The 121,896-nt window shown below is 50.6% G+C and overlaps 4 protein-coding genes across 8 annotated transcripts; 2 read left to right on the forward strand and 2 right to left on the reverse strand.

Annotated features, from left to right (window-relative positions):
- The first annotated feature begins 59,437 nt into the window (after positions 1-59,437).
- On the forward strand, positions 59,438-66,445 carry TOR1B (torsin family 1 member B). The gene is made up of 5 exons (XM_084799982.1): positions 59,438-59,725; positions 60,208-60,473; positions 63,284-63,459; positions 63,872-63,999; positions 64,231-66,445. The coding sequence occupies exons 1-5, from the start codon at positions 59,527-59,529 to the stop codon at positions 64,470-64,472; spliced, it is 1,011 nt and encodes a 336-aa protein (XP_084656108.1). The 5' UTR covers positions 59,438-59,526; the 3' UTR covers positions 64,473-66,445.
- A 935-nt stretch (positions 66,446-67,380) lies between these two features.
- Positions 67,381-75,230, reverse strand: TOR1A (torsin family 1 member A). The gene is made up of 5 exons (XM_084799983.1): positions 74,967-75,230; positions 74,370-74,635; positions 71,481-71,656; positions 71,249-71,376; positions 67,381-67,976 (listed from the first exon to the last, which is right to left on the reverse strand). Exons 1-5 carry the CDS (start codon positions 75,145-75,147, stop codon positions 67,726-67,728), a joined length of 1,002 nt encoding a protein of 333 aa, XP_084656109.1. The 5' UTR covers positions 75,148-75,230; the 3' UTR covers positions 67,381-67,725.
- Positions 75,231-80,197: 4,967 nt separating this feature from the next.
- Positions 80,198-88,051, reverse strand: LOC311607452 (splicing factor C9orf78 homolog). 2 transcript variants are annotated; one of them, XM_084799148.1, is made up of 9 exons: positions 87,896-88,051; positions 87,520-87,579; positions 85,900-85,951; positions 84,918-84,988; positions 84,054-84,131; positions 82,692-82,889; positions 81,237-81,373; positions 81,043-81,141; positions 80,198-80,674 (listed from the first exon to the last, which is right to left on the reverse strand). In XM_084799148.1, the coding sequence occupies exons 1-9, from the start codon at positions 87,976-87,978 to the stop codon at positions 80,583-80,585; spliced, it is 870 nt and encodes a 289-aa protein (XP_084655274.1). In that variant the 5' UTR covers positions 87,979-88,051; the 3' UTR covers positions 80,198-80,582. The 2 variants fall into 2 exon arrangements, with proteins under 2 accessions (XP_084655274.1, XP_084655275.1); XM_084799149.1 differs by having other exon boundaries at positions 87,525-87,579; positions 87,896-87,937.
- A 362-nt stretch (positions 88,052-88,413) lies between these two features.
- USP20 (ubiquitin specific peptidase 20) lies at positions 88,414-121,550 on the forward strand. 4 transcript variants are annotated; one of them, XM_084799944.1, is made up of 25 exons: positions 88,414-88,508; positions 95,635-95,732; positions 98,539-98,634; positions 100,451-100,504; positions 103,337-103,399; positions 103,694-103,825; positions 105,320-105,404; positions 105,943-106,012; positions 107,294-107,407; positions 108,831-108,909; positions 111,572-112,019; positions 112,364-112,504; positions 112,792-112,907; positions 113,060-113,232; positions 113,681-113,775; positions 115,094-115,127; positions 115,267-115,312; positions 115,922-116,102; positions 116,185-116,311; positions 116,535-116,704; positions 116,794-116,875; positions 117,503-117,611; positions 118,583-118,685; positions 119,519-119,590; positions 120,185-121,550. In XM_084799944.1, the coding sequence occupies exons 3-25, from the start codon at positions 98,554-98,556 to the stop codon at positions 120,343-120,345; spliced, it is 2,736 nt and encodes a 911-aa protein (XP_084656070.1). In that variant the 5' UTR covers positions 88,414-88,508; positions 95,635-95,732; positions 98,539-98,553; the 3' UTR covers positions 120,346-121,550. The 4 variants fall into 4 exon arrangements, with proteins under 4 accessions (XP_084656070.1, XP_084656073.1, XP_084656072.1 ...); XM_084799946.1 differs by lacking the exon at positions 88,414-88,508 and adding an exon at positions 91,938-92,034; XM_084799945.1 differs by lacking the exon at positions 88,414-88,508 and adding an exon at positions 95,266-95,419.
- Positions 121,551-121,896: the final 346 nt, after the last annotated feature.

Here is a 121,896-nt window from a genome sequence, read left to right on the forward strand (position 1 = left end):
TCACCAGGACACCCTGAGAGCCGGTGGGAGAATATGTCCATGCATCATCTGCTAGGGGTGAAGGCTGAGGAACCCCATTCATGCCCTAGCAGCACAGAAAACCAACCGGAAACACATTCCCTGGACTGTACAGATAGGCAACGTCTCAGGAGAAAAGAAAAACGTATGTAAAGATGGAGAATAAAATTTTAAAAAAAGGAAAAAAAATGTTTCAAGCTCAACTACCATCAGGCTCTCTAGCTGGTCTCCTGCCCAATGATTACTAACTTGAAAGTATTTGAGAAAATGAAAATAGCTATAATAAAAAAAACTACCTCAAACTGATTTAGCTTGCCCCCTTAACAAAGGCCTAGGCAATCAAGCTGCTTTTTTTTTTTAAAGCACAAACAAATCACAGGCAGCCTGTTTCAATTAAAATGTAAAATATTTGCTAACAACAAAAACAAAATGCCAAGTGGGGAGTGGTGGTGCATGCCTTTAATCCCAGCACTCGGGAGGCAGAGGCAGGCGGATCGCTGTGAGCTCGAGGTGGCCTTGACTCTACAAAGTGAGTCCAGGACAGCCAGGGCCTACGGACAGCCTGTCCATAGGCCGCTCCTGGGTCATGTGACACAGGGCTTTCCCGGGGAACGTCTTCACCATATCTAGATCTAACAAGTGGCCGGTCTGACAGATAACAAGGATTCTAAAGAGATGCTTTTGTCTTCCGGTCAGTCTGGCTACGAAACTGATGAAAGAATAGTCCCTAGGGACAGTGGCATTGGCCTGGGATCCCATGCAGAAGAAGGCGAGGATGCTGGCTAGCTAGAGCAGAAACATGTCTTTCTGAAAGTGACCGCAAGCAATTCCAGCAACCTGTCAACCACCTTACAGGATGTGAGTCTAAAGCCAGACTAAGGTGAGCAATAGTGGCAGGCTGTTTGTATATGTACATCCTCGGGGTCTATTTAAACAGTTTTTTGTTTTGTTCAGTTTTTCAAGACAGAGTCTCTCTGTGTTAGCCCTGGCTGTCCTGGACTCCTTTTGCAGACCAGGCTGGCCTCGAACTCACAGAGATCGGCTTGCCTCTGCCTCCAAAGTACTGGGATTAAAGTTATGCGCCACCATGCCTGGCCAGAACCAGAAATCATAACCACTTAACGTTGCATCTGGCTTGACTGTGTGGCCCTGGTCCCTCTCAGCATCCTCTCTGAGCCCCAAATGGGGAAAACAGGAAGTAACTGCGGACCCAGACACGGTCCCCGAGAGCAAGCATCTATAGTCACACCCTGTCCTGGCACCCTGAGAGCAACACTGAGGTGTCTGCAGCATCACCCCTAGCAGCGCAGGGAGAGGGGAACACAGGTGGCATGTAGAGTTCTAGAAAGATCCTCTAGTTGCCCAAGGCCTGCCAGCTGTTGCCCATTGCAGGCATCCCCTGGGAAAACGAGGCCAGTGGCACCAGCAGCAAAGAGTGCGTAGAAGGGAGGGCAGAGGCCACCTCCTCCAGAGCTCTCAGCACCAGCCTCATGGTTGTCAGCGGCTACCAGAAAGTCACAGGCTTACAGTGAAGCCCCAGCCAAGAGACATCGGCACAATTAATAAATATTCCTGATCCCATCTCAGGGGGTGGGAAAGTTAATTGTGACTGATCGAAAGGGTTGTTTTCATCTTTCCTCGAACTCACAGAGATCCGCCTGCCTCTGCCTTTCAAGTGCTGGGATCAAAGGCGTGCACCACCACTGCTGGGCGAGAGCAAGAAATATTAATGTAGTTTACGTTCATAACTGTTAGATATCTAAGATACCATCTGTTTTTTATGTTTCAGATGCAGCCTCCTTGAGCTTTTATTTAAAATTATTTCATCAAGGCCGGGCAGTGGTGGTGCACGCCTTTAATCCCAGCATTCCGGAGGTAGATGAAGATGGGTCTCTGTGAGTTCGAGGCCAGCCTGGTCTACATAGTGAATTCCAGGACAGCCAAGGCCACACTGAGAAACCCTGTCTCGGGAAAAAACACCACCACCACCAACAACAAAAAAACCCAAACAAGTAATAAAAAATTAAGTACAATTACATCACCTGCTTCGACTTCTTTATGTAAACGTTTTGTTTTTTGAGGCTGTGTCTTACTGTTGTAGCCCTGACTGGCCTGGAACTCATTATGTAGACCAGGCTGGCCTCAAACTCACAGAAAGGCAACTACCTCTGACTCCTGAGTGCTGGGCCTCCTGGCTGAGTACGGGCGGAGACTTTTTCTTCTCCCCCTTCATATCTACTTTGTGTGTGTGTGTGGGGGGGGGTGTTTTGGCTACATGTGTCTGTGTACCACAGGCAGATGGAGCCCATGGAGTCCAGAACTCCCCTGGAACTGGGGTTACAAACCCCTGTGAGCTGCCGCGTGGGTGCTTGCTAGCCCCAGGTACAGGGATCTTACGGGAGAGTCCCAGGGTTTCTTCGGCTTTAAGGGGGTGTTATCCCTCCCTTGCCACAGGCTGGGGGTCATGTGCAGAAAAAATGAGCAGAGAGAAACTCCTAGATGGTTTTTTGTTTTGTTTTGTTTTTTTCCTTCTCTTGCCCTAGTAGTGGAGACTCCCTATGGAAGAGGGTTGGTCCTGGAGCAGCCTGGAGTTTACTCCTTTCTTGTCATTTCCTGGGGATCAGTGAGGAGCTCTCAGAGCTGGCTTTGAAGATTGCTGCACAGGGCTTTGGGAGAGGCGAGGAAATGACTCCACCCCAGCAGCTGGCTCGCGTTCCCTAGAGCACGCAGCCAGTGGTGGGGAAATAAACCCTCCGGGGTGGAAAAGAGAAAATGAAACTGACCGTAGCCTGTAGCCCAGCCACCTCTGAAGTCAGGCTCATGCTGTGGTCTTCACCCTGCCTGACCCTGTGGAGGGAGGTCAGAGGTCAGCTCTGAGAGGTCAGATCTCTCTTTCCACCTTGTTGAGACAGAGACTTTGGTTTTCTGCTGCTTGGTCTTTGGGCAGGCAGGATGGTTCTTGGATGCCTGGGTGTTTTCCTGTCCTGGGTTCCAATCTCTTGCGGGTTCCTGGGACAAAACCTGGGCCATCAGACTTGTAATTTATCCAGTGAGCTATCACCCTGGCCCAAAACAATCCCCAGCACTTCGTAAACCTGTAATCCCAGTACATGCATTTGCCAAGTGAACCAGAACACTCAATAAAGTCCCTGACCTTTACTACCACAGTGATTGGTCCAAGCTGGGCCAATCAGAGACCTTCCCTGAGAGTTTCTTTGCTGGCTGCCCCCCCCCCCCAACCAAACCTTTTTGAGCTCTGAGATGAGTTGATAAAGTGTTGACCTGAGGTGGCTGACAAGCAAGCAGCCTTGTCCCCTTCTCCGGGGGGAAGAAGGAAGCCAACCACTGGCTCATCTGTGCCTAGAAATCTAGTAGTTTCCATCTTTGCTCAAATGAAAACACCCTTGCCTTGCTGGGAATCCTGCAGTGGCTTCTAGTTCAGAGAAATGCTGAACTGTCTCGTCCGACCCTTCCTAGTCACAGCACTCCCCTCCACCACCACCCCACCTCTGTGCCTTCCCTCTGGCGGGAATTACCTCTTCCCAAGGCTATGTTGTCTAGAATCTGACCTTTCTCAGGGAGGCCGACCCTGAGTTTGTTAGCAATCACCCGCCTGACCCTCTTGTCCCGCCAGTGTTCTTGGAGCCAAGCCTTTGTGTCTATCCTTTCCACAGGGAATATCTCTCAAGGCCACATGACTCAACTACAGGGAAGGACGCAGGTGAGAGAGTGAGTCTTGGGCCACTGGCTTTACTTTTCTTTTCTTTTTTAACGTTTATTTATTTATTTTGTGTGTATAAGTCAGCACGCACTCAGAGGTCAAAGGACAGCTGGCAGAAGCCAACTCTCTCCTTCCACCATGTGGGTCTAAGAGGTTGAACTCAGGCTGTCCAGGCTTGGCAGAGAACACTTTGCCCACTGCGCCACCTTGATGGCCGTGGGTCACTCGCTGGCATCCAGCGTTACCCCTACACTGCACAGATGTGGTAAACACAGTTTGGAGATCTGGAACCAAATTTAAACCAAGTTGGTTTGGTCCCTCACAGGATGGACTCTGGACTGAGACTGGTGGCACGCCTCCTCTTCCAGGAGCTGGTTTCCCCAGCCTCCCGGAACACCTTGGGGTGCCTGGCTGCCGGCTCCTGAAGTCTGGGTGGAACAGGCTGCCAGGCAGGTTGGGACAGAACCAGACAACAGGAACTGCCTTGGGGCACCTGTTCTGGTGACCCACCGGGCTCTGAGTCAGATGCGGGTTACCCCTCTTCTGTGTGTAAAGATCCATCTGGTCTCACATTGTAGCCAAGGCTAGCCTGAAACTCACTGTGTAGCTGTGACCAGCCTCAAAGTTTCTTCTTACCTCAGAGCCAACACCTCAGCTTCCTGGGCGCTGAGGTTACAGGTGGGCTCCGCCAGGTACGGGAAAGACAGTGTGTTAAATTTAGACTGTATGATGAGGGAAGAAACCACAGCCAGCAATGAGGAAGCCCAGACACTGACAAGATAAAAATGGTTCGGGCCAGCAGCTGCCCTCGGTGAACCTGCTGACTTGGGATTTTGTGCAAGGTGTCTAGTCTGGCTCCCACGGAGGCCGTCAGGGACAATACCTTTCTGCTTATGGACAGCAGCCAGCCAGGTGACGACAGTGTCCCTCGAACATTGCCTCTTGTCATCATTATCACAGAACCCATCAGATGACAAAGAGGTGCATGCAGGTTAGACCCACGATAGAGTTGGGGAACCCAAGACTGGCGGGGTGGTCACCAGATCCCACACTGGCCTTTGACAGAGGCAATTATTCCTGTCTCAGAAGGTCCTTTGGAAGGGGTGGGGCTCTGGACCCAAGCCCAGGGTACCCAGCACATAGTCAGTATGAAAGAGTCTCAGCTTGGGGCTGGAGAGATGGCTCAGAGGCTAAGAGCACTGGCTGCTCTTCCAAAGGTCCTGAGTTCAATTCCCAGTAACCACATGGTGGCTCACAACCATCTACAATGAGATCTGGTGCCCTCTTCTGGTATGCAGGCACATATTTAGGCAGAATACTGTATAAATTAATCAATAAATTTTTAAAAAAAAAGAAAGAAAGAAGGAAAGAAAGAAAGAAAGTTTCAGCTGGTGTAGTCGCCCAGGTAAATTCATGGCCTACCTAGGCTACAGAGAATTCAAAGTCAGCCTGGGCCAACTTGTTGAGAGCCTGTCTCAAAGTTTAAAAAAAGAATCAGTGAGATAGCCCAGGCAGACAAGGAGCCCGCTGCTAATATTTGAATCTGGGACCCACACTATGGCAAGAGGGAACTGGCTCTCCCAAACGTGGTTTTCACACTGACACGGCAAATGAGCCGGGCGTGGTGGCACATGCCTTTAATCCCAGCACTTGGGAGGCAGAGGCAGGTGGATCACTGTGAGTTTGAGGCCAGCTTGGTCTATAAAGTGAGTCCAGGAGAGCCAAGGCTACACAGAGAGACCCTGTCTTGAAAAACCCAAAAAACAAACAAACAAAATAGACAAATGTAGTACTGAGGTTTTTGGTTTTTTGTTTTTTTTTCTGAGAGGTTTCTCTGTGTAGCCTTGGCTGTCCTAGACTTGCTTTGTAGTGCTGGGATTAAAGGCGTGCGCCACCACGCCCGTCTTTGTAACATTGGTTTTAAAGCTGGGAATACAGCTGTGTTTACGTAGCATGCTCAAGAGCCTGCTGCCCCCCAATCTTCCTCTCCCCAGGGGCAAGCACCCTGCCACCTAGCCTGCTTTCCAGCCCTTTTAATTCTTATTTTGAAACAGGGTCTCGGTGAGTTGTCTAGCATGGCCTTGGACTTACTGTGTAGTCAAAATAGCCATTGAACTCAAGGGCAGCTGAGCTAAAAGCCCCTCTGCCTGCAGCCTCTGCGAAGAGCTGGGACTGTAAGCATGTACCACCAGACCTAGCTAGGATGATGCGCGTGGGGTTTTCGGTTATTGGTGTTTGTTGTTTGTCCAGTGCAAATGCAGGCAAACCTTGTACCCCGAGCCACCTCTCTGTTCTGCACCCCGCCCTCTCTGTTCTCTCAGCTCACGGGTCCCTGAGCTGCTCAGCTGCTCAGTCTTCACTTGACAAAATGGCACCCAGGGATCAAGAGGCAAACTATATGGCTTCTGCTACAAGACCCATGAGCCTCAAAAGATTTGTTAAGGGAAGAAGGCTCCATGTGGAAATGCCTAGTAAGGGCTCTCTCTCTCACATGGACTGTGTTGCCAGCATTTTGATCACTTTCTCCTGGCGGGGGCTACCTGCCTCCCAGGCCACAGGGGAAGAGGATGCACCAGTCCTGATGTGGCATGATGTGCTGCGGTGGGCTGGGGGTGGTGGGCTCCCCTTTTCTGAGGAGAAGGGGAGGGGGGACAGGGAGAAGAAGGAGGGAGGGAGGGAGGCAGGGAGGGAGCTACCATTGGGATATGAAGCGAATACATAAATTAATTTTTTAAAAAAAAGGGAAGAAGGCAGGCGCAAAAGGTCGCTTGCTGCCAGGGAGATGGCTCTCTGAGGGCTAATGCCATCTACAGCTAAGGCTCCATCCAAGGATCCACATGATGGAAGGAGAAAACCAACTCCACAGAGGGATGCAGCAAACACATGCCCTCCCCTTCCCTCCCACACACAAAGGGATGTAAGAAGGAGAAGAAGAAAAGAAGAAGAAGAAGAAGAAGAAGAAGAAGAAGAAGAAGAAGAAGAAGAAGAAGAAGCATCCAGTGCTACCTAGCATGTAGGAAGCCCTGGCTTGCATCTCCAGCAAAGGGAAAAAGAAGAAACCATTCTCTGAGGAGATAACACACTGCCAGCTGCCAGCTTCTCCGGGTTGATTCCAAAAGGGGGGAAGGGTCGGAGGGGGGTGGCTGAATGCTCGGCACTGCCCCTGAGGTAACCTTACCTAACGGTACACCTTCCTGCTGTGTTGATTCAGTTTTCAGGGCTGGGGCTAGAACCAGGCCCTCAAGGCTGGAGAGATGGCTCAGCAGTTAAGAGCACTAGCTGTTCGCGCAGAGGACCGAGTTCAGTTTCCAGCACCCACCTGGCAGCTCGCAGCCTGGGAGACCCAGCATCCTCTTCCGGCCTCCCCTGGCTCTGTGTACAGCTGGCACACAGACATACATGTAGATAAATACTCATGACATAAAAAAAAAAATCAAATCTTTAAGAGAAAAAAATAAGCACAGAGTCTATCACTGACCCTCCCCCACCCCCCAAGATTATGTTTTCTTCTTTAATTAATTAATTAGTATTGGCCTTTGTTGTCTCATTATCACCATGTTTGGGGTTGAACACGGGCTCTTGCCTGTTACCAGGGAATCATCTGTCCCGGATCCCACATCCTCAACCACTGTTTTGACACTTTTGTTTTCTGTTTTCTACACAGGGTTTCTCTGTGTAGCCTTGGCTGTCCTGGACTCACTTTGTAGACCAGGCTGGCCTCGAACTCACAGCGATCCGCCTCCTCTGCCTCCCGAGTGATGGGACTAAAGGCGTGCGCCACCACGCCTGGCCTGTTTTGACGTTCTTGAAGCAGGATCTCACTACACAGCCGGGTCTGGGCGTCAGCTCTCCTGCTGTCCACATTGCCTCATCCTTTCAGTGAGATTTTCTTTTTTTTCTATCACAAATGGCCATCCCACCGAAGACCAAGAGTCCATAAATCTCCCCTATCTTGTAAAACCTTGATGAATGTTTAAAACTGGCCACCCTCCCCACAACACACCCTCCCCATGTGTGTTTACACAAAGGCCTCTATGCACTCTTGGAACTTGGTGCCCCAGAAGCCAGTCTTCCCCCAGCACACACCTTCCCTTTGTGTCTATTCTTTTAAGACTAGCCAATCACCAAAGGCTATGAGGTTAGACGCACAAAGGCCCATGGGTAAATTATTAGAATAAGACTTCTTTTCCCCCCATAGTGGGGGACTTTTGAGACAGGGTCTCTGTGTAGCCTTGACTATCCTGGTCTCACTTTGCAGACCAAGCTGGCCTCAAATTCACAGCGATCCGCCTGCCTCTGCCTCCCAAGTGCTGGGATTAAAGGCATGTGCCACCACTGCCTGGCAACTTTTTTTTTTTTTAATGAACTTCCTGCTGCAGTGAGCTTGCCAGCCTGGTTTGGGTTCTGCTGTCCCTGTTTACAAGGAGAAACGGTCTTGCCACTTTACTCTTTCTCTTTGTATGTTTCCTTGTGTGCCACAAAGAACACTCATTTCAAAAGCCCAGTGAAGGTCCTAAGAGTACGCTATCGTGCCCGGCTTGTGCACGATTTGTTATTATGCATGTGTGCGTGATACATATGTGGGATTGAGTGTGCGTGTGCATATTACATGATGCTTGTGTAGAGGTCAGAGCACAGCTTTGTGGAGTCTCTCTTTCCTCCAGGTCACCAGGGTTGCATGGAAGGTGCCTCCCCCTCCCCCACCCCCACCCCAGGCATCTCAAAATCCTAACCCTGCCTCAAGAGCTAAGGTAGAGGATGATAGAAGACACCTGAAGGTGACCTATGGCCTCCACACACACATACTTACATCCACGTGAACATATACATACAGAGAGAAAGGGGGAGGGACACACACACACACACAGAGAGAGAGAGAGAGAGAGAGAGAAGAGAGAGAGAGAGAGAGATGCTCCTGTTGCAGTGGCTAGTATTGTGTGGTAACAAAGCAGAGCTGGGTAATTACTTGCTGACTCAGGCCATCTGCTGCTCCTGGGACTTGGGGACTTGGATCCCATCAGTGGTGCACAGAGCTTTGAGGCAGGAGGAATCATTTCCTAGACCCAAATGCCTGAGAAACCACTGCCGAGATATTTCCAGAGAATCTGCTGTTTTTCTGAGTACAACTATAGATGGTGTAGCCTTGGCTGTCCTGGACTTGCTTTGTAGACCAGGTTGGCTTCGAACTCACAGCGATCTGCCTGCCTCTGCATAGGTGGAGTCTCTAGAGCCAGGAGTCCAAGATCTTCCCGGCCTGGTGGCCACCCAGGCAGCCCACATGCAGGACACTGATGACCCAGAGAGGTCACAGTGCAGATGGACCATTAGTGCCCTGTTTGGGCACTTCAGGGACCTTGTGGGGGACACTTCCCAGTCTTCAAGGGTTTGGCCAGTGATGGCCGCGCTTGCAAAGGCTGGACTGATAAGGATGCTTCCCATCCTTAGTCCCATCCTTAGTCTCTAGTCCCTGCACACCACACCACCCGTTCTCCTTCCAGGCGTTGTCAAGAGGCAGCACTTTACGCCTGCTTTGATGCTGACGTCTTCCAGGAAGCCACGCGCCTGCTTCCTCCTCCGCCCCCCCCCCCCCCCCCCCCCGTGATACGGTTTCTCTGTGTAGCCTTGGCTGTTCTGGACTCCCTTTGTAGACCAGGCTGGCCTCGAATTCACAGCGAAACCCCTGCCTCTGCCTCCCAAGTGCTGGGATTAAAGGAGTGCGCCACCACCGCCACCGCCCGGCTCCTGCTTCCCTCTTGCCGTGAAGTTCATCTTTGCGGCATGCTGGCATGCTCAAGGCTTGTCTCAGCCATGTGCCATAGTCACAATGGCAAGGGCAGGCACCCCTCTCCAGGCCTGCCAGGGAGCCCGGTGCCCTCTCTCTGGATGCTCTGTAGAAAAGTGGTCCTTGGTCTCTTCAGTATCCTTTTAGCAGGCTGAAGGTGCAGATTGGGTCCCCCCTACCCCCACACATGACCTCGGCTGGAGCCTCTGAGGTGGGTGGAGGCAGAGCCACCTCCAGCCAGAGGTTAAGAAGTTCACCCCAAGGGAGGGTTGCTGCTGGCACCAGGCCAGCACATCTCTCCTTGCACATCCTCTGCACTCCCTGTTCCTTCGGAGGGGACCAAGCCAGATCAGATCATCTGGATCCCATCCTCCCCTTAGGGCTCTGTAGGGAACACGCCCCGCCCCTCCCCCAGGGCCTGCTGGACCAGGCCTCCAGATCAAACAGTGGCCCTCATGGGTTCTCTGGCCTGCATACCAGATCTAGCCAGCGTGTGCAAGTCCCACCTAGAAGGCCAGGCCCCACATTCCAGCAACCAAGCTCAGGAAATCTCTTTCCAAGGAGACCTATCACTGCCAAGGGTATGGGGAGAACTGAGACTCCGAGCAGGTCTGGTCACGTCCTCTGTGCAGCCAGAAGCAAAGTTGTTTGTTCAAAGGTTAAGAATGTTAAAGGGGTTGGGTGTAGTTCAGTGGTAGCCTACGTGCAGGGAATGTTCTAGGCCTTTTGTTTAGGCCCCAGTGCTGTGTGCTGTGTGTGTGTGTGTGTGTGTGTGTGTGTGTGTGTGTGTGTGTGTTATATGTATGGTGTGTTTGTGTGGTGTGTCTGTGTGTGGTATGTGGGGTGTGTGTGTGTGTGTGTGTGTGTGTGTGTGTATGTGGTGGATGAGTGGGTAGGTGGGTGGGTGCATATTTAAAGACAGGGACAGTTCATCCTTTGTTACGTAAAGAGTCAGGGCCACCTTGAGCTAAGTGAAACCCTGTCTCAAAAACAGAACAGACAGCGGGGCAAGGTGGCAGCACGGGGAGGCAGAGGCACATGGATCATTGTGAGTTCGAGGCCAGCCTGGCCTACAGAGGAAGTCCAGGACAGCCAAGGTTACACAAAGAAACCCTGTCTCAAAAAAACCAAAACACCCCCAGAACAGACAAGTTCTGTAGAGTGGCCAGGCAGTAGACCCAGCATTCTGGAGGCAGAGACAGAGAGATCTCTGTGAGTTTGAGGCCAGCCTGGTCTACAGAGCGAGTCCAGGACAGCCAGGGCTACACAGAGAGACACTATCACAAACAAACAAACAAATACAAAATCTGGGTTTTGGGTTGTTTTTTTTTTTTTTTTAAATGACAGGGACAATAAAAACATGAAACACAGCAGGAGAGGGAGCTCTGTTGGTGGAATGTTCACTCCCACACCGGAAGCCTCAGTTTCATCCCCAGGACAGTATAGGTCCCGCAAGATGATTCGCACTTGTTTTTGTTTTGTTTTGTTGGTTTTTCAAGACAGGGTTTCTCTAAGTAGCCCTAGCTGTTCTAGAACTTGCTCTGTGGACCAGGCTCACCTCAAACTCAGAGATGTGCCTGCCTCTGTCTCCTGAGTGCTGGGATTAAAATCCTGTGCCACCACAGCTTGCTAAATATTTATTTATTATGTGTATGAGTGCTCTACCTGCATGTACACCTGCTCGCCAGAAGAGGGCATCAGATCACACTGGTTGTGAGCCACTATATGGTTGCTGAGAATTGAACTGAGGACCTCTGGAAGAGCAGATAGTGCTCTTAGCCACTGAGCCATCTCTGCAGCCCCAGGTGGTGCACACTTGTAATCTCAGAGGTCAAGGAATAGAGGTAGAAGGATCTCAAGTTCAGGACTGGACACCTAGAGCCGAGTGTGGTGGCACACGCCTCTAATCCCAGCAGTAGGGAGGCAGAGACAGGCGGATTGCTGTGAGTTTGAGACCAGTCTGGACTACAAAGTGAGCCCAGGACAGTCAAAGCTACACAGAGAAACCCTGTCTCAAACAAACAAACAAACAAACAAAAAAGACTGGACACATATCCAATTCCAAGCAAACCTGAACTATGTGAGACCCCCCACCTCAAAAACAAAAACAAAACAAAAAACAACCCACAAAAGTCCTCACTTACCAGGAGATTGAGATAGACATGAGGACATCCTACTGAGACTCTAGGTAAGAGAAATATAGGAGATGGGGAAATATAAGGACCCAGAGGGTCCTAAAAACCTACAAGAAGAACATCTTGATGGGTGAATCAGGGCCCAGGAGTCTGCTCAAACTATTGCACTAACCAAGGACAATACAAGTAGTAAACATCGAACCCCTACTCTGATCTACTCAATGGACAGGACACTCTTAACAGTTGTGTGGAAAGCGGGGACTGAACTCTAGTGCCCCATATTTGACCACCTCCCCTTGACGAGGAGGTCTGGTGGCACTTAAAAAAAGAATAAACAGGCTACCAAGATGAGACTTGATAGCCTATGACCATATAGTGGAGAATGTCCCACTCAGTCGTAGACCTAGGGGAAGGAAATACGGTGAAAGCGGGAGGGAGGGAGGAACAGGAGGATACAAGTGATGGGATAACAATTGAGTTGTAACCTGAATTAATTAATATAATTTTTAAAAAAATCTATGACCATGAAAGACAAAGCCGTGTCTAAGCATGGCCGGCTGGGTGTGCCCACATGAAGCTGGTCCTGAGCCTCATCCTGAATGAGTCAACACAGGCTGAATAGGCAAGGTTGTTCTAACCAAAGCCAACCCAGGCTGACATCACCACCTCATCTGCTTCTGCCTAATCTCCCCAATCAGACTTCTCAGGCTTCTAGTCTCCCCTATCAGTGTTTTATCTTGAAAGACACCATGAGTCTTAATAGACTTCTGAGCCAAGCTTCCTGCAACTTTGTTTTGTTTTTTTGATGGCACTTATATAATATGCTTACCAAGTGCTGGGCTTAATTTATCTAATCATATTAACCAGATGAGTTAGGCTTCTGTACTTTTGTTTTGTTTATTTGAGACAGGGTCTCTCTGTGTAGCCTTGACTGTCCTGTACTCACTTTGTAGACCAGACTGGCCTCGAACTCACAGCAATCAGCCTGCCTCTGCCTCCCTTAGTGCTGGGACTAGAGGTGTGTATGTGCTTCACCACGCCCAGAGATGTAGATTTTTACTATTCCTGTTTTGTGGATCAGAACACTGGAGTAGAGGGACTGGGGATGTGGCTCAGTTGGTGCAGTGATTGGCTGGCATGCACAAAAGCCTGGGTCCCATGACCAGTTATAACAAAACGAATATGGTGATGGAAGCCTGCAAGCCACCTGAGTCCACAAGACCTGGATAGGCTGGGAAGAATGACTCAGTGTTAAGGACGTGCAGAGGAGCCGGGTGTTGTGGTGCACACTTTTAATCCCAGCACTTGGGAGGCAGAGGCAGGCGGATCTCTGTGAGTTCGAGGCCAGCCTGGTCTCCAAAGAGAGTCCAGGACAGGCAAGGCTACACAGAGAAACCCTGTCTCAAAAAAAAAAAAAAAAAAAAAAGGAACGTGCAGAGGATCTGAATTCGTTCCCAACACCTATATACCTCACAACAGCCTGTAACTCCAGCTCAAGGAGATACACGCCCTCTTTTGGCCTCCAAGGGCACTGCACTTGTGTGCACACACACCCCCAAGGCGAGTGCACGTGTGTGTGTGTGTGTGTGTGTGTGTGTGTGTGTGTGTGTGTGTGTATTTTTAAAGATGTATTTATTTTATGTATATGGGTGTTTTGCTGGCATGTGTGTCTCTGCACCACATGTGTGCAGTGTCCACAGAGGCCAGAAGAGGACGTCATAGTTACAGAGAGCTGCAGCTACCTTCTGGGTGCTGGGAACCAAACAAGGGTCTTCTGAAAGAACAGCCAGAGCTTTTAACCACAAGCCACCTCTCCAGGCCCTCATATGATCGTAATGTGTGTGTGTGCGTGTGTGCGCATATGAGAGAGAGAGAGTAAAAGTACAGAGCAATCACTCATATACCAGTTGCTGCTCCATCTGCTCTCAGAACCTGGTGGAGTAAGCTACATTGATGTCAAGACATTTTCAGAGAGGTTTTCTGAGCGGGGTCAGTGGGAAGCAGGGCACACAGCCACAATGCAGTGACGTCAAGTGGGGGAGTCAAATCCAGAACCACCAAGACCTGACACCACACTCAGAGCTCTTTGCAGTCCAACTCTCACTAAAGACCCAGGTCACATGCCCACAGCAAATGGAAAAATCTCACCACCACCACCCCACACATTAGCCAGGAATGGTGGCACATCACCAAAATTAACAAGGAAGAAAGAAAGAAAGAAAGAAAGAAAGAAAGAAAGCCTTGCTGGTATAAACCCGTCTGAAGACAGGAGATAGAAAGAGATGTCACAGCTTGTGTCTAGCATCAAAAATCCAGGCAAATGCCTGGCTCAGTGGTGCACGACTTTAATCCCAGCACTCAGGAGGCAGAGGCAGGCGGATCACTGTGAGTTCGAGGCCAGCCTGGTCTACAAAGTGAGTCCAGGACAGCCAGGGCTACACAGAGAAACCCTGTCTCAAAACAACAACAACAACAGCGAATCCAGGCAAAGATCTCCTTCTTCTGCCCTTTGTTGTGTTCTAGCCTGAGTAAGTGGCTGTGGGCTGGGTGTGAGGCCCCCTCTCTGTGTCCATGAGTTCAGCATTTAACCTCATCTGGAAACACCCGACCACGCACCCACAAGTAATATTTTAATCTGGGCATGCGGTGGCTGGCCAGGTTGGCTCAGAAAATTAAAGCACCACAAATCCACCACTAGTAAATTTGGAATCCAGACTCACCTCTTAAACCACCCTTAATCTCCCAACAATGGCAGCAGAAATCATAACTCCATGAGACACGACCCATCTGTCAGATCATCCCCAAATGCCCTCATGCCTTGTCTCTGAAGAAAAAAGTCAGAGTCGCCTGAACTTCCCACACTGTGGGCTGAAATCAGAGTCGCTTAGAGTCTCAGCCTCCCACAGCGCTCAGATCACACGTATGCAGCGTGCACTCGATAGCTGGTTTTTTGTTTTGTTTTGTTTTAATACATTTTGGGCCTGGAGAGATGGCTCAGAGGTTAAGAGCACTGACTGCTACTCTTCCAGAGGTCCTGAGTTCAATTCCCAGAAACCACATGGTGGCTCACAACCAACTGTAATGGAATTTGGTGCCCTCTTCTGGTGTCCATGAAAACAGAGCACTCATACATGCATACATACATACATACATACATACATACATCTTTTTTAAAAATACATTTCAGTGCAGGGCGGTGGTGTCACAAGCCTTTAATCCCAGCACTTGGAAGTCAGAGGCAGGTGGATCTCTGTGAGTTCGAGGCCAGCCTGGTCTACAAAGTGAGTTTTAGGACACTCTTTGCTGGAAAAAAAAAATCTATCTATCTATCTATCTATCTATCTATCTATCTATCTAATATATATATATATATATATATATATATATATATATATATATATATATATATAGAGAGAGAGAGAGAGAGAGAGAGAGAGAGTGTGTGTGTGTGTGTGTGTGTACGTGTGTATACACTACCGTGCGTGTTTGGAAGTCAGAAGACAATTTGTAGGAATATGTTCTCTCTCCTTTCACCTTGTGGTCCCAGAGACTGAATACAGGTCACCAGCTTGGAGGCAAGCATCTTTACCCCAGCCACCTTGCAGGCCTGTATAGCTGGTGTTTGTAGCCACCTTCCCTGTGCCCTCAGTAAGGCTCCTCAAGGCTCCTTGACCATGTAGGGTGACCCAGTTATTCACGACTGAGTGTCCTGTGTAACAACTGAGTAGTCGTTTTCTGTTGCCTTAATCTGAGTGTGTGTGATGGGCATGGGACATGTCTCAGAGCATGTGTGGAGGGCAGAGGACCACTCTGAGGGACTGGCTCTCTCCTCCCGCCTTTGTGTGAGTTCTAGGAACTCCGAGTGGCAAGGCAAGCGCTTCCCCCACTTGGCCATCTCACCAGCCCCTCCGCTGTCTTTAGTCACGGTGTGGAAATACCAACAGCTACTCTAACTGGGCTTCCTGTCACCCTGTTTCCAGATGTCTTCCTCTGCTCCCTCATGAAGAAACAGCCTTCCAGTTGCCCAATTCTGGAGAGACAAGAGCGTTCTGTGTCTCTGGTTAGTCACTCCAGCCAGCACCACGACTCCTTTGTCACTCACTGGCTGATTCAGAAGTGTGTCCATCTCGGAGTCTCCGCCATGGCCCCCTGGAGGAAGCATCCTCCCTCTGAGGCTAAGAACTTCTATGGAGTTCAAAAATAGCGAGCAAGGCAGGCGTTTTGCCAGTAGGTCGGTGGGTAACAGAAAGCGAGCCTCCCCCAACGTCCATCGTGGTCCTTTATTATTCAGCTCTCGCAGAATAATACGTATTATTGGCTAGGTTGGGCTTGCGTAGCATGGACTGGGTTGTGCGACTGGGACCGAGGCTGAAGAAGCTCCATCCATGAGGCTGATGCCGAAGGCCTGGTGGATTCCTGGACAGCGGTCCGCGTGGGAAGGCCGAATAAGCTGGCTTCTGATGTTAGCGAAGGAAGGCGGCGACAGGATAGATCTTCTCAGCAACAAGTGGCTTGTGGAAGGAGGGCAGGCAAACGAAGCCGCTTTCCTGCCAGAACCATTCTTCCCGGACGCGCCCTCGCCGACCCACGTAGAGGCGTGACTGTTGGAACTCAGACGCAATCCGGTCCACACTGAGATGAGCCATCACCCCGGTGAACCGCAGCACCTGAGGGGATATTGACTCGGAGCTGCCTCTAGAGAACCTTGTCCCGGCTTGGCTGGCGGGAGCTGCTGCTACCGAGTCTTCAAGGTGGTGCCACCCCGTTTCAGTGCAATTCCATAAGCTGGGCCTTCGGGCTGCACTTTTCTTACTATAAAGCAGCATGGAGCTTGCAGCAATCCTCCTGCCTCAGCCTCCCAAGAGATGACCTTCTTGGCTGTTTTTTTTGTTTTTGTTTTTTTCACATAAGGTCCAGAAACCCAGTGTGAGTTCTGTGCTCGCACATCACTGGTCTTCTGCACTCACTGACCATGCCTGATTTGTAACAGCCATGACAGGCAGTTCTGTAGTGATAAATTAAGGCCCCATTTTTCCCTGGGTGACAAGGGGTTTTAAGGGTGACACTTTTCTGGCTTTATGGTTTTGTTTTTGGGTTTTTGTTTTGTTTTGATTCTGGAGACAAGGTTTCTCTGTTTTAGCCCTGGCTGTCGTGGACCAGGCTGGCCTCGAACTCACAGAGATTCACCTGCCTCTGCCTCCTGAGTGCTGGGATTAAAGACGTGTGTCACCATGCCTGGCCATCTTTATGTATATATTTTTAAAAGTTTTATTTATTATGTATACAGTGCTCTGCCTGCATGTATACCTGTACACAAGAGGGCACCAGATCTCATTATAGATGGTTGTGAGCCACCATGTGGTTGCTGGGAATTGAACTCAGAACCTCTGGAAGAGCAGACAGTGATCTTAACCTCTGAGCTATCTCTCCAGTCCCTTTATGTATTTTTTAAAAGATTTATTTATTTATTATTATATATACAGTGCTCTGTCTTCATGTACACCTGCAGGCCAGAAGAGGGCATCAGGTAACATTACAGATGGTTGTGAGCCACCATGTGGTTGCTGGGAATTGAACTCAGGACCTCTGGAAGAGCAGTCAGTGCTCTTAACCTCTGAGCCATCTCTCCAGCCCGTGTATTTTTTTTTTTAAAGATTTGTTTATTTTTATTTTATGTGTCTGAGTGTATGTGTGCAAGATGCATGCCTGATGCCTGGAGAGGACAGGAGAGGGTGCTGGATCCCTTTGAACCAGAATTACAGACAGTTGTGAGCCACCACCCGGGAACCAAACCCTGGTCCTCTGTAAGATCAGCCAGTACAGCGGGCGTGGTGGCACACGCCTTTAGTCCCAGCACTTGGGAGGCAGAGGCAGGCGGATTGCTGTGAGTTCGAGGCCAGCCTTGTCTATAAAGCGAGTCCAGGACAGCCAAGGCTACACAGAGAAACCCTGTCTCAAAAAAAAAAAAAAAAAAAAAAAAAAAAAAAAAAAAACAGCCAGTGCTCTTAACCACTAAGCCATTTCTCCAGCCTTTCCTTTTTTTTTTTTTTCAAGACAGGGTTTCTCTGCGTAGCCCTGGCTGTCCTGGACTAGCTTTGTAGACCAGGCTGGCCTCGAACTCACAGAGATCCACCTGCCTCTACCTCCCGAGTGCTGGGGTTAAAGGCGTGCACCACCACACCTGGCTCCTTGTCACACTTCTGAAGAGGGGGGAGTTGAGGTCTGAAGAGACCAAGGAACCTGCCTGCGGTGAGTTGGCTGAGAAGCAAGAAGGAGCCCAGATCTGGTTCCTGTGTTGAATGCTTCCCCGAGCCTCAGCTTCTGCCTATAAAACATGCATGAACTAGCAGCCCATTGCTCTCTTCGGATGCTCAGATTGCAGGAGTTGTGAGTGGCCCAAGTGTAAGCTACTGCTGCTGTGAGTGTTGCTGTGTATGTGTGCATGTGTGCATGCCTGTGTGCATGTGTGTGTGCCTGTGTACTTGTGTGCTTGCCTGTGTACTTGTGTGCCTGAGTGCTCGTGTGTGTACCTGTGTGCTTGTGCGAATGTATGCATGTATGTGTGCATACCTGTGTGCATGCATGTGTACACATGGAGTGTGCATGTATGCAGAGGCCAGGAGTTGAAGTTGGGTGTCATCCTCTATTGCTCTCCAGCTTGTTTTTCTTCTTAAAATTCCCATGTCTGTGTCTGTGTGAATGTGTGCCCTTTGTGTGGGTGCTTGCTGGGGGGCATATGATCCCCTAGAGCTGGAGTTACAGGAAGCTGTGAGCCCTCTAGCTAAACTCAGGTCCTGTGTAAGTAATGGCAGCAAATGCTGTTAACTGCTGAGCCATCGCTCCATCCCCTTCTCTGTGTAGCCTTAACTGTCCTGAACTCACTTTGTAGACCAGGCTGTCCTCGAACTCACATCGATCCACCTGCCTCTGCCTCCCGAGTGCTGGGATTAAAGGCGTGTGCCACCACGCCTGGCTCCACCTTATTTTTTGAGACAGTGTCTCTCACTGAACCTGGAGCTCTCTGATTTGACGAGGCTGGCTGCTCAGCAAGCCCCAGTTACCCCCAGCTACCTGCCCGTCTCCCCCTTTTCCTCCCTAGTGCTGGGATTCCAGCCACAAACCACCACACTGGATTTTCCCATGGACCCCTGGGTCTAACTGGATCTAACTGGATCTAACTGGCTTGTGTGGCAAGCGCTTCACTCACTGAGCCCCCTCCAGCCTCAGCTGTTGCTATTTTAAGAGCCGAGACTCGACTAGGCCAGGTTCCTTGCCGAGGCAAGCAAAGCGTTTACACAGAGGATGAACATGTATCCAATCCAGCCCGCCACAGGGGGCCGGAAATGAGTCCCCACCATTTGCTTAGCGTCAACAAACACTCAGCAGCCACTTAGACACCCGAGGAAGTTGGCTCATCTGCGAATGCCCCTGCATCTCAAGTCCACGCCAGCACAGCCAGAGGAGGGAAATTTGGGGGCGAGTTACACAACACCTCCCCCCCCCAAGCGGGGCGAGGCTGGTGTCCTTCTCTCAGGGTCATCTGGCAAACACACAGCCCCTCCGATGGAAACTCGGGGGCTGGGGACACATGTGTATTGCTCATGAGCACCACATACAACAGCGCAGCTCTAAGGAAGCAAAGAGAACAGGGAAGGGCTTCCAGGTCTCCCAAAGCCTGGCTAGCCACCAGGCAGCCAAACCATACACTGCACAAAGCCCAGAACTCACGCCTCTGCCGCATCCCTATGAAGCATAACTTCTGTCTGTCTTTCTTTCTTTCTTTCTTTCTTTCTTTCTTTCTTTCTTTCTTTCTTTCTTTCGAGACAGGGTCTCTCTGTGTTAGCCTTGGCTGTCCTGGACTCATGTTTTAGACTAGGTTGGTTTTGAACTCACAGCGATCCACCTGTTTCTGCCTCCCGATTGCTGGGATTAAAGGCGTGGGCCACCACACCGGGCAGCATCATGTTTTTCATATTAACAGGTGGACACATCTTTTTTGGGGGGGGTGGTTTCGAGACAGGATCTCTCTGTATTAGCCTTGGCTGTCCTGGACTCGCTTTGTAGACCAGGCTGGTCTCGAACTCACAGCGATCCGCCTGCCTTTGCCTCCGAGTGCTGGGATTAAAGGATACATCTTCTCCTAGACCAGCAAGCAGAGGCGACTGCCCCTGGAAAGACCCACAAGCTCCTGCCACCCCCCCCCACCCCCCCCCCCCGTGGCACAGCTGACTGGACAGCAAAGAGCACCTGATCACTAGCCAATGGGTAGCTAGGTAACCACCAGTGAGGTCTGAGCCCAGTGATGGCATCCAGGGGTCTTGTGATGAACTGATGTAAAGGTAGGCAGGAGGAAAGGACCCCAGGGTAAATGGAGCTGTGAGCAGCTGATAAGCTAAGGTTGCACCCTTTGGCTTAGAGAGACAGCCCAGCAGTTAAGATCACTGGCTGCTTTTTACAGAGGACCTGAATTCAGTTCTCAACACCCGCATGGTGGCTCAAACATCTGTCACTCCAGTCCTAGGGAAATCTGATGCCCTCTTCTGGTCTCTGTGAGCACTGCACACATGTGACCTCATGGCATCTCTGCCCAGCCAAAGTGGAACAGTTGTCAACGGTCACAAACCAGCTCACGGATGCTTTCCACCCCCAGGGTTGGGAGCGTTAGGGTGCATGGTCACTTCATTCTCCACACCTCCCCATCCCCTAACTCCACTCAAGACCCTGTCTCTCCGCCGCACAGATGCCTCAGTGATGACCAGGTGAGCCCCTGGCTTGTCAGCAGCACCCTGGTTGCACTTGGGACCAGGCTGTCCCCAGGCATGGTTCTGGTCACAGGAGCCACCACTGGCACTGTGTGACATGTTGTAAGCCTGTTGGTGGTAGCAGTGGAGAAAAGAAGGCCCTCAATGGCCTGGAAAGGGACCAGCTGAGAGGCTGTGCAGACATAGGGAATCCTGGTGGGTACTGCGGCTTTGCCTCCCAGCCATGGAGCCAAGAGACAGCGCTGCGGCTGCAGCGGGAGTCATGAGCGGTAATGACTGTTACATACACACCCTGGTATTAAGAAGCTGACCAGCACTGCCACGTGCTCACTTGCTGTCTTCTTGTAAGCACCCTGTTATATTACTCACACTTTAATTTTGGGGGGCTTGGGGTTTTTGTTGTTTTGTTTTGGCTTTTTTTGAGACAGGGTTTCACTATGTAGCCCTGGCCTGCAACTTGCTCTGTAAACCAGGCTGGCCTTAAACTCACAGGCATCTGCCTGCCTCTGACTCCCCAGTGCTGGGATTAAAGGCGTGCACGACCAGGCTGGCTTCCCTTTAGGGTTTGTTTGTTTATTTGTTTGTTTCTGGGTTTTTTTTTTTCAGGCAGGGCTTGAATTTGCTATGTAGCCAAAAATGACTTTGAAACTCTGCCTCCTGCTTCTCCCTCTCCTGGGATTACAAGTATGTGCTGTTAAAGCTGCTTTAAGAGGTGCCAGGGCCTTTAATCCCAGCACTTGGGGGGCAGAGGCAGGTAGATCTCTGTGAGTTCCAGGCCAGCCTGGTCTACAAAGAGAGTTCCAGCAGCACAGCCAATGCTTTACAAAGAAACCCTGTCTTGGGGAAAAGAAAGGAAAACCGGAATAAAATAAAATAAAATAAAGAGCTGCTGGGAAGGAACTTGGAGCCTCATGTGTGTTAAGCAAGAGCACTACCCACTGAGCCACACCCTAGCCCTACCTACACTTCTGAGATGAGGAAGCTGGAGTTTGGAGAAGGGGCGTGACTCAGCCAATGCCTGTGCTAAACGCCAGCAAGCCGTGCTCTAGAGAGCCGACTGAAATTCAAATCCACGTAAAATCCCCCCAGAGGGCGCAGGAGGGTGGAGCAGGCTACCAGCAATGTCTGCCATACCTGGGCCAGCCGGAAGCTCCTCCCTCACCCAGAATGTCCGGTTCCCAATCCGTGCTCTCAGAAGCGCAGTAAAGGAGCGGGCACCTCAGAACGTCCTTTCTCATCCACACTGCCACCCAAGGCACAACGACCATCCAGGGACCCAGACACGGGAACCTGACAGCGCCTAGACTCGCTTTGATCTCATCCGCAGGGACTTGGGGGACCCCTGGGAATGGCATGGCTTTACATTTCTTTCTTTTTAATTTCTTTTCTTTCTTTTTCTTGTGTGTGTGTGTGTGTGTGTGTGTGTGTGTGTGTGTGTGTGTGTTCATTGGTGTTTTTGCCTGCATGCATGTCTGTGTTAGGGTGTCAGATCCTCCGGAATTGGAGTTGCAGACATTGTGAGCTGCCATGTGGGTGCTGAGCATTGATCCCGGGTCCTCTGGAAGAGCAGCCAGTGCTCCCAACCACTAAGCCATCTCTCCAGCCCCGGGCCTTGCATTTTTGAACCGTATTTTATTCTAGAAAAACCTCTCTTCCTCCCTCTTGCTGGAGGTGGTATTTGCACAGGACTATTAGCACTCCCCGGCTCTACTCACAATGAGTGTGCACACTTGGGAAGTAAGGACAGCAGGCACCCACAGGGAAGCCAGGGCAGGTCCTTGAGGGAACCAAAGAAATAGATGGGTGAACGAATGGGTGGGCGGAACCCCAGAGGAGCAGTTAGTGAAAGGCAAAGTTTCCAGCAGGGGGAGGATGGCGGGGGGGGGGGGGGCTTTCCAAGACTGAGCTCACCCCGGCCCTCCGGGTTGCAGAAGCCAGCCTAGGCCCTTGCTGACCTCTTACCGTGTCCCCAGGTGCCTCTGCTGAGCTCATAGGTGATGATGACTTCACCCACGTCACGTCGGAGTCCTCGGCAGCTGGTGTCCTAGAGGCTTGAGAGTCCTCAGTCTCTCCTTCCTTTGAGCATGACTCAGGCCGGGAGACACAGGCTGGGGCAAGGCTGTCTATTCTTGCACAATTGCTGTCCTCATTCAAACCACAGGCCTGTGGGGCCTGCCCAGGCTCTCAGGCACCTGAAGGTCAGCATTCAGAACTGGGCCCCGGGACACACTCCTGCCAGTGCCAGTGCTCGGAGGGTGCCCTCCTCAGATGTCCTGTGGCTCGCACACCCTCAGGGATTCCTCTGTTCCTCCCCAACCCATGCCCCTCCCCCTCCCCCTCCCCCTCCCCCTTCTCCTCCTCGTTTCTCTTCTCCGAACACAAAACTCACCCTATAACCAAATGAACCCAGGGCAGTGATGGAACATATGGATTCTCCAGGGGATAGCTGTGGTTTTTGGAAAAAAACAAAACAAACAAATAAATAAAAACCTGAAACAGATCATCCATCCACCCATCCACACACCTAGCCACTCATCTATTTATCCACCCACCCACCCATCCACCTATCCACCACTTACTCATCCATCCACCCATCCATCCATCCATCCATCCATCCATCCATCCACCCACCCACCCATCCATCCATCCATCTATTCATCTATCCGTCCATCCATCTATCCATCCATCCTTCCTTCCATAGGCGGTAGAGTAGTTTAAAAGCACGGATGCAGATGGGCACGGAGGCACAAAGTCATAACCACTTGAGAGGTGGAAGCAGGAGGATCAAGAGTTTGAGGCTAAGGGCCAGGAGAATGCCCTGGTGATTAAAGTACTAAGTGCTCTTCAAAGGACCAGAGCTTAAAGCCAGCACCACGAGGCAACTCACAGTAACTGCACCTCTGAGACGCGCCCCCTCCTGGCCACTGCGGGCACTGCATTCACCTGATAAACAGCAAACACCCACACTCATAATAGTAAATAAATTTACAAAAAAAAAATTACACACACACACACACACCACGTTTGATGCTGGTTCTGGAGAGATGCATCAGCAGTTAAGAACAACTGCTGCTCTTGCAGAGGAGCCGGTTTCATTCCTGGAACCCCACCTAGCAGCCCACAACTGTCTATGACTGGCAGTCCCAGGGTAATCTGATGCCCCTTTTTTGACCTCGTTAGGGTGCTGCACACGTGTAGTGGATATGAACTCATGCAAGCACACACACATACACATGAAAAAAATTATTTTTGACAGTGCTTCTCTGTATAGTCTTGTCTGTCCTGGAACTCACTCTGTAGACCAGGCTGTCCTTGAACTCACAGAGATCCACCTGTTTCTGCCTTGGAATGCTAGTATTAAAGGCATGTGCCACCACCACCCGAACATCTATATATATTTGGGGGGGGGAGGGTTAAGACAGGGTCTCTCTATGTAGCCTTGGCTGTCCTAGACTCATTTTGTAGACCAGACTGACCTTGAACTCACAGTGATCTGCCTGCCTCTGCCTCCTGAGTGCTGGGATTAAAGGCCTGCACCACCATGCCTGACATGTATATAATATATAATATAATATAATATATATATATATATATATATATATATATATATATATATATATTCTAAACGAGTTTGAGAGCAGGGCATAGTGGAACACATCTTTAACCCCAGCATTTGAGTTGAAGGTTAGCCTGGCCCATAGAGCACCTCCAGCATAGCCTGAGCTACACAGCGAGGCCCCGTCTCAAAACAAGCAAACAAACAAAGCCACAAAAAAAAAAAAAAAAAGCCATGTGGGTCCCTGAAGCTGATCAAGAGAAGACTGGTCATCTCCCAAGTGGACTGACTGGAAATTCTACAAGCCAGAGGGCAGAGCTGGCCCTGTTTCCCCCCATCTGGAGATGCTGGGGACAAGGACACACACCCTGAAGATCAGGGCACCTTCATAGAGCCGCCCCAAGGCTTAGGGGGCCAATGTGGAAATTCTGGCACCCCAATGAGGAAGGCCTAGAAGCTCTATCCCAACTCTTACTGTCAGCCTATGCTATTGGCCTTGGCAGCCTTAACAAAGTGCCACTGACAGGCATACACACGGGAACATGAAAACGGCCCAGATTTCCTGAGAGTGGGAGTCAGCCTGGAGTCTTTTCACTGGCTCCTCACATGGGTGCTGAAGACCAGCCTGCTCATCCTTAGCAGGCCAATTAGAAAAGAACCAAGAAGGCCGGGCATGGTGGTGCACGCCTTTAATCCCAGCACTCGGGAGGCAGAGGCGGGCGGATCGCTGTGAGTTCGAGGCCAGCCTGGTCTACAAAGTGAGTCCAGGACAGCCCAGGCTAACACAGAGAAACCCTGTCTCGAAAAACCAAAAAAAAAAAAAGAAAAGAAAAGAAAAGAAAAGAACCAAGATCTGTCCAAGGCCGTCATACAGATCCAGGGGTACCCTTGCCCCCTTAAAGTGAATCTCAGGATCCTGACATGAGTTTCAAGAACACATAGAGGGCAACAGGGGTGCAGAACTCAATAGTCCTGGTCAAGGTGTGGCCCTGCCCATCACTGACCCACCAGACTCTCGGCTCTACCATCCCAACAAGCTGTGGGAAGTGGTTAAGGAAGCTCCCTTAACCCGCTGCAAAGGCCTGGGTTCTATGCCCAGCACCACCACACACTCTAAACACATGCAAATACATCCGAGCAGCACTTTATCCCTCCCTTAATTCTTAATTCTCAAGCCAGAATTTCTGGTTCAGTCCAATCTACAGAGTCTGTCCCTTCCCCAAGCCCTAGGCCTGGTACTGTGGGGGTGACAAAGGGTCGCAGGGGGTGACAAGGTCTGCCAGCCCACTTTGGTTGATTGCCTGTAACTCGGGACCTTATCTGTATCTATTGATGAGGACAGATGGCCACACACACCGGTTCATGTCTTCAAACAGTAGCTATGTTTCCATTTTTAATATTCTTATTTAAAAAAAAAAAAGCAACCAGGAGGATGTATTGGTAGTAGAGCGCTTACTCCCAAGACTAACGGCCCAAAGAGTTCCATCTCTGGGCCTCACATGGTGGAGGGAGAGGAACAGCTCCCACAAGCAATCCTCAGGTCTCCACATGCTCGCAGACAAAGAATGCAGCAAACAAACAAACAAACAAACAGCCCTGTACCCTGTAACTGGAGTTACAGTTGTGACCCACCTGATACGGGTGCAAGAAATCAAGTCTGACCCTGTCTCAAAAAAACAAAAAACAAAAACAAAAAACAAGCCGGGCGTGGTGGCTCACGCCTTTAATCCTAGCACTCGGGAGACAGAGGCAGGTGGATCGCTGTGAGTTCGAGGCCAGCCTGGACTACAAAGTGAGTCCAGGACAGTCAAGGATACACAGAGAAACCCTGTCTCGAAAAACCAAAAAAACAACAACAACAAAAAAAAAAAACAACCCAAAAAACAAAAACAAAACAAAAGAAATCAAGTCTGAGCCCCCTGCAAGAGCAGCCAGCCAGTTCTCCAGTGCCCTTCTTTCCCTGCCCCCCTCAAAACAGGGTTTCTCTGTGTAGCCTTGGCTGTCCTGGACTCACTTTGTAGACCAGGCTGGCCTCGAACTCACAGAGATCCAGGCACCTCTGTCTCCCAAGTGCTGGGATTAAAGGCATGCGCCACCATGCCTGCCTCCCTTTCTACTTTAAAACAATGGTTTACTAATGAGTGTGGGCATGGAGTGGACGTTGGGGGCAGCTCTTTCTTTATCTTGTTTGGAGGCAGAGTCTCTTCTCTCTCTCTTTTTTGGTTTTGGTTTTTTGAAACAGGGTTTCTCTGTGTAGCCTTGGCTGTCCTGGACTCACTTTGTAGACCAGGCTGGCCTCGAACTCACAGCGATCCGCCTGCCTCTGCCTCCCGAGTGCTGGATTAAAGGCGTGCACCACCACGGTTGGCCTGGCAGAGTCTCTCTTGCTGTTTCTGCTCTGCTGAGCTTCCCAGTGAGCCTCCTGACCCCACGGAAGGGTTCGGTTAATTGGACAAACTAACTACCGTTTGTGACTAGGCCAGACTAGGCCTTTCAGAGTTTTGTAAACAAATTCCTGGAAAAGCCATAGCCCTCGGGCAACCAGTCTGGATGGCCAAGCATTCTGGCCTGAGGGAGATAAGGTTAATTAGCTACCAGTCTGAAGAGCCCCTAACTCCTGACCAGAGTCAGGGAGCCTCAAGAACACTTACTAGTTTGGCTTGGTTTGAACCAGTTCGGAGAGGCCCTAACCCTCCTGATGTGCGCAATAGAAGTGAGGTCACCTAACCCACCTTGGGACTCCCCCTGACGACCTATAAAAAAAAAGCCCACAAGCTCAACTCGGGGTCTCTCGCCATCTTGCTTTGTGTAGGCGAGGACCCCAGTGTACTGGATCTCTGCAGAATAAAGGCTCTTTGCTTTCACATACGACTTTGGACTCCTGGTGATTTTGGGGATCCTCAAGATCCGGGCGTAATATCCACCGTCCACAGAGTGCTGCCACCTTGGCTTGCACACCACTACATCCAGCTGTGTCTGTGGCATCCAGGGCTAGAACCCTTCTTGTCTGGCTTCTGTAGCCTATGCTTTACCTACTGAGCCACCTCCTGGGCTTTTTTTTTTTTTTTTAATCTTTCCTTTCTTCTGTTTAAAACTTTTTATAGCCAAGTGTGGTGGCATATGCCTTCAACCTCAGCACTCGGGCAGAGGCAGGCAGACCCCTGTGAGTTCGAGGCCAGCCTGGTCCCCCAGGATAGCCAGGACTGTTACACAGAGAAATCCTGTCTCAAAAATCCAAGCACCAAATAAATAAATAAATAAAAGCCTTTTATTTTGTTGTTGTTGTTGTTTTTCGTTTTTTTGTTTTTTAGACACGGTTTCGTGTAGCCAAGGCTGGCCTTGAGTTGGTTATGTAGCCGAGCATGACTTTGAACCCCTGAACTTCTTGCCTTCACCTCCCAAGTGCTGAGACTATGGACGTGCACCCCCACATCCAGCTTATGTAGTGCCGAGGAGTAAACCCAGCCTATGGCTCTAACAACTGAGCCCGGCCCCTGAACCCTCACATTTTATATTTATTCATTTACTTATTAATGTATTTATTTTTTTAAAAACTTTTACAATATTTTATTTATTTATTGTATATGAGTACTCTATTTGTATGTATACCTGCAGGCCAGAAGAGGGCATCAGATCACATTATAGATGGTTGTGAGGCACCATATGGTTGCTGGGAATTGAACTCAGGACCTCTGGAAGAGCAGCCAGTGCTCTTAACCTCTGAGTCATCTCTCTAGCCCCAACTTTTTTTTTTTCTTTTTTTTTTTTTTTTGAGCCTGGATTTTTCTGTGTAACAGCCTTGGTTGTCCTGGATTTGCTTTGTAGACCAGACTGGCCTCAAACTCACAGACATCTGCCTGCTTCTGCCTCCTGAGTGTTGGGATTAAAAGCATGTGGCACCGCACGTAGCCTGAACTCTCACAGTTTGATTACGTACACACAAAGAAAATAGATAGGGACATTGGTGGAACAATAAATCTGGATTCTTCTCTTTCTTTCTTTTTTAAAAAAGGTTTATTTATTTATTATTATGTATACGGTGCTCTGCCTGAATATACACCTGCAGGCCAGAAGAGGGCACCAGATCTCATTATAGATGGTTGTGATCCACCATGTGGTTGCTGGGAATTGAACTCAGGACCTCTGGAAGAGCAGCCAGTGCTCTTAACCACTGAGCCATCTCTCCAGCCCTATCTTCTTTCTTACTTAGGGTTTCCATTGCTGTGAAGAGACACCATGACCATGGCAACTCCTTTTTTTTTTTCTTTTTTGTTTGTTTTGTTTTGTTTTTTCAAGACAGGGTTCCTCTGTGTAGCCCTGGCTGCCCTCAACTTGCATTGTAGACCAAGCTGGCCTCGAACTCAGAGATCCATCCACCTGCCTCTGCCTCTCCAGTGCTGGCATTAAAGATACGCACCACCACTGCCCAGCTCCGGCAACTCTTTTTTGTTGTTGTTTTGTGTTTTGAGACAAGGTTTCTCTGTGTAGTCTCTTATAAAGGAAAACATTTGATTGGGGGTGCTGACAGTTTCAGAGGTTTAGTCCATTATGATCATGGTAGGGGGCGTGGCAGGATACAGGCAGACATGGGGCTGGAGACAGAGCCAAAGTTATACGTCTTGACCCACAAGCAGCAGCAGAAGGGTTCTGTGTCACACTGGGCATAGCTTGGGCACATACGACCTCAAAGCCCCACCCACAGTGACGCATTTCCTCCAACAAGGCCACACCTCCTAATGGTGCCACTCCCTATGGCCAAGCACTCACACACATGGATCTATGGGGCCATTCCTGTTCATGCCACCTCAGGGACGTCGGTTGAAAGAGACCTTGTGGCAGCCAGAGGCCAGGCCTGAGGGTGGGACTGTCCACTCCCACCCTTGGGTCTCAGTGACGCTTCTCTGTCATTCCATGGTTCCTGAGGCCCCACAGCCAGAAGTGACACATGGTCTACGTAGGAGACGCACACGTCCAAGTCAGCTGTGAAGGACAGCTGGGGGCTTGCTGGGGTCAATCTTCGTAAGACTGTGGTTTTATTTGGGTTCTTTGGTTCAACCAAGTTCTGAGGCAACCCTGCTTCATTCTACGCCTGACGAAGATGCTCTGCACCGGAAAATGTGAAGTCACTGTTTACCAAACCGCATGTTTTGTTACAATCGGCTCCGTAAGTGGCCCCTCCTAAGGATGGGGACACCTCCAACGCAGGCTCAGCGAGTCCAGATGCCACCCTCCGGACATGGACAATGCCTGCTGCAGGCCTGAGGACTGGTGCTGGAGGGAGACAGTTGGAAATGACACAGCAGTACGCGAGTCGGGGTTTCTGTTTATTTTTTCTTATTGCTTTGTGTTTCCTGCCCTTTAAAAAAAAAAAAAGGTTTTGCAGACAGAGTCTCACTATGTAGATTAGACTGGTCTCGAGGGTACATTATCATGGCTGGTCTGTTGACTGAGTGTGTGTGTGTGTGTGTGTGTGTGTGTGTGTGTGTGTAAGCCAGAGGTAGATGTAAGTTGTCTTCCTCAGTTATTTTCCATATTTATTATTATTATTATTATTATTATTATTATTATTATTATTATTACTTTGATTTTGATTTTTCGAGACAGGGTTTCCCTGTTTAGCCCTGGCTATCCTGAAACTGGCTGTGTAGACCAGGCTGGCCTGGAACATATAGATCTGCCTGCCTCTGGCTCCGGAGTCCTGCCTGGGCTCACCTTACTCTTTGAGACAAGGTCTCTCATTGAACCTGGAGCTCAGGTTGCTGGTCTGACTAATCTGTCTGGTTCGAGAGCCCCCGGGATCCTCCTTTCTCTGCCTCACCCCATGCTGGGATATAGGTGCACATCTCTGGCTCTTGCTTCTCATATGGGTGCGGGGGATCTGAACCCATGTTCTCACGCTTGCTTGGAAAGTACTGTACTGAAGGAGCTACTTTCCCAGCCCTATTGACTGACTTATTATTATTATTATTATTATTATTATTATTATTATTATTATTATTATTATTTTGAGACAGGGTTTCTTCGTGTTAGCCTTGGCTGTCCTGGATTCCCTTTGCAGGCCAGGCTGTCCTCGAACTCACAGAGATCCACCTGCCTCTGCCTCCCTAGTGCTGGGATTAAAGGCGTGTGCCACCACTGCCTGGCTGCCTTTTTTTTTTTTTAAACACTGTAAACCGTTGTTTGATGAGGCTGGAGAGATCGCACAGCCATTAAGAGTGTGTTCTGCCTTGAATGTGCAGAGCCCTGATTCTCAAAAACCAAGAAGGAATGTCCATGGCATTCCACATTTTGAAGGTATGTGGTTTCCAGCTGGTCTTACTATCCTTGGTCTATAGATGAGAAAATGAAGGCCCAGGGAGGTTAAAAACAGTTGTCTGGAGCTGCACACAGCCACTCGGGGCAGCAGAGCTGGGCTAGCGGAAGCCCTTGTACCCAAACCCAGGCCCTTCAGCTAATATCCCAGAAGAGCCACCAGCAGTCGCACCCCTGACGCCGCACCCCTGAGTCACTCAGGGAGCAGGAGTGGAAAGTTGTCAGACGTCAGGACAGGAGCTGGAATTTCCCTGATGCCCCCTGGTTGACATCTCTTCTGCTGAGTAAGAGCTGAGTTTGGAGTGATTTCTAAAGACTAGGGGGAAAGGGTAGTTAACACCTGCGAACGGTTCTGCTTCGGTTGGGAGCCCCTGTCTGTCGTCTCCTCTCTGTCATAACAATGCTCGCGAGTTCTCAGCCTCTGTGGATTGCGGTAAAAACCCTGTAAGGATCCCAGGGGCCGCCCTACAGTCCTATAACTTGCCCGCTCTGCCATCTAGTGGTTAGATGTAGGAAGTGCACCGCCGCTTCTGACCGAGTGAGGAAGGTCTTCTGTGACCTTTTTCCTCTCTGAACCACGAAAATACTGAGAGACACTCTTCGGGTTCGAGGCCAGATTCGCCGGACGTCAGCTTTTTTGGACTGAGTTTTTGTTTGTTTGTTTGTTGTTTGGTGGTGGTGGGGAGTTCTATAGAGTTTGATAGACTCTCAGAGCAAAACAAAGCAAACAAAACCAAAATCCAACCAATCCACAAAAAAAGCTGTCATCAGAAGCGGCAGTGTCCAGGACTGGATATCCCAGACGTCCATCACACACGGACACACGTACTTCCTCCTTCTGCAGTACTGGGATGGACGCTGGAGGAGTCACCATTTGCACCAGTCTGGCCATCTGGTTCAGGGCTGGAGAAGGCTGGTTTTTGTTTTGTTTTGTTTTGGGGGGGGGGCTTGCACCCTAGGGACCTCAGCTTTCAAGTAAGTAAAACCACAGAAGATGGACTAAATATCTGAGCCCAGGGCCGGAGTCATGGTACCCACATACCGGACTGAGGCTGGAAAAGCCTGAGACAGAAGGAAGGATTCAGAAACGGCTTGGCCAAGCTCCTGCCTCCGTCTCCCCTGAACATGGCAACATTAGCTTAGCCCAGACAGCCAGAGAGAGGCTCCATCTCTCCCCAACCCTCTCAGTACAACACTGCCTCAGGGTATGAGAGCCGACTCCAAGGCAGGCACTGTGAGACTGAAGAAAGAGGAGGCTGTAGGAAGAAGACATCGGAATTGATACATTGTATGACTTTCTGCTCAAGTACAACCTGGGTCACAGCAGCCAATCAAAAGTTCATAGGCTTTTGCCCTTTAGTATCCACTGCTTATCGCAAGAACATATATCCTAGGTCTAACAGATTATATATAATGTTATATATATTATATATTTAATATTATATATATGGTAAAATAGTTAAATAAGGTCTTCAAAAGCCTCAGAGACTTACAGAATATGGCATTTAAAGATGTTTACAAGACAAGTTAACTCCTGGCAACACCCAGCCTATCTCAAAGAAGATGACCAACATCAAATAACCCCCTATGGAGTTGGCTTCAAATGTGCCAAACCAGCCACTGGGAAAAATGTCCTCCTTCCTGCCACAGACAGAATTTTGTCTAAAAATGGACAAGCTTAGTTGCAGGCTGAGTTGACGGTGGAACTCTACCAAGGCAGGGTAAGCAAGTTCTCAATAGTTCCTGCCCATTAAATATGTCTGGCAGAGACAGACTTCGGCTAAAAGGCTGAAGATGATGCTCCAATGTTATAGAGACCGTTGGGTGACTGTTCAGGCAATAAACTGTCTCAGTTTTTTCATCTTGCAAGCTGCTAACCCGCACTGCTGGTTTCACTCAGGCATTTAACTTTTATTCCTTCTCAAGTCTCTGATGGGAGTTCAAGACCAGATAGTTTAGTCTTACAATCAAGTTTAGTTGGTTAGGGGATAAGATCTTTTTATATCAAGATAGATGATTTAAGTTAATAGAGATGAGATATGATAGATACTAGAGTTTGCCTCCAGGGAAGGTTTCAAGGCTTTGGGCTCTGACTGATGCTTCAGGTTCCGGTTACTCCAGGTTCCAGCAGCAACTTTGGTGGAATTATTGGTCTGATGAAATCCTGCTGACTAAGCCGGAAGAATTGTTCCTGGGAACTGATACCCAGAGGTTTCATTCTTGTTTTCCTTAATCTCCTTTCCCTCTTGTTTAGGATAGTTGGGTTGTAAGGGAGGTACACTCATTAATAAGTTCATAATAAAGTATAATTGTTAAGGAAATTGAGCCTACGGGTGGCGCCCAATGTGCTTTGGGCATAATGGGTAACTTCTAATTTTGCAGAGGAAGATACAAGTTTTCAAGATATAGCAATGCTCTTTCAGGGTGCCAGCAAAATCGCAGTTGCTGTTGCAAAGTTCTTTCCTGCTTTATACCCAGAGGGGCATTGGTTTTTTTGTTTGTTTGTTTGTTTTTGGTTTTTTGAGACAGAGTCTCTCTGTGTTAGCCTTGGCTATCCTAGACTCGATTTGTAGACCAGGCTGGCCTCGAACTCACAGCGATCCGTCTGCCTCTGCCTCCTGAGTGCTGGGATTAAAGGTGTGCGCCACCACGCCCGGCCCGAGGGTCATTGTTTTTGTTTTTGTTTTTTTTTCTTGGTCTTTTTACTGTATAACATTTTTTAAAAGATTGGAAGAGAGACCAGTAAGATGTGAAAACTGGAAGAGTCAGTAAATTCTACCGTTCTGGAAAGGATTGCAGAGTTGTCAGTACAACTAGAGAATTTTCGGTAAAGGTCCAAGCGATTGGAAAACAAAAGGAGCCATTGATAAAGGGGAAAAAACCTGGTGACTGAGAGGCAGTGTTTCCCACAATTGGCATCACACCTTTAATCCCAGCACTTGGGAGGCAGAGGCAGGTGGATCACTGTGAGTTCGAGACCAGCCTAGTCTACAAAGTGAGTCAAGGACAGCCAGAGCTACACAGAGAAACCCTGTCTTGAAAAACAACAACAACTACAACAACAACTAAAAGAAACCAGAGGAACAGGAGAGCAGACAAACAAAGGGGTCTTTGGAGAAAAATGTTCTGACAGAGGAACCCTCCAGAGTCACACAGACACTATCACCTTTTCCACTTACTGTAAGACATGCGCCTGCTCAAAATGGTGCTGAGGGTTATGATGAAACGGTGTGGTGTCCAATAGATATGTTGGGTTTAACACATTTTAAGGAATCTATTATCAGGTATGGAATGCATTCAGCTTTCATTAAACAAATGTTAAATAACTGGGTTATGCAGCACAGACTTCTTCCCCGAGATTGGAAAAGTTTGGTTTCAGTGGTATTAGAAGCAGCACAATTACAATGGTTATCATGGTGGTGAAGTGAGGCCATCAGAATAGAACAAGAAAATAGGAGAAGAGACATAAATATTGATGAAGATCAATTCCTTGGTGGAGGGTGATATGCTGACTTAAGAGAACAAGCTCAGTCTGACGATTAAAGTGACTGAACAGTACTGCATAAACCAGGTCCCAAGAGGTACGAGGAGAATCAAGAGTTCCAGGGCCCCCTCAGCCACATAATCAATACCTGTGGTGTCTTTCTTTGCTTGCTTCTCCCACCCCCAACCCCCACCCCACCCCACCCCACCTCCGCACTCCCCTCGCTGACAGGGTTTCTCTGTGTAGCCTTGGCCGTCCCGGACTCTCTCTGTAGACCAGGCTGGCCTTGAACTCACAGCGATCCTCCTGCCCCTGCCTCCCGAGTGCTGGGATTAAAGGCCCGCGCCACCACACCGGGCCTATCTCCACAGGTTGAATGTTACAAATTAAGTACTGGTGTTTATGGCCCTTTGCCTTCAGGGACAAAGGGAATAATTCTGGGAAGAAATGGGTTGATATCTCAGGGTCTTATTGTACATCTCAGTATTATAGATGGGGATCGTAAGGGGGTAATCAAAACCATGGCATGTGTAAAGGAGATGCAAATTAATGCAGGGGATAGAATTGCTCAGCTGTTACTGTTTGCTTACATTAAGGGCAAAGCCGCTCCAGTAGAAAGAACAGGTACATTCGGAAGTACAGGGAAACGCGTTAGGGCAAACAATGGTTAATGATCAGAGACCTAAATTAATAATAAAAATGAATGGTGTTGAATTACAAGGTTTGGTTGATACCGATGCAGACATCTCGATTATTTCCAACAAGTATTGGAATCCAAATTGGCCACTTCAGAAGGTTTATACAGAAATTATAGGAATTGGTAAATTATCTCAAATAAGACAAAGCATATGGTGGTTTAAGTGTGTGGGACTAGAAGGGCAGACAGGGAAGCTGAGACCCTATGTGGTTGACATACCCATAAATCTATGGGGAAGGGATCCCTTACAACAATGGGGCACTCTGACTAATATTCCTGCAATTACAGAGATAAACAACGATGAAACTTGGGGTGAAATGGTACATGCTTCTGGGAAAGATAATAAAATGAGTAATCAGGAGCAACTGCAAGCTATGCCCATTGTCCAAACTTGAAATTTCTCAAGTATTGAGTTTCCAAATTTATAAGAGAGGCCACTGCTGATGTACCAACACCCTTGCCCCTAAAACGGATTTCAAACAGCCCCGTGTGGCAAGAGCAGTGGCCCATAACAAAAGGAAAATTGCAGGCACTTCACCATTTAGTGGATGTGGCAGGACTACCCTCCAGCAATGGAGGAAATGGCACACAGAGAAACCCACAGGCCAATCTGATAGAGTCCTTTCCTCCACTGAGGTTCACTGCCCCAGCTGACTCCAGCCGTGGGAACTTGTCGCTCACTAACCAGTGTGGTCAATGATGTTCCTACTGGACTCTGTTCCTCTTAAGAACCTTGAGGATTCAGTGGCATATTCAAAACACATAGAGCAATAGTCAGAGAACAGAGCATCGGTTGGCAGGGAGGAATGTGAGGGGACAGGCGAGGAGGGGACAGCATAGCAGAAGGAAGCCACTAGGGAGGGTGGCCACGGTCATTGTCTCCTGTGTAGAAATGACATTGTGGGTATGGGTGGGTGCAGCTCACTGTCTCAGGTACAGACCAGCAAAGCAGTCAGAAGGGTCATCCACAGCCACGAAGCCTCAGAGACATGGCCCCACCAGCAATCCCAGCGTGTGGGAGGTGGATGAAGACGGATCTGAATTTCAAGGTCATCCTTGGTGACACAGCGAGATCAAGGCTAGGTTACCTGAGATGTGTTTCAAACAAACAGACAGACAGAAAAGATGCTATAGAAACAAACTGGGCCAGTGGCTCAGGATGTAAAGGTAGCTGCCACTACACTGACAGTTTGATCCCCAGAACCCATGTGATAGAAGAGTGTTTTAGTAGTATAAAGGGGATTTATTAGAGTGGATGACAGGTTGTGCCTGGGATTTTCAACAATGACCACCTTCCAATGGAAAGTCCGAGAACCCAATAGTTGTTCGGCCCACAAGGCTGAATGTCTCAGCAGGTCTTCAGTATATGCTTGAATCCTGAAGTCATCTCTCATACCCATGAGGGGATGGACTTGCCAAGGAGAGTGAGGGCAAGCAGACAAAGAGCAAACACTTATTTATTTCATGTCCTTTGAATAGGCTGCCAGCAGAAGGTGTGGCTACAAATTTAAAGTGCTTCTACCAACCGCAAATTATCCAACCAAGAAAAATCCCTGGCTGGGCATAGTGGCACACACCTTTGATCCTAGCACTCAGGGAGGTGGAGGCAGATGGATCAATGTAAGTTCAAGGCCAGCTTGGTCCAGGACAGCTAAAGTCACACAGAGAAACCCTATCTTGAAAAACAAAACAAAACAAACAAACAAACAAACAAAAACAACAAAACAAAAAAAGAAAGAGAAAAGGAAAATCCCTGGTAGGGGTACTTGGCAGCCTGGGTTGTAGTTAACGCCATATGTAGTCATGTTGACAACCAAAAACAGTCATCACAGAGGGAAAATGAACCCACAAAAGTTGTTCTTTAACCTCCACACTTGCCCTAACACACACACACACACACACACACACACACACACACACACACACACACTGAAATAAATAAATGTAATTTGTTTGTCTTGAGAGTTTCTCTATGTAGCTCTGGCTGGTCTTGAACTCATTGTGTAGGACCAGCCAGATATGGAACTCATAGAGAGTCTGCTACCTCCACGTGTCAAATGTTAGGATTAAGGGCATGTGCCACACATTTTGCCAAATGTAATTAAAGGAAGAATAAATAGGGGCTGGAGAGATGGCGCCACAGTTTAAACCACTTGTTGCTTCAATTGTCAACAATAAAGCAATTTGCAGCCTGTCACTGACTAGGGGAGAGAATATGCATAGATTTTCTGCCAGCCGGGGGAGGAGGAAATAGAGAAGAGAGGAGGGGGAGCTAGAAGAGGAAAGAGGGGATTCAGCCATGGGAGAGGTAAAAGTAAGATCAGGAGAGAAACTGGAGCAAGAAAGCTACAAAGTGCAAATGTCTCTGGGACGTATGCAGGGAGGAAGCCAAATTAGCTTAGAAGGTTAAGAATAGATTAACAACTGCTCAGTTCTTGTGCTGTGAAGCTTGTTAAAATAATACAATAAAGCCGGGCATGGTGGCTCACGCCTTTAATCCCAGCACTTGGGAAGCAGAGGCAGGCGGATCGCTGTGAGTCCAAGGCCAGCCTGGTCTACAAAGTGAGTCCAGGACAGCCAAGACCACACAGAGAAACCCTGTCTCAAAAAACAAACAAACAAACAAACAAAAAACAAAAACAAACAAACACACAATAAACTCCCAATTATTTATGTGATAGCCAAGTTAAAAGAGAGACTAAGACACAGTTTTATGAAAATAACTTTAACACTGTAGTGTATCAAGCAGGACCAGAACTTACATAGAATCTAAACTTAAATGGAAAGCAGTTTCTTAGTTCTGTTCATTAAGAGAGCAACCACAGTTTCTAATGCAGGAGCTCATAGCTTCCTGATTAGACAGACTCCCATCCCTACCCACCCACCCACACAGAGCAGCGAGGCCTCTATCCAGCTGTAGAAAAACAAGAACTGATACAAACCCTGCAAACCCCAGATAGGCACTTCTTTTAGGAAGCCCTTGATAAAAATGAAAAGGAAAAAATAAAAATAAAAATAAAAAAATAAAAAAGAAAGAAAGAAAGAAAGAAAGAAAAGAAAAAAAGAGTGGCTCTTTAACACAAGCAAGCTTCTCAAAGCCAAATTTTCCTAGCCTAGGCAAGAAGCTAATCCCTTTGAGAAGGGGCTCTTGCCGGCCTGACTCCTGCAGGGCAGAGGAGCCAACACTTCTGTGGAGGGGTCACCATCCCATGGGGGAGGCAGAAGAAAAGCCCATCCCTGGAAGCAGAAGCCAGAGACAGACTGAGAAGCCTCAAGCATCTGGACTGGTGAGGCCTAGAAGGGAAGCTGGGTCTAAGAAAGTAAAGTTCTTAGGGAGAGGTTTTGAGACTAAAGATTATTTTTTTTATGTTGAAAATGGAGGAAAACACTTTAATTTAAAAATAAGAAAATAAGATGCCAGGCAATAGATATTATATGGAGAAGTTTATTAAATGAGCATGCGGAGAGAAGGAAAGGAGGAAGGGGTACCCCCAGAAAGAGGCAGAGACAGAGGAAGAGGAGGGACAGAAGGGAAAGAGAGAGGAGAGGTGGGTCTGTCCTGTTATACAGTCCTGGGCAGGGCTGTGCCCCGTGGCAGGGAGGCAATGACGTCACAGGTAGGCAGACGGAAGCAGAATCCTAACATTCCTCCCTTTTCCTATAATTATTAAAAAAATGAGGATGTTGGATTATTTTTTCATATAAGGTAAGTTAAAATATATGAATGTAGGTAAGGGGGAAAGGAGAGAGGAAAAAACAATAGCAATAAAATGTCCAGATGTTATGGTGAAGAGAAAAGAAAAGCTCTGTCCTGAAAGTTCGGGGTAGAGGGCAGGGTATGTCAGCCATGTCCTGCAGCAGACAGGGACGGAGGAGTGCTGGGAGAACCTGGAGCTGTGTGTCCCGGGTCTGGAGCACAGCATTTCAGCCTTTTGTAAATGGGTTAGGGGTGAAGTAACAACGTCTTTGGCTGTTTCCTCCTGACAGTGGGATGTCGACAGGGGGTTAAAAGGCTGAAATGTTGGCCAGGTCCCGGAAGAGTAGGCTATTGCATCTGCTGTCCAGGGTCTGAGAACATCTGCATCTGGGAAGGGGCAATGCAGGTCCTGCTGGCACAACCTGTGAGATCAGACTGACGCATCTGTGGGTAGCTGCTTTGATGATGCCCTGGATGTAGGAAGTCTGACAGGATACTGAAACATGTATGTGAGCGGAAGACAAAGTTAGTAGGTTAGGGAGAAAATTCCCTTTAGGTGTACGTTTGAAACTCTTGGGAGAGCAAAGAGAAAAAGCTTGAAAATAAGGAAAGAGACAATGTCTGAAATTTTTGGGAGAGCAAAGTAAACGTTTAAATATCGGGAATGTCCTTCCATTTTACCCTGTCGCTGGTGGTAATTAAAAAGACTTGCTTTGCATCTGTCCAAGTTTCATTGCAGAGGTGTGTAAGCTTAGCAGCCCTTAATGGAGGCATAGGTATTTGAAATTCTCCAGAAGGCATCCCAGAGGAGCCTGGAAAGGCGGCAAATGGACTGTTTCTCATGGGGAGGTGAAGTCAGAATCCCTTAGGGCATCCTCAGAAATGGATTGTGACTCAAAAGACAGGTACAGACGGTCACGGTGACTCATCAGTTCTGGTCAATGACCAAAAGAGCTCAGCATAGGGTGGGTATCTCCAGGAATCCCCAGGGACTTTTCTTATCATAAAAGGGTGGAGCCTAGCTAGGCATGGTGGCGCACGCCTTTAATCCCAGCACTTGGGAAGCAGAGGCAGGCAGATCACTGTGAGTTCGAGGCCAGCCTGGTCTACAAAGTGAGTCCAGGATAGTCAGGGCTATACCCTGTTTCAAAAAAAAAAAAAAAAAAAAAAAAGAAAAGAAAAGAAAAATAAATTAAAAAATGAAAAATGTGGGGCCTGTAACCTTCCCTGAGGGCTATATAATGTTCCTTAGGGGACTTAGAACACCCCCCTCCAATTAGTCAAAGAGGGGACTCCACTAAGGAAGGAAGTCCATTGTTCTTGTACCGAGCTCAGAGGCTATCTGGAAACGACAGAATTCTCCACCTCCCAGCAGCCCCCACAGGCCATAGGACAAAGGTTGGAAGAATCTTTGAATCCAAATAGGAAAGCTTTAGAGAAATCCAATCTAGAACTCACCACAACACTAACAGAGGTAGTTCCAGATGCGGAAAGTCCACAAAGGCTTGAGGAGATTGCAGAACGGCTGCCAACTGAGATGTGGATTAAAAAGGCTTTGGTTATAAACCAACATGGTCAGACTGGATAGTGTGTGTGTGTTGTCAGCGTTCAATTGCTGGATGAAGGTCTATATGTTAAAGTGGAAACGCAGATCCTGTTTGGTGTTGTCTTGGAACAAGGTCATACGGTGGCATGTGTGTTCTGTTTTACAGAGTTTATAGAGCTGAGATATATGCACCATGCCATAGGTTTATATTCAGAATTCCAATGAGCTTTTTGCCTTAAATTCTGGAGAGCAAGATTCTAAGGTTACACATTTGTTAGAGACGGTGATTGTCTTAGAGATATCTTTGCAGATTGGGGCTGATGGTGCTTCATCGTGTGTATCTGTTGGAATACAGCAAATTTTTAGACTTTCTGATGTGAAACCTGTTATAGATATAACTTACAATCCTATAGGTCATACAATTATGAAAAGATAAAACAATTTTCAAAAGATGGTCATAAAACAGAAGGGGAATATAATATCACCACAAAATAGATTAAATAATGATTTATTGATTTCAAAATTATTAAATGAGACAAGTAGCCCACCTGCTAAGTTACACTGAACTTTAGAAAGGACTGCTGAATTAGATCAGCATGTAAAGACGCTAATTCCAAAACGGAGACAGGAAATACATTGCACTGGGGAGGAGAATATTCTCTTGTCTCAACAGGAAACAAAAAGCTATGGATCCCATCCAAACAGATGGAAATCAGATTTGAGAGGGGGACACCCCCTGAAGATCTTGCCTGTGGACAGAAGAAAAGAAATCAAGAAAACCAAACAGGACAGGTAACATAATTTGCTGATACGTCCACATGGGAACAACTCTGAAACTGACTGAGACGTGAAAATGTCTCCAGCTAGGACTTCAACTGTTCATGGCCAATAAATCTTTGGCCACAAAATCCTCAGGACTTATCATGCCAAGACTACACAGAGAAATCCTGTCTGGAAAAAAACACCGCACCCAGCAAGATATTTTATTAATTTAAGACTCTTTTGACAATGAGTCAAGTCTGCTCCTGGCAGCTCACCCATTTTACTCCAAAGAGAATCAAAGGCTTCATGTGTGGCAAGCAAGCTACTGGATAAGAATATGTCCTTGTGTCAACTACTGACCAAACAGGACAAACTGGATGGATGCAGGAAATCGAATGCTGAGCTTTGCAAGGACATGGTAGGCAAGTCCTTTATAGTTCCTGCTTCACAGAAAAGTCTCTCAGACATTCCGAGCCAGAAGGCTGAAGATCATGCTCAAACATTAGGGAGAAATTTTCAGGGACTCTCCATGCAGCAAAATATCTCTGTTATTCTATACTTTTGGAAGCTGTTTACTTATACTTCCTACATATTTAGGTAATATGTATTTCTGATGGGGTGGAAGACTAGATGATTATAGTCTCACAGTTAAGTTGTTTAGAATGATAGAAATTGTTAGTAGAATACCTTATCCAAGGGTGCCAAATATACAAATGTAACTCTTACATAATAATTTTCATAACTGTTATTATTATATATAGTTTGTTATTGTAAGAGAAAGAACCTTTTTTAGATTAAAAGAGGGAGACGTAGGCTTAAGGATATTGTGTGGTTCAAATGATGATTTCTGTATTCCCTCTTTCTGGTTGCAATCCTTTTTCTGAGAATCTCCTGTGTCAATGTTGTATAAACTCTGCTCCCCAGATGCCCCCTGATATGCCAATAAAGCAACTTCAGCCAGTCACTGAGCAGGGGAGAAACTAGGGGTGGATTTCCTGTCAGCCAGGGGAGGAAGAGTTAAAGGAGGAGAGAGGGGATTCAGCCACGGGAGAAGTCAACATGGGATCAGGAGAGGAGCTGGAGTAAGAAAGGTAATGAAGGGCAAAATTAATGCCATAGTCTATATGTAATGTCTATTCTGCAATTAATGATGGTCTGTATGAGAACTTGTCCACTAGGGGACCCTTCTCCCTGCGTTCTGGGAATGACACCTGCCAGCAGTCTCCAGAAACTCCACCGGAGCGATTACATACAATTAGCTCCCAATTTTCCTCTAAGATAAAGAGACTTACCCTCCAAACTCAGCCTCCACCCAACCTGCCTGAGGATCAACATTCCTGTGACCTACAACTTCCCTGAATATCCAGCCTCCACCCAACCTGACTAAAGATCAACGTTCATACGACCTACAACTTCCCGGAAGATCCAGCCTCCACCCAGCCTGCCTAAGTCTGGACATTCCTGTGACCCACAACCCCCACTTCCCTTTATAAACCCACTGCCCATGAAGCTTGGGGTCACTCTCCTATCCTGCTCCATCAGGAAGGATTGTGACTTGAGCTCGAGCCGGTAATACAGCACCCTGTGTATGTTACATCAGTATCGAGTCCTGGTGGTCTTTTTTTGGGAGTCTCACGATCTGGGTGATCTTGGTATTACACTGAGTGATCTCGGAATTACAGTACAAAGTGCAAGTATCTCTGAGATGTATGCTGGGAGGAAGCCAGATTAGTTTAGAGGGTTAAGAACTGCTCAGTTCTTGTGCTGTGAAGCTTGTTAAAATGACATAATAAAACCTCAATAATTTGTGTGTATAAGGAACTTTTATTTGCCTGTTTCCATTGCCGTCTACAGGCTTACTGCCTCTGTCTGCTAACCTACGCCTAGTCCTGGAAGCTTCTAGCCTCCGTACAATCTAAACCAGGCCTCGGGAATGTTTTAAGCCTCTGACACTTACTGCTTAACAAACTTACCCTTTCTTGTTCTTTCTAAGCTCTGGGCTGCCTGGTTCAGCTCAAACTCTTCTCCCAGCTGAATTTTTCAATCTGGCTTTTCTCTCAGCTTCTGAATTGCTCTGCTTGGCCTCAAACTAACTCCAGCAATCTTTTCTGATCTTCTGGCTCCTTCTGCCCTCACCTATGTCTACCTTCAACCTTTGTCTATAAAAGGTTTCCAGTAATACTGCTTCCCCTCTCTCTCTCTCTTTGCATTGCCATTTAAGTTGCTTCCCTTTCCTCTTTCCTCTCATGACAGTTGGGCGTATCCTATTTTGTCAAATTTTCTCTGATTGTCACTTTTTCTGCCCCTCAGTTACACACACACACATACACACACGCACACATATGTGCACACACATACACACACGCATGCACACACACACATATATCACTTTCAAACATGAGTGCTTCCATCAACAAACTATCTTTATCTTCATTTTTTGGGATAAAGGCATGTATCACCATGCTGGGACCTAAGCTTTTCTTTACCTGAAACTTGCTCTATACCAGACTGGGCTTGAACTCAGATCTGCTTGCTTCTGTCTCCTGGATTAAAGTCATGTTTTTATTTTTGGCTTTGAGGTTGTTTGTTTTTTTTGTTTTTTTGAGACAGGGTTTCTCTGTGTAGTCCTGGCTGTCCTGGACTCACTTTGTAGACCAGGCTGGCCTCAAACTCACAGTGATCCGCCTGCCTCTACCTCCCAATAAAGTTGTGTTGGTATTCCAGCCAGATCACACAGAATGTCTTTGGATGTGATCTCTTGCCAGAGAAGCCATGTTCTGAATTAAAATTCCTCTACATTTATGTGATAGCTGGGTTAAGAGAGAAACTCAAACGCCAAGTGTGGTGGCACATGCCTTTAATCCCAGCACTCAGGAGGCAGAGGCAGGTGAATCGCTGTGATTTCAAGGCCAATCTGGTCTCCAAAGCGAGTCCAGGACAGGGTATCTCTGTGTAGCCCTGACTGTCCTGGAAATCGCTCTGTAGACGAGGCTGGCCTCGAACTCACAGAGATCTGCCTGCCTCTGCCTCCCAAGTGCTAGGATTAAAGGCGTGCACCACCACTGCCCAGCAGCTGGCATTTTCTTTAGTCTGAAAAATAAATAAAAATAGATGCATTTTAACAAATTTTTAAAGTGGGCTACAGAGATGGTTCAGTGGCTAAGAGCACTGGGCGCTTTTCCAGAGGACACGAGTTCCAGTCCCTTCTCCCACAGGGCAGTTCACAACCATCTGCAACTCCAGTTCCAGGGGTTTCTGTGCCCTCTTCTGGCCTCTGAAAGCACCAGAGAGAGACATGTATGCAAGCAAAAACACATAAAGTGAATAATGAAAATTTAAACATTAGATCTGGAGGCCAGAAAGATGGCTCAGTGGGTAAAAACATTTGCCATGCAAGCCTAATGATTTGTTTGACTTCCCAGAGTCCCTGCGGCTTAATCACTTCTCTATTGCTGAGATAAAACAATGCAACCTACATGAAGAAGGTTTTATTTGGCCTTTTAATTACGGAGGGTCAAGGTCTACAATGGCCAGGACAGCACTGAACCAGGTAACTAGAGCTGAAAGCTGAAAACGTACTGGAAGGGTCTACTAGCTCTTGAAATCTCAAAGCCTGCTCCCGGTGACACACTTTCTCCAGGCAAGCTGCATCTCCGAAACCCACCCAGACAGGGCTACCAAACGGGGACCATGCGTTCTAACATCTGAGACTATGTGGCTATGTGTGTGTGCGGGGGTGGGGTGGGGTGGGGTGGGGTGGGGTGGGGTGTGGGGTGGGGGTAGGCGAGGGGGTTGGGCAGGGGCAGATGGGCATCTCATTCAAACCATCACACATCTAAAGACTGAAGGAGAGAGCCAACTCCATCAAGGACAACATGGCTTGGATGTCCACGCACACGTCGGTCTCTTGCACAAACAACAGTAATCTGGGCCTTGACTCCCCCCCCCCCCGCTCCCCTGCTGCTAAATCGTTGTTTATATGCCCACACCCACACCCAGTCCATCCCGGGGGGGGGGGGCGCGGGGGGGTTTTGGAAATAACAAGGCGAGAGAGGGCAAGTTGAGTGCGGACCTGCAGCTCTCTGGCCCCCTCTAGTGGTCGTTCGTTAGAAGAACACGGGTCTTCCCGGTTTTCTCACATCCCCCATCTCCCCGAGCAAACAGGTGAGGACCAGGGAGCGCTGTCTCTGGTCCTGAAAAATCTTAGCGCGTGTCCAAAGCAAACGTAAAGTCCTGTCCCCAACAGAGTCTCCCTCAAGGCCGTTGTTGTTGTTGTTGTTGTTGTTGTTGTTGTTGTTGTTGTTGTTGTTGTTGTTGTTGTTGTTGTTGTTGTTGTTGTTCCCTTTTAATTTATGAGGGACCTCAGAGGCCCCTCAGAGTGTTGTTGGAGTAACAGCAGAAACACTGTAGGAGGTGCTTCAAGATGAGCCGAAGTCCAAAGTGCAAAGGTGAACAGGAAATCGAATGGGTCAAGGAAGATGAGAAAGAAGCTGTCCTGGGGCTGGAGAGATGGCTCACAGGTTAAGAGCACTGGCTGCTCTTTCAGAAGTCCTGAGTTCAATTCCCAGCAACCACATGGTGGCTCATGACCATCTATACTGTGATCTGGTGCCCTCTTCTGGCCTGTAGGTGTGCATGAAGACAGAGCACTGTATACATAATAATAAATAAATAAATCTGAAGAAGAAGAAGAAGAAGAAGAAGAAGAAGAAGAAGAAGAAGAAGAAGAAGAAAAAGCAGCTGGCCATTCACCAATGGCTCCGGAAACTCATGGGAACTAAACACACTGTCTTAAAATGGTGCCTGGGGTTGGGGGTGGGGAGGCTGGGGAGAGGAAGCAGTAGTTACAGGGCATAGTGAGCAAGCAGGACAACATGAATCCAATCTTTAGCATCCACATAAAAAGCAGAGCACTGCCGGGTGGCGACAGCATAGGCCTTTAATCCCAGCACTGGGAGACTGAAACAAGGGGATCTCTGTGTCTCTGGGGTGATCTATGGCCACACAGGGAGACCCTGTCTAAAACCGTAGCATGGTAGCCCATGTAACCCTAGTCTTGAGAAGGTGGAGACAGGTGGATCCCACAGAGACTGGGGAGAGAGATTAAGGAAGTCATGTGATGCTCATCTCTGGCTTCCGTATGCACATGCTCACATGAGTGAACACAAATGTATGCCATACACACATGGAAACAAAAGAAGACCAGTGGCTCCTGAAGAACGCCACACAGGGCTGACTTCTGGCCTCTACACGCTTGCACACACATGTTGGTACACACAAACACACGAAGTGCAGGCCTATCATCCCAGCTACTTGGGAAGAAGAAGCCGGAGAATTATAGTCAGGGCCAGCCTGGGCTACAGAGCCAAACAGACATGGATTGGTTTTTCCAGGCAAACATGCTACTACGGAGTTCCACCCCAAGCCCAGATTTCTGATCCACTGGCCTCCAGCTCCCTGTGTAGTCAAGAATGATTCTCTGGTCTCCACCTCCAAAGTACTGGGATTATGGACATGTGTCACCATGTCCAGTTTTATGTGGGTACTGGAGGGATGGAATCCAGAGCCGACTGGATGCTAGGAAAGCACTCTGCCAACTGAAGTACATTCTTTTTAAAATATATTTTTATTTAATTTTAATTTATGTGCATTTGTGTGAAGGTGTCAGATCTTGGGGTTACAGACAGTTGTGAGCTGCCATGTGGTTGCTGGGAATTGAACCCAGGACCTTTGGAAGAGCAGACAGTGCTCTTAACCACTGAGCCAACTCTCCAACCCCCCTGAAGTACATTCTTAGACCCTAAACCTTTATGGGCTGTGGAGAATTTTGTTTTTATTAGATTTACCCACTTCTTTGTGTGCATCAAAGGGAGCCTGCATGGTGGACACAAGGACATTGGCCTTTTCCTTCCGCCATGTGGAGCCCCGTGGTTAAATTCAGGTGTTTGCAAGCTGGGCGGTGGTGGTGCACGCCTTTAATCCCAGCACTCGGGAGGCAGAGGCAGGTGGATCGCTGTGAGTTCGAGGCCAGCCTGGTCTACAAAGTGAGTCCAGGACAGACAACCAAAGCTATGCAGAAAAGCCCTGTCTATGGGGGCGAAAATCAAGTCTTGTGTCTTGGTGCCGAGCGCCTTTACCCACTAAACCATCTTGCCTCTTGCCTCGTGAGCTTGTTTGTTTGTTGAGACAGGGTCTCACTATGTAGCCCTGGAACTGGATACATAGACCAGGCTGTGTCTCCTGACTGTCTCCACCCATGAGCCACAAGTAATGACACAGAGATTCTTTATTATTGTGGACGCTTGGTCTTATCTTAGGCCTGTTCTCAACTAGCTCGTATAACTTAAACTAACCCATTTACACTATTTGACACTCTGCCACGTGGTTCATCACGGCTTCTCTTCTCAGCACCCACACCTGTCTCTTCCTCCAAGTCTGATTAGAGAATTCCCCCTTGACTGACTTGTTCCCAGACTTTCTATTCCTGCCCAGAAGCCCCACCTTCCTCTCCTGCTTTGCTATTGGCTGCTCATCTCTTTACTAAACCAATCAGAAGCAGGTGATGCTTCATAAAAATAATAACGCCATGAGGGACTGGAGAGATGGCTGAGAGGTTAGGAACACTGTTTGTTCTTCCAGAGGTCCTGAGTTCAATTCCCATCAACCACTTGGTAGCTCACAACCGTCTATAATGTGATCTAATACCTTCTTCTGGCATGCAGGAGCACATGCAGATACAGTACTCACATAACACAAAATAAACAAATCCTTTAAAAAAAAGAAAAATAGAAATAACAATACTAAAGTCCTACCTGTACTCAGATCTCTGCATGCTGGTGTACAGCTTTAATTCCAGCATTTGGGGGGGCAGAGGCAGGCAGATCTCTGTGAGCTCCACACCAGCTTGGTCTACAGTGTGAGTTCCAGGCCAGCCAGGGCTGCTTAGGGAGACCCCGTCACAAAAGAGACAAATGAATAGCTGTAATCCCGGATGTTCTGGCACTTACATGTAGTTCAGGCTTTCCTCGAACTTATGGCCATCCTCCTACCTCAGCCTCTTAAATGGATGATAGGACTACAGGCTCAAGCCACCACACTCTAAAATTGGGTATGTGCTTTTTTTCTGGTGACCACAGAGTTGTCAGTGTTTAAATGTATTTTTGGAGTTAATTTTTAGCATACAAGTATCCACAAATATCAGTAACACATCATAACTTTTTTTTTTTTTTTTTGGTTTTTCGAGACAGGGTTTCTCTGTGTACCCTTGACTGTCCTGGACTCACTTTGTAGTCCAGGATGGCCTTGAACTCACAGCGATCCACCTGCCTCTGCCTCCCGAGTGCTGGGATTAAAGGCGTGCGCCACCACGCCCGGCTTACACATTATAACTTTTAAATTTATTCATAGTAGTAGTCAAATGGTTAGAATCTTTTGGAATGTATCTTTCTTTTCTTTTTTCTTTTTGGCTTCTGGAGACAGGGTTTCTCTGTGTAGCCCTGGCTGCCCTGGACTCACTTTGTAGACCAGGCTGGCCTCGAACTCACAGTGATCCTCTTGCCTCTGCCTCCTGAGTGCTGGGATTAAAGGCGTGCGCCACCACGCCTGGCATGGGACGTATTTTTATGTTTCTTCTTCTAGTTACACGGGTGGGGAGTATGCATACACGAGTGCAGGACCCTCAGTGGGTGGTCAGAGGCACTGAATCTCCTGGAGCTGGAGCTAGAGGGGGCTGTGAGATGCCTGGCATGGGTGTGTAAGATTCCAGGAGCCCTGAGCTCAGCCATCATAACAGTAACATTGTTAGCTAAGCAGTGTGAGATTCCAGGTGGCTTGGCTCTGCCATCACAACAATAGCGTTGTTAGCTGAGCAAAGCAAGTTAAGAATTGCAGGCCAAGGGGCTGGAGAGATGGCTCAGAGGTTAAGAGCACTATCTGCTCCTCCAGGGGTCCTGAGTTCAATTCCCAGCAACCACATGGTGGCCAACAACCCTCTATCATGAGATCTGGTGCCCTCTTCTGGCCTGCAGGTGTATATGCAGGCAGAACACTGTGTATGTAATAAATAAATAATTTTTAGAAAAAAAGAAAAAATAAAAAAAGAATTGCAGGCCGATAACGAGGGCAAACAAAGTAACAGTGAACTGAGAAGAACAAGTTAACAATTCTCCACTAGCCTCCATCTCAACCCTGCCCCCGGAATTTACTGCCCCTGTCTCACCCTACTTAGAATTTACTACCTCAGACCCCCATTCACCTAAAAGGTCACCTAGTGTTAGCCTATCACTTGTTAACTAACCATTGTCGCTAAGTTCTCCTTCTGTATATGTTATATTAATGCCCAACTGTTGCAGAACGGGGTCCTCCATCGTCTCGGAGCTCCATGGACCCCAGCGTGTCAGCTCAATAAAATTCCTTTGCTTTTGCACAGACTCTGGACTCTGCCTCTCAATTGGGCTTCCAAGAATAGACGCTGATGATCTGAGTTTAGCATTTGGAGGTCCCATCGAGATTTGAAGCCCCTTGGGGACCAAACTCCGGTCGAGGAGTAAGAAAGAACAGGTACCGCCGCGGCTTGTCTGGTCTCTTGTCTGTGTCTGTGTTGTTCTGTCGCTTTCTCTTTTACTCTGAATCTGGTTTGCGAACGATTGGTCTGGGTTGAGGAAGCAACCTACGGGGAATCGCGTTGCCTGGGTTAAGGAGACAGCTCATGTGTCTCCATCCAGATCGTGGAGGCAACCGTGTTGCCCTCGGTGTCCTCGCAAAAGTCGGGGTCCCCAACATGAGCTGCACCTGCCAGGGAACAGTGTCCCCGCCTGGGTGAACTCAGAGGATGCTCCAGTTCCAGGAGCAGGGTGAAATAGCCCCTCTACAAGCTATGGGCGAGCGCTTTGCTCTTGCCCAAGAGGGTACAAAACTCTGCTCGCCGGTATGGGCTGGGCCGCGCCGGGAGAAGGGGTGTGGCTTGTGTGTGGTTTTCCCTGCCTGTCTGTTTTCTACCACGTCAGTGGCAGGGATTTCGGCTTGTGTCGTTTTTACCTGTTTTCTGCCACGTCTGTGGCAGGGGCGTTGGCTCGTGTGTGGTTTTGTCTATCCGTCTCTTATTGTTTCTGTTGGACTGACTGTTGACGAACTGCCCGCCATGGGGCAGGCTGAGACTTCTCCTTTGACTGTCCTAATTGACCGCTGGACTGATGTACAGACTAGGGCTCACAACCTATCTTTGTTAGTCAAAAAAGGCAGAGTGACTACTTTTTGCTCTTCAGAATGGCTCACATTTGGGGTCGGCTGGCCAGCCACAGGGACTTCCGCTCTCCCTTACCACTATGGCAGTAAAAAAGTTTGTTTTTCGACTGAACTCATCAGGACGTCCTGACCAAGTTCCTTACATCACTGATTGGAAGGAGCTCATTATGGACCACCCCAACTTGGGTCCATCCCTTCTTGCCTAACTCTGTTCTCCAGATTATTGCCTTACAGGAATCTCCAGTGTCTGTAGCACCGGAACCTCCTCTTAGCCAGAGACGGCCACTGCTTGTCATCCAAGAAGACCCTGCCACGAATGACCTGCTTCATCTAGATCACCCTCCCCTGTATCCTGCGGGCCAATCATCCCCCTCTTCTCCCCCCCCAGCAGCCTGTTACCCCCTCTCCTTAGTCCCCTTCCTCCTCCTCCATCCTTACCCTGTGCACCTCCTGCTCCCCTTTTCCCCCCAATCCCAGGATTCAACATCTACTGAATCTGTCCCTATACGTGACCCCTCCCCACCAACTCATCTCCACTGGTGGACCAGCCATTGGGACCCAAAGTAAACGGGTTCCTTCTGAACCCAATTTTATTACTCTGCTGATGAGAGCGGTGGGCCTCCCTGATGAGGGTGGCCACCAATTCCTCCAGTACTGGCCTTCCTCACCTGTGGACCTGTATAACTGGAAAGCCCAGCACCTCCCATTCTCTGAGAATCCAACTGGCTTAACTAAGCTTTTTGAATCTATCTCTTTACCCACCATCTTACTTGGGACAATTGTCAACAGCTCCTACAGATCCTGTTGACCGCTGAGGAGTGAGAAAGAATCCTGTTAGAGGCCCAAAAGAATGTCCCAGGAGCCAATGGGCAGCCTACCCAACTCCAATCTGACATTGATGAGGGTCTTCCCCTGTGCCACCCTGAATGGAACCCTAACACGAGCGCAGGTAGGGAGCATCTAAAAGTCTATCGCCAGGCTTTGTTGGCAGGTCTCAAAGGTGCCATGAGATGGCGCACCAATCTGTCTAAGGTAAGAGAGGTGCATCAGGGAAAAGACGAGTCTCCCGCAGCCTATTTAGAAAGCTTAATGGAAGCATTTAGACAGTTCGCTCCTTATGACCCAAGTGAAGAAGAGAACAAAGCTAGAGTCACGATAGCATATGAGGAGCAGGCTAGTAAGGACATCAAGAGGAAGCTACAGAGATTAGAAGGCATCCAGGACAAAAGCTTTAAGGACATTGTCCAGGTAGTGGGAAAAGTGTGTACAATAATAGGGAGACAGAGGAAGAAAAGGAAGAAAGGAAAGACAGAGAAAGAGGGGAACATGAGAACAGAAGAGAAAGGAGACAAGATACAAATCTGCAACGCGTCCTGGCGGCAGTGGTTAAAGACAAAAGTGAACAAAGACAGGGGGATGAAAAGTCTCAGCCCCAATTACAGAGAGACCAATGTGCCTACTGCAAGGGAAGAGGGTCATTGGGCCAAAGAATACCCCAAAAGGAAGGGACAGCTTGGGGGTTGGCTCTCTCCAAGTGAGAAGCCCCACCCATATTCCAAGGCCAAGGTGTTAGCCCTGGAAGAAGATAGCGATTAGGGAGGACAGGGTTTGGAGCCCCTCCCCAAACCCAGGGTAACTCTCACTGTGGAGGGAAAACCTGTCTCCTTCCTGGTAGACACTGGGGCCCAACATTCAATCCTTCTGACAGCAGAAGGTAAAAGTCAAACAAAAAGTCTTGGGTCCAGGGAGCCACTGGAACCAAACAATACTCATGGACTACTCGAAGAACAGTGGACCTTGGAAGGGATGGGTATCCCACTCATTTATGGTAATTCCAGATTGCCCCTACCCGCTACTGGGAAGGGATCTCCTCACCAAGATGGAGGTGCAAATCCATTTCCTTCCAGAGTGACCCCAAATCCAAGGACCTGCTGGTAATCCAATCCATGTGCTAGCTCTCAGATTACATGATGAATACAAACTCTTTGAATCCCCTGGCCAGGACAGCCAAGAATGGACTGTTGGACTCACACCTTTCCCCAAGCCTGGGCCCAAACAGCAGGAACGGGAGAGTCCACCCAACAACCCCTCATGGTGGTGGAACTAAAAACCACCACCCAGCCAGGCGTGGTGGCGCACGCCTGTAATCCCAGCACTCGAGAGGCAGAGGCAGGCGGATCGCTGTGAGTTCGAGGCCAGCCTGGTCTACAAAGTGAGTTCAGGACAGCCAAGGCTACATAGAGAGACCTTGTCTTGAAAAAAACAAACAAACAAACAAACAAACAAAAAACAAAAAAAACCCCAAAAATAAAAATAAAAATAAAATAAAATAAAATAAAAACCACCACCCAGCCAGTTGCTGTTAGACAAGACCCGATGTCTAAAGGGGCCAAAGAGGGAATTACACCCCACATCAGTAGACTGATAAAATTGGGTATCCTAAAAAGATGCCAGTCTTCCTGGAACACCCCTTTATTGCCAGCAAAAAAAACCCAGGAACAACAGACTATGAGCTGGTCCAAGACTTGCGGGAAGTGAATCACAGGGTACTGGACGTTCATCCTATGGTGCCTAACGCATACACTCTCCTGAGTGTGCTGCCACCTGACAGAACCTGGTACACTGTTCTGGACTTAAAAGATGCTTTCTTTTGCCTGCCTCTGGCACCACAGAGCCAGGAGATCTTTGCCTTTGAATGGAAGGACCCTGAGCAGGGACTCACTGGACAACTCATATGGACCCGGCTGCCCTAGGGGTTTAAAAACTCCCCGCCTATCTTTGATGAAGCCCTCCATCAGGATCTCCAGACCTATCAGATCGACAATGCCCAGGTAACTCTCCTACAATATGTAAGTAACCTTCTAATTGTAGCCAAAGACCAAGCATCTTGCATAAAAGGAACCAAGTGGCTACTCAGAGAGCTGGGACGCCTCGGCTACTCGGCATCTACCAAGAAGGCACAAATCTGTCAACAAGAGCCTGATAACGAGGGCAAACAAAGTAACAGTGAACTGAGAAGAAGAAGTTAAAAATTCTCCACTGGCCGCCATCTCAACCCTGCCCTTGCATCTACTCCTCCATTCACCTAAAAGGTCACCTAGTGTTAGCCTATCACTTGTTAATTAACCATTGTCACTAAGTTCCCTTCAGTATATGGTATATTAATTCTTGACTCTTTTTTTTTTTTTAAATATTTTAAAACTGAAACCCAACAGGGCAAGCACCATGTCCTGTAGCTCCATGTCTAACGTCTGGAACTTTATTTTATTTATTTATTTATTTTTTAAAGATTTATTTATGGCTGGGTGGTGGGTGGTGGCGCATGCCTTTAATCCCAGCACTCGGGAGGCAGAGGCAGGCAGATTGCTGTGAGTTCAAGGCCAGCCTGGTCTACAAAGTTAGTCCAGGACAGCCAAGGCTACACAGAGAAACCTTGTCTCGAAAAACCAAAAAAAAAAAAAAAAAAAGGTGTATTTATTAGTTATACAGTGTTCTGCCTGCATGTTAGCTTGCACACCAGTAGAGGGCACCAGATCTTAGTATAGGTGGTTGTGAGCTACCATGTGGTTGCTGGGAATTGAACTCAGGACCTTTGAAAGAGCAGACAGGGCTCTTAACCACTGAGCCATCTCTCCAGCCCTAATTCCTGACTCTTGCAGAATGGAGTCTTCCATCTCCTTGGAGCCTGGTGGACACCAGTGCATCGGCTCAATAAAAGTCCTTTGCTTTTGCATCAACTCTGGACTCTGACTCTCAATTGGGCTTCCAGGAATAGACCCTGACGATCTGATTCTAGCAGGTGCTGGAACCCAAATGGGTCCTCGGCAAACGCAGCATTCTCCTTTAATTGTTGAGCCATCTCTCTGCTGTAAATGCCTTTTCTTCCCCTGAGATAGTTTCACCACATACCTCTATTTAGCCTGGGCCTCACTGTGTACACTAGGGCATCCTTGAGCTCACACAGATAGCCTGTCCTACCTGCCTGGAGGCAAAGGCTGGAGCCACCGCATTCATCCTCAGACTGTATCTCACGCTCTCACTTTCTATTCAGTTCACATGGTATGTCTATGAAGAAAGTGCCCATGTGATAGTTCCTCTTTCTGTGGAGCCAGAAGCCACTGGAAAATGGAAAGAGGTTGAGTTTCTGGAACCAGGATCCTCAGTATGGGTCACTCTTTTTTTTTTTTTTTTTTTTGGTTTTTCGAGACAGGGTCTCTCTGTAGCCTTGGCTGTCCTGGACTCACTTTGTCGACCAGGCTGGCCTCGAACTCACAGTGATCCACCCGCCTCTGCCTCCCGAGTGCTGGGATTAAAGGCATGCGCCACCACGCCCGGCTAGTATGGGTCACTCTTATGTGTCTTTGAGAAGTCTCCTGTCTCAGAGCTGTAGACAACCAGCTTAGACAACAGCCCAGGCGTGGTAGCATACACCTTTAATCCCAGCACTTGGGAAGCAGAGGCAGGCAGATCACTGTGAGTTCGAGGCCAACCTGGTCTACAAAGTGAGTCCAGGACAATCAAGGTTACACACAGAAACCCTGTCTCAACAAAACAAATAAACAAAACCAAAACCAAACCCTGCATGGCTGGCAAGTGCTTTGCATGCATCAACCATTGGTATCTCAGCACCCCGCCCCCACTCTACAGATAGGGAAACCAAGGCACAGGATGGTGACATCATATGTCCAGAGCCACTCAGATAGGAAAAGAGGGACCAGGGTAGGGGACAAAGGCTCTGGGATTCTATTTCACCCTGTGTGCTTTGTGTCATAAGTACCAGCGATGACGCTTTCTTGGCTCCGGAATGTCACTCAAAATCCTTCCAGAAACTGTGGCAACACTGAGGGTTAGCGAAGCTTCTCTTTCAAACAGGTGTGTGCTGAACTGGCGCTCCAGACTTGTGAAAGGATTACAGCTGGTGGACACATTTGTCACCTCATCTGAACACATAACCGTGTGGCTGCACACGGTGCGGTGGTGCATGCCTATAATCTGGGGAGGTAGAGGCAGGTGGATCTCAGATCTCTGAGTTCAAGTCCCAAAACCAGCCTGGTCTACACAGCTAGCTGGAGACCAGCCAGGACTATGCATTGCCTAGTATTGCTATGTACCTGCCTAGTCCTGGCTCCACCCCCAGGCCACTCTCAAGTCCCTGTCTCTGCCTGCTATTGCTTGTGAGCAGCAAGCCACCGGCTGCTCCCTCTAGGACATTGTTTCAGCCATAGAACTGGTCCCTGTTGGGTTTCAGACTATATCAAAGCAGACCTGGCCTCCTCCCGGGTTCTCTCAGCATCCCTTGGTCCCTACCTGCTGCAGGGCACGGCTGGCATAGCCTGCCCTCTACCCTAAACTTTCCAGCTCAGGGGCGGGGCTTCCCCTCTGCCTTCACTATACAATCCAAACATTTCGGTTGCCCTCTCTCTTCTCTTGCTCTCCTCTCTCTCTCGCGCGCGCTCTCTTTTTCTGCATCTCTCCGCTTCCTCCTCCCGCTCCCGCCCCCACCCCCACCCATGATGGCCAAGAGCTGCTCCCAACAAACCTGCACTTATATACTATAAGTTTGTCTTGCGCAATTAGCTCATTTTGGCGTTTCAGTCAGTCCCTCCCTGTTATGGACTTGACCCCTGCTAGCTCCCTACAGGCCCAGCGTAATCACAATGTGACCGGCACTGTCTCCTTGCTTGGAGGCAAGCCCACAAGGTAAGAGCATGGGGAAGCCTGGCAATTCTTCATTGTGTCGCTTGTCTTTTTGTCTCCTTCCTTTGTGTGTGTGTTCGTGTGTGTGTGTGTGTGTGTGTGTGTGTGTGTATGTGTGTTGGTGTTAGGACAGTGGCCGCCAGTTCACTGTTAGCCAAGGATGGCCATTAACTCCCAATCTTCAGGCCTCTGTTTCTCAATTGTTAAGATTACAGGTAGCTACCCTGTTTTGTTTGTTTATTTTGGTTAAACAGAACTCTTTTTTTGGTGGGGGCATGCCAGCTCCTGAATAATGACACAGAAACTTGTTATTAATTTTTAATGTTTGGCCTTAGCTTTAGCTTGTTCCTTAACTAGCTCTTTTTTTTGGGGGGGGGCAGGCTCGAGACAGGGTTTCTCTGTGTAGCCTTGACTGTCCTAGACTTGCTTTGTAGACCAGGCTGGCCTCAAACTCACAGCGATCTGCCTGCCTCTGCCTCTTGGGTGCTGGGATTAAAGGCGTGCGCCACGACGCCCAGCCTTAACTAGCTCTTAAAGTAACCCGTTTACATTCATCTATGCTCAACCGTGTGCCTTTTTACTACTCAGTCTCTTTCATCCCCCCCCAACCCCCCCCAACCCCCCCCCCTGTGTCTGGCTAGAGAAATCTTTCTGCCTCTGATTCTTTTCCAGTGTCCCTAGCTCTGCTGGGAAGTTCTGCCTCCTTTGTCTGCCTTTGTTATTGGCTGTTTAGTCTTTAGTAAACCAATCAGAAGGTGGGGGAAGTGTATGTTTACAAAACATTGAGATAAGTGATGCTTAACAGTACCAAAATCCAGCCTGCGCTCAGCTCTCTGCTGAATAATACAAAGACAGTCTTTTTGTTTTTGTTTTTCGAGACAGGGTTTCTCTGTGTAGCCTTGGCTGTCCTGGATTCACTTTGTAGACCAGCCTGGCCTCGAACTCACAGCGATCTGCCTGCCTCTGCCTCCCAAGTGCTGGGATTAAAGGCATGCGCCACCATGCCCGGCTACAAAGATAGTCCTTACACAGTGCACAGAAAGATCACCCCAACAGTTTTGGTTTGTTTTTGGTTTTTTCTGAGACAAGTTTTCTCTGTGTCACACTGGCTGCCCTGGACTCACTTTGTAGACGAGGCTGGCCTTGAACTCACAGAGACCCGCCTGCCTTTGCCTCCCGAGTGCTGGGGTTAAAGGTGTGCACCACTGCATCCAGCGGTTGGTTGGTTTTTAGACAGGGTTTCTCTGGCTGTCCTAGAATTCACTTTGAAGAGTAGGGTGGCCTCGAATTCATAGATCCACCTGCCTCTGCCTCCTGAGTGCTGGGGTTAAAGGCGTGCGCCACCACGCTTGGTCAGCTTTTTAGTGTCATATTTCAGATTGCCAAACTGGGCTCCAGCCACCATCCTAACCCTTCAGTCAGCTCAGATTCCTGGGACAGGACTGATCAACCAACATGCTTATGACAAGGGACCTACACCAACTCTAGCATGGGCGAGCCAACACATCATCCTGTGAGGGCTGTTCTGGAACAATCTCCTGAGAACTGACGTGTCCCTTCAAACAATATGGACTCCTGTGAGATAATTATCAACCAGGCCACCCTTTGACCAGGACTGCTGACCTATGTGTGCCTCTTGTCCCAACTCTTCCTCAGTGTCCAGAAGACGGACTTGCGGTCACTGGACATCCTTAGCTGCTCCTCTTCCCAATGTGACACATTAATCGGAACTCTTCTCTCTGCTTTTCACCATTAATTGCCTCTTTAATTAGCACACCGGGACAGGTGACTGCCACTAGCTTTTGCTGGAAAACCCTAGAAATAAGAACGGTTGTGGTCAGTGGGTCTGTCCTAAGGTCAGGAACCACACCGGTCCTGTCCCCTGCTGTGAGCCGAATACAGTGCTGGGTCTCACACACAGCCAGGGTTCAGGAGATATTCAGTGCAGATTGGGCTGCCCAAGGAACTCAACCAAGTTTGGCAAAGACTGGGCCAAGTATGCATGGAGCACTGTGACAGTCCCTGTCCTTGGGAAATGATCTCTGAGCTGGCTATGTTGCTCCCAGTAAAAGCCTGTGGCGCCCAGCTCTGCTCCAGAACACAAGTCACTTGCTAGTCTTTCCCTTGTCTTCTACCCTCACTTCTCAATACTCTCCACGGTGTAAGATATTCTCAGATCCCCAGTATTGTGGGGCTTTTAGGGGTCCCACCTGTGGTGTAATAATAAATACACGGGGACATCTGCACAGATAAGGTTGCTGGCCCTTTTTGCTGGGGCAGTCCCTCAATGGGCTAGCTCACCAAACTCAATGGACTTTCCTGCCACCCAGTGTCCCTTCCATCTTTGTGCCTCTCTTTTCTCTGTCGCAGCTTCAGCCACCAGCACTTTATTGCTCACATGCCACGCTATTAGCATATGGGAGGAGAGCTGAGCGATCTCCCACAGGGCAGCAGCTTGCCTTTTCCTTTTGGGCAGGTGAGAAAGCAACAAACACTTATACATCCTGCTGGGACAGTAATTGACAATTGAGAATACAGGGACATGCCTGCCTTTATAGCCAGGGGATACAATAAGTGTGTGTGGGTGGGTTATCCCAACACCGGAGACTGACTCTCTTTCACCACAAACACACAGTATTGTTATTGTTATTATTATTGTTAGCAATTCTGCTTCAGTCCGACTACTTGTGATGTCCTTGCTTACCTGCCAAGGGTGCATGGCCCTGCCCAGGGCCATATAAAAGGATAGATCCTTCCCCTACCTTGTAGGAAAGATTAAGCTTTGTCTCAGGTGGAAGCAGTCTTGGCGGGCTTTACCCTTGGGGCACACCATGAATACCTTGTGAGAGACTGTTTGGAGCCTTCCTGGGCTTGGAATTCAGGAAGCCTACCTAGGAACCCCACCGTGGCTATTGTTTTCCTAATTGACCCTCGAAGGGAGAAGGGACCGCCCTTTGCATATGACTGGGAAGGTGGGGGAGAGAAAAACAAGAGGTAGAAGGAGAGAAGGAGAAGGCGCGGAGAGAGAGGAAAGGACCGGACCAGCTCGTGGGACTGAGACACCTAAGGACCCGTCCTGCCGAACGGATTCCAGGAGGTTTTAATCTTCTGTCCCTTTAACCTTTTTTTTTCTTCTTGTATATGCTAGTTGGGTTGTATAATAAAGTTTAATTGTTAATAAACTGAGCCAACACTACCTTCTCTCCCTCTTTCTTTCTACTTCCTCTCTCTCTCTCTCTCTCTCTCTCTCTCTCTCTCTCTCTCTCTCTGGGGTAGCCCTTCCCCCTTTCCTTCTTCCCCCCATGCTCATTTAATAAACTCCTCTACAACATAATATTTGCTGTGCCTGGCACCTTATTAAACCATACTACCTTATTACCTTACCTTCTCTTATATCTTACTGCCTTTAATCATTAATCATAACAATTATCACGTATTTATTTATTATTTTATGTGTGTGCCTGAGTTTATGTGTATGCACCTTTATATGGAGGTCCCCACAAAGGCCAGAAGAGGATGCCTGCAAGTACAGAGTTATAAGCCACCACATGTGGATGCTGGGAACCCAGTCTGACTTTTTATTTTTATGTGTGCATATGATTGTTTTGCAGGCATGTATGTCTGTGTACCGTGTGTATGCAGTGCTCACAGGGGCCAGGAGAGGGCTTCGGAGCCTTTGGAACTGAGTTACAGATTAGGGATGTGGGTTCTGGGAATTTAACCCAGGTCCTCCTCCGGTCACTGATCTTGTGACTATCTAGGGATCCATATCTCTCTCTCTCTCTCTCCCTCTCTCTCTCTCTCTCTCTCTCTCTCTCTCTCTCTCTCTCTCTCTCTCTCTCTCTTTGTGTGTGTGTGTGTGTGTGTGTTTGGAAAAAGAGAAGAGAAAACCAAACAACCAACAAACACGACCTCTTAAACACAGAAGTGACATCTCTTCGAAGCGGGTTTGCTACCACTCTCAAGGATGGCGCCAAAAGCCCTCCCCGCCCCTTTAAACATGGTCGCTTTTGGGGCAGGCGGAAGTGACGCTCCGAACCGGAAGTAGGGTCTGCAGCAGCGCTCGGACCGAATCCGAGCGCCGCGGTAGCAGCACCGGGCTCCTTGGCCGGCGATGAGACGAATCTGGGCGTTCGGGGGCTCCACGGCCCTGTGGGTGCTGCTGGCCGCCCGCATGGCGGCGGCGTTTGAGCCCGTGAGCGTGGGCATCGCCATCGGGGCCGTGTCGGCGCTCACCGGCTACCTGTCCTACACCGACTTCTACTGCCGCTTCACCGAGTGCTGCCACGAGGAGCGGCCCCTCAACGCGTCGGGTACGTGCCGGTCGGGGCGGGCGGGAGGGCGCCGCGGGAGACGGACTCTGCCCGGACCTCGCCACACCTTCGCGGGCGGAGATGACCGCCCGGAGGACTTGAACGCCGCGGGGCCGGCTTGTGCGCCCCCCTCACTGGGTGTCAGGCTTGCAGCTCCGTCCAGAAAGCCCGCCTTTGGCTCTTGCAGGGTTTGTGTTTGTTTGTTTGGTTGGTTGGTTTTGTTTTTCCCCCCCGGAGCCAGCGGGGGTGGCGGGAAAGCACGCCCGGAGCTCAGCCGCAAGATGGCTATTTCCTCGATGAATGAATCCGCGTTGCTTCCTTGTTTGACATTGAGGCGCTAAGGAGAACTGCCAACTAAGGGTCTGTCTCTAGATCCATAAGGTTCGGGCTGGATCGGTTGCTAAGCTGTGCCTCCCTCTGGCTGGTTTCAGGTGCCCTTTTAACGTGTGTTTTTCTCTCTGTTCCGGGGCTGGCCACCGCAGCCCTCAAGCTGGACTTGGAAGAAAAGCTGTTTGGACAGCACCTCGCCAACGAAGTGATTCTCAAGGCACTGACTGGCTTCAGAAACAACAAAAATCCCAAGAAAGCACTGACTCTGTCCTTGCATGGCTGGGCTGGCACGGGCAAGAACTTTGTCAGCCAGATTGTGGCTGAAAACCTTCATCCAAAAGGCCTGAAGAGTAACTTTGTCCACCTGTTCGTCTCTACTCTGCACTTTCCTCATGAGCAGAAGATAAAACTGTACCAGGCAAGATGACATGCCTGGGCCACCGGCTCAGTAGCTCCGGCCTCTGCTTCTCTGCCTTGAAACAGCTGCTTTGCTTCTTTCTTTCTGCTATTTTACTATAGTTCTGGCAGGCCTGGAACTCACTGAGAAATGCCTGCCTCTGCCTCTCAAGTGCTGGGATTTAAAGGTGTGGGCCTCCTTGCCTGGCCTCTATTTATTCATACTTTAAAAAAAAAAGATTTATTTATTATTATGTATACAGTGCTCTGCCTGCATGTATACCTGCAGGCCAGAAGAGACCATCGGATCACTTTATAGTTGGGTGTGAGCCACCATGTGGTTGCTGGGGATTGAACTCAGGACTTCTGGAGGAGCAGTCAGTGCCTTTAACCCCTGAGCCATCTCTCCAGCACCTTATTCATACTCTTTGAGTGAAGGTTTCATTGTGTAGCCCAGGCTTGGCCATGGTGTTAGGGATCCTAGTGCCCCAGCTTTCTGAGAGCTGAGATTAACTGTTGGCTCAGTTTATTAACAATTAAACTTTATTATACAACCCAACTAACACACACAAGAAGGAAAAAAAGGTTAAAGGGATAGAAGAATAAACCTCCTGGAATCCTTCGGCAGGACGGGTCCTTAGGTGTCTCGGTCCCACGAGCTGGTCCAGTCCCTTCCTCTCTCTCCGCGTCTCCTTTTCTCCTTCTACCTCTTGTTCTTTTCTCCCCCACCTTCCCAGTCATATGTAAAGGGCGGTCCCTTCTCCCTTCGAGGGTCAATTAGGAAAACAATAGCCACGGTGGGGTTCCTAGGTAGGCTTCCTGAATTCCAAGCCCAGGAAGGCTCCAAACAGTCTCTCACAAGGTATTCATGGTGTGCCCCAAGGGTAAAGCCCGCCAAGACTGCTTCCACCTGAGAAAAAGCTTAATCTTTCCCACAATTAACAGGCACCCACCACTTTGTCCATCTTATGATGTGTGTGTGTGTGTGTGTGTGTGTGTGTGTGTGTGCTGGGAGAGGTGTCTTAGACAGGGTCTCTTATAGCCCAGGTTGGCATCAAACTCTCTATGTAGCAGAGGCTGGACTTGCACTTCTGATCCTCCTACTTTCGCCTTCCTAGTGCTGGGGTGATAGCTGTGCCTCACCGTGGTCCAGCCATCTCTTTTTTAAAAAACTGCTATTCCAGCCGGGCGTGGTGGCGCACGCCTTTAATCCCAGCACTTGGGAGGCAGAGGCTGGTGGGCTGCTGTGAGTTTGAGGCCAGCCTGGTCTACAGAGTGAGTCCAGGACAGCCAAGGCTACTCAGAGAGACCTAGTCTCGAAAAACAAAAAAACAAAAAAGCTATTCCAAAATACAATGAGGTAGGGGATGCTATGAACATTAAAAGATGGAGCGCCCCCTAGTGTGTGGGAGGCCATAGGTTCAATTCCTGGAAATAGAGGGAGGGAGAAGAGTGGGTGGCATGAGGAAATCCGGGCAAGAGAGGCCAGGAGACTTGTTCCTTACAGCCTGTACTCACTGCCTGCCGTCTCTCTCCTAGCCTATGTCTTAGGCACCCGTAAAATGATGTGCAGTCCTAGCAGGACAAAGGGTGATAGGCAGGGCAGCCTTAAATAGTTTGCCCACTCTCTCCACCTGTGCTGCAGCCTGGGATTTGCCCCTGGGTTTTACAGGGTATAGAACAGGACTTCCTCCTAATGGCTTTGATTCCCTTGCTTCCTCCTGGCCTTCAGGTCTCACAGACCCAAACCTCCAGACTGTTTCTCCTTGTGAGATCTCTGCACATTTCATAGGCTGATTCTGACTTAAATGACTAATGTCCTGTTTGTCGGCACTAGTCCTTTTACTATCTTCTTGAGGAGGAGATAGCAAACTGAAACCCAAGCGAAGAAGGAAATGAAATTGAACCTGTTGTCTTTGCTGTAAGGCAGGGAGGGGTACCAAAGGGCAGGATTGTTTTATTTTAAGGTGCTGTCGATAGAAACCCAGGCTTGCCAGGTGGTGGGGGTGCACATTTTTAATCCCAGCACTCAGCAGGCGGATCGGTGTGACTTTGAGGCCAGCCTGGTCTACAGAGTGAGTCCAGGACAGCCAAGGCTACATAGAGAAACCCTGTCTTGAAAAACCAAAATAAATAAAAGTAAAAAATAGAAACCCAGGCTTGCTCCTGGGAAGGAAGCGCTGTGCCACCAAGCTACAGTCCCTACTACGAAGTGATGTTCACATTTCCAAATGTTATAGAGCTCTGGAAATACAGTGCCTGCAGTGGGTTCACAGAGGACGAGAGGTATTGCTTGGTGGGGGCGGTGTTTCAATAAAGCAGGGGGGCTAGGGCTGTAGCTCGGGGCCTTTCACACCAGCCAGCCCAGCGCCTTTACTCACTGCGTCCGCAGCCTTGGTCCCCTGTGTTACGCAGATCTGAATCCAGTTGGCATCCATCACATACCCTGACAGAAGAGGCTCAGGGTTCCTTCCTCCTGCTTTGTTTGAGGCGGGACTATATGCTGTGTGTGAGCTGATCCGCTAGCTTCCGGCCAGTTCTCTGCTGCCCGTTTTGCCGCAGGAGAGCTGAGCTTACAGATGCATGCTGGGGGGCATGCAGTGGGCATGTATGTGGAGGTCAGCAGGTGGCTTTCGGAAGTCGGTTCTCGCCCTTAGCCATTTGGGTCCTAGGGATAGAGCTCAGGTGGCCAGGCTCAGGTTAGAGCACTTTCATGCGTGGTAAGGTTTGGAAATTTGGAAAGGTGTCTGCCTGCTGTGTGGGGACCCCGGGACCTCTGCCCCTCCATCCTTTGGAACCTCCTCTGACTGGGCCTCTTTTCGGTTGGTCTAGGACCAGCTCCAGAAGTGGATCCGAGGCAACGTGAGCGCCTGCGGCAGCTCCGTCTTCATCTTTGACGAGATGGATAAGTTGCACCCTGGCATCATTGACGCCATCAAGCCCTTCCTAGACTACTATGAGCAGGTGGACGGGATTTCCTACCGCAGAGCCATCTTCATCTTCCTCAGGTCAGCCAAGGAGGCTTCCCGGGGACCAACAAGTGCTAGAGTGAGGTTCTCTTGGCCATCTGGGACAGGACGGCCACCTGGGCCAAGCCGTAGGCTCACTTGGTGCTCCTGCCAGCCTGCCTGAGTTCTAAACACAGCCCTCAAACTCCTTTCAGGCAGATGGGCCTTTTGTCCTTCTCTAGTAGCGCGCTGCAAACAGTCCTGGTGTAAAGCTTAGGGACACTAGAAGTGTAACACACCTGGGAGCCAGGGTGCCGCATAGCGCTATGGTGGCACATGCTTAGCATGCACAGGACCCCAGTCAGTCCTAGCACCGAAAAGGAGGGAATAAAGCCTTGGGCGGGTGTATCTGGCGAGGAGATGGGGATAAGCGCACGTGTGATATTGGTCTCTGCATCTCTGGCCAACTCAGCAACGCAGGAGGGGACCTCATAACTAAGACGGCCCTGGCCTTCTGGCGGGCAGGAAGGAAGAGGGAGGAGATCCAGCTGAAAGACCTGGAGCCTGTGCTGTCCGTGGGCGTCTTCAACAACAAGCACAGTAAGTACTCCGTGGAGCGGGGAACAAGCCGATTCTTAGCCGCCTCGGCGTCGCCCTGGCCTGGGGCTTTGCTGCCATAGGGAGCTTTGTTAGGGGGTTGTGAGGGGGGGCGTGGCCCTTGCCAGCATCTCTGCAAGGGCAAAGACGTGAAGGATGGACTGTGGGCCAGGCTCTGATATGGGATGTGGCCAGGTGGCAGTGACAGGAGACCTGCTTTGTCTTGTTCTGCAGGTGGCCTGTGGCACAGTGGGCTGATAGACAGAAATCTCATCGACTACTTCATCCCCTTCCTGCCCTTGGAGTACAGACACGTGAAAATGTGTGTGCGGGCAGAGATGAGGGCCCGCGGGGCTGCTGTGGATGAAGACATCGTCACCAGTGTGGCAGATGAAATGACCTTTTTCCCCAAGGATGAGAGGATCTATTCAGACAAGGGCTGCAAGACCGTGCAGTCACGGCTAAGTTTCTACTGAGCTCTTCCCCTAATGGGGTGGGAAGGCTCATGAAGCCTCCCAGGCCCACCAGGGCCTTGCCTTGTGGAAGCACTTTGAAGACGCCCTTGGGGCTTTTTGCTCATTTGCACCTGTGGACTCTGGAGATGCTGTCAGGTGGCATCTGATGGTGAGCTTCTAGAACCCTCACACTGTTCCTGTGAATCAAGTGCCTAGAAACATCTGAACTCAGGAGGCCAAAGGTCCTGTGTGGCCAAAGGCTCCCATGCCTCAGATGCTTGCCACTAATGGGGCTACAGCAATCTGCTGCAGCCTCGGGGAGCCAGATTTTTCCTGCCAGGAGCACCCATCTTTTTTTTTTTTTTTCCTCATCTTCTTTTACTCTGAGCTGGTACTCACAGTTTTCAGAAGCTGATGGCGTTGACAGATGCTCACTGTTGGAAGGAGCATGTGGGCTTGACAGTGGCTGAATGGTCAGCGGGAGCAGTGGCAGCACCCCCTCAGGCCACTGTTGCACACTGGGACACCCAGAGCCTCGCTGCTGCTCACAGCCCTGGCTGTGGAATTTTCTCCCATTTCCCACTGTGTGTGGGTTGCAGCCTGCCTTGAGCCTTGTCTCCTTAGCTGTTAGATTTACCCCGGCCACATCAGAATGGGCTGTCATCTTTGAAGGAGGTATTTGGTTACCGTTTGCCTGTTACACTTGCTCTGAAGGTCAAGCTCAGCTATGCAGAACTGATAGCATTGCATAAGGAGTAAGTTTCAGGCCAGGGCTGACCTGGCCAAACCCATCGGAAGGGATGAGCCTGCGGCACACTGGAGATGCTGGGGGTTTTTTGTTTTTGTTTTTTAAGGACATGCCTATATTTAAAACGTGTTTTTACTTCTAAACTTTAGGTAATAAATATAAGATACCATGCATTTTAAAACTAGAAAGTACCAGGTGTAGTGGTGCACGCCTTTAATCCCAGCAATTAGGAGGCAGTGGCAGGTGGACCTCTGTGAGTTCCAGGACAGCCAGGGCTACAGAGAAACCCTGTCTCACACACACCTAGGAAGGACATAAAATAGAATAATGCTTATTCTCAGGTGTTTATTGTGGGGCACAGTACCCAGGATCTCAGCAGCAAAGTCAGGATTCAGGGTTCCTCAACTATCTTTTGAGTTTGAGGACAGCCTGAGCTACATGAAACTTTCAAAAGGAAGGGGGGAAAAAGAGGTACTAAATGAAAAATAAAAAGATACCCATTTACTAAATGGGTACATTTTAGACCCCACAAAGTCCTCACAGTTTGTGGTGGGTCCTGGGTGTGATCTCAGGGTGGTGCCTTCCATGGCTGTACTGGGCTGGGCTGCTCTGGCTGCAGGAAATGAGCCTGTAGTTCCAGCCTCATCAGCTGTTCTGTCCTGTAGGTGCCGTGCAGCTGCAGACACAACACTGTCCCGCATTTTTACAGAATGTAGAATGGCTCATTTTATAAAATGGAAATGCCTTATAGAGAATCACATTTAGTCTTTTTAAAATGCCAAGCTAAGCCAGATATGGTGGTGCACCCCTTCAGTCCCAGTAGCTGAGAGAGGACTGTCTCATGTTTGAGGCCAGCCTAGGCCACAAAAGTGGACACCGGCCTAGTGATGCACATGCCTGTGCGTCTAACCCTTAGGAAGGTGAGTTTAAAGTCAGGTACGTTATAGAGACCCTGTCTCAAAGCAGAAAGCAAACAAAGCCCTGTCAAGGTGAGGTCGAGTTTCATGCCATATTCTTGGATTGGAGCCAAGTTACCATTTATAATCTGTTGGGCGCCTGGTCAGGAAGAAACAAGCTTTTCTGTTTACAATGATGTAATAGGTGGACACGTGCTGGCCACCTTTGGACTGCTGTTACTGATCTGTAACTTTGAAAGGCCTGCGCTGCCTACCCCAGCCTCCCAACCTGCCTGTGAGAAGGCATGAACCGAGTGGGATGCAAAGTAATAAAGCCAGTGTGAGACTTTCCTAGGTTTTCCCTCAGCTGTGTGGTCGTGTAACACCTGGACGCAGAGGCTGTCCGCACCCCATAAAAGCCACTGTGTGCTTTAAAGGCTGTTACCCACAAACATAGGATGAAGTCGCGTCAGGTGCTGTGTAGCTTTGTCGGGCAGTCTTTGGTGTGGCACACGTGCACACACATGTGGTTGGGCCCCTTCCTTAGCTGGGCAGGGAGCTGCCAGGGCCAGGCTTTCCTGCTACACAACATCCTAATGGTGACCTATGTACCTGGCCATAGCTTCCTCATCCTAGCTCATGAGGAGACCCAGCTGCTGGCTCTTCCTGTTCAGAAGTATAAGCCGTCTTCATCTGCTGCTCCCTGACACAGTACCCACCCTGTCCTACACTGCCACCTCTAAGACAGGACACAGCAGAACAGAGCACCCTGTACCCCTCAATTAGGGCTCAGTGAACGAGCCCTCAGCCCTGACATGACTGGGGGAAGTTGGGAGCCCTGGGCCACCTATGAAGGGGCCCTGACCAGGCTGGTAGCAGAGGCAGGGTGGCCCTGCCAACAGTTGACCTAGTTTTGAACATAGGCCCTGTGAGTGCCCTGAACAGCCACCACACCTACAGGAGGAGCCCAACCCCTTGGCAGGCATTCATGTGTTGCATAAAACAAGGCTACCCAAGCTCCGCCCTGCCTGACATCATAGTGACGCTGAGCTGCTTTGTCTTACTATACTATGGAGTCCAGGGACAGCACTCGGGCACATTTGTGGTCCAGGCTCACCTAACCACTGCATGGCCCCTGGCAGGGCTGCCTTCAGCTCCCTGGGGACAGACAGTCCCTTGTCCCTGAGATGCCACTGATGCAGCAGGTGGCCATGCTTGGGCTTCTGCAGCACAAACACTGGTGATGTCAGCCTGATGGCTTCAGAAGACACACAGAGCCAACAGCTGAAAGGCTTCTCATAATATTAAAAACCATTTTAAATAATGTTATCACATTTGCAGTAAAACCTTCTTGTCCTGCCTCAAAACAGAAACACATGAAATTAAAACATAATTTTTAAAAAATCATGAGCCTACAATGGGCAGGCTGGGAGCTGGGTTCACCCTCTCCAGAGGCCCCAGCAGCTTTGGGTCCATGTTGCTTCTGTGTCTGTGGTCCCTACAGCATGGCCACCTGCAGGTGTCGAGGAGCAGAAACAGTCCCTGAGGGAATTCCTGGGAACCTCAGCAGGAAGTGTCCGGGTGTCTCCCTGGGGGAGGAGTGGACCTGCAGCGCGCCGGGCAGCTGGCCTCAGTCGTCCAGGTAGTAGTCCAGCTTGGTGAACACAGTCTTGCAGCCCTTGTCGGAGAAGACTCTCTCCTCCTTCGGGAAGAATGTCATCTCTTCAGCCACCTTGCTTATAATGTCCTCATCTTCTTCATAGCCACGGGACTGCATCTCAACTCTGATGCACATTTTCAGGTGCTTATACTCCAGGGGCAGGAAGGGGACAAAATAATCAATGAGGTTCCGGTCGATGAGGCTGCTGTGCCAGAAGCCACCTGGGAAAAAGGCAAAAAAGGTGCCACTTAATACTGATCTATCCAGGTTGGTGAGATGGCTCAGAGGTTAAAAGCACTGTCTGATCTTCCACAGGTCCTAAGTTCGATTCCCAGCAACCACAAGGTGGGTCACAACCATCTATAATGTGATCTGATGCCCTCTTCTGGCCTGTGGGGAGAATGCTCATATACATAAAAATAAATAAATACTTTTATAAAAAAGAAAACAATTGATCTGTCCATCAAGCATAACTATTAGGCCGGCCTTTGAGATAGAGCTAGGAGACCACACCCTACACCGCCCATCTCCATACCGGGAGGAAGAAAACAGGAGTTGAAACTGCCTACAAACACTACCTTGTAGTACTGCAGGGTGACATAAGGGGAGACCTTTGACCTTTAGGGTACATCAGGTGGTCATGGCACATGCCTTTAATCCCAGCACTCCTGAGGCTGAGGCATGCGGATCTCTTGAGTTTGAAGAAAGGCTGGTTCAGAGGACGTTCCAGGACAGCCAGCCAGGGCCACACATAAGAACATGTGTTGCTCCTTGCAGGGGCCCTGAGTTGGTCCCAGCACTCATCAGGCTGCCCACAGCCACATGTAGCTCTGGGTCCAGGGATACAACACCATCTCCAAACACCCTCATGCACACACATGCACAAAAAATGAAAAACACAAAAACGCTTTTAAAAGGACACTTTAGTGCTGTGGGCTTGGAAAGGCCTCTCCAGGGTACCTTAGAGATGGCAGGCCGACTGGAGGGCCGCATGCATCACACTGTGTGCTGGGACCCAGGCAGTGTGTGAGAAGTTGATGGACACGTTGCAAGAGGTGCAAAAAAGAGCTAAGGGGGATATCCCCAGAGACAGACTCAGGCAGTCTCCAATAGGAAACTAGAGTCTGGCCCCAGAGCTCCCAAAGCTGGACCAGCAATGAAGAAGGAAACCACGGCTACTGCCAGTGCCCAAACCATGCCTTCCACAGGCAACAACTCCCCCTGCAGGCAAGAATGAGTACTGCAAGGGTCTGGAGTCTGGCAAGTGCATACCTGCAGAAGCCTAGCTCTCTCTGCATGGCTCAGTCCTGAGAACACCTGACTTAGCAACTGCTGGATGCCCCAAGAGCTCTTGATATGTCTTGATGTCCTACTTAACCCACTACTCTTTGTGCGCTGGCTCCCAATGCAAGCTGTGCAGAGAGCCCAACCTGAATGCCAAGGACCCAAACACCCGACCCACCAAGTGCCCAGCAAAACTAGTGATTTCAGATGGACACATGGCCTTAAAAACATCAGCAAGGCTGGGGTTTATCTTAGTGGTAGGATAGTTACCTGGCATGTGCAAGGCCCTGGGTTTGAGTCTGAACAACATTAAAGCAAAACCACCCATATGCAGCCAACTGAGTCAGCTGAGCGTGTGTCCTCAGTCAAATGTCTCCTAGCTCTTCCTTCTGGCCAGGCTGGCCTCCTAAGACTGCTCTTCTCATTGTCCACCCCAGCACTACTGTCAACAGTCCACCACTGTGACAGAGTGCTCGACTGTCTCTTATCCCATCTACAGCCCTGCAGGAGGTCCTCTCTTCCGCACGCATGCGTGCAGTGTTCTGATGCATCGCTGCCACGTCAGTCTGTATTTCCTGTTGTGTGCAGTCATCCTTTTAGTGAGAAGACTTCTCAACACTTAGCCAAATGTGTGTCTTTTCTCAGTAGTATTCCATTTGCATAAGAACACACGGTGCTGGCCACCTAACTTCCACTCGGATTTCTTGCTGAGCATGTTTCCAGTGAGGACGTGGCCTTTTGTTTTGTCACCTTCAGCAACCCCAACAGCAAAGACCTGGTGAGATCACCAGTGAGTCACCCTCATGACTGTCTGCCTCCTGGGGTTAAAGGTCAAAGGTCTGCATGACGGTAGGTGGAGAGGCAGCTGAGCTGAAAGTTAACAGCTCTGAGGACAGGATGAAGGCTTCGCACGGGCTGCCTGGTGCTGGCAAGCTCCTCACTGAGCCTGTGTCCTCTGTACAAGACAGACCATACGCATCTATCTACCCCACAAGGCAGGAGGGCAGACGGGATCAAACAAGGGGTCAAGGGTCTGCTACACGGGGAAGGCCATGGCAGGGCTCTAGGAACCTGCAAAGGGAGAGGCCTGACCAGTCACCACCCTCCCTGCAGCCACCTACAGTAGCCTTCTCCTGGTTCAGCTGCCTGCTTTTCCTCTACAGGGAATGTAGAAGGAACCCCGTCTCCACCAACCGACCAATGGTGCTGCCCAAACTTCTGTGTTTATCAAACCTCCTGCAGCTCCTTATCAGATGCTGGGTTCTGCCAGGGCCAGGAACACTGAGACTGCACATAAGTCTGACTCTCGGGCTGGGGAGGACTGAGGGCACAGGGCTGGGGAGGACTGAGGGCACAGGGCTGGGGAGGACTGAGGGCACAGGGCTGGGGAGGACTGAGGGCGCAGGGCTGGGGAGGACTGAGGGCGCAGGGCTGGGGAGGACTGAGGGCGCAGGGCTGGGGAGGACTGAGGGCACAGGGCTGGGGAGGACTGAGGGCGCAGGGCTGGGGAGGACTGAGGGCGCAGGGCTGGGGAGGACTGAGGGCGCAGGGCTGGGGAGGACTGAGGGCGCAGGGCTGGGGAGGACTGAGGGCGCAGGGCTGGGGAGGACTGAGGGCGCAGGGCTGGGGAGGACTGAGGGCGCAGGGCTGGGGAGGACTGAGGGCGCAGGGCTGGGGAGGACTGAGGGCGCAGGGCTGGGGAGGACTGAGGGCGCAGGGCTGGGGAGGACTGAGGGCGCAGGGCTGGGGAGGACTGAGGGCGCAGGGCTGGGGAGGACTGAGGGCGCAGGGCTGGGGAGGACTGAGGGCGCAGGGCTGGGGAGGACTGAGGGCGCAGGGCTGGGGAGGACTGAGGGCACAGGGCTGGGGAGGACTGAGGGCACAGGGCTGGGGAGGACTGAGGGCGCAGGGCTGGGGAGGACTGAGGGCACAGGGCTGGGGAGGACTGAGGGCGCAGGGCTGGGGAGGACTGAGGGCGCAGGGCTGGGGAGGACTGAGGGCGCAGGGCTGGGGAGGACTGAGGGCGCAGGGCTGGGGAGGACTGAGGGCGCAGGGCTGGGGAGGACTGAGGGCACAGGGCTGGGGAGGACTGAGGGCACAGGGCTGGGGAGGACTGAGGGTGCAGGGCTGGGGAGGACTGAGGGTGCAGGGCTGGGGAGGACTGAGGGCGCAGGGCTGGGGAGGACTCAGGAAGGAGAGCCGTACTCACTGTTCTTGTTATTGAAGACTGACACGGCCAGGGCGTGCTCCATGTCTCGGAGCTTGATTTCCTCTCTCTGTCTCCCGCTTCTCCAGAAATCCAAAGCCACATCTGTGATCCGCTCTGCCCCCGCATTGCTGCAGGAACAACTGTAGTGAAGAGGGGCTGCGCATCCCCCACCCCCAAAGCCCCCCAGGTCCAAGCGCAAGGGTCTCCCACTGTGGCGCAGCCACAGCCTCACCTGAGGAAGATGAAGATGGCCTTCTGATAGGAGACCTCGTCTACCACATCGTAATAGTCTAGGAAGGGCTTGATGGCGTCGATGAGGCCGGCGTGCATCTTGTCCATCTCGTCAAAGATGAAGATGGACCGAGCACAGGCGCTCACGTTGCCTCGAATCCACATCTGTAACTGGTCCTGGGGGGGGCAAAAGGGCCCGCTCAGAGCTCTCCGGGGGGCAACTGAGTCACCTCTGGAGATCTTAGTTTTTGTGCAGTTCTTCTACCTAGGCCCTCAGAACAACCTCCCCCCCTAAGGTCAAGGTTCTAAAGCACTGTGCTGTGAATATTAAAAACACACACACACACACACACACACACACACACACACACACACACACACACACACACCCCTTTTCCCCTCACAGGAGAGGACACTGAGGTACAGAGCGTTCCAGCAACTTACCTGAGACAATATAGAACTAAGCAGGCGCAGGCTAGGAGCTCAGTCCAGCCCTGGCCTATGCCATGCACACACAAATACACAAAATTAAAAAGACAAACCAAAGGGCTGGAGAGGTGACTTGGCGGTTAAGAGTACTGAGCGCAGCCGGGTGGTGGTGGCAGCACATGCCTTTAGTCCCAGCACTTGGGAGGCAGAGGCAGGTGGAATGCTGTGAGTTCAAGGCCAGCCTGGTTTACAAATCGAGCCCAGGACAGCCAAAGCTATACAGAGAAACCTTGTCTTGAAAAACAAACAAAAAAGAGTACTGAGCACTCTTGCAGAGGACCCGGGGGTCAAGCACCCATATGGCAGCTCACACCTGTCTGTAACCCCAGTTCCAGGGGATCTGACAACCTCACACAGACACACATGCAGGTAAACCACCAATACACATAAAATAAAAAATCATTAAAAACAAACAAACAAAAAACCAAAACTGGGGGTAGTGGTGCAGGCCTTTAATTCCAGCACTCAGGGAGGCAGAGGCAGGCGGATCGAGGCCAGCCTGGTCTACAGAGTGAGTCCAGGATAGCCAAGGCTACAGAGAGAAACCCTGTCTTGAAAAGCAAAACAAAACAACAAAACCAAAACAAATACACCCCAAACTAAAATTTAAAAATATAATAATAATAACAATAATTATTGTTGTTGTTATTATTATTAATTTTAAAATGTTATTATTGTTGTTGTTATTATTATCAGAAACAGTATTATTATTATTATTATTAACAGAGTTCAGGGATAGCCCAGGATACAACAATGAGCACATGAGCTTCTGTCTCAAATAAAACAACCCCCACCTTACTTGTACTTGGGTGTTTTGGTGGGGCAGATACCTCAGTCACTCTAGGGCAGCACTGAGCAAAACCCAGCCCAGTCCTTTCACCCCAAGCCATCAAGGTGGTACGCAAAGACTTCGTCAATCATTTTGCTTGAAAAATTGAGCCCAAACTCTACACAATGTGCAGGCGTTTCCACCCTCCTCCTGAAGGGAGAAGGGGAAATCAGCGCACCAGTGGCTACCCTGTCCATCTGCTTGGGGCTTCCCATTGGCTCCTGGCAGCACGGTTACACTCTTCCATTTGTGCCTAATGTGAGCAGCAACTCCCCAGGCACAGACCAGGCCGCCTGCCCCTTAAAGCAGGGGTCCTCAAACTGTGGGTCACCCTGGCCTGTCACATATCAGATATTCCCATTACGATTTGTAACAGTAGCAAAGTTACAGCCTCAAAGTAGCAAGGAGATATAACCCTATGTTATTATATTCCACCACATGAGGAACTGAATTAAAGGGTTGCAGCATTAGGAAGGTTGAGAAACAGCCTTTGAGGAACCTTCAGAGACCCCAAGTGGCTTGCCACCACCATGTGGCAAGTGAACATTTACACAGAACTCACTCGGTCATTAGAACCCAACAGACGAGGTTTGTCCAGTCTCCTGGCCCAATCAAACAGAATCACAGAGCGTGTGCAGGCGCTCACTACAGCACGACACCATCCTAAGCACCGCTTTATACCCCCTCCCCAAGGCCACTGAAGAAAGGCTGTTGGCCCCATTTCCTTTCTCTTCCTCCCTCCCTCCATCCTCTTCCTGTCTCTGGTCTCTGTTTGAAAACAGAGGCTCACTGTGTAGCCCAGCCTAACCTCAAACATGTGGTCCTCCTGCCTCAGCCTGCTGCAAATACAGCTGTGTAGGAAAACGCCCAGCTGACTTCAGGCACAAGGATTAAGCAACCTGCCCAAAGCCACACAGTTATGGCGACCCTGATGCTAAACAGAAGGGGGGAGGAGGGTTGGGGGGTGTTTCGCACAAATGAGGGCTAGGGACCATTCTAAAACAAAAAATATCCTTCTCAGAGAGGTTAAGTGACAGCCTGCACAGCCGGAGGGAGCAACAGATCCCAAATTCAGGCGTGGGCTAAACTCCAAAAGTCGATTGCAACGACCGAGTCAAAGCAAATTTAGATCTCCACGTTTCCTTTTCACAATCCGCAGGGACCTGAAGACCCTGGAATTGGATTTGATTATGTCCCCACAGCCACAGCCAAGTGTTACCGAGCCTAGAGGCCACCCATTAAAACTTTGTTGGTCTAATTGCTCTATGTACCCCAAACCCTTTGTATCTCACATATCCACCACCACTCCGGCCACGCGGTGGAGATTTGTAACTGAAGAACTTCGCACATCCTGCTCCACCCCAGGCTACCTCAGCCCTAGATGTTTCATTTTGGAAGATGGTCTGCGCTGCCTCCAGAATAGGCAGCTCTGACCACACCTTTTAAAGGGGAATTGACATTGCAGAGCCATATTGAGGCTCGCTCACTGACGTGGAATTCCCACATCCAACCCAACAACAGAGAAACCCCAAACCCGGGTCATCAACGAAGACGGTCAATTCATGCGCTTGCCTTATACAGGGTGATGTTTGAGGCGTGGGGGAAGTGCAGCGTGGCCACAAACAGGTGCACATAGTCACTGTTTAGTCCACCCTCGTAAATATTCTCAGCGATGATCTTGCTGGCGAAGTTTTTGCCGGTGCCTGTCCAGCCGTGGAGGGAGAGGGTAAGGGGCTTCTTGGGCTTCGGGTTGCTTAGGAAACCAGACACGGCGTTTAAGATGACTTTTTTTGCAAGATGCTGTCCGAAGAGCTTGTTATCCAGATCTTTCTGCAGCGCTGGGAAAGGAAAGATCACTCTGGTCAGGAGAGAAACAAGCTGGCAAAAACGCAGACCCATTTCCAGGCTGGCAGGGCCAGCGGAGCCTAGTCTGGAGAGCGCTGACGGCCCCTGGTGCCGCGAACCCTGCCCTTTCTCGGGCTGAGCCCCAAAGCCAAGCGGAAGAGGCGCGGTGAGGCCGCCCCGGTGAGATCCGCGCAGGAATGATACCCTACCCCGGCCCCGGCAGCTCATCTCTCAGGCCTCGAACCAAAGCCTAGCCTGGCCGCGGAGCCATCCCCCTGCCGCAGCGTCGCGGCCACCTGGCGCCCTTCCTTGGTGCCCGCCTACCCTCCCGGCTGAGGCTCCGCTTCTGTCCGCAGCACTCAGCGAAAAGGCAGTAGAGACGCGGGTAGGAGATGTAGCCTGTGAGTACGCCAGCCAGGGCCAGGCCCAGGCTAATGGGCTCCACCGCACGAACCAAGCACGGAGCCAGTAGCAGCAGGGCCAGAGCGGCCCGGCCCAGCTTCATGCCCGGACCCGCGCGGCTTGCGCGTCCCAGCGCCCACCGTGCCCGCGCACCGACTAACTCGCGTTTCCGGTTCCTGTTCCAGGCAGGCCGTCTCCTGATGCTAGCCGGCGGCCATCTTTGTAAAGGGCAAAGTCCTCTTTGCTTCTGAACCTTGACGTTATAAGAATCAGGTGATGGTGATTGTTCTTCCCCGCCCCCTCGGCCCCATCAAATGGCAGAATGTTTTAGAACCGCTCTTAATACATGATGCAGGCACCAACGTGCATGTGGTGCTCATAAGCTCATGTAAACATACACACAATACCTAAATGAATACACAAAAAATTGTGAGGCTAATGTAATGGACTAGCATATGATTTCCCCAACTTGTTTCCCTATTATTAAAATCTCACATTTGGTCCAGGTGAGGTGGGTGGTGTGCGTCTTTAACCCTAGCACTCAGGGAGCCGAGGCTGGGGCATCTATATGAGTTTGAGACCGTGAATACTGTCTCAAAATAAAGAAAATAATAAATAAAAATAAAATCTGACATTTGCGGGCTGGTATTGTACCATACCCCTTTAATCTCTGGGAGGCAGAGGCAGGTGGATCTCTGTGAGTTCAAGGCCACCCTTGTTCTATACAATGAACTCTTGGGAGAGCCAGGGCTAGAGTTAGATGCCAACGTGTCAAAAATGAATAAAAGTTTGGCATCTGTGTTACACTTTTTAAAAACCCATGAACAACTATTGTTAATGAAGCCCAGAGTTTACCCAGTACCTTGTTGGGAACCCATTCAGATCCCCACAGTGCTGCCTCCTCAGCTTCTCTGGGTGCTTGTGACACTTGTCTTGCTTTTTATTTATTTATTTATTGTTTTTTGAGACAGGGTTTCTCTGTGTAGCCTTGGCTGTTCTGGACTTGCCTCGTAGACCAGGCTGGCCTTGAACTCACAGTGATCCACTGCCTCTGCCTCCCAAGTGCTGGGATTAAAGGTTGCACCTCCACATATGGCTGTTTGCCTTGCTTTTTAAATGACTGAGTTTTGAGACATACTCGACACTTAGGGAAGGGGATCCCTGAGGATGAACCCCAGGGCCTCATGCGTTGTTGGCAAATGATTCATGGAATTATACCTCAGACCTTCTGTTCGACTTCATTTTTAGATTTCTGGGTGTAGTGGTGGGGGCTGGGCTACAGGCCCTGTACAAGAATGGCACTCTTAACCTGTTAGCCATCTCTCCAGGCTCTTTGTTTTTGTTGCAGGATATTTGATCCCACTGTGAACCCTGAGATTGTATTGTTTATTGGAAACCTGTTTCTAGTTGTGGTGTGGCTCAGCTGTAGCAGCACATCTTTAATTCAAGAGCTTTCTGCTTGAATTAAATAAAATCAGCCATAGGTCAAGAGGTGGAGCAAGCAGCCAGTTGACAGGGTGTAAATAATAGGGGGGAAAACCATAGAGAGTAAGAGGAAGTCAGGCAGATGGATAGAGAGACACACAGGAAGTAGACGGGAGGGACATTCAGTTTCAGGGTTGGTTGGTTTGTTTCGAAACAGGATTTCTGGGTAGTCCTGGCTGTTCTGGAATTCATTATGTAGATCAGGCTGGCCTCAAACTTACAGTGATCCACCTGCCTCTGCCTCCCAGGTGCTGGGATTAAAGGCATGCACCACCACGCCCTGGCCTTTCAGGGTATTTTGAGATGGTGTGGGGACCTGGGTTTTTTCCTCTTCTGGGTTACTGGCTGAGTAGGAAAGTCAGCTGGGTGCTTTCTCTGCCTCTCTGAGCTAACAGAGCCAGCATCTGGCTCCTGAGTCCTTACTGATAAAATCTAACTTCTGAGAGTTTGTTAAAAACAAAGTTTATGTTTGCTGTTTTGGTTTTTCAAGACAAGATTTCTCTATGTAATAGCCTTGCCTGTAGCCGACTCACTTTGTAGACCAGGGTGGCCTTGAACTCACAGAAATCTGCTTGTCTGTCTCCAAATGCTGGGATTAAAGGTCTGTGCTACCACGCCCAGTTTAGGCTTGGTTTTGTTGATGCCATTACTGAGGATTAAACCTTGGGCCCTTTGCACGTAGGCTTTACCACTGAGCTATACCCTTGTCCTGAAAATCTTTGCAGTTGTCCCTCTATTGAAATTTCTCTCATCATTAGACTAGTGTTCTGGAAGGGAGCTGCCAAAGTAAAGTGCTATTTCCATCACATCCTGCCCAGGGCCACATCGTTAGCCTGGTTGGATAGCTGATACTCAACTCTGACTGCTGAGACAGTCCTAACTTGCTGTCAGTTACACTACGACTAAATGCCACTTATGGGAGGTTTATTTCATTTTACAGGGTACACACATCATTATGGGGAAGGGGGGGGGGGAGGGGGCAAGGCAGGAGGGGGGGCGGAGAATGTTGCTTACTATCTTGTTCCCTCTGGCTTCTCAGCTACGTTTCTTTTCTGTGCATTGATGTTTTATCTACAGTCATGTCTGAGGGTGTAGTCACAGATAGTTGGAAGCTGCGAGGTTGGTGCTGGGAACTGAACCTAGGTCCTTTGGAAGAGCAGCCAGTGTTCCCACCCCCCCTAGGCCTCTTAGCTACCTTTCTTATACAGCCCCACGTCCAAGTGCATAGAGGTGGCAATACCCACAGTACACTAGGCCCTCCCCCATCAACCAGTAATTAAGATAAAGCCTGCTGGGCATGTTGGCGCACACCTTTAAGCCCAGCACTCGGGAAGCAGAGACAGGCGGATCTCTGTGAGTTCGAGGCCAGCCTAGTCTACAAAGTTGAGTCCAGGCCAGCCAGGACTACACAGAAACCCTGTCTTGAAAAACCATAATAAATAAACAAACAAGTCAACCTAACAACCCACAGGCTAATCTGCTGCAGGCGATTTCTCAGCTGAGGATCTTCTTCCCAGGTGCAAGTAGGTCTGTGTCACACTGACCAAAACTAATCAGCACAGGCAGCGGCTGGGTTTCCTCTCGGTGGGGTTCCCTCTGCATCCTCACAGCTCACTGGACCTTTGGAAAGAAGTCATCAGTGTGCAAGGCCGACATGTAGGCAGTGGAGAGTTACGCTCTATCTTGTTGAGGGCAAAGTGTCTACAGAAGTCACTGGGGCCAGGCATCTTGGCCCTTGACTGTACTCCTAGCACCCTGGAGGTGAAGGTAGGGTAACAAGTTCAATGTCATTCTCTGCTGCATATTAAGGCTAAGATGTGGTACATGTCTTTAATCCCAGCACTCGGGAGGCAGAGGCAGGAGGATCGCTGTGAGTTCGAGGCTAGCCTGGTCTACAAAGAGAGTCCAGGACAGCCAAGGCTACATAGAGAAACCCTGTCTCAGAAATCCAAAAACAAAAAGAACAAAACAAAAACAAACAAACAAACAAAAAAAGAAGGCTAAGATGAGCCTAGGCCGGCAGAGTAGGAAAAAAAATACTGGAATTCTTCAACATGCAAGATTTGTCTCTTCTTATGCACATTCCCACCCACCCATCACAGGGTAGCCCTGCCCTGTCCCTGTAGATCTCGCTCTGTAGCCCAGGATATCCTTGAGCTGAGAGATCCACCTGCACCTGACTGTGGGAGGCTGGGATTAAGGAGTGTGAGGCCATGCCCTGCCCCACCCCCTCTTTGAAGGCAAGCTGTCCCTGAAGTCCTTGTGAGTGCAGAAAAGAACAATGAACTGTTTTCTGTCGTGAGGGAAGCCAAACCTAGGACTGACAGGCAAGCACTCTGCCCAGTGAGCCACTGAGAGAGCACTGTTTTTTATTTTGGTTATTGGATGTCCCAGCTGGTCCCATGTGCTCCTCAGACATATACCCAACCCCTGAGACCAGAATATCCTGCCAGTTAGTACAAGTGTAACAGATCCCTAGACTTTAGCACAACTGACTCCATGATGGAAGCATTCAGGCTGCAAAACTCAGCACTACCTGCCAAATAGCAAGAAAGAGACCTAATCCATCAAAGGTCATAGTCCTAGGAAAGCCTCTAACGTACTAACCTTACTGTTTCGCTTTTGTAGCTCCGCTTTGGGCTAACTGTTCTTGTTAACTAAAGTATGTCAACCCAGGAGATTAAGTTTGTGTTTAAAAGCTCAAACCAAGAACACCTCAGGGCTCCATTAGGATCCCGAGCACCCTGTGGCGTTGCCAGCCAGCTGATAAAGACTGTCTATTGCCTTAATAATCCGCAACAGAAGGAAACCTAAGGCAAACAGGAAAGCTGTTTGTACTTAATGTTTCAGGTCTGAAAGAGATCAGAAATGCAGCTTCTCACGTTCTTCTCTTTATTTGTCTTTTGAGGCAGGGTCTCATTATGCAGCTCCTGATGGCCTGGAACTCAGAGATCTTCCACCTCTGCTCTGCTGCAGGCTATCTGATCACACTGGGGACCCCAAGATCATGGTGCTCACTGGAAAAACCTATTTCTAGTTGTGGTGTGGCTCAACCCTTGCATACAACTTTAATCCAAGAGCTCTGAATATTGTGAACAGGATTAAGTAAAGTCAACCACACATCATGGCCAAGTATACAACCACAAAACACAATGTAAACAGGCTGGAGAGATGGCTCAGCCCTTAGGAACACAGGCTGCTCTTCAGAGGCCCTGGGCTAGTTCCTAACATACACTTGATGTCTCACAACCAACTGTAATTCCAGTTCCAAACTAGCTGACACCCTCCTCTGGCCTCCGTGGGCATGGTATGCACACACATGGTACATAGGAATACACAAAGGGAAAACACCCATAAATATAAAATAATAAATCTTAAAAACAAATCAACTCTCCCTCCCCCAATGTTAACAGTATTAACCCACAGGGAACACAGTGAGGTCTTCCTGTGCCTGGACAAACATTAAGAGAAAGGCAACAAGCCGGGTATGGTGGGACACGCCTTTAAACCCAGCGCTTGGGAGGCAGAGGCAGGCGGATCATTTTGAGTTGGAAGCCAGCCTGTTTCTACAAAGTAAGCCTAGGACTGCTAAGATAACACAAAGAAACCATGTCACGAAAAACTAAAAAAAAAAAAAAAAAAAAAAAGAGAGAGAGAGAAAGGCAACATATTTACAAACAATTTAATAGCACTCTTGAGAGTAGTTTGCCTCAGGTAGGAAACAACATAGACACATTGTTTTGTTTTAGAAGTTACAAAGGTAGTGCTTAAAAATGCCAGCCAGCTGCAGGGGGGGAGGGGGACTCTAAAATCCCCGCAGTAGGGAGGCAGAGGGAGTTCCAGGGCAGTCTAGGATTAAAAAGGGAGCCACAGTCTCCCAACCAGAACCAGAACAGAAATCCAGCAGCTAAGCAGAAGCACTGTCTGACGGGGAACCCCAACAGCTAATAAGCGGGTTCTGTGCAGGGCACTGTCGGCCCGGGCCACGTGAGCGGAGTCCATGTGCAGTACCCGCCCTCCTGTCTGCTCACGCGAAGCAGCCATGCCGCCGCCTCAGTAGCGCCGGTTCATCTTCTTGAACTTCTCGTAGTGGTAGTCGTCTGTGGCCTTCTCGTTAGCAGGACGCTTGCGGTTGGGAGGGGACCCTGAGGAGACAAGAGGCTGCCATGGTGGAACCAGCAGAAACTATTATCCCAAGACAAGGACCTGGCTGGAGTCATCCCGGCCAGCAGCGGCACAGAGGCCACAGAGGGCTTGGGCCTCGCCACAGGGCTCTGACTTCCTCGTGTGGCTGCTCTTCCCGTACTGAACCTTTCAGGCTCGGTCTCTCCTAGCTTCCAGCTTGGGGGCCTCAGAGCCAGGAGGAAGCCCAGCTTGGGAAGGGGAAGGCACACAGCCACGTTCTTGGCAGGGGGCTAGGCCAGCTGCCTTGCGCCCAGGGCCTGAGCCCGGCCCTACCCAGCGTGACCCTGCCTTCACGGGCCACCTGAGTGCTGGCGTGGGCTGTACTCACGTTCAGGCTCTGGCTTCTCTGTGTCACCCACTCGCAAGGGCCGTGCCTTGGGCTCCTCTTTGTTTCTTCGGATGGGTGCATTGAGCTCCTCGTGATAAACTGAACAGAGAAAGAAGGAGGGGCTGTGAGGCAAGAGGTGGGGCTCTGGGGGTGCCAGGGGGGTGCCCAGGGTGTGGGGCGGGCAGGGCGCTCACAGCGGTTGTGCTGCACGTAGTTCACGGCCATGTTGGTGGGCACAAATGACGTCTCGCTATCCTTCTTCTTGTTCTGCTGCTCTGCCAGCAGCCGGGCCTTGGCGTCCTCCGTGGAAATGATGTTTTTTATTTTTGCACTATGGGAAGAGAAAGAGCCCCACCTCATACAAGGCCACCACACCTTGGGAACTGACAAGCAAGGCCAGCCAGTCCCACTGCACAAGGAGCAGCCTGCCCCAGAGCACAGAGCTCTACAGTGCACCATTCTGCCTCCGGCCTTTCCTCCTTTCCTTTCCAGACAGGGTTTCTCTGTGTAGCCCAGGCTGGCCCGGAACGCAGAGATCTACCTGCCTCGGCCTCCCTAGCGCTGGGTTAGTTAAAGCCCTGCACCACACCTAGCTTCCTTTTTGTTTTTTAAGACAAAGTTTGTACTCAGTCCCAGTTGGCCTGGAACGCAAAATCCATGATCTCTTGCCTCAGGCTCCCCAGGGTTCAGATTCCAGTGTGTGCCACCATGCCTGACCCAGTCATCACCTCCCCATGGAACACTTAGCCATGGGAGAACAGATGTGTTCTCTCAGGATAAAGAGAAAATCTTGGAGCCTTACACTGGTAGCGCATGCCTTTAATCCCAGCACTCAGGCGGATCTCTGTGAGTTCAAGGCCAGCCTGGTCTACAAGGCGAGTCCAGGATAGCCAAGGCTACACAGAGAAACCCTGTTTCAAAAAAACAAAAATAAAATCAAAGCTTGCCAGTCCAGAAAGAACCCAGAGTCCACAAGCCCCTAACACCCCACTGTAAGCAATGCTGCCGCCGCCCACTGTGATTGTAGCCCTGTAGGCAAAAGGCAGCTCATGGAGCAGAGGGGGCTGGGCAGCCTGTTACACAGTGCTTGATGGAACTAAACAGAGGGACAGAGGATTTCAATAGAAGGAGTGGTCGTGATGGGTAAGGAGACACTTCAGCCTACAGAAGTCAGGGCCCGAAAGTGTCCTCAGCTGCAGGGACCAGGTGTGTAAGAAACACTCGGAGACAACTTGTCTGAAGGTTTCCTAGGATACTGAGAAGGATCTCTATAACCTTTGTGAGCACGTGTGTGCACACAGGTGAGCGTGCATGTCCTCAGATACAGCTCCTCACGAGCCATGCATCTTGTTTCTTTGAGGCAGGGCCTGCACTGGCCTGGAACTCCCTAGGTAGGCTAGGCTGCATGGACAGTGGTGCTCATGGCTCTAATCCCCAGCTGCCCAGCGTGCCCCAGTACACCTGGCCTTTCTGATGTGGGTGCTGGGGATTGAGCTGAAGTCCTCATGCTCACACAGCTGATGCTTCCCTAACTGAGCATCTGGCCAGGCCTCAGGGCCTTGGGAATGCTAGGCAAGTGCTGTGTGGTCGGTCAGTGGGCTGACTGCAGAGGCGGCGGCTCTTCCCAAGGGCAGGGTGGGAAGACGTACTCTATGCCCAGATCCACCTCAGGGATGCCACTGAGCATCTGGTTGGACAGCATCTCCTCAGTCTTCTTGGCAGAGGAGACGCGGATGTTCTCTGGCAGCTCATAGAGGCAGTCCTCGGCATTCTTGGGCTTGGCCTTCTGTTCCTCCTGCTCCACGATGCCCTTCCTCTTCTTCAGCTCTGTCTCGATGTACTTCATCCTGGAAGAGATCACAGGCTCAGAGGACCAGAACGGCTCTAACAGGCAACAGTTTTTTTTTTAAAAGATTTATTTATTTATTGTGTTTAGTGTGTTCTGCCTGCATGCATGCCTGCATACCAGAAGAGCGCACTGCACCAGACCTCTTTACAGATGGTTGTGAACCACCATGTGGTTGCTGAGCAATGAACTCAGGGCCTTTAGAAAACAAGGCAGTGTTCTTAACCTCTGAGCCATCTCTCCAGCCCCCAGGCAACAGTTTTTTATTTTTTAAAAGATTTATTTATTTATTATTATGTATATAGTGCTCTGCCTGCATGTACATCTGCAGGCCAGAAGAGGGCATCCGGTCACATTATAGATGGTTGTGAGCCACCATGTGGTTGCTGGGAATTGAACTCAGGACCTCTGGAGGAGCAACCAGTGCTCTTAACTGCTAAGCCATCTCTCCAGCCCCCGGCAACTGCTTTTTACATTTTATGTTATCTATGTATGCATGAGAACATGTGTGAAGTCAGAGGACACCTTGGAGGCTGTTGAGCCAGTCTCACACTACCTGACCTCGCTGATCTCAAATCTGAGATCCCCCCATCTTAGTCTTCTCAGTGCTAGAATTACAAACATTTGAGTTTTGAAAATTTCAACTCAAAATATCAATGTATACTGGAGATTACGATAACCAATCTCTTGGTGTGACCATATTCAAGGCTCTTTGAACACAGAAAGGTGGCATTCTCTCTCTGCTTTGTTTTGCTTTTTTTTTTTCAAGCAAAGAGAACTCAGATTTCTTAAGATAAAGGAAAAGTGAGACAGAACTCCTGAGTGGGAAGGTCACATCTTAAAGGCCTCGATGGGAGAGAAGTGGCAAGTTCTTGGGAATCCTTGTTTTGAGGATATATCATCATCAAGAAAGCCAAGGGCTGAGGATGTAGCTAGCATCTGTCCTCCCACAGGAAGTAAGGAGGGAGAGAGGGAGGGAAGGAAATATAAATGCAAACAAAGGTCCACCGTTGAAAGGGCTTTTTAGAGGCTTTCAAAGATCTCAAGCCTGGGGTGGGAGTGGGGGAGGAGACACGGCCAAGGAAGCATGAGAAACGCCACCTGCGCCTGGCTGGGGCTCAACTCCATCCAGTACTTACAGACCACTAGACTCAACGGTACCTACATGTCTGCATCCTCATCCCTCCGGTTGGTTTCAGCAGAAAATGATGTTCCCAGGTGCAGATCTTCCTCTTCACTGACCCTGAGAGAAGGGAGCAGGTCACACTCATTGAGGCCGCATCACACCAGGAAGGTTCAGGACACAACAGAAAATACACGAAAACATACAACCCGGTACGATATGTAAAGAGAAAGAACGCCAGGCACAAACACAAGTAGAACAGCAGCATCAGGGCACCGTGGGGAAAGGGTGAATGCTCTCCTTTGCAAACCTTTCTAATAGTTAAGTTTCTGGCTGTGCATGTGCAAGCCTGCATAAACACGTGGAGGTCAGAGGTTGTGTCGGGGTGCTGTCCTTTGTAGCTGCTCCCCTTTGTCTTTTGAGATGTGTTGGCTCTTACTAGTCCAGAGTGCGTTACTTTGACTAGGTGTGTTGGCCACCAAGTCCCCAGGGTCCACTGTCTACACCCAAATGCTGGCTTAGAAGCACATGCTGCTACACATGGTGTTGACGTGGGTGTCGGGGATCTCATCTCAGGCCCTCCTCTTTACTCACTGCTTTACTCCTTAAATCCACGGGCAAACACTTTTATCACTTGTGTTATTCAGAGAGGGCCTCGTGCCGCCCAGGGCAGCCTTGAACTCCTAATCCTGCCGCTTCCATCTCCTGGGTGCTGAGGCTCTCAGTGTATTATTTTTCTAACTATGTTTTCAGACAAAGCTTCCCCACGTGTTTGGAATATTGAACAAGGTCCTTGGCTCTCGACGCCCCCTTGGGGGTTGTTCCTGATCAGCATACCCTGGGCAAAGCTGTAAGCTCCACGCATGCCCAGGCGGCAGCTGTTTGCACCCAGCTTCCTCCACTTACTTATCTTTGCCCCGCTCCTTCAGTTTCTTCATGTCCACCATGCCGCCTGTCGTCATTTGGTAAGGATCATCCTACAGAAAGCAGACAGCTTAGAGGAAGCATCTAGAACAACAGCAGCTAAGTTAGTGTAACCAGAGGTCAACACTGTGTGTCCTCCTCATCTCTCTCTACCTTATTTTTCTTTCTTCTCTGTATGTGTATGTGCTTGTGTGTGTGTGTTGGTTTTGTGTGCGTCCAGCGTATATACAAGTTTATGTGTACAAATGTGTGCTTGTGGAGTGGAGGCAAAAGGCTAAGTCAGGCATCTGCCTCAATCACTTTCCACCTTAAACTCCAGGGACAGGAGCTTACTGATTTGGGTAGACTGGCTGGCCAGCAGGTGTTAGAGATGCGTCTGTCTCCACCCCACGCCCTGTTAGGGTTATAGATGTATGCCATCACATATGGCTTTTATGTGGGTGCTAGGAGCCTGGCTCAGCAAGAACTTCAGCATTTACCCACAGAGCATTCCCTGCAGTGAGTTTTTGTGCCTTTAAAACCCAGCTATGCCGGGCAGTGATGGCACACGCCTTTAATCCCAGCACTCAGGAGGCAGAGGCAGGCAGATCACTGTGAGTTCAAGGCCAGCCCAGTCTACAAAGAGAGTCCAGGATAGTCAGAGCTGTTACACAAAGAAACCCTGTCTTGAAAAAACAAAATAGAAAAACAAACAAACAAACAAAAAACCCAACAATTCCTCCAACCCTTTGGCTTATAAGCTGAGAGAGGATCTCTTAGCTTGCTTAGTCAGCTACATAGTTCTGCTCTGCCTCTCCAGTGTTGGGATTCTGGGCATAGGCCACCACTTTTTTCATATGGGTGCCAGGCATCCAATCTTGAACCCGTGTGCTTGCACAGCAAGCGCTCCAACTGAGCTATCTCCCTGGCACCTTAAGGAGACAAAGGCAGAGAAGAGCAGCCACAGGGAGGGGCCAATACTCACCACCAGAGTGGTCTCCTCTTGAACCTTCTCTCCCACCAGAAGGGCAGCGGCACTAGCAAAAGAAACCAAAGCAAAACATATGAAGAGAAATGTCACAGGCACAAGGAGGACATCAATGTACTGGCTTGTTTTCTGTCATAAGCTAGAGTTATCTGGGAAGCAGACACTTCAACTGGGAAATGCCTCCATCATGCTGGCCTGTGGGCAAGCCTGTGGGCGTTTCCTCAGCTAATGATAGATGTGGGAAGAGTTAGGTAGTCCCATGCCATGTAAGATAGCTGAGTGTGGGGGCTGGAGAGATGGCTCAGAGGTTAAGAGCACTGACTGCTCTTCCAAACGTCCTAAGTTCAATTTCCAGCAACCACATGGTGGCTCACAACCATCTATAATGAGATCTGGTGCCCTCTTCTGGCCTGCAGGTGTACATGCAGGCAGAGCACTGTATATGTAATCAATACATCTTAAAAGAAATGAAACTGAAGCCCAGGCCTAGCACAGGCTGATCAAGCACACACCACTGAGCTATGCCCGATACTTTGTGTTTTATTTTTGACAGGAGGCCTAACGTGGCTTAGGCAGGCCTTAAACTTGGGATCTTCCTACTTTAGCCTCCTGGGGGGCTGGGACTGGCTTTGTGGCTGCTGAGACATTGTTTCACTCTGTAGCCCCGGCTGCCATCAGACTCACCGAGCTCCCACTGTGTGGGTTTCTCCAGTCTGGAATGAGAGGTGTGAGCCTACTAACACCCACCTAAGTCCATGTGTTAACAAATTACACTACATGCCCAGAGGTGCCCATTATGCAGCCTTCTAAAAAGGTCTTCTGGAAAACAGACAATGTGCCAGGGGCTCACAATATCATGTGAAAACTTTCTTTAAACCAAGGGATAAAAGTATTTATAAAACTGACGACAATCTTCAAAAATAAAAAAGAAACGGGTAGGAAAGAATGTTAAATGCTCAAAAGGGTTACCAGAACATAGAAAGATTATGAATGCTGTCTATCTCTAACTCTGGTTGTTTGTGGCTGTTTTGTTTTTAATATGCACCATGCTATGCAGCCCAGGTTGACCTCAAACTCCCAGCGCTAGTATCACAGGCATGTACCCACAACCAAACTAGGCTATTCTTTCTTTCTTTTTTAAGATTTATTTATTATGTATACATTGTTTTGCCTGTATATAACACCTGCAGGTCAGAAGAGGGCACCAGATCTCATTATCGATGGTTGTGAGCCACCATGTGGTTTCTGGGAATTGAACTCAGGACCTTTGGAAGAGTGCTCTTAACCTCTGAGCCATCTCTCCAGCCCCTATTGTTAATTTCTTGATTACACTTATCTACATTTTCCAAACTCTTATCTGTCAACACGTTGTCAATCGTAATTCATCGGTGCAATTGAAATTTCGCGTGACTTGGGGCAGATCCATAGACCACCAGGCTCGGGGCATGTGGCGGTTAAACATTTGTAAAGAACGTTAGTCCCATCTATGAACAGTGGAAGGTGTATGTCAAGAGAAAGGACTATGTCAAAGGAGAGATTTGTGACAGCGACCCCACCGAGGAAGTCTGTCATCAATGACGCCGTCCCCACTCCATTACCACCCCCCTTGGTACCCACCTCACCCCATTTGGCCTCTTCCTCAAGTTCTGCACCTCTCGGGTTTCTTCCAGTTTTAACCTGGGAGGAAATGAATAAAAAGCGATGTACAGGTTGAGAGACCCTCTGCTGAACTCAAAAGTCAAACTCAGTTCCGAGGATACATCCCTCTGCCGAGTCCCTGGCATGGTGCGTCACCAGCAGTCAGACCCATGGGACCCCAGGGCACCTCTCCCAGCCGCGCGGCAACGGGAAATGCCGCCTTATCCCTCAAGAGCCTCTAAAAGCCAACCACCCTGGCTCCCGGTTAACGGTGTTAGCACAGAGCCGGCCGGTAGCCACTCCCAAGTTCGTCTCCGTCTTCCTGGCTTGTGAAGACCCTATATCCCACACATACCGAACCTCTTCTGATTCTTGTTCATCCTCCTCCGACTCCGAGTCAGGCCGGCGCCGGCGGAAAGTCTTTCCGGTGATCCGCATAGCGGAGCCAGACCCTCCGAGCTGCCACTCGCGTAGTACCTGGAGCCTTTTTCTCTTCCGGCGCGCAGAAGTGTCGTCAGTGGGCCAGCGGCAAGCAGCCCCGCCTCCGACTTGACAGGCCACGCCCCAGACAAGCAGGGCCTCGCCTCAGTAGCACAGCCACTCTCTCCCGGCTCGGAAAAGCAAGGGCAGGTACGACCGAATGGCCACACCCCCCGCCACGCCCCAGCGAAGTGACCACGCTCATCACCGGCATGACAGCCCTGGAACCACACGGCGACGCCCCAGCAGCACGGCCACGCCCCCTACTCCCGGCATGCACGGGCACTCATCACTCGCACAGCCACGCCCCCGGCACCCACGGTACCGCCCCCTGGTGGGCGGTGACCTCTGACACCGCCCCCGACCCTGGCATGCGTTCTTGGTCGTCTGACGGTGAGGAGGTGGGGCGCGGCAGGGTGAGCCCCAAGACTCTGCTCGGAGCCGCTGTGGGCGCGCTTGACTGACAGGCGGCGCGGTTGCGACGGCAGGTGAGTTTCGGACGGCTGCTGCTGCCTGCTGCCGGGGGGCTGGGCCGCTAGAGCAGGGACGGTTGTGCAGCCGCTGCGAGCAGGGAAGGCCTGGTTCTGCCGGGCGGCAGGGCACTAGGGAGAGGTCCGCGTCGCCCACCCTCCCATCGACCGGCTCCCGTGTCCGCCCCGAACCCCCACGGCCCTGGCTTCAGAGCAGGCCGCACGTCTCTTGGAAGGCCAGCGCGAGGCCGTTGGGCTCCGGGGCTCAGAAGTCCACGTTTATTCCTCACGGACAAAAGCTGAGCGCCTTGGCGAGGGTGAATATCAGTCCCGGTGCCAACTGTGCGTACCAGGTTGACCTGCAACCACTGGTCCCCAGGAGGGGTACCAACTGACGTTCAGAGGCCGCTCCAAGGGTGTGAGACCTGGGAATGCCCTTCGAGAGCTTATGATGACTCCTTTGGTCTGGAGGAATGTCGCTCCGCCATTCGCACCTTCCACCCCCCAAGATGTTGCGAGGGTAGTTAGTATTCAAAGGTGTCCATAAACACTTAGGAGATGGATAAATGCATGCGTAATGGCTCACACGGGACTTTTAGGGACTCCTTAATTACTAGTTTCCTCTGGAGCAAAGCGCTTCTTACTGGCACTTAACTTGGGCGGGCTCTGAGCTAAGCATTCTCTTCATCTAATCCCAAGAAGTAAATGCAGTTGGGTCTCTCTTTTAAAAAACAACAAAAACAAACAAACAAACCCGAGGCTACCACCGAGGCTTAGAGAAGTAACCGGTGCCTCAAGTTACACAGCTGGGAGGTGGAGCTGGGGGCAGGGACAGAGCTTTCACAGCTGCAGGGGTTTGCATTGGGGACAGCAGGCTTCTGTGGGGCTTTGCTGCTGCTGTTGCAGCTGGTATTCCAGCTTAGGGGCTGGGGGGAGGGGCCTAGGGTGGGGGAGACTTTTTCTGGACGACTATTCTACAGCAGAGAGGGCATGCCTGCCATGCCTTCCTTGGCTTGTCTCCAGAACAATTTTCTCTGAGGTTGTCATATTCTCCTTAGACTGGGACAAAGAGAAAACTCAGGGTGTCTTGAAACAGCCTTTGGTTTTTGATCAGAGAGGAGTTAAGTATCCAAGCCTCGAGCCCACTAGAGGTTGGTTGATCCATCCTCAGATGGTAGATGGCACTCACTGGACACCATGTCTCTCTTGGCTGAAAAGGAGGCTCCTTGGGAAGCCGGGCGTGGTGGCTCCCACGCACTCCGGAAGCAGAGGCAGGCGGATCGCTGTGAGATCGAGGCCAGCACAGCCAAGGCTACACAGAGAGACCCTGTCTTGAAGGGGGAAAAAAGGCTTCTTGGGATCTGCTGTGTGAACCCAGGGACTTCAGCATGCAACTCTCAGGGGCTCTTAATTTCCCTGCCTAGCTATCCCTAGCCATGCCTTGACCCATTGTCCCTAGGGTACTGGGCCACTCTGGTACCTCCCAGGAAAGAGTTAGAAAGTCAAGAGCATTTCAAGGCAGTCCTCGTTTGAAGATACAGAGAGCCACATCTGATACAAAGACATCGTACCTCTCCCACCCTCCCCGGAGCTTGCCAGGTGATGTCCTCTCCCTGGGCTGAGGCAGATGGAGTTGATTAGCTAAGTACAGCTTGGAGTGTGGCAGCTGGGAATTTGATCTAGGTGCTGGGTGGAGAGATTGCAGCCACTCTGAATCGAGTTCCTGGAAGTGAGACGGCTCCTGAGATGGAGCCTCCAGGAAGGTGGTGGTGGTGGGTGGAGGGGGTGGGGTGGGGGTGGGGGTGGGGGGAGGAGTGGTTCTCTCTTCTAGTACAAAGATGAGTCTCAGGCTTCAGCTTGGCTCATGAGTTGGGATGGGTGCTGACCTCTCTGTGGAGCTGGACGGATTCTCAGGGAGCACTACATCTGGATGGCCACACCATTGCAAGCATTAAAAACAAACAAACAACAACAACAACAACAACAACAACAACAACAAAACGCTTGTTTGAGCAGGCTTTAATCCTAGCACTCGGGTAGCAGAGTAAGGCAGATCTCTGTGCCTAAGAGGCAAGCCTGGTTTACAGAGTAAGTTCCAGGACAGTCAGGGCTACACAGAGAGACCTTGTCTTGGGAAAAAAAAAACACAAATAAGTATTTTTAAAAGACTAATAAGAAAGATGCTGCTGGGTGTGGTGGCACACAAGCCTGTAATCCCAGTACTCAGAAGGCAGAGGCAGGTGGATCACTGTGAGTTCGAGGCCAGCCTGGTCTACAAAGCCAGTCCTGGACAGCCAGGACTACACAGAGAAACCCTGTTTTTAAAACAAACAAACAAACCAAAGAAAGATACTTGTTTGAAGGCCTGGGATATGTCTCAGTTGGTAGAGTTCTTGCCTAACTTGCATGATGCAATCTTCAGCATTGCATAAACCAGGAATACTGCTTCATGCCTCTAATCCCAACCATTGGTCAAACTCAGCTACTTAGAGAATTTGAGACTAGCCTGGGCTACAACTACCTCAACATCAAGAAGGCATTAAAAACAAGTGTGGTGGCGCACGCCTTCAATCCCAGTACTTGGGAGGCAAAGGCAGGCAGACCTCTTGAGTTTGAGGTCAGCTAAGTCTACCAGGGAACTTACTCCTGCTCCCAAGGGAAACCTTCCTTCGGAGCCTCTTCTGAGGATCCTGGACAGATTAGTTCACAGCTCCACACAGTTTCAAGAAGTACAGAACAGGGCCTGAGCCACCCTCTGCTGGGAGCTTTTAGGAGTCAATGAAAAGAAAAGGGCATGGCTGTGGGGCTCTTCCAGGCTGGCACGATTTTTTCTTTCTTTTTCTTTTCTTTCTTTCTTTTTTTTTTTTTTTTTATTAAAACAAAACAAAACAAAACAGGGCCTTCTGTGTAGTCCTGGCTAGAGCAAGGAGGTGGAGATTGGCCCTGTGACCTGCTGGCTGACCCATTTGGGACTTTGGAGCCACCGTCATTTAGAGCACTGGCTGCAGGGCAGGCTCCCTGGATTTGGGACCTGACTGTGGTTCTGGATTTGTGACTCAGCCAGTTACTTGAGGCTCACTTTCCCTACCTTTGGTGATGGATGGGTTGCATCCTGGCTTCTCAGGGCAGTTGTGAGGGTCCTTCCGAGGTCTTCCTTGGGAGAGCTACTAAAGTCGGGCCTGTGGTGGGCGTGGAGACCTGCAGGAAAGGAGTGGAGATGCCACGGAGCTTAAGAGTGAAAGGGATGGGAGATTAGGGAAGTAAGACTGGCACTGGGAGGTGGGCAGTGTCTGGAATTTGGGAGGAGAATGAGAAAAGGAAGGTGCACGTGTCAGCAAGGGGCGTGGCATATGGGGAAGGGGCTGTGGTTGGCCAGTTCGAGGATCTGTGTGAGTGGTGGCTATGGGAACCCGTGTGGGCGGAGGCTCGGCAGCGCCACCTTCGGACCTCAAGGGACAGCGACTCCCTGGGAGGCGAAGGAATATTTCCAGAAGCTCTGGGGAAAGTGATGAGTAACGGGCACCTAGGGGTGCCAGGCCTTCAAGTGAGTGCGCAGGCGTGCTGCCCCTCCTAGGCCCCGCCCCTGCCGCCCCCTGCCGGCTCGCTCTCCTGGCTTGTGCTGCATCTTACCAGGCAGGAGAGGTGGGGTCTTTGCCTCTGTCCGTACTTTCCAGCTCCTGGCCCTGGGGGTGTGGTCTAATGGGTCCCTGAGGGTAGCTGCACAGTGGGAGTTTGCTGTTTTTCAGGGAGCCTGTACCCAGCACCCTGTGCTTTAATGGACCTCCCCTTTTCCCTGTTCAGCCTTTATTGAAGCCAGCTGGCACACCGATGGCTCCTTATCAGCTCTGTCCTCCCCCTCACTGTGTGGCCTCAAGCAAGAGGCTTTGCTCTTCTGTGGCAAGTGAAGCTGCCGTCCCTGTCTGAGAGGGACACTTGAGCTTTAGTGAAACAGTGAGCTTTCATTCTCCTACCGTCACTGGTTATTGGCTCTTTTTCTTTATCTTACATATCTGCATTTCCTGGTGTCACTGTTGCTGACTCATGGAAAGTAAGCACAGACACCCTGGCCCCTTTATGCCCAAGTATCTCAAGCAGAGACTGAGGACATCGTCGTCATCGTCATACACAGCCAGAGAATGGTCGTTCTCTTGCAAACCTTTATAGTAACCATTCTCCAAGGCTGCTGTGACAAAGTGCTTCAGGCGGGACCCTTCAACAGCAGAAAGTAATGTCTCAAGTTCCTGAGGTTGGAGCTCAAGATGAGGTGGCTTTAGGGTTTAGAGAGCACCTTCTCTTCCATTGCCACCTGACAGTTTCCATTGCGTCTTTGTGTCTCAGTCTCAAAGGTGTAAGTCCCACTAGGTCCACCACAGAGACCTAATTTTTACTTAATTATCTCTCTAAAGTCCTTACTTCCAAATACCCATCTACGCTAGGGTGCTGGTGCTCAGGAGGTCAACGTAGGAGTTTGGGAGGTAGGGTGGAGCAGTGCACCTGTTATCAGTGCTGGGTGGGTGGGTGGGGGTGCTCAGTAGAACAGTGCTGGTCCAGCAAGCCTGATGACCTGAGATCAGTCATTAGAACTCATGAAACACCTGGGTATGTGGCGTATGCCTATAATCCTGGCACTGGAGATGGCGAGAGTTGGGGGTTCACTGGCCAGCCAGAGTAGCTTATTCAATGAGCTTGAGGTTCTGTGAGAGAAACTGTCTCAAGAAACAAGGTAGACCCCTGGCTTCCACACACATAAGCATACATGCACGCACCCCCCCCAAGGTAAAGTCTTAAAAATACTATTATCTAATGTGTAGTCCATACACTAGCTTGCTAATTGTTCAGTGGTGTTCCCCCCCTTCTTTTAAAGAGAAGAGGACCACCCTTGCCCTCCCTTGCTTTCCTTTTCCCTTCTCTGTAGTTTTGGTTTCACTTTTTGTTTGGGCATTAAAGGCACGTGTCATCATGCTCTTGTTTTCTTTTTGTTTGTTTGATTGTTTTTGAGACAGGGTTTCTCTGTGTAGCCTGGACTGTCCTGGAACTCACTCTGTAGACCAGACTCGCCTAGAATTCAAAGATCTGCCTACCCCTCTGTCTCTGAAGTTCTGGGACTAAAGATGTGCACTACCATCACCAGGCTGTTTTGTGTGTGTAGGTGTTATTTATTTATTTATTTTTATTATTTTTATTTTATTGGTTTGGAGACAGGGTTACACTGTGTATCCTGACTAGAATTCCTTTCTGTAGATGAAACTGGTCTCAAAGTCAGAGTGTTACCTGCCTCTGCCCTCCCCCAACCCATGGGGATTAAAGACATATGCTACCATACCTGGCTTACTTTTATTTATCTATTTGTTTATTTATTGTGTGTGTGTTTGCATATATCTCTCTGTGTGTGTGTACACTATTGGAGAAGTAGGCAAGGTATTCCTCTGGAGCTGGAGTGATAGGTGCCTGTGAGCCACTGTTGTGAATCTTAGGAACTGAACTCAGGCCCTCTGGAAAAGCAAAAAGTGTTCTTAGTGGCTAAGCTATATCTCCAGATTCGGTTTGTTTGTTTACTTATTTGTGAATTTATTTATTTATGTCTGAGGCAGCATCTCACCATGTATCTTGGCTGGCCTGGAACATGTTATATAAACCCAGCTGGCATTGAACTCACAGAGATGGTCCTGCCTCTGCTACCCAAATGCTGGGATTAAGGGCGTGTACCATTATATCCAGTTTACACAGTGCTGGGACTCAAGCCTAGGGCTTCATGCATGCCAGACAAGCACTGTGCCAGTTGAGCCAGGTCCCTGCCCTTCTCCTCCTCTTCTTCCTTCTCTTCCTCCTCCTCCTCCTCCTCCTCCTCTCCTCCTCTTCCTCCTCCTCCTCCTCCTCCTCCTCCTCTTCTTCTTCTTCTTCTTCTTCTTCTTCTTCTTCTTCTTCTTCTTCTTTTAAAGAAAAGACCCTTCTCTCTAGCTCAGATAAACCTGGGACTCAAAATCCTCCTGCCTCAGCACCCCAAGTGCTGGGATAATAGGTATGTGCCATCACAGGTGGGGTTACTCTCTCTCTCATTTAAAGTGCATTGTGTGCACTGTGGATGGCATGCCCATGCTCCAGAACCAAATACCATAGCAGCATCCAGCAGGTGCCAGCAACTGGTGCAGTGGGCCAGGGTCGTCCTGTAAGGTCCTTGAACTAAGCAATGCTGATGTGACCCATAAAGGCCAAGCTACTTATATCTGCTCATTTGGAAAGTTTGATAGCGGACTTAGAGCCAGGTTCTGTGTGGACAATTCCGACCGCGGTGAAGCTGGTGCCATCCAAGTAGCCAGGTGCTTGGTCATGGACAAACTTACTGAAGCCGCTCCTGTCTCTTCCTAGCATAGATTCTGAGGCTTGTTATCCATTGAGCTTTTTTCTCCCATGGGGTCTGGGGCAAGAAGGTCATGAGTTTGAAACCAGCCTGAAACTTACAGCGAATTCTAGGCCTGCCTGGCCTATATAGTAAGACTTTGTGTGGGGGAAAAAAATAGGCTTGCATTGTGGTTCTGTTCTGACCACCAAGGCCATAACCAGGCTCCCCGTTCCTCAACCCATCCCTCTGGAATGATGGCACATGTGACAGAGACACTAAAGCCCCACCTCTGCCCAAAATAGCACTGAGCCAGTCCCAGCAGGTACTTGCCCTCTGAACTGACCAACAAAACCTGGCTTCAAGTAAGGTTTAGAATTTAGAACTTTGAACCCTGTTGTTGTCATGTGGCCATTTTAAAAATTATCTTCTAACTACCCCTCCCTCTTTGAACTGCCCACATCCGGGAGACTGTGGTCCACCCTAGGAAGCAGGGGCAGTGGCAACTCCAGTTAACTAGGTGGTGTCGTAGCCCCCGGTGGCTGAAGACTTGGTGATCAGAGCAGCTCAGGGTTTTGGAAAGGCTTAAAAGGTGACCTGGGGGACTCGGTGGGATGCATGGAGGGGCCAGGGCGTCTTGTCCAGTTCTATAGCTGTCCTAGAAGTGGGATGTCACTGTCCAGGAATGCCAGGCCTGTGGAACCCCAGACAGCCCACACTGCATGGCCTCCCCAGGAGCTATGGGATGTTTTCAACTGGGAGTGATGTTAAAGTAGATTCTATTGGAAATGCTTTGTTCGCCCGCAGGGACCTTGCTGAAGGCTTTTACTGCAGAGCGCCTCAGAGCTGCTCACTGTCAACAGAATGCACACGCTGGCTGCCTCCTGCGGGTGCCGTTGACTCAGGTGGGTCCCACCTCCTCTACTTGCCTCCAGAGCCCACACCCTGGGGACCCACGTAGTGCAGCAACAGAACTGACTCCCATGGTCGTCCTCTGACCACACACATGCTGTTGCTTGTACACACACACTCTAAATAGAAATTAAGCTAACAAATCAGAGAGAGAGAGAGAGAGAGAGAGAGAGAGAGCGCACTCAAAAGTGAGCAAGTGCCGGGTGTGGTGGCTCACGCCTTTAATCCCAGCACTCCCAGCACTCGGGAGGCAGAGGCAGGCGGATCGCTGTGAGTTCGAGGCCAGCCTGGTCTACAAAGTGAGTCCAGGATGCCCAAGGCTACACAGAAAAACCCTGTCTCGGAAAAAAAAAAAAGTGAGCAAGTAAGCAAGGCCTGAAACCTGTGGACCTGGTGAGACTTGAGACAAGAAGGAACCAGCTCCTGCTCTGTACTGCTAGGGTTGTCACAGCAGCTTAGGCGACAGGGAGGGCTTTTACTGGGCTGGTGCAGTGGCTGGCACCATCAGCACGGTGTCTCACATTCTGCCTGGCTGACCCTGTGCGTGGAAAGGGGACATGCTGTGTCCACTGGTTGGACCAGGGGACGGCACCCTGGTTGTCAATAAGGGCCCTCTTGGCTCCACGTGCACCTTTGGTTGATTTGAACTTTTCTTGGCAGCAGTTTGAGCCGGAATTAGCTGTCAGCTTCCCAAACTGATCCTGTTGAAGTATTGGAGTATGGAAACAGGTGTTTTGTGGACTATGCTGTCATTTACTCTGAATTGTTGATTTTTCCCTGCCCTCCCTCCCCTTTTCTCTCTCTGTCCTTCCTTCCTTCTTTCCTTCTTTCCTTCCTTCCTTCCTTCTTTCCTTCCTCTCTGTCTCTCTCTTTCCCTCCCTCCCTCCCTCCCTCCCTCCCTCTCTTTCTCTCTTTTTTTTGAGACAGGGTCTCTCTGTGTAGCTCTGGCTGGTCTACAACTCACTCTGTAGACCAGGCTGGCCTCAGGCTGGCCTCAAACTCACAGAATTTGCCTGCCTCTGCCTCCCAAGTACTGGGACTAAAGGTGTGCACCATCACTACCTGGCTTATTTTTATTTTGTTTTTGTTTTCCAAGACAGGGTTTCTCTTTGTAACCTTGGCTGTCCTGGACTACTTTGTAGACAAGGCTGGTCTCCAACTCACAGTGATCCTCCTCCTGCCTCTGCCTCCTGAGTGCTGAAATTAAAGGCATGCACCACCACACCCAACCTTATTTTTATTTTTTAAGACAAGGTCTCATTTACCCCAGATTGGCCTCCCAGTTTCTGTGTACCAGAGAGTGACATTGAACTTTTGTTTTGTTTTGTGTTTTTGAGACAGGGTTTCTCTGTGTAACCTTGGCTGTCCTGGACTTACTTTATAGATAAGGCTGGCCTCGAACTCACGGCGATTCTCCTGCCTCTGCCTCCCCAAGTACTAGGATTATAGATGTGTGCTACTGTGCACAGTGTCCTTTTTTTTTTCTTTTTTTGAGTTATTATGTTTGTATGATTGTATTGCCAGCATATATGTGTGTTTACCATTTGCCTACCTGGTACTTGTAGGAGCCAGAAGAGGGTGTCTGATCCTCTGGAACTGGAGTTATAGATGGTTGTGAAACACCATGTGGGCGCTGGAAAGGAAACCCAGGTCCTCTATAAGAGCAGCCAGTGTTCTTAACTATTGAGCCATCTTTCCAGCCCCAACCTTTAACTGCTGATTCTATTGCTACTTCTGCAGTGTTGGGGTTACAGGCTTGCGCCACTACAGACCCAGTGTCTCCTTTTAAAATAATCAGATTCCCAGACTTTTGCAAATGTATGGCAGGATGTCCTGTGTGCCCTCCCCAGCCTGCCTAGTCCAGCACATCTGCCAGGTGACCAGACTATAGCCTGGATGGTCTGCAGTGCCCCCCAACTGGCAGGAAAGCATTGATTTTTCCAGGCAGATTCTCTTCTCTTCATCTCATTTCATCTCTTCTCTTCTTTCTTTTCCTCTTCTGACTTAAAGAGAAAGGAAAGGGTTTACAGAAGAACATCTGGAGGGATGTCTGTCTGTCACATGTGCAGGGACTAAGCCCCTCTGCACTAGGACTTTTAGAGCATCCATCCCAGTTTGCTTTTCTTGTGAGGGTGTCACTTAGACTAAAGCAGCACAGTTAATTTTTCTGTCCCATGCCACTGGTCACCCAGATACACTGCTCTTGCACCCTGCTTCCTGAGTGGGTTGTCTGCTAGTGCTCAGCCACTTTCACTGTCCTTGGATGCGCCTGAAGGCAGTGCCACTTTGCTCTGCCTGTGATATGTGACTTTTAGTTGAGCTTTTCCACTGAGACTGCAGCTTCAGGGCAAGCAGGCTCCTTCAGAGAAGGCAGTTTGCAAAGCCAGCCATTTCTCTGCCTGCCTGCTTGGTGGAGCAGATCACAGACATGGATTTGACTTCCTCCTGAAAACACCTGCAGCCCCACGGGTCTGGATAGGGTTGTGTACAGTTCCTGAGGGATGGGCACACCCAGCAGTGAGTCTAAGCCTCACACCCAGCATTGTGCAGTATGCTGTCTACAGGGCCCTGTGATGGCCACACTCTGACACCCACAACCTCTGTGGACCCTCATACCACCCTAATGGGACAGCTGTTCTCTCCTCAGGCTATGTCAAGGGAGGCGAAGCAGCCTATTGGGTTGCCAGCTTGTATGATGTCGATCTGAGGTTGCAACCTGCCAGGCCAGAAACCTCTCACTCCCTGTGGTACTATCAACATTGGCTGCTGCTAACCTGGGTCTGCTGTGTCTCTTTACAGGGGAGCCTGGCCAGAATGGGGAACCCCAGAGACTTCTGCCCTCACCTGGACTCCATAGGGGAGGTGACCAAAGAGGATCTGCTGCTTAAATCTAAGGTAGAGAGACAGTCCTCAGGAACTGGGGCCCAGCCTAGGGCTGCCATGTGCTTGGGAGAGCCTTTGTGAGGCAGGGCAGAATTGCCCTGCCCCCAGCTCTGCAAAGCTGTCTGTGCGTAATGGCCCTGCTGGCATCTGCTTGGGAGCTCTCTTCCAGGCTGGGTCCTGTTGCCGTTAATCAGTTTAAATCAACCCCCTGAGGGCCACTAATGGCTCCATCCATTTCCTCTGGCTGGATACACCGCCTTCATAAGGCAGGAATGAGCGGACAGAGGTGGTTCTTGTTTTTCTTCTGGCAGCCTGGGCAAGTGAGGTACTGCCCAGCCACACCCTAGCCTCCCATACGTCCTTACAGATATAACCCCTAGTTTGCTTGGGACACTTACCTACAGGGGAAAATGAGCTTCCCCGCTAAGTGGCATACAGCCATTGTCATCTTCTGGGTTTTGAAGTAAAATTCTGTAAAGAGCCAGCATAGACTAAGGGTGTGGCTCCGTGCTGGAGGGCTAGCAAGACCTAGGCTGTCAGGTATGGTGGTGTGCGCCTTTAATCCCAGTACATGAGAAGCAAAAGCAGGTGGGTCTCTGTGAGTTCCAGGTCAGCCTGGTCTACATAGAGTTCCAGGACAGCTCCAGCTACACAGTGAGGCCCTCTCTCAGAATAAAACAAAAGAAGTGAGCATACCAAAAAGTTTTTCTTCAAAGGAGCAGGAGTTAGGGGAATCTGAGAGCAGGGACGAAGATGAGGACTGTGAGAGAATCAGTTGGCTCTGGCAGAAAGACTCAGCTGTGTTCAGCATCTCTCTGGGTATCCAGAGACTTCCAGAACAAGGCCAGTGGTGTTTAAAAAGCCTCAGAGCAGGGCCAGGGGTGTTGGCGCACACCTGTAATCCCAGCACTTGGGAGGCAGAGGCAGGCAGATCACTGTGAGTTCGAGGCCAGCCTGGTCTACAAAGCGAGTCCAGGACAGCCAAGGCTATGCAGAGAAACCCTGTCTCAAAACACCAAACAAATAAAATAAAATAAAATAAAATAAAAGCCTTAGAAGGGGCTAGCGAGATGGCTCAGTGGTTAAGAACACTGGCTGCTCTTCCAGAGGACCCTAGTTCAATTCCCAGCAACCACATGGCAGCTCACAACTGTCTGCAACTCTAGTTCCAAAGAATCTGACACTCTCTCACAGACATACGTGCAAGCAGAACACCAATGCATACAAAATAAAATAAACAAACCACTTTAAGAAAGCTAGGCATGATGGTGCATGCCTTTAATCCCAGCAGAGGCAAAAAGATGTCCGTGAGTTCAAGGCCAGCCTGTTTTACAGAACAAACCCAGGACAACCAGGGCTGTTACACAGAGAAACCCTGTCTTGAAAAACAAAAACAAAACAAAACAAAGCCTCAGAGAGACAAGGATGAAAGCAGAAGCTGACAGTGCATCCAGCACAGAGGTCAGGGGCTGCTCAGACAGACTCCTTGCTAGGATGTTGCTGATGAAAGCTGTGAGGCTGCCTTTCAGTCAGCATAGGAGCCCTCCACTCAGAGCTGACATCACAGAGGAAAAGGAGCCCTGACCATCGGGGAGGCTCTGGGGATCAGTGGGAGTGTCTGCTAGCCCATTTAAGGTTTAGCTGGTGGATCTGAAATACAAACATGTGATTTAAAAAACTCACTCAGATAAAGTGTACAGGTGGTGCGCTGTGAAGGCCTCTGACACCGAGGCCTTTGGGATGTGTGCGCTGCAGCTGACTGGAGAGGACGTCCTGTGCTTCCCTCCCTCGGCCACTGACACCTTTCTCTCCTCCCACCCTCCCGCAGGGCACCTGCCAGTCGTGTGGTGTTGCTGGACCTAACCTATGGGCTTGCCTCCAGGTAAAGGATGCTCATGTTCTAGAGTCAGTCTGAGCTCTGGCCTAGGAGTACTTAACCCCAGTGGGCTCCAGGGATGTGCCCTAGGATGACTGCTCTAGGATAGCAGCCATGAAGAAAAACAAAGGAGAGCTGGAGAGATGGCTCAGAGGTTAATCTCCATCAGCACCTAGGGACCCCCTACTGCTCAGGTTGCCATTCATCAGAGTGAAAAATTGGGGTGGTGACTTTACATCTACGTAGTGAGTTCCAGGATAGCCAGGGCTATATGGACTCCATCTCCAAAAACAAAAAGAAAAATGAGAAAGAAAAAAGAAAGAAAGAGAGAGAGAGTCTAGGTAGGTATATCAAGATGTGGTGCTTTTCTCCAGAAAGTAGAATTATAAGTAATTTTCATTTTTATTTGTAAATAATATTCAAATTTTCTTTTTAAAAAAGTTTCATGGGGCTGGAGAGATGGCTCAGAAGTTAAGAGCACTGTCTGTTCTTCCAAAGGTCCTGAGTTCAACTCCCAGCAACCACATAGTGGCTCACAACCATCTATAATGTAACCTAGGCCCTCTTCTGGTATGAATACTGTATAAATAATAAATAAATCTTTTTTAAAAAATCATTATTTTTACAGTGTTCTGCCTTCATGTAAGCTAGCAGGCCAGAAAGAGGGCACCAGATCTCGTAGATGGTTGTAAGCCACCATGTGATTGCTGGGAATTGAATTCAGTAGACCAGGCTGGCCTCAAACTCACAGAGATTCACCTGCCTCTGATTCTTGGGTGCTGGGATTAAAGGTGTGTGCCGCCACCCCCTGGCCAACATTTATATAAGTATGTGACATATTTTATAATCATGCAAAATGTTATTTAAATTTTATTTTTAAAAGTCCATGTGTGGTGATACACACCTTTAATCCTGCCATTCAAGAGGCAAAGGCAGGAGGATTTCTGTGAGTTGAAGGCCAGCCTGGTCTCATAGTGAGCTCTGGGACACCCAGGCCTACTTAGTAAGACCCTGTTTCTTTGTTTTGTTTTTTTAAGGAAAATAAAAAATTATTTAAAATACCCTTTTATTTTTTGCTGGGCAGTGGTGGCACACACCTTTAATCCCAGCACTTAGGAGGCAGAGACAGGCAGATCTCCGTGAGTTCAAGGTCAGCCTGGATTACAGAGCAAGTTCCAGGACAACCAGAGCTGTTACACAGAGAAACCCTGTCTCAAAAAACAAAACAAAACAAAAACCGTTTTTTCGAGACAGGGTTTCTCTGTAGCCTTGGCAGTCATGGGCTCGCTTTGTAGACCAGGCTGGCCTCAAACTCACAAAGATCTGCCTGCCTCTGCCTCCTGGGATTACAGGCATACACCGCCATACTTGGCTTTTTAAAAATATATTTTACCATAAATTATATTATTATTATTTGAAACAGGGCTTCTCTATGTAGCCCATGGCTGTCCTGGAACTCAATTTGTAGACCAGGCTAGCATTGAGCTCAGAGATCCACCTGCCTCTGCTTCCAAAGTGCTAGAATTAAAGACATGTGCCACCATTGATAGCCAAAAAGTTTCATTGTTTCATTTATTTATTTGTTCGTTTGTTTATTATAGTCAGGACCAGTCTCTACATAGCTCTGACAGTCCTGGAACTTACTGTAGAGATCAGGCTGGCCTTGAACTCACAGAGATCCACCTGCCTTCCAAGTATTAGGATTGAAGGCATGTGCCACCACACTCAGGAAAAAAATCCTTTTTTTGTTTGTTTGTTTGTTTGTTTTTCAAGACAGGTTTCTCTGTGTAGCTCCGGCTGTCCTAGACTCACCTTGTAGACCAGGCTGGCCATGAATTCACAGCAATCCACCTGCCTCTGCCTCCCAAGTGCTGGGATTAAAGGCGTGCACCACCATGCCCAGCTCTAGAAAAAAAATCTTCAAAAAGCCAAAAAAAACCAAAAACAAAAAAGACTCCAGCAAGCTGGGTGTGATGATGCACACCTGTAATCCTAGTATATGGGAGGCAGAAGCAGGAAGATTGTCACAGGTCTGCACTCGGCCTGATCTACATAGCCACCCTAGTTACCTGGCATACCTTGTCTTAAAAATTAAATCAAACAGAAAGCCACCAGCAGAAACAAAAAGATGATGTTAAGTGGTGAAAACACCAAGTCAGTCTTTGTAGAAGTTACAGGGTTTCAGTTGTACCCTGGCCTGTCACGCAGAATGAGGATTGTAGTCCAGCAGGTACCCAGGAGACAGCCAGAAGGGCTCAGAGAAACATGGTGCTTCTTCAGGGGACCTCCAGGTCCTCCAGAGCACAGGATGCTATGCTTTGACCATGGCCCTACGGTCACAGCCAAAGCTTATCCTGTGCTGTCTGTCCCTGACGCCTGGCACTCCTGGGGAAGGGGGAGTGTGGTGGCCACTGCCTTTCAAACTGAGGTGAAGGTCCATGATGGAGACTGGGCTTGGGAGGAGTCAGATCTGGAAGAGACAAGTGTGAGGCCAAAGGCAGGGGTCCGAGGTGAGCAGACCCTATCGCGGGTTCCAGCTGCTGCCACCCTGTATTTTGAACATCCACTGCCGACTCAGTGCCCTATGTTCCTGGCCCATGAAGTAAAGGGACAGGTTCTGGCCCCAGCATCTGGACATAGTGTCTACTCCACTCAGGGCCAGTTGGTGGCCACCCTCATCCTCGGTTGTGCAGGCCTGGGTTGTTTTGGGGATGGAGACCCTCAGTCACATGTTGGATATCAACAAGCCACATTGCGTTGGGGTAGAGTTACGGACTCACAGTACTGACACTGTCTCTTCTGTGGGCCCCAGTGCACTCTCACTGCCTCTCTCCCCAGGTCACCTGCCCCTACGTTGGCTGTGGAGAGTCTTTTGCTGACCATAGCAGCATTCACGCACAGGTGGGTCTGGTGGCCAGGAAACCCAGGACACAGCCATTGCCAGCAGCCTCCCAGCCCCATCTACTTGCCCCAGGCCTTGGCGACTGGGCCTAGAAAGGAGAGCAGTCACAGTCAGTCACAGTCACAGCACAGCTGCTAAAAGGAAAGCAGGCACAGACCCGCACACTAGCCCTGTCTGGTGGATGGCCACCCTGGCAGAGCTAACCTGGGCTGGGGCAGGAGGCAGGGCTTGCTGAGGCAGGCCACCTGCTTGGCCACAGTGTCGTCCATCTTATTTTGGATCTTACCCTCCAGGAGAAAAAGCACAACCTGACTGTGAACCTGACCACGTTCCGGGTGTGGTGCTACGCCTGTGAGCGGGAAGTCTTTCTCGAACAGCGCCTGACAGTCCACCTGTCCAGCTCCTCGGCCAAGCTGTCAGAGCAGGTACACAGCTCCGGCTCAGGCTGGTTGCTGGCAACAGCGTTCAGATGGGGCAGTGTGAACTGAGCCCAGGAATCTAAAGGAAGCATGTGGCCAGGAGCTCTTGTCAGCAAGCGTGCTGAGCACAGTTGTTTGAAGGCCCATGTAGGGCTGAGGGGGCATAGAGATGACCAGGAGCAGGGAGGACTGGGTAGATGTATGGATCCATTCGTGCCTATGGGGTCAGAGGGTCCCTGGTGGTCCTACATCTAAAGTATATCTTGAGGAGTGTGAACGTAGTCTCTGCAGCATGCTCTGTGGAAACCACTGGGAGACAGCAGTCCCTCCCGCAGCAGCAGGGCACTGGGCGCTCCTCAGGATGGCAGGCTCAGCCCTGGCCTGGCTGGTACCTGATAGGGGCAGCATCCCATCTGTCAGGCTAGGCTAGCAACCCTGGAAGACCAGGCTGTGGGCAGTGGGATCGTATTAGTGTGTAGGTTGGATGTGCAGGTTGGAGTGTGTGTGTGGCTCTGTTGACTTCCTGCTGACACAACTTGTCGATAGCTACTTGGGACAAGCATTGAGTGTGACTGAGAGATGTTTGTAAAGTTTTTATCTTTAATTTTTAAAATGAGGGGAGAAAAAATTGTGTTTCTCCGTCTTTAATCCCAGCATTCGGGAGGCGAGGCAGGCAGATCGTTGTGAGTTCGAGGCCAGCCTGGTCTACAAAGCGAGTCTAAGACAGCCAAGGTTACACAGAGAAACCCTGTCTCGAAAAAACCAAAACCAAAACCGAAAACAAACAAACAAACAAACAAACAAAAAGATTGTGTTTCTCCTCTGTGTATGCACGTGTGTTTGTGCTCATGAGTTCAGGAGCTGGAGGAGGCAAGGGAAAGTGATCAGATCCCCTGGCGCTGGGGGAGGCGGATATGAGCCTCCAGATATGGGAGCTGTGTGCTCTCCAAACCACTGACATGACTCTACAGCCTCAAGTTGTTCAGACTCTAACACTCAATAGTGTCCGTCTTCGCTGTGTGTGTCAAGTGGTAAAAGCATAGAGAGGTGTGCGGCGGTTAGCAGTGGCTCAGGGGGCTGGGACTGCATGCTTCTACTTTGTTCCTCTCCTGCCACCAAGGTCTTGTAAAGGAAGCAGCAGTTCTTGCAAATCAAATGCAAGTCTGGGGATTCCCAGAACAGTGTCCCTCGTCTCCGTCTCCCCTCCTGCTCCGTGTTCTTCACTGTGCTGAGCTCACTCAGAGCTGGGCCGATGCTGCAGGGCTGCTCGTGCTTCCTCAGGAAGAGGTCCCCTCTTTCCTCACCCCAGTTTTCTCACTCTGGGTCTTTTTTTGTTTTGTTGAGACAGGGTTTCTCTGTGTAGCCTTTACTACCCTAGACTTGCTCTGTAAGCCAGGCTGGCCTTGAACTCACAGCGATCCACCTGCCTCTGCCTCCCAAGTGCTGGGATTAAAGGCGTGAGCCACCAGCGCCCAGCCTCACTCTGGGTCTTTAACACAGGACTCCCACCCTCTGAAAGCTGTCCCCATTGCTGTGGCTGATGAAGGAGAGTCCGAGTCAGAGGATGATGACCTGAAACCTCGAGGTAATGGCTGGCAGCCAGGGAGCTGTGGGCCAGGCTGGTAACAGACAGCACCAGGGTCTTGGGAGCTTTGGGTCAGGCTGGTGATGGATAGCACCAGGGTCTTGGGAGCTTTGGGTCAGGCTGGTGATGGATAGCACCAGGGTCTTGGGAGCTTTGGGCCAGGCTGGTGATGGACAGCACCAGGGTCTTGCTGGCTCCAACTGCCATGACACAGAGGGCAGGGTGGCAGATCACAGAATATGCTGTCTCTAAAGATGTGGTCTCTCTCTCTCGGCTGCATGGTGCACTGGCCATAGGCCATGTGCTGTGTGGCCTCCAGGTCTGTGTTGTTGGAGTCTGAGCTGGGCAGAGTGGCTAAGGAGCCCGTTTATTTGGCACACGCAGCCCTGCTTAAGTGTTCTGAGCAGCAGTGTGCTGACTTCCTGGGAGAGCTCTGGGTGGAATGCTCCCATTGCGCTCTGGTAGGGCCTGGGGTGTGGAGAGCTCAGCGCAGAGTCTCCACAGGACGCTCAGCCCTTCTCCTCCATGCTGCCTTTAGGCCTCACAGGCATGAAGAACCTGGGGAACTCCTGTTACATGAACGCCGCCCTGCAGGCCTTGTCCAATTGGTAGGTTGTCCTCCCCTGAAGGAAGGGCGGGGGTGGCCCTAGCCAAACCTTAGGAAGAACAGCAGCCTTCACCCTGTGCAGTGCACCTTGGCCATAGACATTCCATAAGACACACCTCAAGACCCCTAAAACCAGCCATGCCTAGTGACTGCCGCCTCGTCAAGTCTCATGTTAGCCCTCAGATGAGCAGAGAGGAGGAGGCATGATAGGCAGGCCATGGCTCACTGGTAGAGGGTTTGCATAGCATGTGCAAGGCCCTGGGGTTCACCCCAATACTGTGTACATGTAGCCTATCTGCAAGCAAGTAAACTCACTGTAACCCAGTCGAGTGGGGAGTGTACGTCAACGTTTACTGAAGTGGGAGGTGCAGAACCAAGCTTGTAGAAAAGGGAGCTTGTGGGGCCTAAAGAGATGGCTCAGTGGTTAAGAGCACTGGCTGCTCCTCCAGAGGTCCTGAGTTCAGTTCCCATCAGCCACATGGTGGCTCACAACCATCTATACTGAGATGGTACAGATAGAGCACTCGCCTACATAAAGTAAATAAACTTTAAAAAAGGTTTAAAAGGGAGGTTGCCAGGAGTGGTGAGGGCATATTTAGTGGAGGCCCCTACACATTTGTGATTGAGAGTGTGTGTGTGTTCATTGTTACACCCACACCCCACACCTCTGACCCAGCAATGACAAAGCAAACCCAGCAGCCCTCCCTTTGTCCTATGTGTAGTTGTATGTTAACACGCAGGAAGAAGGGGGAAAGGGAACAGATATGGATACCTAGAAAAATCTGGGAGGACAGTTCTGTATACATGTCTGACGTTGTTCTATGTATCCAAAATTCCTCTGAAAGGGCCTGTCCCAGCACCCCATAGTAACCTGACTACTGTGTACTTCCAGGCCCTGTCTCTCATAGAGTCCCCTACGGAGAGGGAGGGCTTGGGGGATTTTGATCTAAGTGGGTTCCTTCTAGTTATCTGCAGGACGTTCTGGGTGTGGTGGCCTCATTCTACATGGCCATTTTGGCCTTTTGCTGCTCACTTTGTTTCTTAAAACAAAACAAAACAAAACACTCTATTTGTTGTGCGTATGTGTGGGCATTGGTGGAGTCAGGGCAACCTTAAGAGCTGCCTGTCTCCTTCCACCATTTAGGCTCTGAGGATCAAACTCAGGTCATCAGGCTCAGTGACAGGCACCTTTACTCACTCAGCTGCCACTGTCTGGTTCCCTCCAACTAACACCAAGTTCCTCCCGTTTCTGTTCTGTCCTGGCCTTCCACCCTCAACCCAGCCCCCCACTCACCCAGTTCTTCCTGGAGTGCGGGGGCCTGGTGCGCACAGACAAGAAGCCAGCCTTGTGCAAAAGTTACCAGAAGTTGATCTCTGAGGTCTGGCACAAGAAAAGGTGAGTGTCTCGGTCTGCCCTTGGCTGGGAGTGTGGGGCGGGACTGCCCATCCTCTCTTTATGGAGCGCACTCTGTGGATTCTTCCAGAGCACGCACATGCTCATGTTGAGCCTGCGCGGCATGCCTAGTTTTATCTAGTTCTGGTTGATGAGTGGGGAGACAGAGGTCCAGAGCTTGTGGCATCCATCTCCTTCCCAGCCACAGAACTTGCGACAGTGCAGCTAGGGGTCTGAGCTGATGTCAGGCCTGGGTGGCAGCTGTTTTGACAGATGTCTGTGCTGAGGCCTGGAGACCATCTTGCCAGTGTCAGGTCTCAGCGAAGTCTCTGGCTGAGGGTGGGGTACTTACACAGGGGTGCTAGGTGCCTGAGGGTGGGGTACTTACACAGGGGTGCTAGGTGCCTGAGGGTGGGGTACTTACACAGGGGTGCTAGGTGCCTGAGGGTGGGGTACTTACACAGGGGTGCTAGGTGCCTGAGGGTGGGGTACTTACACAGGGGTGCTAGGTGCCTGAGGGTGGGGTACTTACACAGGGGTGCTAGGTGCCTGCCAGGCCAGGGCTGTGGCAGAGGGAAGTGGATGTAAAGATGAGAAGCATGGCTGGGCCGCCTCCGCGCCAAGGGGAAGGAAGGGCAGTTGCTTACAGGCCCTCATTAGTTCCCTCTCTGCTTTTCCTTCACACCCGGGCCCAACCCCTCACCTGACTTGTCCTGACCCCCTGGGCTCCTTAGCCTTTCCCTAAAGGCTCCTGGCAGCCGCTAGCCGACCTCTGTTGCCAAGCCTGCCTGCTTTCCTAGTCCCTAACTCAGGAGGCTCGACTGACTCTCCCTCTTCCTCCTGTCCCTCCTGCCAGCAGCTGCAAAGGTTTACAACATTCCTGCCTGGTTATTTTCCTCCCAAACTGTAACAAAATGGTCCTCAAGCTTCCAAAAGCAAGCAAGCAAAAAGAACAAATGTAAAAGTAGAGTTGGGAGTGCCTGGACATGAGCCCACAGGCACGTACTAGGTCTGGAAGTGGATTAGGACACGATGGTGTGCTCTGTCACAGGTCAGAGGTCAGAGTTGCTGGGGGGGCGGGGCCCTGAGTGCACTTTAGCCTGATGTTCTAGGGATACCGCTAGGGTCCTAATGTGCTGCACTCTCTAGTGGGAGCACATTGCTAATAGTATTTCGTTGTACTTTTGTGAGCGCTTGGGTTTTTCAGCAATGAATACATACTGTTGATGAGAAAAGCTGAGGCAACAGCTAGCATTGCTGTCCTTGCTTCTGGATGTGGACCCTGTGGGCTTGTCTCCTGGCCATCGGGGCCAGTGGCGGTGGTGGGAACAGCCCCTGTGGAGTCTCATCTGCCTTGCCCTCTGCCTCTCCAAATGTCTTAGCTCAAGGCTGGCCACCTGGGCTAGCAGGTTTGGTCTTCCCACAGGCCAAGCTACGTGGTCCCCACCAGCCTGTCCCATGGGATCAAGTTGGTCAACCCGATGTTCCGAGGCTATGCCCAGCAGGTAAGCTGTCTAGCTGCTCAGACACTGGCCCAGCCAGAGCAGACCTCACAGCAGGCAGAAAGGCCAGGCATCTGCTATCTGAGCTTTTTTACTCACAAGGATAGGAGGACTCCCAGTAACCTGCTGGTCTTTAGCACTGCATTCCAGACAAGGAAACTGAGGCTTAAGGGACCAAGTCACCCATACCAGTCACACAGCCAATAGGCAGCGGAGAAAGACCCCAGCACCTACCTGCAGCACACCTGTCCCTCTGTCCTGGGCTCACAGCAGACATCGTGTGTGTGTGTGTGTGTGTGTGTGTTGCATGCACACGAACATGTACACACATGAGGACAGAGGCTGATGTTGAATGTCCTCCCTTAATCACTCTCCACCCTGTTTTTTGAAACAGGAGCACTTGACAACCTGGAATGTACAAGTAGGCTAGATTTACTAAGCAGGAAAACGTGAGACCCCCTTCTCTGCCTCTCTAGCTCTGGGGTTGTAGGCGTGCAGCGCTATGTGCTGCTCTTTAGTGGGTGGAGGGGGTCAGACTTGGGGGCTGCCTCTACCTCCTGAGTGCTGAGTGCTGGAATCAAAGATCAAAGATATGCTCTACCATGCCTGGCAAGAAAAACTTGTTTAAAACTCAGAGAGCACCTTTGAAACCCAACATAGCGTCCTGTTGGGAAAGTCACAGGCTAGGTGTAGTGGCACACACCTTTAGTCCAGCATTCTGGGAAGTAGAAGCAGGTGAGTCTCTGGAGCACGATACCAGCCTGGTTACACAGTGAGTTCCAGGGAAGCCAAGAAAGGGAGGAAATTATGAAAGCAAGCTGTGCCATATGAGCTCCTCAAGCCATGCAGAGCCCACAGGGCCTGCTGTATGACAGGGACCCTCGCTAACCTGTAGTCAGAGCTGACCTGTTTGGGTCACCTCTTCTGCTGCCTCTATGTTGGTCCCTCTGATGCAGTGCTGGGCACTGGAGGGGCCTTGACTCTCTTGTCTGCCACCCAGTCCAGGCTGGGGTCCCTGAGAAAGTCCACACTGCTTCTGCACTTCCCGTTCTGGGAAATGGTGACTGCAGAGACCTGGGCTCATTGCCTACCACGAAGGGGGAACATTGGTCCCACGTCACAGGGGAGCAAGGCTCAGAGATGCTATACATCCAGGCCACACAGCACAGGGGCAGGGATGGGGCAAGGGGAAAGTTGAGCCTGTCCCTTACCACTAAGTGGCCTTTACTCTGGGCAGAGCTGTGCTGCCTTCAGCCAGGGTGGACACCATCCAGTAGTGCTACTTGGCTACTATGTGACATCCATCAGGGTCCCAGCAGAAGCTGTGTTTCTGAGTCTAAAGCCTGGCACAGCTGTAGCCTCTCTTGGTGGCCATAGGCTATCTTGTGCTTCCATGTGGGTTGAGAATTTGGCAAGGGACACACAGAGCTCTTACTGTTTAAAGGTAGGTGTGTGTGTGTGTGTGTGTGTGTGTGTGTGTGTGTGCGCGCGCGCGCAGGTTGGAGGACGACTTTAGGGATCATCCCCATGAGCACAGCTCACCTCCGTTGGCACAGCTCCTATTTGTGTGTGTGATGCTCACTGATGCTTAGGTTGAGCCTGGCTGAGCAGCCAGTTCCAGGGACCTGCCTGTCTCTGCCTCCCCAGCGGTAGGACTCAAGCGCATGCCACCTACCTGTTCTTGTTTTCCATGTGGATTCTGGTTCTCATGCTCAGGTCCATATTCTTGGTGTGTCAAGAGCCATCCCTCCTCTTGTAAAAGGGAGAAGTGATGGGAGGTAGTTGAAGACTTGTTTCCATGTTTTCCTGCCCTCCTAATGCACAGAGGCCATTGTGGGTTCCACCCACCTCTCCCAGGGTCTTCCATCAAAGGTGGAACCTCAGTTGGCTCTGGCTGCCAAGGAGCCCACTTCCCTCATGTGGTCCAGGAGTAGTTTGGGGATCATCAGATTCAGCTGGGCTTGGAGCACATGTCTTCCAATGCCCTCGGTCCCTGAGGTCTGCGGCCATCACCAGTTCAGTAGCTGGCTCTGCTGGCAGGCCACCTCCCCGCTTCCTGCAGGGCTGGATTAGGTACTGGGTCCTCAAAATGACAGCATCCTTCTGGGGGAAGCAACTTGATCTGTGTCCTACCCACGTACGTCAGGAGAGTGAGGCCCTGCTTCCAGGGCCTCTCCTGCTTCCACTGTGTCACACACTGCGTGGGGGCATGTGGGCAAGCAGGAAGGTACAACAGTAGAGAAAGGATCAGCTTGGCTGCCTGGCCTTTTGGGTAGCATTATTTGGTGCAGTGCTCTTGACAAATGTAGCTTTCAGTATCCTACACTTTTACCCTTCCCAGATCCCTGGTGCCCTGCTGCCCTCTGCTCAGTGGCTGGATGTGGCCTCTCGTCTCTCTTGCCACCCTGCAGAAGCAGTTGGAGTTGGTTCTGTGGTTTACACCCAGGTCCCATGGCTGTTTGTATGCTGTGTGACCTGAGAGGAGTCCTGTTGTCTCTCAGCCTTGGTTGGGAGGGGGCCAGCACACAACTATGGTGGAGACTGCCTCAGGGGGCTAAGCCGCTTGTCTGCACAGTGCCTGCCAGAACCTTGTGGGCAGAAGCAGCAGTGCCCACAGTGGCTCTTCTATGCCTGGAAAGCCCCGGTGACACGGTCCTGGTTACAGGACACCCAGGAGTTCCTACGCTGCCTGATGGACCAGCTTCATGAGGAGCTCAAGGAGCCCATGGTAGCCGCTGTGGCAGCACTCAGTGATGCTCGGGACTCAGATTCCAGCGACACAGATGAGAGGCGTGATGGCGACCGGAGCCCATCAGAGGACGAGTTTCTGTCCTGTGACTCAAGCAGTGACAGGGGTGAGGGTGATGGGCAGGGGCGTGGTGGAGGCAACTCAAAGGCTGAGATGGAGCTGCTGGTCTCAGACGAGGCAGGCCGAGCCATCTCTGAGAAGGAGCGAATGAAGGACCGCAAGTTCTCCTGGGGCCAGCAGCGTACCAACTCGGAGCAGGTGGACGAGGATGCTGATGTGGACACAGCCATGGCCTCCCTTGAGGACCGGCCCAGCGAGGCCCAGCCACCAACACCTAGGTCCACCAGCCCCTGCCGGACCCCAGGTATCTGCCAAGCTGGTCACTGGTTGGGCCATTGGGAAGTCACAGCCTGTAAGCCCTGTGTCTGTTGCCTGCCTCACGCTCACATGCAACAGTGGAGTGCAGGACACTCTGCTCTAAACCCTCCCACAGGCTGGGACCAGCCTTGGCGCCAGGTTCACTGGGCTTTCAGAGCCACAGCCTGCCTAGTTTTGAGCGTCAGTTGGAAACAGAGTGGATAACTCCTCCCAGTGTGTTCGCTGGGGCTGGGCATGGAGGAGAATGTGGGGAATCAGGAATATCGGATGCTGGCATGGAGGGCACCAGCTTGGCCACCCTGGCCCAGTACCTCCCCTTGCTGTCCCCAGAGCCAGACAACGAAGCCCACATTCGCAGCTCCTCTCGCCCCTGCAGCCCTGTCCACCACCACGAGGGCCATCCCAAGCTGTCCAGCAGCCCTCCTCGGGCAAGCCCTGTGAGGATGGGGCCATCGTACGTGCTCAAGAAAGGTTCGGGGGCAGTGATGAGCACAGCTGGGGATGGCATGGTGGCCAGTTGGGGGCACTTGCAACCTTGGTCCAGGCTGTGTGCGGCTCACTTGAGCCTTTAAACCCTTGTAACAGCCTTGGGATGTGAGAGGGAGCCCTATTTTATAAATAGTGGCGCTAAGGTGCCTAGGGGTGACATGTAACCAATCATGTGATCCACAGTGAGGGCTTCAAAGTGTGGCTGAGGAAGCCTCTCTGCCTGTGCCTGCCACAGGGGAGGCTGGCCTAGTCCTGTGCTGTGTTCCCAGCCCAGGTGCCGAGCACGGGTGGCCGGAGGCGGAAGGAGCAGAGCTACCGCAGTGTCATCTCAGACGTCTTCAATGGCTCTGTCCTCAGCCTGGTGCAGTGTCTCACCTGTGACCGGGTGGGTGTCCAGGGGAAGCTGGCACTGCTTACCACCCGGGCAGGGTGGACTCTCCCTTGGGGCTCCCTACCCCAGGAGCAGGCTGTCTGCCTCATCTGCCAGGGCAGCAGACGCTGGCCGAGGTGGGTAATAGGCTGATCTTCACCCCATAGGTGTCTACCACTGTGGAGACATTCCAGGACCTGTCACTGCCCATCCCTGGCAAGGAAGACCTGGCCAAACTTCACTCTGCCATCTACCAGAATGTACCAGCCAAGCCGGGTGCCTGTGGGGACAGCTACTCCTCCCAGGGCTGGCTGGCCTTCATTGTGGAGTATATCCGGCGGTATGCCCATCCTCCTGCTAGCTGGGGTGTCCAGTCTGTCCTGCCTGTCCTGGGTCTACCAGCAATGTAGAGACAAGCATTCATGGGGCTGTGGAGAGTCCATAGATTGGGGGGCTGGTGGCCAGAGGATGCAGAGGGGTGTGCTGGGTTCAGGGTCTTGGTTACTTTGGGATAGCCTGGACTAGATGTTCCTTGAAGGTAACAACTAGAGAGTGGCCAAGCAGCAGGTAGAAGTGAGGCTGCATCTGTGCCCAGGCCTGAACTGAGGAGTTACAGGCAGCGTTATTAATCTCTAAGGCAGCTGGCCTAGGGGAAGGGCACATAAGCGCCCTCAACTGCCCCCCAGCCCTGGACACAAAATGTCCAGCCCTGGGCTGTGTCAAGCTGCCCGTCAGGACCACACCCCCATACCCAGGCCCTACAGTGCCTGTCACCCTTTCCTGTCTAGGTTCGTGGTGTCCTGTACCCCAAGCTGGTTTTGGGGGCCTGTGGTCACACTGGAAGACTGCCTGGCTGCTTTCTTTGCTGCTGATGAACTGAAGGGTGAGGATATTGTGAAGCGCCCCCTTGTGGCCATGCCTTAGCTGCCCTGCAGCCCAGGGCTAATGGTTTACAAATGGACCTGTGACTCTTGGCTGTTGAACTGTGGTTATTTCTACCTTTCAGTGGGTAGAGGGGTAATTCACTTTAGCTTTGTGTTCTTTGATTATTGTTTGGTTGGGTTTTGGGTTTTTGTTTGGTTTGGTTTGGGTTTGGGTTTTTGTTTTTTTTTTTTTCCAAGGCAGGCTTTCTCTTGTAGTCCTGGCTGTCCTGGACTCGCTTTGTAGACCAGGCTGGCCTTGAACTCACAGAGATCCGCCTGCCTCTGGCTCCAAAGTGCTAGGATTAAAGGCGTGCGCCACCATGCCCAGCAGTGTTGTATATATTAAAATCACCTTACACTCACCACCACCTCCATTCCCAGAATATTTTTAGCTTGCAAAAACAAAGCCATATCCATTGACAGCTCCTGTATCCCCCTTCTCCGGTCCCTAATAGCCACCATTCTGCTTTGTTGTGACCCCACCGCACGCATGGACACACACACACACACACACACACACACACACACTCGTGCACACACACCTCCTGCTTTTCGGTGTGGGGATAGAGTGCAGAGCCTTATATCTGCTAGGATCGTGCTCTACCACTGAGCTACATGCTAGCTGCTCTGCTTTCCTGATGCATGAGACTCCTACTTCCTTACGGAGCATGGTGCCTCCCAAAGAGTGCAAACATGGCTCAGAACTGTCCTCCATTTATATCTGTCCTATAGGTAGACCACACCTTCTGTCATCCAGCTCGCCTGCGCCTTCTCTCTGCCCCAAGCTCATTTTATTTTTTTGTTTTAAAAAATATTTATTTATTACATATACAGTGCAGGCCAGAAGAGGGCACCAGATCTCATTATAGATGGTTGTGAGCCACCATGTGGTTGCTGGGAATTGAACTCAGGACCTTTGGAAGAGCAGCCAGTGCCTTTAATCTCTGAGCCATCTCTCCAGCCCCCTCAAGCTCATTTTGTAAGGAATGTGAGACCGTCACCTTCCTGCCTTCAGTGTTGGGGTCCCTCCTATTTTGTCTGCTGCCTTTTTGTTTGTTTGTAGTATTGCCCATATGGGAGTTTCCATGCTTCTAGGGCCAAATATTCCTTCCTTCCTTCTTTCCTTCCTTCCTTCATTTCTTTTTTCTTTCAGTTCTTTCTCTGGAATCCTATCTTTTCCTGCCAGTTTTCTTTCCCCTTGAACGTCATTCATATTTGTCCTTTGTGTCCCCATTTCCACTCCCTGCTGACCTCTTGCGCTTTGCTCCCCTGTGCTAGGTGACAACATGTACAGCTGTGAGCGGTGTAAGAAGTAAGTTGTGCTCTGGGGGCCTGTCCCCAGCGTTCTCTTGCTTGCACTTTCCCCTGGGGTTTCCTGAGATAACTGTGCTGGCCTCCAGGGTGACTAGATTTGGAGGGGACTGACCCGGCTCTCATGTCCTCCTCTGTAGGCTTCGGAATGGCGTCAAGTATTGTAAGGTCCTATGTCTGCCTGAGGTGAGTGAGACACCTTGGTGGTATTGGGCTAGGGTCCTTGAGGAAGGGGGTGTCGGAGTGGCCTGTGGGGCGCTGTGAAGACTGACCCTGTCCCTGCACAAGCACAGAGGGGGCATGAAACTTGCAGGGGTGCTCTGAGTGAGAGACCCCGGGGAGTGCTGACAGAGAGTCCCATCAAAACAGGAGTCCTCTGAACTTGAGCTCACTCTTGTCTTGGGGGCTTTCTGAGGTCTGCCCATGTGAGCAATGCAGCTGGGGTTGGCACAGTCTTCTGTAGTTGGAGCAGAGACAAGTCCCAGACTGCGGCCTGCATGGTGTGCTGAGAGGCTCCTCAGAGTCCTCAGGCCAGGGTCAGAGCATGGCAGGCTGGGGCAGAGGCAGAGCCCTACAGGGACCAGCCCAGCTCATTAGCAGCGCCTCTGGCAGCCACACCATATAGACTGCTAGTCCTTGTGAGAGAAAGCCGGGCTGTTAGCTCTCATGTGGAGGTCTCTGACATGTGCGGAGTATACTACATAGATGCAACAGGCCTGGGCAGAAGCGCTATCTGTGAGCCTCCCTGTGAGCACCCCTGGATGCCCAGGTGACTGGCCCGCCTTCTCCCCTCAGATTCTGTGTGTCCACCTGAAGCGCTTCCGGCATGAGGTGATGTACTCCTTCAAAGTCAGCAGCCACGTCTCCTTTCCCCTCGAGGGGCTGGACCTGCGCCCTTTTCTGGCCAAGGAGTGCACATCCCAGGTCACCACCTATGACCTCCTCTCTGTCATTTGTCACCATGGCACAGCAGGCAGTGAGTATGCCCCCCGCCCCAGCCAGGCCCTTCTGCACTGCCTATTCCCTGTGGTCTCCATAACCTGGTGCTTGTCTACCAGGTGGGCACTACATTGCCTACTGTCAGAATGTCATCAACGGGCAGTGGTATGAATTTGATGACCAGTATGTCACCGAGGTCCATGAGACAGTGGTACAGAATGTGGAGGCCTATGTGCTCTTCTACAGGTGAGACTGGTGGGGACCCCCCCTCCGCCCCCACTGTCTGCCTGTGTCTGCTGTTTCTGGAGCTTTCCTGAGCTTTTCTGTGGTGTCCCTGTGAGAGGCTCAGGCCACACCCCAGCATGCTAAGGGGAGGCTCTGCATACACCCTGGCCGGGGTGTGGCCTGGTGTCCATGCACAGCCTGGGCCCAGGCCTAGTGGCTCATACCACTCTCCCGTCCATCCCAGGAAGAGCAGCGAGGAGGCCATGCGTGAGCGGCAGCAAGTAGTGTCCCTGGCTGCCATGCAGGAGCCCAGCCTGCTCCGCTTCTATGTGTCCCGAGAATGGCTCAACAAGTTCAACACCTTTGCAGAGCCGGGGCCCATCACCAACCACACCTTCCTGTGCTCCCATGGAGGTGAGCAGCCTGCCCCTGGGAGAGGGGTGGGGAGGGGGGAGGGGCCGCCCCAAGCCCCAGCTCTCCCTCCCTGTGCCTCCCCTTCACAGGTATCCCACCCAACAAATACCACTACATCGATGACCTGGTGGTCATTCTGCCGCAGAGCGTCTGGGAGCACCTGTACAGCAGGTAGGTGCTGGGAACTGGCGGCGTGACAGCAGGCTCTACTGCCCCTAGTCCCCAGGCAGCACATCTACAGCACCACCTTCTTCAAGTGCCAGTGAAGGGGACACAGTGGTTGGTGAGAATCCAGTCAGCCTGTGGGCTATACCGTGGAAAGCCCTTGAATATTGCCTTCATGCCTGAGGTGGGTGGTGGCCTTGAGCCTTCTCTTCATGGAGCCAGGACCTGTCACCCTGAGACTACTGCTCTAGCTTGGGGACTTCCGGGGCCAAGCGCAGCGCCACCAAGAGCAGGCAGTTCTCCTACAGTAACCGAGCCTAGACCGGGGCCCTGTGGAGCTGGGTATGTGGGATCTGGCCCTGGGAAAGAGGGCCCTGCTGCCAGCTGCCAGCGGGTGAGAAACAGGCCCTAAGGCCAGGGACCCTGTGTCCTACCTGCTGCCTCACTGCCCTGCACTCAGGCCTCGAGGCTCCTGGTAGCCACAGTATGCAGCAGAGCTCTAGGCACCTTTTGCAGAGAAGCAGGCACAGGGGACCTTTGCCAGCCTTTTGTGCTCCCAGTGTGATAGAGATGACGGCTGAGGACAGAGGGGCACCTCCCCTGCTGATGCTGGCTCTCTCTCTTCCTGAGCAGGTTTGGGGGCGGCCCTGCTGTGAACCATCTGTATGTGTGCTCCATCTGCCAGGTGGAGATTGAGGCCCTGGCCAAGCGCAGGAGGGTGGAGATTGACACTTTCATCAAGGTGCCTGCGGGAAACAGGGACTTGGGGACTGTGTGCTGTCAGGCTCTGAGGAGTGTTATGCAGAGTGGCGGAGGGTAGAGACTGAGAGCCTTCTGCTGGCAGAGGCGCTGCTGTTGGCAAGTGCTGGCGGTGTGCTCTGCTTGCTCCTGGCTTCAGTGGTTCGGGCTGAGCCTCTCTTTATTGTGGTTGCCATCCTGTGCCTCACTGGAGCGCTGCCCTGGGGACTGGAACACTCCTAGCTGAGGACCGCTGGGCTCTACACCCCCCTGTGGAAGGTGCCTGAGACTTACATTAAGTGTGAGGAGTGTGGCCCATCAGGAAAGAGGCTGCTGGGACAGGGACTGCTGCGGGTGGGACACAGGACAGGTCCTTAAGTATTTAAAATAGCGGGAAGGTATATTTCAGGCCCTTGCCTTGTGGCTGTAGGTGCAGCTTAGCACCTGAGTTGCCCTGGCATCATCCCCAGCACCTAGCACCCGAGCTGTTAGAGAGGTCTGTGCAGCATGTGAGCAGATGCTACATCTACAAGGGGAGAAAATGGCAACTTCCTGTGACCTTAGTCGGCATGAGAGAGTGCCAGTGGCTTTATCTGCTGTGGCCTGGTTGGTCAGTGGGGGATTGGTGTCTTTCTTTAAGATTTAGTTCATGTGTTTGAATGTGTTGCCTGCATATATGTGTGTGTGCGCACCATGTATACCTGGTGCCCTCAGCGGTCAGAGGAGGGCATCGGAATTGTAGTTATGGATGGTTGTGAGCTACCCAAGTCCTCTGCAAGAGCAGCCAGTGCTCTTACCCACTGAGCTGTCTCTCCAGCCCTGTGCATTCTTTCTTCTTGATGGTATCAAGGGGTCATTGATTTTCTGCCTGAGGCATCCACTGTTTATGAGAGACTCAGGGGCTGGGACGGGACTTTGGGAGGTCATGAGGAACAGGGGACAGATTGACTGGCCCCTGCCTGCCTTACCCTGCAGCTCAACAAGGCATTCCAAGCCGAGGAGTCTCCCGGAGTCATCTACTGCATCAGCATGCACTGGTTCCGCGAGTGGGAGGCTTTCGTCAAGGGGAAGGACAGTGGTGAGTGGAGGTGCAGGCCTGTGGGTAGGGCCTGCCTGAGACAGTGGGGACTCCTCCAGCCTGGTGGCACCACTGCAGCCCGCATTCCCTGTCTATTCCTGCTGACCTTGGGGTAGACAGTTCTAGACCTGGAGTATTTGTTTGCCCGCCCCCTTGGGTTTGCAGGAATGGAGACAGCCTTATAATAAGTGAGCTTTCAGGATTCCTCAAACTCACCAGCAAACAGTAGCAGACCTAGACCTGGGCCGTCCTCAGCCACACTCAGGCTTCTTCAGGCCAGGCTCTTGGGGGCCTGGCAGGTTGGTGGAGCCCGTGAGTGTCCTGTGCTAGGCACCGGCATCCTGCTCAGAGCAAGGACAGCCTGTGCTGGGGAGGGCACTGGGTCACTGCTCCAGCCCTGTCCTCTGCTGCCTGAAGCAGTCAGTGCGCCATGGTTGAGAACATAGCCCTTGGGCTGGGGCTCTGGCCGGGGCCTGGCTGCTGGCCTTGCCTCTGCCAGCTCTGAGTTGGCCAGGCCTCTCAGCTGGCCAGGCCTCTGTCCTGTAGAAATGGTTTTCCTTTCCACAGTTGCTGAGGGTTAGATGAGACGGTGCGGACCAGGAAGGGCACTCGGCACATGGTACCCACCACTGATGCCCAAAGCAACCCCATGTCACCGAGGTGTACCATTTTCTGGGCCCAGAGTCCTGAGAGGTTGACTTAGAATCAGAGAGAAGGCTCTGGACCAAGTGTCCTCTGCTAGCCTTGGCTCTGGCTTCTGTGGCCCCGAGGAATAAGCTTGATGAAGGACAGAGCTTCCCGTAACACTGAGCCCAGTGTCCTGTCTATTACAGAGCCTCCTGGGCCCATCGACAACAGCAGGATTGCGCAGGTCAAAGGCAGTGGCCATATCCAGCTAAAGCAGGGTGAGTCCCCCAGGACCCCACTAGCCCAGCCAGGTCCCCCGATTTACCTTCAGGCTACCAGGTAACCATGACTTCCTGTCCTTCCAGGAAGCTTTTCCCCCCTTTTCTTTTCCTTTTTTCCTTCCTTCTCCCCCCTCCCCCTCAAGACAGGGTTTCTCTGTGTAGCCTTGACTTTGTAGACCAGGCTGGCCTCAAACTCACAGAGCTCTGCCTGCCTCTGCCTCCCCAAGTGCTGAGATGAAATGCATGCACCACCATTTCCTGCTCTCAAAGTCCTTTTCCAAGTCCAGGCACAGAGGCCATGTAGGGGATACCAGGTGCTTGGCCTGTGTGCAGGCTGTCCAGGCCCCACACCACACCCTGCCTCTTCTGCTTGCTGCTAGCCCTGGGAAACCAGAGACAACAACCAGAGTCCTGTCCTCTGGGGCCCTCAGAGGAATGGCATTTCTACCACAGCAGCTTTTTGGGAGGGCCTGTGTTTACTCACCATCCGCATCCTTGTCCCCAGGGGTTTCCCACTGCCTAGCAGGTGTTTCCCCTGAGGACCCGCATACATTGTGGCCTCTGTGTAAGTGTCCCTCATCTGGTCCACAGGGGCTGACTATGGGCAGATTTCTGAGGAGACCTGGACCTATCTGAACAGCCTGTACGGGGGTGGCCCTGAGATTGCCATCCGGCAGAGTGTGGCCCAGCTCCCAGACCCGGAGGGCTTGCACGGAGAGCAGAAGATTGAGGCTGAGACTCGGGCTGTGTGACTTTGGCCAGGCTGAGGGCCTGTAGTTGGCCCTATCCCGCTCCAGACAGCCCTGCGTCCCTCTGAAGGCTGCGTCCCGCTGAGTGCCCACTGTCCCTGAAGGCTGGTGTTCGCCGTTCCCCAGAGGGTGTGTCTGTGCCCTGCAGCTGAGCTGCTCTGCCAGGTGCAGAGGCTGAGCGGCTGGTCCGCCGTGAGAGAGATGCTGTGCTGGAAAATATATCCTCTCAGGCTTCTGAGGACTCCTGACTGTCATCGCTGTGTCCCCGAAACCTGCCCTCTTGCTAACTTGGGCTCAGCTTTTGTCCCAGAAGCCCCATGCTGCGCCCGGCAGCCAATGCTGGACCCTGCCTGGGAAGGGGGGCCGGGAGTGGCTGTCACTTTTTGGGTATTTCCTGCTGTGGACTTGGCCCAACACATTGGGGGCTCATGGAGGCAGATGTCCATGCACAGGGACAGAGTGCATGTGAGGGCTCTGGGTGTCGGCCCACAGCACCTCTTATCATGGTGGAGGCCCAGCCTGGCCCTCGTTTGTTCTGTTGACTCTTATGGCTGGAACAAAGAAAGGGCAAGTTTTGCTTCTAGAGGGTAGAGGACCCACCTTGTCCTGCTGCGCCACTGGCAGACTGGCTGCTATTTGCCCAGTGCAGTGGCTCCTAAGCCCCTGAGGGATGGGGTGAAGCAGATACCTCATGTGCTGGTACACTTGCTCAGCTTCCTGTGTGGCCTACAGTGAGCCTGATCCCCTGCCCCGCCCCCAACTCTGGGTGGCTGTGGTCTGTGGCCACTCACACAAGCATGTGTCTAGAGTGTCCTGCAAGGCCACTGCAGAGGTACTGAGGACCTGCTGAGCCTGAGAAAGACTGTTCTGTTTCTGGGGTCCTGGAGAAGCCTGGACAGACCGTCTAGGGCAAGGTGTTCAAAGCTAAGTCTGGGGTGGTGACAGGGATCCTGGGACCAAGAGGCCTCCAGAGGACAGTGACTACCAGTCTCTTCAGAAGTGGGCACAGGCCCGGGTGTTTGATGTCCCTTAGGCCTGCTTCTTCCCACTGAGATGGGTGGCGTGTGGACCCACGGGCGGGCTGCTGCTGGGACATACCCTGTTAGCTGCCATCTTTTGAAGTCTGCTGTAGAGCCCTTGGCTCATTGCACTACTGTGACGCAGTTGTTCAGAATGTCACAATAAATATGCGTTCCTCCCTGCCCCTAGCTTGTGCTGTGGCACTGTGGTGTCTGCCTCCAGTGGTGATGAGCACAGCCAGAGGCCTGGGGAACCTTGGTCGGGGAGGTGGGGGAGGGTGGGCTGGGACACTACAAGTTCCTTTGCTGGGACCCACCAACCCCACAGGCAGCCCCAGCAGGGGTGTGTTTAGTGGCCAGCACCCCCACATGTTGGCTCCTAGCTTCTGTCACCAGACTGTCTTGACCTGCCAGCCACCCAAGTAATGACACGGAGACTTTCTATTATTATGAAAGCTTGGCCTTTAGGCTTGTTCCAACTAGCTCGTACAACTTAAACTAACCTGCTTATACTAATCTACGCTCCGGACCCTCA

The sequence above is a fragment of the Acomys minous genome (assembly GCF_964271855.1).
Source record: "Acomys minous genome assembly, chromosome: 10".
Taxonomy (NCBI): domain Eukaryota; kingdom Metazoa; phylum Chordata; class Mammalia; order Rodentia; family Muridae; genus Acomys; species Acomys minous.

Coding starts and splice junctions, on each gene's coding strand:
- TOR1B (XM_084799982.1), top strand. CDS start 59,527: ATGAGACGAATCTGGGCGTTCGGGGGCTCCACGGCCCTGTGGGTGCTG. Junction 59,726..60,207: donor GCGGCCCCTCAACGCGTCGG/GTACGTGCCGGT, acceptor TGGCCACCGCAG/CCCTCAAGCTGGACTTGGAA. Junction 64,000..64,230: donor CGTCTTCAACAACAAGCACA/GTAAGTACTCCG, acceptor CTTGTTCTGCAG/GTGGCCTGTGGCACAGTGGG.
- TOR1A (XM_084799983.1), bottom strand. CDS start 75,147: ATGAAGCTGGGCCGGGCCGCTCTGGCCCTGCTGCTACTGGCTCCGTGC. Junction 74,636..74,966: donor GCGGAGCCTCAGCCGGGAGG/GTAGGCGGGCAC, acceptor TTCCTTTCCCAG/CGCTGCAGAAAGATCTGGAT. Junction 67,977..71,248: donor AGTCTTCAATAACAAGAACA/GTGAGTACGGCT, acceptor CCTTTTTCCCAG/GTGGCTTCTGGCACAGCAGC.
- LOC311607452 (XM_084799148.1), bottom strand. CDS start 87,978: ATGCGGATCACCGGAAAGACTTTCCGCCGGCGCCGGCCTGACTCGGAG. Junction 82,890..84,053: donor AGGGATGAGGATGCAGACAT/GTAGGTACCGTT, acceptor GATCTCTTCCAG/GATGAAGTACATCGAGACAG. Junction 81,374..82,691: donor GAGGTGGATCTGGGCATAGA/GTACGTCTTCCC, acceptor CTCTTCCCATAG/TGCAAAAATAAAAAACATCA.
- USP20 (XM_084799944.1), top strand. CDS start 98,554: ATGGGGAACCCCAGAGACTTCTGCCCTCACCTGGACTCCATAGGGGAG. Junction 105,405..105,942: donor TGATGACCTGAAACCTCGAG/GTAATGGCTGGC, acceptor TGCTGCCTTTAG/GCCTCACAGGCATGAAGAAC. Junction 116,876..117,502: donor TGGGAGCACCTGTACAGCAG/GTAGGTGCTGGG, acceptor CTTCCTGAGCAG/GTTTGGGGGCGGCCCTGCTG.